The sequence below is a fragment of the Oncorhynchus gorbuscha genome, linkage group LG18, assembly GCF_021184085.1.
Source record: "Oncorhynchus gorbuscha isolate QuinsamMale2020 ecotype Even-year linkage group LG18, OgorEven_v1.0, whole genome shotgun sequence".
In the NCBI taxonomy this organism is placed as follows: domain Eukaryota; kingdom Metazoa; phylum Chordata; class Actinopteri; order Salmoniformes; family Salmonidae; genus Oncorhynchus; species Oncorhynchus gorbuscha.
In genome coordinates, this window is record NC_060190.1 from 39,251,503 (window position 1) to 39,363,434 (window position 111,932).

Below are 111,932 nucleotides of genomic sequence, written 5' to 3' on the forward strand. Positions count from 1 at the left end.
CCAGTGGAACAACCACTTTACAATAGTGCATCTAAATATTTTAAGGGGGGGGGGTGAGAAGGATTACTTTATCCTATCCTAGGTATTCCTTAAAGAGGTGGGGTTTCAGGTGTCTCCGGAAGGTGGTGATTGACTCCGCTGTCCTGGCGTCGTGAGGGAGTTTGTTCCACCATTGGGGAGCCAGAGCAGCGAACAGTTTTGACTGAGCTGAGCGGGAACTGTACTTCCTCAGTGGTAGGGAGGCGAGCAGGCCAGAGGTGGATGAACGCAGTGCCCTTATTTGGGTGTAGGGCCTGATCAGAGCCTGGAGGTACTGAGGTGCCGTTCCCCTCACAGCTCCGTAGGCAAGCACCATGGTCTTGTAGCGGATGCGAGCTTCAACTGGAAGCCAGTGGAGAGAGCGGAGGAGCGGGGTGACGTGAGAGAACTTGGGAAGGTTGAACACTAGACGGGCTGCGGCGTTCTGGATGAGTTGTAGGGGTTTAATGGCACAGGCAGGGAGCCCAGCCAACAGCGAGTTGCAGTAATCCAGACGGGAGATGACAAGTGCCTGGATTAGGACCTGCGCCGCTTCCTGTGTGAGGCAGGGTCGTACTCTGCGGATGTTGTAGAGCATGAACCTACAGGAACGGGCCACCGCCTTGATATTAGTTGAGAACGACAGTTTGTTGTCCAGGATCACGCCAAGGTTCTTAGCGCTCTGGGAGGAGGACACAATGGAGTTGTCAACCGTGATGGCGAGATCATGGAACGGGCAGTCCTTCCCCGGGAGGAAGAGCAGCTCCGTCTTGCCGAAGTTCAGCTTGAGGTGGTGATCCGTCATCCACACTGATATGTCTGCCAGACATGCAGAGATGCGATTCGCCACCTGGTCATCAGAAGGGGGAAAGGAGAAGATTAATTGTGTGTCGTCTGCATAGCAATGATAGGAGAGACCATGTGAGGTTATGACAGAGCCAAGTGACTTGGTGTATAGCGAGAATAGGAGAGGGCCTAGAACAGAGCCCTGGGGGACACCAGTGGTGAGAGCGCGTGGTGAGGAGACAGATTCTCGCCACGCCACCTGGTAGGAGCGACCTGTCAGGTAGGACGCAATCCAAGCGTGGGCCGCGCCGGAGATGCCCAACTCGGAGAGGGTGGAGAGGAGGATCTGATGGTTCACAGTATCGAAGGCAGCCGATAGGTCTAGAAGGATGAGAGCAGAGGAGAGAGAGTTAGCTTTAGCGGTGCGGAGCGCCTCCGTGATACAGAGAAGAGCAGTCTCAGTTGAATGACTAGTCTTGAAACCTGACTGATTTGGATCAAGAAGGTCATTCTGAGAGAGATAGCGGGAGAGCTGACCAAGGACGGCACGTTCAAGAGTTTTGGAGAGAAAAGAAAGAAGGGATACTGGTCTGTAGTTGTTGACATCGGAGGGATCGAGTGTAGGTTTTTTCAGAAGGGGTGCAACTCTCGCTCTCTTGAAGACGGAAGGGACGTAGCCAGCGGTCAGGGATAAGTTGATGAGCGAGGTGAGGTAAGGGAGAAGGTCTCCGGAAATGGTCTGGAGAAGAGAGGAGGGGATAGGGTCGAGCTGGCAGGTTGTTGGGCGGCCGGCCGTCACAAGACGCGAGATTTCATCAATAGCCAGGGAAATGCAGAGCGCCATATTCAAATAAAATACTATAAAAATCAAACATTCATTAAATCACACATGTAAGCTACCAAATTAAAGCTACACTCGTGAATCCAGCCAACATGTCAGATTTCAAAAAGGCTTTTCGGCGAAAGCATAAGATGCTATTATCTGATGATAGCACAACAGTAAACAATGAGAGAGTAGCATATTTCAACTTTGCAGGCGCGACACAAAACGCAGAAATAAAATATAAATCATGCCTTACCTTTGACAAGCTTCTTTTGTTGGCACTCCAATATGTCCCATAAACATCACAAATGGTCCTTTTATTCGATTAATTCCGTCCATATATATCCAAAATGTCAATTTATTTGGCGCGTTTGATCCAGAAAAACACTGGTTCCAACTTGACCAACGTCACTACAAAATATCTCAAAAGTTACCTGTAAACTTTGCCAAATATTTCAAACTACTTTTGTAATACAACTTTAGGTATTTTTTAAACGTAAATGATCGATAAAATTGAAGATGGGATGATCTGTGTTCAATACAGGAAGACAACAAACTCAAGCATGCTTTCTTGTCTTGCGCAACTATCAAACAGTACACATAACGTGACACTTCTTCAAGATGGCCTATAGCATTTGCCAAGGACAGCTATTGCTTAAATTCAACCCAGAATTCAACTAAAAATAGATAAATAGGCCTAGGGCCTAGGGTTTCAAGCTGTGGTTAGAATGTAATGATAGTTAGTGATATTGAATTGTGTTTGATTGTCAACGCAACCAAAGATCAACATTTGAAGAGATTTTGCCTTTTGCCCCAGCACCTTATGTCACACCCTGACCATAGTTTGCTTTGTATGTTTCTATGTTTTGGTTGGTCAGGGTGTGATCTGAGTGGGCATTCTATGTTGGATGTCTTGTTTGTCTATTTCTATGTCTGGCCTGATATGGTTCTCAATCAGAGGCAGGTGTTAGTCATTGTCTCTGATTGGGAACCATATTTAGGTAGCCTGAGTTTCACTGTGTGTTTGTAGGTGATTGTTCCTGTCTCTGTGTTTTGCACCAGATAGGGCTGTTTTTGGTTTTCCACGTTTATTGTTTTTGTTAGTTTATTCATGTCTAGTGTCTTTATTAAAAAACATGAATAACCACCACGCTGCGATTTGGTCCGCCTCTACTTCACCTAAGGAAAACCCTTACACCTTAAAATCAAGTCACATTTTATTAGGCACATGCTCCGAATACAACAGGTGAAATGCTCACTTACAAGCCCCTAACCAACAATGCAATTAAAAATATATATATGAATAACAATAAGAAATAAAAGTAACTAGTTGTCAGATCTCCCCAAGGAGATGTGGGTGTGGAGTTAGGCGCAGGAGAAACAAGTTTCGAAGAAAAGGGCGTTTTTTTCAACCAGCTCAAATAACAGGACACCGGACCACAGAACCCCACTCAGACACAGTCCAGGGAAAAACCACCTGTTAAACATGAACTAATGAAAACGAAACCCAAACTCACTGACAGTCACATGAAAACAACCCCAAAGGAAATGTCGAGATAAACACCCCCCTAATTAACCCAAATGAAACCAGGTGAAGCACAAAACAGACATAACTAAAAGAAAAGGATCAGTGGCAGCTAGTAGACCGGCGACGACGACCGCCGAGCGCCACCCGAACAGGGAGAGGAGCCACCTTTGGTGGAAGTCGTGACACTAGTAATTAAAGAGCAGCAGTAAAATAACAATAGCGAGACTATATACAGGAGAGAGCAGGTACAGAGTCAATGTGTGGGGGCACCGGTTAGTCGAGGTAATTGAGGTAATATGTACATGTAGATAGAGTTATTAAAGTGACTATGCATAGATGATAACATCAGAGAGTAGCAGTGGTGTAAAAAGGGACGGGGGCAATGTGAATAGACTGGGTAGCCATTTGAGTCTTATGGCTTATGGATTGTGGGAATACGCTGTTTAGAAGCCTCTTGGACCTGGACTTGGCACTCTGGAACCGCTTGCCGTGCGGTAGCAGAGAGATAAGTCTATGACTAGGGTGGCTGGAGTCTTTGACCATTTTTAGGGTACATGAAGGGACTGAGCACCCACCCTGTGTTAAGAATCAGCGTTGTGGATGTGTTGTTACCTACCCTTATCACCTGGGGGCGGCCAATCAGGAAATCCAGTTGCAGAGGGAGTTGTTTAGTCCCAGGGTCTCTAGCTTATTGTCGAGCTTTGACAGCACTATTGTGTTGAACGCTGAGCTGTTGCGAATGAACAGCATTCTCACATACAGTTGAAGGTGGAAGTTTACATACACCTTAGCCAAATACATTAAAAGTCAGTTTATTACAATCCCTGACATTTAATCCTAGTAAAAATTCCCTGTCTTAGGTCAGTTAGAATCAATACTTTATTTTAAGAATGTGAAATGTCAGAATAATAATAGAGAGAATGGTTTATTTCAGCTTTTATTTCTTTCATCACATTCCCTGTGGGTCAGAAGTCTACATATACTCAATTATTATTTGGTAGCATTGCCTTTAAATGATTTAACTTGGGTCAACCGTTTTGGGTAGCCTTCCACAAGCTTCCCACAATAAATTGGGTGAATTTTGGCCCATTCCTCCTGACAGAGCTGGTGTATTATTATTTGACCATGCTGGTCATTTATGAACATTTGAACATCTTGGCCATGTTCTTTTATAATATCCACCCGGCACAGCCAGAAGCGGACTGGCCAGCCCTCATAGCCTGGTTCCTCTCTAGGTTTCTTCCTGGGTTTTGGCCTTTCTATGGAGTTTTTCCTAGCCACCATGCTTCTACACCTGCATTGCTTGCTGTTTGGGGTTTTAGGCTGGGTTTCTGTACAGCACTTTGAGATATCAGCTGATGTACAAAGGGCTATATAAATACATTTGGTTTGATTTGATTTGTGTAACTGAGTCAGGTTTGTAGGCCTCCTTGCTCGCACATGCTTTTTCAGTTCTGCAAACAAATTGTCTATGGGATTGAGGTCAGGGCTTTGTGATGGCCACTCCAATACCTTGACCTTGTCCTTAAGCCATTTTGCCAGAACTTTGGAAGTATGCTTAGGGTCAGTGTCCATTTTGAAGACCCATTTGCGCCAAAGCTTTAGCTTCCTGACTGATGTCTTGAGATTTTGCTTCAATATATCCACATAATTTCCCTCCCTCATGATGCCATCTGTTTTGTGAAGGGCACCAGTCCCTCCTGCAGCAAAGCACCCCCACAACATGATGCTGCCACCCCCGTGCTTCAAATTTGAGATGGTGTTCTTCAGCTGACAAGCCTCCCCCTTTTCCCTCCAAACATTATGATGATCATTATGGCCACAACAGTTCTATTTTTGTTTCATCAGACCAGAGGAAATTTCTCTAGAAAGTACCATCTTTGTCCACATGTGCAGTTGCAAACTGTAGTCTGGCTATTTTATGGCGGGTTTGGAGCAGTGGCTTCTTCCTTGCTGAGCGGCCCTTCAGGTTGTCGATATAGGACTCGTTTTAATGTGGATATAGACACTTTTGTACCCGTTTCCTCCAGCATCTTCACAGGGTCCTTTGCTGTTGTTCTGGGATTGATTTGCATTTTTTCACACCAAAGTATGTTCATCTCTAGGAGACAGAACACATCTCCTTCCTGAGCGGTATTTTTATACCTTTATTTAACTAGGCAAGTCAGCTAAGAACAAATTCTTATTGTCAATTGATGGTCTAGGAACAGTGAGTTAACTGCCTGTTCAGGGGCAGAATGACAGATTTGTACCTTGTCAGCTCGGTGATAAGAACTTGCAACCTTTCGGTTACTAGTCCAACGCTCTAACCACTAGGCTACCCTTCCGCCCCATGACGGCTGCATGGTCCCATGGTGTTTATAGTTGCGTACTATTGTTTGTTTTCTTCTGAGATCTTGGCTGATTTCTTTTGATTTTCCCATGATGTCAAGCAAAGAGGCACGGAGTTTGAAGGTAGGCTGTTATGAATCCCTTTTGGCCTGACAGTCTAGGGGGGGATGGTAATGAGACCCGTAACATAACTCATGCAAATTATAATTGTGACAAAGTAAAAGTGAGAACGAAATAACCACGACAACTGGTTGTTAAACACACGGTAATGGGGGGGAGGGGGGGGCAGGAAAGGGGCTGAGCTGGACCCAAGGAAAGAAACAATAAGTATTAAAAAAAACACACCTAAGCTAGACTAGCCTACTTTAACAATAGCTAACTAACCAAAATTACAGTGGGTGGTCCACCCAGTTCTAACTAGTGTATTTAACAAAGTCTACCTACGGGTAGTGTATGCCCATGGGCGACTTGTCTTGGTTTCCCCTTTTCCCACCAGCAAACAAACAAACACCATAACCAAAACAATACTCACAGGTGATGAAAAAGTGCTATGGAGGTGCTCAAACAAAAGAGAGGTTAATACACAAAGAGCGAGTGAAAAATACAGACCTACAGACATGGCATTTACAGAGAGATTGAGCTCTAGAGCAAACAACTGATGGGGTTTTTAAGCCAACGGAAAGGAACTGTGATAGGGTAGGAAACAGGAGGAGGTGTGTCTTCTGATTGATGATTGATTGTTGACTGATTGGGGAGTGATGATTTTCACCTGTGAGGGGAGAAGGAGAGAAAACAACACAGGATACATACACACACACAGGATACCTGTATCCGTAACATAGGCCTTGAAATACATCCACAGGTACACCTCCAATTTACTCAAATGATGTCAATTAGCCTATCAGAAGATTCTAAAGCCATGACAATTTTCTGGAATTTTCCAAGCTGTTTAAAGGCACAGTCAACTTAGTGTATGTACATTTCTGACCCACTATAATTGTGATACAGTGAATGATAAGTGAAATAATCTGTCTGTAAACAATTGTTGGGCATGACGCACAAAGTAGATATCCTAACCGACTTGCCAAAACTATAGTTTGTTAACAAGGAATTTGTGGAGTGGTTGAAAAAGGAGATTTAATGACTCCAACCTAAGTGTATGTAAACTTCCGACTTCAATTGAAGGTGTTCCGTCTGTCCAGGTGGGAAAGGGCAGTGTGGAATGCAGTAAATATTGCATCATCCGTCGATCTGTTAGAGCGGTATGCAAATTGGAGTGGGTTTACAGTTTCTGGGATAAAGGTGTTGATGTGAGCCATGACCAGTCTTTCAAAGCACTTCATGGCTACAGACGTGAGTGCTATGGGTCGGAAGTCATTTAGGCAGGTTACCTTAATGTTCCTGGGCACAGGGACTATGGTGGTGTGCTTAAAACATGTTGGTATTACAGACTCAGACAGGGAGAGGCTGAAAATGTCAGTGAAGACACTTGCCAGTTGGTCAAAGCATGCTCACAGTACACGTCCTGGTAATCCATCTGGCCCTTCGACCTTGTGAATGTTGCCCTTTTTGAAGGTCTACTCACATTGGCTGCGGAGAGCATGATCACACACTTTTCCGGAACAGCTGGTGCTCTCATGCATGTTTCAGTGTTATTTGTTTCGAAGCGAGCTTAGACGTGTCACTGGGCAGCTCTCGGCTTTGCCTTCCTTTGTAGTCTGTAATGGTTTGAAAGCCCTGCCACATCCGACGAGCATCAGAGCCAGTGTAGTACAATTCGATATTAGTCCTGTATTGATGCATTGCCTGTTTGATTGTTCGTCAGAGGGCATAGCGGGATTTCTTATAAGCTTCTGGGTTAGAGTCACGCTCCTTGAAAGCAACAGTCTAGTCTTTAGCTCAGTGCGGATGTTGCCTGTAATCAATGGCTTCTGGTTGACCTATCAGCCAATGACTGATGTGGAGTACTCCTCAATGCCATCGAAAGAATCCCGGAACATATTCCAGTCTGTGCTTGCAAAACAGTCCAGTAGCTTAGCATCTGCTTCACCTGACCACTTTGTTATTGATTGAGTTACTGGTGCTTCCTGCTTTATTCATTTTTGCTTATAATCAGGAATCAGTAGGATAGAATTATGGTCAGATTTTCCAAATGGAGGGTGAGGGAGAGCTTTGTATTTATTTATGTCTGTGGAGTAAAGGTGGTCCAGAGTTGCACATTTAACATGCTGACAGAAATTCAGTAAGACAGATTTAAATTTCCCTGCATTTTACCTCTTGATGCTACCCATCCCGGATCCGGGATCGTGACTACGGCTCAAGCTCATTACCATAACGCAAAATGCAAAAAAATATTCTTAGAAATATTTAACATCCACACATTAACAAGTCCAATAGCTCAAATGATGATAAACACCTTGTTCATCTACCCAGCAAGTCAGATTTCTAAAATGTTTTACGGCGAAAACATAGCACATATTTATATTAGATCACCACCGAAACAAAAGACGAGAGGCAGCCATTTTGTCCCAGAAAATATAAAATTTTAAAGTAGGATTAAAAAATAAATAATTCACTAACCTTTTGAAAATCTTCATCAGATGACAGTAATATGACATGTTACACAGTACATTTATGTTTTTTTTCAATAATATGCCATTTATATCCATAAATCTCTGTTTACAATGACGACATTTCAAAAAATGCTACTCAAATGTCCGGAGAAATGATGATAGCTCCGACAGATAACGTCAGATAACAAGCAATAAACATGACTAAATATACATGTTCTACATATAGTTACAAAGATACACTTCTTCTTAATGCAACCGCTGTGTTACATTTATTTTTAACGTTACAGAATTCGTTCACTAGGCTATACTATGAGACGGCGCTCAGATATTAGCAGTATGTCTCCTCTACGTTTGGAGTCCACAGAAACCCAAAATAACCACATAAATATTCCCTTACCTTTGATGTTCTTCGATCAGAAGACGTAGAAGGAGTCATACTTACCCAATACATCGTTTGGTTTCAAGTTGTGTGTCTCTGTATTATCATATGCTAACAGCTTCAGCTGAAATGCACCCAAAATTACTTCTGGTCCCGCACTCTTGCGCATCAAAACTTCAAAATTACATATTATATGTCGACTAAACTGGTCAAACTAAGTACAGAATCGAGCTTTATGATGTTTTAGACGTGTAAAACAATGATCAGCGCGAACAGACTAACCGACATCAATTGGTGTTTCTTGGAAAAAGAAAGCGCCCCCAAATCAGCCGCGCGCAATAGAGTGCATGTATTATCACGTGACCTGAACGTTTTAGCCCGCCAAAAGACGAGGGCGCGCGAGATTCTCACAATGAACGCCCCATTTGAAAGCAGACATCGTGCTGAACACATACAAACTGTTCCCAGATCAGTAGCTGCTTGGGAAGGGTGTGGGCGATGACGTCAAAGTTGACCCAACTTTTCTCTTGACAAGAGAGAGTTTGGGAGAAAGGCTGCCCTGAGAGTTCTGCTTTACATACAGACATAATTTAAACGGTTTTAGAAACTTTAGAGTGTTTTCTATTCAATAATTATTATATGCATATATTAGCAATTTTGGACAACAAGAACTTCTGTTTACTATGGGCATGCACTTCCTCCAAATGGGGCAGTATTCCCCGGCGACTAGGAGCGCCACCACTGGGTGAGCGTTTTCCTGTTTGCTTATGGCGGAATACAGCTCATTCAGTGCGGTCTTAGTGCCAGCATCGGTCTGTGGTGGTATGTACACAGCTATGAAAAATACAGATGAAAACTCTCTAGGTAGATAATGTGATTAACAGCTTATCATTAGATACTCTATCCCAGGTGAGCAAAACCTCAAGACTTCCTTAGATATCGTGCACCAGCTGTTATTTACAAAAATACACAGTCCGCCACCTCTTGTCTTACGAGACGCCGCTGTCCTGTCCTGCTGATACAGTGTATAACCAGGCAGCTGTAGGTTGATAATGTCGTCGTTCAGCCATGACTCTGTGAAGAATAAGATATTACAGTTTTGAATGTCCAATTGGTAGTTTAATCTTCTGCGTACGTCATCAATTTTATTTTCCAAAGATTGCACGTATGCTAGCAGAAAGCAAGGCAGTGGGGGTTTATTAGATCGCCTACGAATTCTCAGAAGGCAGTCCGACCTCTGACCCTTTTTTCTTCGCCTCCTCTTCACACACATGACGGGGATCTGAAACTGTTCCCGGGAAAGCAGCATGTCATTCATGATGGGCTCGTCAGACTCATTAAAGTAAAAAAAGTATTCTGCCAGTTCGTGATGAGTAATAGATGTTCTGATGGCTAGAAGTTATTTTTGGTCAAAAGAGACGGTAGCAGCAACATTATGTACAAAATAAGAAAAAAATGAAAAACGAAACGAACAAAAAAACACAATTGGTTATGAACATGTAAAACGTCAGCCTTCTTCTCCGGCGCCATCTTACGATCACTAACTATTCACTAATCAGCTCTGGGTGTGTGGTAGATTCTGCCTATTATATACCATTTTTGGTTAGACAATGCTAATAATTAGAGGTAGAAACTGTTGCAAACATTTGCACCAACATTGGGCACTGGCACCTAAAATGACAAACTGAAGGCAAACAAGACGAAGCCAATTGATATGAAATGCATTCCATGAATCATTCCTCTCATATCAAACAAAAGAAGGGACAATGTTTAGAACTTTTTCAAATGTAATTGTATAAAATATAATTCATTTGTTATAATTATAATTTTAATTCAAATGTGGCCTATAGTGTCCAGTAGCCAGGGGCGGACTGGCCATCATTAGCCCAGTGGGCCTGTCTAACTTGTTTTTTTTTGCTCAAAATAATCACTATCTGGCTAACAATGTGTCACGACTAGTCAAGGTGGGTGGAATCAGGCGCAGAGAGCAAATAGTGAATAGAGGTTTATTCTCCGGTGAACAACAATAAACACGGATAACCCAAAAATACAAACAGGGTGAAAAATAACCAAAACAGGAAATAACAGACAAACCGGAGAAATAAAACACAAAAACACCGACAGCCGAAACTAAATGACAAAAACAAACAATCCCGCACAAAACAAGGGCGGGACAACCTACATTATATACAGATACTAATTAACTAACACACAGGTGAAAACAATCAGACAAAACCAACAGATAACCGAAAAGGGATCGGTAGTGGCTAATAGGACGGTGACGACGACCGCCGAGCACAGCCTGAACGGGCAGGAGAGCCAACCTCGGCGGAAGTCGTGACACAATGGGGGACTTGAGAACAAAAATGGGCCAGTGTGGGGGCCACAAGGGAAAAAAAGTGTTGATGTGTTTAAAATGCCAGGGCCAATTTCTGGTCACAGTCCACCCATACCCATAGACCACTACAGTCTTACATTCTGACATCATTCAAATGGGACAAACTGCATGACAAGTGCTTGAAACTAGTGCGCTATTGCCATTTACAGTACAACTACTTGTAGGTAAATGACTTACTTTCACTGCGACAAAAACAATCACCACTCACTCACCAAGTAACATTGCATGAACAGATGGTGGTACTAACGCACTGCAACTGTGACATGGATATGATTGTGGTAAAGTCATGTTATTGGAACTTCATGCATTGATTATACTTTTGTAATAATAATAAGACGATTTTTATGGTATCAGAGGTGTCACGCACCTAATTATTGAAGGGCCATTGATGGCCAAATTCAATATATTTTAATTTGACAATATCAATATCAAATTTATCAGACGCTCTTCTCCAGAGCCACTTACAGTCAGCTCATTCAACTAAAGGTTGCTAGATATGACAGTATTTGTCAAAACCAGTCATTACAAAGTCAGTGCTAGTAGAAAAAGACACCTGTTAGTACAAGAAAACCAGTAAAACAGTAAGGTAATCATTTTTCTATTAGGGGGTAGGGGTTTTAGGGGGATAACAGTGAAGGATCCTAAATGTTTATGTTTATAAGTAACTAATATCACTTTTATATCACAGTCTTACATAACGTTTTGTGTGTTGAAACAATTGAGTAATCTCTAATTGAGTGGTCTCTAACCTTTGGCCAGAATCGTGAAATGTAGATCATTTATTAACACTTAGAATAAAAGAGCATCTTTCTTAGTTTTGCCTTTTCAGAGCGGTCTGCCATACAGTAAGTCCACATAGACAAATATAGCATAACATTCAGGTAATAAAAATACGAGAAAAACATTGCGATGAACGAAGTTGAGAGGCGTTCAGAGGAAAGTCTTGAAGAATGCTGCTCAGCTGCAAAGCGTGGAGAATGGTGAGCACTACAGATGGCATTGTTTTCTTTGAGCTAGATGTTTAGGTAACACTTTATATTACAGTGCCTTTATTACAGTGGAATTATTCCTGTAAGTACAGTGCAACAGTATTGTAATTACTCATTATTATACTGTACTTACACTGTAATGTAAAATGTAACAGATTTTCTTGACGTGACCCTCACCTAAAGGTCACTGGATGTGTGTACACTACTTTAACATAATGACTGTGTCATTGCCATGTTATTTCTTAGTAAATGGCTGGTCATTTATGTGCTGTAACATATAGCTTGGACACACCTACTCATTCAATGGTTTTTCTTTATTTTGACTATATTCTACATTGTAGAATAATAGTGAAGACATCAAAACTATGAAATAGCACATATGGAATCACACTATGGGCCTTAAAGAGGCCTTGACAGAATGTTTTTATTTAAATCATATTTCATTGACTGAAGTTTTAGATTCCATCCACAGTCATTAGGCACAGTCCAAACTAGAAATTGTTGATCATGCTGATATGTTGAAATACTACATAATATACAGCATATTTTAGACTGTTGAAATCAGTGGACTTTGGTATGAGGTAATAAAAAAATACATCTGTCAAACTAGATGTAACATTATCACTCTCCATGACATTTCAATAGTTTTGCAAGAACTGTACATTAGATGTATTATGCCCCCTTTTCAAAAGAGAACAACAGCTCATTTAAAAACAGAATAAGTCCCCCTTTTGACACCCCCTAGGGTGTCACTCCTTATCCTTTATTTTAGGGGTAGTCATAGTAATATGAAATGAAATAAATATATTGGCTCACAAGCTTAGCCTTTTGTTAACAACACTGTCATCTCAGATTTTCAAAAAATGATTTTCAACCATAGCTACACAAGCATTTGTGTAAGAGTATTGATAGCTAGCATAGCATTAAGCCTAGCATTCAGCAGGCAACATTTTCACAAAAACAAGAAAAGCATTCAAATAAAATCATTTACCTTTGAAGAACTTCGGATGTTTTCAATGAGGAGACTCAGTTAGATAGCAAATGTTCAGTTTTTCCAAAAATATTATTTGTGTAGGAGAAATCGCTCCGTTTTGTTCATCACGTTTGGCTAAGAAAAACCCCCAAAGATTCAGTCATTCCAACGCAAACTTTTTTCCAAATTAACTCCATAATATCGACATAAACATGGCAAACGTTGTTTAGAATCAATCTGTTATGCAGGTGAATGAGGACCCAAAAGCGACTTAGCGAAAACAGTGTCTTTATTCCAGTATATGGCAAAAGTAATAATCCTGGAAAACTCAAGAAGAAAACAAAACAGGAAAAAAATTAAATCCTTAAATCCGAGTGGATTTAAAACATGACACAATCCTCAAGGTGTTTTTCACATATCTATTCGATGATAAATCACTCGTTGCAGTTTGGTTTCTCCTCTGTTCAAAATGGAAAAATGCACGCACCTGGAGATTACGCAATAGTTTCGACGGAGGACACCGAGCGGACACCTGGTAAATGTAGTCTCTTATGGTCAATTTTCCAATGATATGACTACAAATACGTCACAATGCTGCAAACACCTTGGGGAAACGACAGAAAGTGTTGGGTCATTCCTTGCGCAATCACAGCCATATAAGGAGACATTGGAACACAGCGCCTCCAAAATCTGGCTCACTTCCTGTATGAAATTTCATCTTGGTTTCGCCTGTAGCATTAGTTCTGCATTTTCAAGAATGTTTAATGTTTCGATGTTGTATTTTTAGTTGTCACTCTGAAATGTCCCCTGATGTTGATCCCTGTACAGGGATCGCAGCCATAAGAGGTATTAACCTAACCTCGAGGATAGGGAGACGCTAGCGTCTCAACTGGCTAATTGCCTGGGGAAATGCAGAGCGCCAGATTCAAATAAAATGCTATAAAATTCAAACTTTCATTAAATCACACATGTAAGATACTCAATTAAAGCTACACTCGTTGTGAATCCAGCCAACATTGTCATGTTTTGTCATTGATTATCATGTCTTGTCTCTGTGCTTCCCTTCTATTCGTTTCCCTCTGCTGGTCTTATTAGGTTCTTTCCCTCTTTCTATCCCTCTCTCTCCCCCTCCCTCTCTCCCTCTCTCGCTCTCTCTCTCTATCGTTCCGTTCCTGCTCCCAGCTGTTCCTCATTCTCCTAACTACCTCATTTACTCTTTTCACACCTGTCCCCTATTTTGCCCTCTGATTAGAGTCCCTATTTCTCCCTCTGTTTTCCGCTTCTGTCCTTGTCGGATCCTTGTTTGATGTTTGCTGTTCTGTGTGCTTGTTCCGCCCTGTCGTGTTTTACCTTCTTCAGATGCTGCGTGTGAGCAGGTGTCAATGTCAGCTACGGCCGGTGCCTTCCCGAAGCGACCTGCAGTCTGTGATCGCATCTCCAGTCATTCCTCTCTACTGACGAGTGGATTTCAGTTTTCCTGTTTTTGCATTTGCCTAGATAATATCCAGGATTATCGCTTTTGTTTAAGACTGGAATAAAGACTCTGTTTCCGTTAAGTCGCTTTTGGGTCCTCATTCACCTGCATAACAAACATGTCAGATTTTTAAAATGCTTTTCGGCAAAAGCTTAAGAAGCTATTATCTGATAGCATGCACCCAGGCTACACAAAACGCTGAAATAAAATATAAAACATGCATTACCTTTGACGAGCTTCTTTTGTTGGCACTCCAATATGTCCCATAAACATCACAACTGGTCCTTTTTTTCCGATTAATTCCATCTATGTATACCCAAAATGTCCATTTATAAAGCACGTTTGATCCAGAAAAAAATAGCTTACCAAAACACAACGTCACTACAAAACATTTCAAGTTGCCTATAAACTTTTCCATAATATTTCAAACTACTTTTGTAATACAACTCTAGGTATTTTTACCTAATCGATCAAATTGTAGACGAGGCAATCTGTATTCAATACAGCAAGTAAACAAAACATGCTAATTTTTTTGTCTTGCGCAACTCTCAACAGTGTAACCTTGTTCCAGGATCTGCTTCTTCTTCGTTGCACAAATTATTAACCTAAGGGGCAGCATTTCGCTTTTGGATAAACAGCGTGCCCAATTTCAAATTCCTGCTACTCATGCCAGGAATATGTGATATGCATATGATTAGTAGGTGTGGATAAAAAACACTGAGGTTTCTAAAACTGTTTAAATCATGTCTGGCACTATAACAGAACTTATGCAGCAGGCAAAAGGACTAACTGTTCAGATTTATTTAAATTTTGTCCCTCTAACCTTTCCCTCTGTTGTCTTTGCCAAGGGATATTTGATAGGGACCATTTTACAGTTCCTACGCCTTCCACTGGATGTCACCAGTCTTTGGAATTTGGTTGAAGTTAAAGGGACCAACTCAAAACCTACGTACGTCTACGTATGGGTTGTTTCAGTTGCATTTCATTATATTCACAGTATTACTTTATCAAATCTCCAGTAATTGATTATACACACATACAATTCATCATATATTCATATCGTCACAGAATCCATATAAAGTGTAAGAATTTCTTAGGTACTTACATCAACCATTCCATTTGTATTTTCAAGGACTCTCCACAGCTATGTTGCAATTCTTCAGCTACATATGGACGGTACCAAAATAAATGATCTAATGACTCTGCCTTCACGCAGCAAAATCTGCAGTGCTGGGAAAATTGTATCCCCTATATATATATATATATATATATATAACATATTGGTTGCAAGAAGCTCTCCAAACATACTCCCAACGTTTGTTTCGCGGACAATGACCATGGAATCATGGAATCCTCAACGGTTATCTAACCCCCCAGAAACCACGGGAAAGACTAGCCTCCCAGAAACAATAGACTTGCTGCTAACATCCCGCTCTCAATGGCACCCAGAGATATTCTATGATGGGCAGTGATGGACAGAACCCCAAAATAACATTATATCAACTCTGACTACCAAATTTCAATCCTCGTATTATGCAAATGTCTAAATCGTATTTACACACACACAACTCTCATATCACATTCACACAATGCTATTCCCAAACATGCCTAATCAATTAGAGTTTAACCTGCAGGAATATTTTCTAATTTCTATCTCATGGTTAGTTACTATGATTATGTAACTCATACATTTAAATCTGTTAATAGTTCTAAAATGGGGTACAGGTTTAAAACAATACTGGTGCACCTTAATATCTTATACTATATCATAAATGGTCGTACCTAGTTCACACAGATTCTAGTTTTCATCCAGGTCACATAGATTCTGGATGTTTTAACATTAAATGGCCAAAACTAGTTCACACAGATACTCGATGTTTAACGCTAAATGACCAAACCCAGGGCATTCCTGGTTAGCACATTTAAAATAATTGGAATTCACCACTTCTGAGGGTCACTTAGACGGTCACACAGACACTTTTCAGAATGAGGTCCTTCTTCCAATAGGGTTTCACAAGGTACCGTGCTTCACACAGATCCCACAATCACCCTGGCCCATCACTCCTACAGACCGCACCAATCCCCTCTGTGATCAATTCAGTGTCAGGACGGCTCTAGGTCGCCCGCAAATGACCAATGATAGGTGTCTTTGAGTCGACTAACTCTCAGATCATCCTCCACTGACTCAGCCCTGTTTACGCCTCCAAGGTGCCTCCCTCACACAGGAATACACACTCAGAGCCTACGTAACAGAGGCTTGTCTTAAACTCGACTTTGCATCTTTCGCTCACCTCTTTCTTTTTTTAAACTAAGTTCAGGACGTGGTATCCACTCGGCTCGTTGCCTCTCAGATCAAAGGTGGGTCAATCTGCTTCATTCCCGAAGTGCGGTCTCCCTGTGATCCCAAGTTTGAGGGATCCCTGGTGCACCATTTACCCAGGTCGTCAGGAGCGGTCACCAAGTGACGATTCACATCCCATCCTTGTCGCCAAATGTGATGGTTCATTTATTTACTATCAAATGAGAAGAAAACAAACTTATCACACAAGTCAGAGTTATACTTAAACCAAATCTTTATTGACTTATTAATAAGGGAGCAAGTCAATACAACACACAAAGTGAATCAATTGAGTGATCTACAATAATGATAGCTGGTCGATGAATCACCCTCAGATGATTCTGTCACGTTCTTTCAAAATCGAACCCAGAAGCAGACCAGGACAAGGAGAGTAGGAAGAAGGTGAGTATTTATTTACAAGTGAATGTGAATGGGTAGATATATCCAGGTGACATAGCGGGCAGCGGTGGTGAGTTGATGGGAGTAAATAGGTGGATCCAATAGGGTAGCGGAATCCTCCGACGACCAGGCGGGAATGGGGTAAATGATCCGGGTGAGAAACTGAAGACAGAACAAACGGAGGTAAGTTTAAGGCAAGCAATACGTAAAAAACAACAAAACAAATTCTATCCAACTTGAGGCTGATACTATGGCACAACATACTGTTCATGGCTAACGATCCGGCACGGAATGGATGTCAGGTCCGAGCTTATGAAGAGGAGAGATGATGAGCAGGACCAGGTGTGCAGATAGCTGATGGGATACAGGTGCGGGTAATCAGAACTCCCAACTGGCTACATTGCCCGGCAACCAGACAGGGTGCGTTCCAGGACGCCGGAAAAAACACTCCAGGACAGAATACAGGCAAAAAACAGACTCAGGAAACGGGATTCGTGACAGATTCGTTGAGAGCCCTAAGACAAAGTTACAAAGGTTTTATAGCCAAGGTAAACATTTGTATAAAGATACTTGTAATTCACAGCAGACAGTACTGTAGCTGGTCGTATGTAGCTGGTCATATGTAGTTGGTCATATGTAACTGTTCATATGTAGCAGGTCATATGTAGCTGGTCATATGTAACTGTTTATATGTAGCTGGTCATATGTACTCTAGCTGTTCATATGTAGCTGGTCAAATGTAGCTGGTCATATGTAACTGTTCATATGTAACTCTTTATATGTAGCTGGTCATATGTAGCTGTTCATATGTAATTGTTTATATGTAGACGGTCATATGTAGCTTGTCATATGTAACTGTTTATATGTAGCTGGTCATATGTAACTATTTATATGTAGCTTGTCATATGTAACTGTTTATATGTAGCTGGTCATATGTAACTGTTCATATGTAGCTGGTCATGTGTAGCAGGTCATATGTAGCTTGTCATATGTAACTGTTTATATGTAGCTGGTCATATGTAGTCTTGCCGTTCATATGTAGCTGGTCATATGTAACTGTTCATATGTAGCTGGTCATGTGTAGCAGGTCATATGTAGCTTGTCATATGTAACTGTTTATATGTAGCTGGTCAAATGTAGCTGGTCAAATGTAGCTGGTCATATGGAGCTGGTCATATGTAGCTGGTCAAATGTAGCTGGTGATATGGAGCTGGTCATATGGAGCTGTTCATATGTAGCTGGCCATATGTAGCTGTTCTCATGTAGCAGGTCATACAGTATGTAGCTGTTAGCTGTTTAGCTGTGTGTCCTTATACTGTCTTCATAACACACAGACTATGTTAGATTAATGCGTGTTCACCTCATAAAACCAACTTTGTCTTTGTCTTCCTCAGTGTTATGGAAAAGCATAATGATCCCAATTTGAGGTTCAACATGCTTTCCCAGCAGGAGATTGGTCTGGTCCATCCTGTCCCTGTGCCAAGCACCCAGACCAGGGGTCAGTGGTCAAGCAAGCTGGAGTTCCTCCTGGCTGTGGCCGGACAGATCATAGGCTTGGGGAATGTATGGAGGTTCCCATATCTGTGCTACAGAAATGGAGGAGGTGAGTCTCACATCACATCTTTACATGGTCATACATTTAAACACACATTAAATGTATGGCAAAGTGAGCCTTTGTCTTTTACATTATCAATGCAAAAGAGCTAGTCACTTCATTTAAATTAATTGTGGTGGAGACAGTACAGAGTTGTTCTTTTCATATCTTAGGCTAATATTGAAATCACACAATTACAAGACGGTAAAGGAATAATCATTAAGAGATGTGTAATCATGGCCTGATATAAACATATCAGTGGTTGCTATAATATTATAGGGATATTTACACACTAGGGCTAGATGCTATCAGGCGGGCACAATCATAAAAACAACAGCACCTGCCTGTGTGCACAAAAGGATCCAAAACCTTCTAGGTGCTTCCAGAATCTCTATACTGATATGCACATCACTACTGTCCAACGTTTTGTTAAACTCTGATAGAAATATGCTATGAAGTACAAACATGCCTCTCTGACATGTAGAATTTCTATCTGCAATGTTCGATGATGTTAGGCCACTGGGCGTGTCCCAGAAACTCCATGATAATATCTCTAACATTTACATTACAAATGGATGCACAACACTTCAGGTGGTAGCTAAGTCTGTCAGCTTCACAAACACATACTTGCATTCCTGTGGTTAAACTCAAATATATATATTTTTTTTTCGATATTTAAAAAAAAGTATAATCTTTATGAATTATATCATAAATAGGATTGGTGGAGTTATGTCACACATGCAGCTAACACAGACATGTGGAAATGTCTGCTCTACCTAAAATTATAACCAAGTAATTGCAGCATTTCCTCAAAAATGGAAAAGGCAAGTGGAAGGGGCATAAAGTAAGGAACTTGTCTGTCGGCCCTGCCTTAACTTCTTAGGAGGCAGCTTTTCCACTTTTGGATAAATAGCGTGCACAATTTCAACTTCATGCTACTCATGCCAGGAATATATTATATGCATATGATTAGTAGGTGTGGATAGAAAACACTCTGAAGTTTCTAAAACTGGTTCAATCATGTCTGTGACTATAACATAACTTATGTAGCAGGCAAAACCAAGGAAAAACTGTTCAGAATATTATTATTTTTTCCTCTGACAGTTCCCTCTGTTGTCTTTGCCAAGGGAAATTAGATAGCGCCCATTTTACAGTTCCTACGACTTCCACAGGATGTCACCAGTCTTTCGAATTGGGTTGAAGTTAATCATTGGTGAAACGAAGAAGAGGCACATCCTGGAACAACATTACACTGTTGAGAGTTACGCAAGAGGGAAAAAGGGGCATGTTTTGTTTACTTTCTCTATCGAATACAGTTTGCCCCGTCTACAATTTGATCGATTATTAACGTTTAAAAATACCTAAAGTTGTATTACAAAAGTAGTTTGAAATATTTTGGCAAAGTTTATAGGCAACTTTTGAAATGTTTTGTAGTTACGTTGTGTTTTGGAAAGCTGTTTTTTTCCAGATCAAACCTGCTTTATAAATGGACATTTTGGGTATACATGGATAAAATTAATCGAAAAAAAGGACCAATTGTGATGTTTATGGGACATATTGGAGTGACAACAAAGAAGCTCATCAAAGGTTATGCATGTTTTATATTTATTTCTGAGTTTTGTGTAGCGCCGCCTACGCTAATTCTTTTGTTGCTATCAGATAATAGCTTTTCATGCTTTCGCCGAAAAGCATTTTTTTAATCTGACATGTTGACTGGATTCACAACGAGTCTAGCTTTAATTGAGTACCCTGCATGTGTGATTTAATGAAAGTTTGAGCTTTTTCGCGTTTTATTTGAATTTGGCGCTATGCATTTCCCGAGGCTATTGGCCACTTGAGACGCTAGCGTCTCAATATCCCTAAGAGGTTTTAAAGACCAAAACTGGTTAAAGAAAATTGTGATAAATAAAAATATATACCAGTTGTATTTAACCTCTTAAGCCCACCCGACACGCATGCGTCCCATCTAGCCATCTGGAAATGCAAATGCGCTACGCTAAATGCTAATAGCACTCGTTAAAACTAAAACGTTCATTAAAACACACATGCAGGGTACTGAATTAAAGCTACACTCGTTGTGAATCCAGCCAACAAGTCAGATTTCTAAAATGATTTTCGGCGAAAGCATGAGAAGCTATTATCTGATAGCATGCAACACCCTGAAATACCTGAAGGGGACGTAAACAAAATAATTAGCATAGCCGGCGCTACACAAAACGCAGAAATAAAATATAAAACATTCATTACCTTTGACGAGCTTCTTTGTTGGCACTCCTAGATGTCCCATAAACATCACTATTGGGTCTTTTTTTCCGATTAAATCAGTCCATATATACCCTAAATATCGATCTATGAAAAGTGTGTGATCCAGGAAAAAACAGGAAAAAACTTTGACGATAAACTTTCACAAAACACTTTGAAATACTTTTGTAATCCAACTTTAGGTATTAGTAAATGTTAATAATCTATCAAATTGATCACGGGGCGTCTTAAAATCATGGTCAAAAATGTATCTTCCAAAACATCCTGTCGGAGACCGGAAGGAATGGGCTCTCTCTTACTCGTTTGACCAAGAAACAAAGCCCAGGCAATTGACAAGACTGGCGACTTTGTGTGGAAGCTGTAGGACTTGCAATCTCAGCCCCATGTAATTTGCTTTCCCATAGACAATACATGCAAGTGGCGAATTGATACTTTTTCCAGTTTTCGGTGATCAGTTTTTCTTGCGCTTTTCGATGAAAAACACGTTATGTTATAGTCACAGCCATGATTTAACCAGTTTTAGAAACGTCAGAGTGTTTTCTATCCACACATACTAATCATATGCATATACTATTCCTGGCATGAGTAGCAGGACGCTGAAATGTTGCGCGATTTTTAACAGAATGTTCGAAAAAGTAAGGGGTAGGCTTAAGTGGTTTAAGGACCAAATAATTGACAGCTATGCCATATAAATTGCAAAATAGTTAGGAAGAGATTTTTGATGCACGATTCCATGGCACATGGTTTATGAATTGACACAAAAAGCGACACCGGATTCAAAACTTTGAATTGTTCAATTTAAATTAATTTGCTAAATTCTTGCAACCAATAGAATGTTATATATATATCTACAGTGGGGCAAAAAAGTATTTAGTCAGTCACCAAATGTGCAAGTTCTCCCACTTAAAAAGATGAGAGGCCTGTAATTTTCATCATAGGTAGACTTCAACTATGACAGACAAAATGAGGTGGTGAAAAAAAAATGATGGTGGAAAATATGTATTTAGTCACCTACAAGCAAGCAAGATTTCTGGCTCTCACAGACCTGTAACTTCGTCTTTAAGGGGCTCCACTGTCCTCCACTCGTTACCTGTATTAATAGCACCTGTTTGAACGTGTTATCGCTATAAAAGACACCTGTCCACAACCTCAAACAGTCACACTCCAAACTCCACTATGGCCAAGACCAAAGAGCTGTCTAAGGACACCAGAAACAAAATTGTAGACCTGCACCAGGCTGGGAAGACTGAATCTGCAATAGGTAAGCAGCTTGGTTTGAAGAAATCAACTGTGGGAGCAATTATTAGGAAATGGAAGACATACAAGACCACTGATAATCTCCCTCGATCTGGGGCTCCACACAAGATCTCACCCCGTGGGTTCAAAATGATCACAAGAACGGTGAGCAAAAATCCCAGACCTAGTGAATGACCTGCAGAGAGCTGGGACCAAAGTAACAAAGCCTACCATCAGTAACACACTACGCCGCCAGGGACTCAAATCCTGCTGTGCCAGACGTGTCACCCTGCTTAAGCCAGTACATGTCCAGGCCCATCTGAAGTTTGCTAGAGAGCATTTGGATGATCCAGAAGAAGATTGGGAGAATGTCATATGGTCAGATGAAACCAAAATAGAACTTTTTGGCAAAAACTCAACTCGTCGTGTTTGGAGGACAAAGAATGCTGAGTTGCATCCAAAGAACACCATACCTACTGTGAAGCATGGGGGTGGAAACATCATGCTTTGGGGCGGTTTTTCTGCAAAGGGACCAGGACGACTGATCCGTGTAAAGGAAAGAATGAATGGGGCCATGTATCGTGAGATTTTGAGTGAAAACCTCCTTCCATCAGTAAGGGCATTGATGATGAAACGTGGCTGGGTCTTTCAGCATGACAATTATCCCAAACACACCGCCCAGGCAACGAAGGAGTGGCTTCGTAAGAAGCATTTCAAGGTCCTGGAGTGGCCTAGCCAGTCTCCAGATCTCAACCCCATAGAAAATCTTTGGAGGGAATTGAAAATCTGTATCGCCCAGCGACAGCCCCAAAACATCACTGCTCTAGAGGAGATCTGCATGGAGGAATGGGCCAAAATACCAGCAACAGTGTGTGAAAACCTTGTGAAGACTTACAGAAAACGTTTGACCTCTGTCATTGCCAACAAAGGGTATATAACAAAGTATTGAGAGAAACTTTTGTTATTGACCAAATACTTATTTTCCACCATAATTTGCAAATAAATTCATAGAAAATCCTACAATGTGATTTTCTGGATTTTTCTTCTCATTTTGTCTGTCATAGTTGAAGTGTACCTATGATGAAAATTACAGGCCTCATCTTTTTAAGTGGGAGAATTTGCACAATTGGTGGCTGACTAAATACTTTTTGCCCCACTGTATATATACAGTGCCTTGCGAAAGTATTCGGCCCCCTTGAACTTTGCAACCTTTTGCCACAAACATAAAGATATAAAACTGTATTTTTTTGTGAAGAATCACAATCATGAAGTGGATTGAAAAATTAGGCGTGCAAAATTATTCAGCCCCTTTACTTTCAGTGCAGCAAACTCTCTCCAGAAGTTCAGTGAGGATCTCTGAATGATCCAATGTTGACCTAAATGACTAATGATGATAAATACAATCCACCTGTGTGTAATCAAGTCTCTGTATAAATGCACCTGCACTGTGATAGTCTCAGAGGTCCGTTAAAAGCGCAGAGAGCATCATGAAGAACAAGGAACACACCAGGCAGGTCCGAGATACTGTTGTGAAGAAGTTTAAAGCCGGATTTGGATACAAAAAGATTTCCCAAGCTTTAAACATCCCAAGGAGCACTGTGCAAGCGATAATATTGAAATGGAAGGAGTAGCAGACCACTGCAAATCTACCAAGACCTGGCCGTCCCTCTAAACTTTCAGCTCATACAAGGAAATGACTGATCAGAGATGCAGCCAAGAGGCCTATGATCACTCTGGATGAACTGCAGAGATCTACAGCTGAGGTGGGAGACTCTGTCCATAGGACAACAATCAGTCGTATATTGCATAAATCTGGTCTTTATGGAAGAGTGGCAAGAAGAAAGCCATTTCTTAAAGAAAACCATAAAAAGTGTTGTTTAAAGTTTGCCACAAGCCACCTGGGAGACACACCAAACATGTGGAAGAAGGTGCTCTGGTCAGATGAAACCAAAATTGAACTTTTTGGCAACAATGCAAAACGTTATGTTTGGCGTAAAAGCAACACAGCTCATCACCCTGAACACACCATCCCCACTGTCAAACATGGTGGCAGCATCATGGTTTGGGCCTGCTTTTCTTCAACAGGGACAGGGAAGATGGTTAAAATTGATGGGAAGATGGATGGAGCCAAATACGGGACCATTCTGGAAGAAAACCTGATGGAGTCTGCAAAAGACCTGAGACTGGGACAGAGATTTGTCTTCCAACAAGACAATGATCCACAACATAAAGCAAAATCTACAATGGAATGGTTCAAAAATAAACATATCCAGGTGTTAGAATGGCCAAGTCAAAGTCCAGACCTGAATCCAATCGAGAACCTGTGGAAAGAACTGAAAACTGCTGTTCACAAATGCTCTCCATCCAACCTCACTGAGCTCGAGCTGTTTTGCAAGGAGGAATGGGAAAAAATGTCAGTCTCTCGATGTGCAAAACTGATAGAGACATACCCCAAGTGACTTACAGCTGTAATCGCAGCAAAAGGTGCCGCTACAAATATTAACTTAAGGGGGCTGAATAATTTTGCACGCCCAATTTTTCAGTTTTTGATTTGTTAAAAAAGTTTGAAATATCCAATAAATGTCATTCCACTTCATGATTGTGTCCCACTTGTTGTTGATTCTTCACAAAGAAATACTGTTTTATATCTTTATGTTTGAAGCCTGAAATGTGGCAAAAGGTCGCAAAGTTCAAGGGGGCCGAATACTTTCGCAAGGCACTGTATACACATGTATTTTTTTTCACCTTTATTTATCCAGGTAGGCCAGTTGAGAACAAGTTCTAATTTATAACTGCGACCTGGCCAAGAGAAAGTAAAGTGGTGCGACACAAACAACAACACAGAATTACACATGGAATAAACAAGCGTTCAGTCAATAACACAATAGGAAAAAAAAGTCTATATACAGTGTATCGCTGAAGTCGAGGATCGGTAGGATGTTCAGTTGTACGAGAGGATGTTTGGCAGCATGAGTGAAGAATGCTTTTTTTGCGATATAGGAAGCCGATTGTAGATTTAATTTTGGATTGGAGATGCTTAATGTGAGTCTGGAAGGAGAGTTTACAGTCTATCCACACACCTAGGTATTTGTATTTGTCCACGTATTCTAAGTCAGAGCAGTCCAGAGTAGTGATGCTGGGTCATATACACAAATGTAAATTTACAAATAGAAAACCACATTTTCGTATCCTACAAAAAGAAATTGAACTGTATTTTAAGACGGTTAAATGCTCTACTAACAAAAAAGCTGTTAGAATTGTAAGTATATACATGTCCCTTAAGGTCCTTGTGTAATTGTAATGTGATATTGTACCCCCTAGCTCGATTGTCTATTGTTTGTAATCTATATATGCTTGTGTTCCCTCATGTGCTTTATGTATTGATTTGTTGTTAATAAAAATAAAAAATAAAAATAAAAATAGTGATGCTGGGTGGGCGGGCAGGTGCGGGCAGTGATCGATTGAATAGCATGCATTTAGTTTTACTTGCATTTAAGAGCAGTTGGAGGCCACGGAAGGAGAGTTGTAGGGCATTGAAGCTCGTCTGGAGGTTAGTTAACATAGTGTCCAAAGAGGGGCCAGAAGTATACAGAATGCTGTCGTCGGCAACATCATTGATGTATACAGAGAAGAGAGTTGGCCAGAGAATTGAAGCCTGTGACACCCACATAGAGACTGCCCGAGGTCCGGACAATAGGCCTTTCCTATATGACACACCGAAATCTATCAGAGAAGTAGTTGGTTAACCAGGCGAGGCAATCGTTTAAAAAACCAAGGCTGTCGAATCTGCCAATAAGAATGTGGTGATTGACCGAGTCGAAAGCCTTGGCCAGGTCGATGAATACAGCTGCACAGTAATGTCTCTTAGCGATGGTGGTTATGATGTCGTTTACCACCTTGAGCGTGGCTGTGGTGCACCTATGACCCACTCTGAAACCCGATTGCATAGTGGAGAAGGTACGGTGGGATTCGAAATGGTCGGTAATCTGTTGGTTAACTTGGCTTTCGAAGACGTTAGAAAGACAGGGTAGGACAGATATAGGTCTGTAGCTGTTTGGATCTAGAGTGTCACCCCCTTTGAAGAGGGCGGTGACCGCGTCAGCTTTCCAATCTTTGGGAATCTCAGACGATACGAAAGAGGTTGAACAGGCTAGTAATATGGGTTGCAACAATTTCGGCAGTGGTTTAACTTGTGTTGTTCGTAAGGGGTGTTCTTCATCCCTTATGTGCTCTTTCTGTTCACCTGTGGCATTCCACTCTTTCTCCTGGAGACCTCCTTGGGCCAGTACACCACGCAGGGCAGCATCACCTGCTGGAGGAAGATCTGCCCCCTGTTTGAAGGTAAATATCAGGTCTCATATTTATAAAGGGTCATTGAATAAGACTGCCGATCTAGAATCAGGTAGCCTCTGTCCGTATAAGCTTAGTCATTATGATCTAAAAGGCTAATCTGATTCTAGATCAGCCATCCTACTGGTATGCTTTATGAATGTGGCCACAGGGCCTTGTTGTACGTATTGCATCCATATTAGGGATTCAATTGTCTGTGTTTGTCTGACCATTGATAGCATTTACTTCCTACGGTGGATGCCATCTTGGGGAAATAGACATGAAAGCCTGATAGCTAGAAGGAAGAATGGCTAAAACCTTCAGTAAAGAATAGATAACATTCAGAGGCACTGCAGGACAAACTTTGTCTGTTTGTTGTATTTGTACTCAGGAAAACTGAGAAAGTAGTATTGCAATCCAAAGCAATGTCAATATGATTTAAATTGATATTCAGCAAGTAAACTCAAGGTTTCTGTCTGGAGCCTTTGTCAAGAATGTGCTGGTTGAGGGTGACATATAGGGCCAGACAATTAGCCATAATAGGTACAGTATATGCACAGTACATGCAGGCTTTTCCTTCTGTAAAGGATATTGCACTATTGTATTTGTAAAAGTCAATTCACCATGATTTTAATCACATTGCTTTAACAGTTTGAAACAATATAAGGATACATTTTAGATTGCTTGGGGGGATGACTGGTCTGTTTCTAACCTGATTCAACTTGAAAAAGGGGTTAAAGTAACAAGACATTTCACTCAAGTTATTGGATGAAGCTTGGATTAAACATTAACAGTATACCACAGGCTCACACTAATTCATGAGCTATTACATGATAGAGTAAGTGACAGTCTTTAATGTGACATGACACGTGCATTCAGGACACTTGTCTTGTGTTCAAACATTCACAAATGTCTGTCTTGTTGGAATGGCACCATAACTTATCCACATCAAAAAGAAACACAGTTCAATGTTTTTATGGTTTTAGGTTGAGAATGTGATTGGATATAACATATGTCACATCTATTTCTTAGAAAAAGCCTTTTTTTACATTTAAATCTCCATGTTTGTCTATAAAATCTCCTCCTCCTCCTCATCTTCCTCCTCAGGACTGGGTTATGGTAGTCTGTTGGTAGTTCTATATTCCAGCATCTATTACATCACCATTCTAGCCTGGGCCTTCTTCTACCTCTTCTCCTCATTCAGCTCTGAGCTCCCCTGGGCCAGTTGTAGAAACAGCTGGAACACAGGTATGTATATTAGTGGAGCCTGAGTGCCAGTCTGCTTGTGCTGTCATACCAACTGCCTGTCATTCATTGTCATAGCAAACCTGTTTGGATTGACAAGGACAGCAATGGAGTTTGCATTGCATAGAACACAAACAGATCTGGGACCAGGTTAACTTCAGTGTGTAGACATGTTGACGTTGACATACCTTTGTCATGCCCAAATGATAGATAGTATCTTAAATTGTTGGACACCACTGGGATATCCACTGAGATATTACGTTTTTGACAAGTGGGTTGATTAATGTTTTATTTTTGTAAATATCTCCTTATCCAGGAAAGATTCAGAGAGTTCTGAGACATGCTTGTTATTGTGTAATTTCCTCCTAACCAGCAACCTGCATGGAGTTTGACAGAAGAGTAGTGGGACATCTAAATTGGACAGTAGCAGGGAACGCAACATCGCCAGTGAGAGAGTTCTGGGAGTGAGTACACAAAATCATTCCAATTTATCAACTCCTTATTAAGTCCTTACAGATGGAAATCATGGGAATGTTCCTTTTTGAAGGCGTTGAGAGAATGGTGAAAAGCAAGAGGTGGGATTGTAACTGAAAATATGATTTCAGAAGGAGAGTTTTGAGTCTCACAGACAGTCCAAACAAGCTAGGCAGTGTTCGCTGGGAGCTGGCTCTGTGTCTTCTACTGTCATGGATTCTCTGTTACTTCTGTGTCTGGAAAGGAGTGAAGTCTACAGGGAAGGTAAGGTGGGATCTCTGCCATTCAACCTGATGACACCATGAATACTGTAGAGTTGTTAAGATGAGCTATAGACTGAGGGAATGTAATGCTGGTCTGGTCCCCCTCCCCTCAGGTGGTCTACTTCACTGCCACCTTCCCTATCTGATGCTGGTGGTGTTGCTGGTCCGTGGACTCACACTGCCGGGGGCAATAGATGGTATCAAGTTCTACCTTTACCCAGATCCAGCCCGCCTCACTGACCCACAGGTAGGAACACACTTCACTGTATAATTTGTGTCCAGGTGTAACAAAAACTATCAGTACATACTGTAGTGATTTGTGGGGGATAAATGGTAACGTCTCTGTCTGTGTTTGAGCCCTTGTCAACATGACCGAGGGCAGCAACCATTACCACTGGCACAAGAAACGTAACTCCCTTGGTGCAACAGTTTGTGGTTTTAAGAGCATCAGATTTGTTACAATATCAATACCTAATAAAAAAAATACTCTGATTTTCAAAGCAAATGCATTTCCTGTTGACTTATATCTACAAGGTACCATTTGAATTCTCCTCTAATACCCTGGGATGTGACTAGTATATCGGAATTGTGAAACTATGAAGACAATCGTGTCTCTCTCTGGTGTGTCTCACAGGTGTGGATGGATGCTGGAACACAAATCTTCTTTTCCTATGCTATCTGCCTCAGCTGTCTGATTGCTCTTGGCAGCTACAACAAATATGACAACAACTGTTACAAGTGAGTGTAGGAATGGAATGTATGATGGGCCTATGGAGAACCTACCTCAGAACAGTAACATACAATACATGGACTTTGGGACAATATGTTTCGATAGATGGAACATGAAAACGAGTGTCGTTTTTGTTATTTTATTAAAAGTTAACTTACAACGTTATAAAGGAAACATTGTAACTTGAAGAGTTTTGTACCTGATGTTTACATACTGTACGTTATGTGGAAAATGTCCAGATGAAATAGAATGTTTTTGTAAAGGTGAAATGGGAAGTTAGTTGTTTAAATTGGATCTGATTAACATCCAGACCTTGCCTCGTAACTAGCGACGCCCAGAGAACTTGCCATAAGACGGAAACGCCCCTTTCTGACCCGTCGATATTAAACATGTGAGTTAAGAATTTACATAGCAGACTAGGTGACCAGTGTCATGGTCTTAGTTACAGTAGTCGCAAACGCAAAATGCAACACGAGGTCGAAGAAGACAAAGGAAGCTCTTAATCTATGCCACAGATGAGTAGCTGTGTCTAAGAGGGTGAATTCAAGCAGGACCAACTGGTTATTCTCTCCAAGGAATCGTGTGACTACACTGCTTTCATTCCCACACTGGAACCACCTATACGCTAATTAGTCGTCCTCAGAAGACCCCTTTTCAGAACAAGAGCGAGGAAACAGACCACTAAGACAGAGGACACTTACATCGTGTGGACAATCAGAGACTTACACCCGGTAACATCAGAAAAGAAGGAGGAACTCGGTCCACGAGGAGCTACCCCACCAGAGACCTTCGACACATAATTACATCATTATATTCTAAACATAGAACCATAAGAGCGGCAGTTCGGGGCAAGGTTAGGGCTAAATTTAGCATAGTTTACAAATGTTCACGAATGTGCCTTTTACTTGTGCATTCTCTCTTTTTAAATCCCCATTTAGTGTAACACGTGCCATACTGTGTTGACCCGCTAGGGACCTGTTTCGGGGTACTAAGTTCTAATCAATAGCCTAGACTGTGTGCTTGTGTATCTTATATTATCATTTAGCTTGTTAGTAAAGAAATAATCAACTCAATTGGTGTGGTACAGACTTATTTAGTGGGACTCCGGTTTGTGCAGATTCACAGATTATGCGATATTCAGGACGAGACTGTAGAGGAAATGAATGAATTAGCGACTTTTGTCAAATCAATATACTGACATTCTTTGAGTTAATTTGGGAAATTGAACCTCAATAAAACCAAACTTTCCCATGGTGCCTAGGTTTCTGTGTTATTAATTACCTGATTCATTTCATCACGTAATTATAAACAGTTAATTATTCGCTGAATATATAATATAATAATTAATAATAATAATATATTATTATTCGCTGAACAGCAGTCATCACATTAATCAATACAACATCACGACACTAGATAAAATGTGCTGGCAGAACATTTTCTCTTGCCTGCAAAAAAATCCCTTGTGCACATAATTCTTTGGAGGTTGGGTTGAAGAAATGGTAGAGTACCTGGAAAGTTTGGTGATCTCCATATTGTAGGTCATTTGGATGCCTTCGTGTTGTGACTAACAGGGAAGTGAATCTCTTTTTAGGGACTGTGTGTACCTGTGCCTGTTGAACAGTGGAACCAGCTTTGTGGCCGGTTTTGCGATCTTCTCTGTTCTGGGCTTCATGGCTTATGAACAAGGGACAGACATCTCAACAGTGGCCGAATCAGGTAAGTGTTGCAGCAGTGAGATTTGAATGAATGAATTCATGAATAAACAACTTAATTCACAGACAAACTAATTAAAATACTCTTGTAAATTCTGGTTTGTTACAAGGCAGGTGTCTAAGCATTTCAGGGATCTAACTATTCCCTCTGCCCCTGAGAGTTCAGTAATGAGTTTACCTGTATTGCTGCATACAGGTCCTGGCCTGGCATTCATCGCCTACCCTCGTGCCGTGGCTATGATGCCATTACCACAGCTTTGGGCCATCTTCTTCTTCATCATGATAATCCTACTGGGTTTAGACAGTGAGGTGTGTTCAGGTGGTTCTGAAGGCCTACGAAATATTTTCTTTGCAAAGGATATTTACGTAACCTACAATAAATGCTATAATCATCACTAAACTAATGGATGTGAAACTGTGAATGAGTAGCTAGTATTTCAAAGAAGAGTTTCCACTGAACCCCATCATCTCTCCTTCAGTTTGTAGGTCTGGAGGCATTGATGACAGCCATCTCAGACATGTATCCCTCTTTCTTCCTGGTTGGCCATCGGCGTAAAGTGCTCCTCCTCATCATCAGTGTGGGTAGCTTCTTCATTGGCCTGGTCATGGTCACAGAGGTGAGAGGTCATTTGAAGTCATCATTCTATAAGGATATAGGATACAAAATATAGAATTTAGGGATTCAGGGATGACAGTAACGAGATATGATCAATAATACTCATCAAGTGATCTTTTTACAACATATCCCTGTATTTCAACAAACCTCCTGGTTCCGCAGAATTGTTGGTTGATTTATTCTGTATGCGATTGGGCTGCTGGACACACCTACGATCATTGTCTGAGTGTTTTGTAGACTCTGGAGGTAGATTAGTCTTATTGTTGTGCTCAGTAAGACTGTACCTTGTACTTTCGTTCTACCCCTCCTCTATTTGCAGGGAGGCCTGTATATCTTCCAGCTGTTTGATTCCTATGCCTGCAGTGGGATGACTCTGCTTCTCTTCGCTATACTACAGTCAGTGTGTATCAGCTGGGTTTATGGTGAGATAGCCCGGCCTACTCCCAGTGCCGTTTCTAAGTATAAATTCCCATTTATGGCCCTCAACCACTTTTGTTCAATGTCAGTCAGGGTCTCAACTTACTGTTAGTTAAGATTGTGTATTCTACTATGTGACATTTTGAAATGTGGTAGTGCATCTGCAGTCTTCCTCTTGTTATGTCAGTCACTGACAGTCACCCAATTAGCCCATGTCAGCTACCCTGTTATAGTTGGCAAGGTAAGTTAGTCTAGCCAGCTATCTAAACCTTGTATTATATTACAAACGTTCATGAAGGCATTTTCATGTAAGTTATTATTAAGTGTTACCACTATCATTGTAGGTGTTATGAAAAGATAAGAGTAAAATATGGTCAGTGCTATCAGGGATCCTTGTGACGTCCCTACCTTACACCCTAACCCCTACCTTACCCTTACCTTAACCATTTTAAATGTCAACTTCAATTGAGTTGGAACATCCCAAGGATCCCTGATAACAAGGAATAAAAGATCCTGCATGGCCCCAATGCATCAATCCCAGATAATCAATCACAGAAACCCTAATTGCAGGTCAGCTTCCCTCAGGATGTTTCTGTTCAAGGTGTTTATGGCGTTTTCCAAGTTGTTCCTCTAGCAGACATTGCCATTTTGGACATTGACGTGAAACGACACCTCGTTACCTTGGGATTATAAGGTTATGACATGTTGGTCAAAAATTAGTTATTCCCATAGAGTTGCTCTTTAAAAAGTTAATTTACAAGGAAAAATCGGAAGTTATATCTACACAAACACCTTTTAACTTGGTGCTATAAGGTTCTATATGCAATCCAATCACAATGATATGTTGTCAATATAATTGTACATAAGGTGATATACATGAAAACAGGAGGACATCACAAAACAGTTCTGAGATCTGTGACTTGAAACATTTTCATTATCTCAAAACTATTAATTTTGCACGTAGAACCTTATAGTCCCAAGTCCTTGAGGATTCACATCACAGGTTCTGGTTGTAACATGTACGCTGGGAGTCGGGAAGCAAGTTCAGGGAGTGTATTTAATAACTCGATTAACATCAAACATAACAAAAAATATAGGTAGCGTACAGACATGAACACCGGAACAGATACAATAACACCTGGAGAAGGAACCAAAGGGAGTGACAGATATAGGGATGGTTTATCAGGAAGGTGATGAAATGGATGTGAGTCTGATGAGGTGCTGGTGCGCGTAACGGAAGTGACAGGTGTGCATAATGATGAGCGGCCTTGGTGACCTAGAGAGCAGGAGAGAGAGTACACTTGACACTGGTCCTCTTTTTATATTAGATTTCTTTTTCACCAGTTTTTCAGAAGAATGGCCATAACGTAAGCTCTTATTTTCTAAACAAAGAAATACAGGTACCTTAGACCAGTGTTTCCTAAACTCGGTCCTGAGGCCCACCCCTGGGTGCATATTTAGTTCTTTGCCACAGCACTACACAACTGAATCAAATAATAAAAGCTTGATGATGAGTTGGTGATTTGAATCAGCTGTGGGGGGCACAGGACCGGGTTTGGGAATCCCTGGTTAGATCTGTTGTCCAGGTTTCCTAATCTGAACCTGTCTGTCACTTGGTGGTTTGAGAATGTTTACCTAGGTATTTGACAGACCAACTTTTAAACCCTTTTATTGACTGCTGTTATTTTGAGTCCCTGTTGATATGTTTACTCCACAGGTGCAGACCGTCTGTACGATAATATAGAAGACATGATCGGTTATCGACCATTACCCATCATTAAGTACTGTTTGAAGTATGTCACTCCAGTCATCTGCACTGTAAGTTACACCCCACTGTCAACAGCTAATTATTATTTTTCCAATTATAGTTATAGTAAACATGACGTTGATGTCACAGTAATACAAGTGATTTACAGAAAGCCAAAAGTTAAGATGACAATACAGAGAAATATAAATGGATTCCTATGTGTAACCTATGTAAAGTAGAAAATCCTAACTTTATGTTCATTATAAATGCTTCTATAAAAACAAAGAGAGTCGCACACTCTATGTATAATCTCACTGTAATTTATTGAGAAAACCACCAACGTTTCAACATCATTGTTCCTTCTTCAGGGTAATGAATGCCTGAACCAGGTTATGTAGACAAAACAGTGCAATTAGTGCAACTAATGACAATAGTGAGGGGTGTGTCATAATTACTAGGTTGATTGATTAGGAGTGAAACTATTAGGAGACAATAGTTTACTACATATTTAATATATTAGGCTTGTGTTACCATTAGCACAAGCATAGGATTAATATTAACATACATTACTGTTTAATTTAATTTCACATATTCAGTTGCACTCAAAAGTTGCACTCAAAAGTCTACTCATTCAAGGGTTTTTCTTTCTTTTTAGTATTTTCTACATTGTAGAATAATAGTGAATATATCACAACTATGAAATAACACATATGGAATCATGTAGTAACCAAAAATTGTTAACTAATCAAATATATTTTTGACATTAGATTCTTCAAAGTAGCCACCCTTTGCCTTGATGACAGCTTTGCAAACTCTAGGCTTTCACTCAACCAGCTTCATGAGGAATTCTCATCCAAGCCCCCCTCCACACCCCACATCACACCTCCTCCTCCATGCTTCACGAATGGAACCACACATGCTGAGATCATCCATTCCCCTACTCTGCATCTCACAAAGACATGGAAGTTGGAACCAAAAATCTCAAATTTGAACTCATCAGACCAAAAGATAGATTTCCACTGGTCTAATGTCAATTGCTCATGGTTCTTGGCCCATTAAAGACTCTTCTTCTTATTGATGTCCTTTAGTAGTGGTTCCTTTGCAGCAATTTGACCATGAAGGCCTGATTCACGCAGTGTCCTCTGAACAATTGATGTTGAGATGTATCAGTTAACTTCTTATGGTATAGGGGACGGTTGCGTCCCACTTTGGCAAAAAACAGGGAAAATGTAGTGCGGCAAATTTTTTTAAATGGTATAAAAATGGTATAAAAATCTAACAGTCATTAAATCACACATGTAAGATACTCAATTAAAGCTACACTCGTTGTGAATCCAGCCAACATGTCAGGCTTTTCGGCGAAAGCATAAGAAGCTGTTATCTGATGACAGCACAACAGTAAACAAAGAGTACCATATTTCAACCCTGCAGGTGCTACACAAAACGCAGAAATAAAATATAAAACATGTCTTACCTTTGACGAGCTTCTTTTGTTGGCACTCCAATATGTCCCATAAACATAACAATTGGTCCTTTTGTTCGATTAATTCCGTCCATATATATCCAAATGTCCATTTATTTGACGGGTTTGATCCAGAAAACAACAGCTTCCAAAAAACGCAACATCACAACAAAATATTTCAAAATTTGCCTATAAACTTTGCCAAAATATAACTACATTTGTAGTACAACTTTAGGTATTTTTAAACGTTAATAATTGATCAAATTGTAGACAGGTATGTGTTCAATAGAGGAAGACAACAAACCAACGCTACTTTTCACCTCTTGCGCACTCTCAACGGTGTTCCCCAGTTCCTAGATGGCCTACTTCTTCATTTCACAAATGAATAACCTCAACCAAATTCCAAAGACTGGTGACATCCAGTGGAAACGGTAGGAACTGAAAACAGGTTCCTAAGAAATATAATTTGCCAATAAGAACACAGTGAACAGACAGAGACCAAAAAAACACATTCTGAACGGTTATTCCTCGGGGTTTTGCATGCTACATAAGTTATGTTATACTCACAGACATGATTCAAACAGTTTTAGAAACTTCAGAGTGTTTTCTATAAAAATGTACTAATAATATGCATATCTTATATTCCTGGCATGAGTAGCAGGAAGTTGAAATTGGGCACACTATTTATCCAAAAGTGAAAATGCTGCCCCCTATACCTTAAGTTAATTGAACTCTAATTGAATTGAATTTGCTTTGTTTTGGGATGCAATCTGAGGTGCAGTTAACTCTAATGAACTTGTCATCTAATGCAGAGGTAACTCTGGGTCTTCCTTTCCTGTGGCGGTCCTCATGAGAGCCAGTTTCATCATTGCCCTTGATTTTTTTTGCAACTACACTCAAAAAAACTTTCAAAGATCTTGAAATGTTCCTCATTGTCTTACCTTCATGACTTGAAGTAATGATGGACTGTCATTTCTCTTTGCTTATTTGAGCTGTTCTTGCAATCTTATGGACTTGGTCTTTTACCAAATAGGGCTATCTTCTGTATACCACCCCTACCTTGTCACAACACAACTGATTGGCTCAAATGCATTAATTCCACATATAAACTTTTAACAAGGCGCACCTGTTAATTGAAATGCATTCCAGGTGACTACCTTATGAAGCTGGTTTAGAGAATGCCAAGAGTGTGCAAAGCTGTCATCAAGGCAAAGGGTGAATAATTTAAAGAACCTCAAATATAAAATATATTTTGATTTGTTTAAGACTTTTTTGGTTACTACATTATTCCATATGTTATTTCATGGTTTTGATGTTTTCACTATTATTCTACAATGTAGACAATAGTAAAAATAAATTAAAAACCTTGAATGATTAAGTGTGTCCAAACTTTTGACTAGTAATGTGTATTTAATTGTTTCCAATTTCATAAAATGTTTGTTACGTGTAATCTTTTGTTTCCACTATAATGCCTGATATGCATCATGAACAGGGGGAACATATTGGGTGTGCTCCAGCTCATGCTTTTTATTAGACCATTATAAATGCTCCACCAGAAGCCTGACCAAAATGTACTGGAGAAACTATAACCTTGTTCTAAACCTTATCTTGTTCATCTCTGTCCTCACTCAACCCTCACTGTTACCCTAATATGTTATAATTAGTACAATGCTATCAGAAATACATTGTGTTCTTTAATGTTTATTTTACAACATCCATCCATATCTTTTGTTCTAGGCTACATTTCTTTTCTCCTTGATAAAGTTTACTCCGCTGACGTTCAACAACACCTTTCAGTATCCTTGGTGGGGTTCCGCCGTTGGCTTGTGGTTCACTCTCTCCTCCACCCTTATGGTTCCTCTATGGATGGTTTACATCGTGAGCGTCACTCCTGGTACACTGCGACAGGTAAATAGGGCCATAATTTATTAGGTTTCTGTAGAGTTTCACATTGCTTGACTTGGGCAGGAGCTCTCCGGAGCTGAGTACCAGCACCTAAAATGTTTAACAGCTTGAGCTCCTGTTCCTCTTATAGAATATTATTTCAAAAGTTTTGTGGAGCTCCTGCACCTAAATGTAAACAGTACCAGCACCAAACATGAGTACCGGCAACTGTCTCAGCCCAAGTCAAGCACTGGAGTTTCAAAACAGAAAAGCATCTAAAAGTGGTCCAAAAGCAACCAAAAAGCAAGCAATATATGATAGGTAGCATAGCTATAGCTACTTACGTCGGTTGACGATAGAGGATAAGTTTTTGAGTACATTCTCCAAAGAGGGAGCAATGGTCATGAGAGGCCATGGTTAATTTCTCATTATCAATTCGAAACTTCAGATCTTTTAAAAGTTGCAGGTACCATTTGTGTTGTTATCACTAGTTATGTCTCTATTTATTTCTACAATGATTAGATCCATTTACTCCGCAATACACACTGATGATGTTGTTTCTTCTACCAACTAAGAAAATAGGAAAAACAATCAACGTTCTGCAAACATCACCAGTTATTTTATGTCTCATTCCTTTGGTGGTCTGTCTTTGAAATGCTCATCTGTCTCTTATTCCTCAGAGACTGTCCATCCTCACCACGCCGTCAGAGGATCTCCCCATAACCAAGGCCCAGAAGAATTCCATCCTGGCCAAGCAGTCAGAGCAGGACAGACCCCTGGGGGACACAGAGATACCAGCCTGGGGCCACAAACTCCTAGACAGAGACACTGGCCCCCTCTCTCAGCTACCATCCCTATAGGACTAGAGATAAGCAGGTCCAGCCAGTCACTCAAGGTCCTGACATAAACAATACAAATACTTCCTGTTGTGTAAAAGAGGCTTAAGTGAACCTATAGGACAGAACATAATCCACCCCATGCCCTTTTCTTTGGAAGGAGATGTGGGTGTTTCCAAAACACACTCTATTTCCTGTATGTAGCGCTGATGAGATGTTGAAGCACTGGTTCTGGAAAGTCTTGGTGTGAAAAAAGAGGTGTGGTCATTCTGTTTGGCCCAGAAAACCATGTCAGAACGCAGAGAAAGCATCTGAAGTGAGATATTGCGTAAAATACTGTGATAGGATTGGATGCCAATATCAATAAACTCATCAAACCTTGTGCCATGATTTATAAGTCATGTTTCCACCCTTATTCTTTGGAGTACTTTAAATAAAAAGTGTAATTCGCTGCAGAAATCTCTTCTGATATTCAGACCTAACATTCATCTGAGACCTGCTCCCGTATTCATAAAGCGTCCTAGAGTAGAAGTGCTGATCTAGGATCATAGAAAAGGCTAAACTGAACCTAGATAAGCGCTCCTACTATTGAGGTAATTGAACAGAGACATCGTCATTCCACTGACTGTAAATACGTTTTCCCCACAGGGTACAGACTGTGTTCCATAGCCGAGCTGAAGACGAATACAGGAACAATGCCCTTCTATGAGTTACAGATAAGACCAGTAGGTAACAGCAGTTATCATTAACTGCCAGTTCAGGCTAAACCAACACAGAGCACACCCCACCTGCAATTGTATCTGAGGCAAATTTAGCCTGATTTGAAAAATTAATACTCGTAGCTTTAGACAGTTGTTTGTACAATATCTATGTTCATGCTTTAATGGCTTATTATGGGCTGTATTACAGTGTACAAATGTCTCTGATTGCTGACTAAAGGTGGCAGCTCCAGCTCTACTATCCCTGATGACAGCCTGTGTTTTATCATTCATAGATACCATTACAACCCTCAGTGTAGCAGGTTAGGGTGATAATAGAGTTTCAATGTTTTGATATTTTATTGTTGTTCTCGTTATCATTTTACACAATTCCCCAGCTGCACATGACGTATTCCACTAGTATTTGGTTATGTCATTCCACATGTCAGGCTATCATCTGGAGTGCTTCAGCAAGTTGTAATAGCTGTAATACTAGACAAGTTTATTGTTGTATGTAAGGTAAGACAGAATGCCTATTAAAATGCCTACAGCATGTAGTACGATGAGATCTGTCATTGTGACTGTGATGAGTGACAAGTTGTATTTTGTCCTATTGCCTTCTGCATTCATATGTCAAATGATAAAATATGACACTTGGACCTTTTCTGTATTTGACATTTCGGGCCAGAAGGGAAGAGGGCTGAGAGCTTAGTGCCTGAGTATAACAAGCCTTATTTCTGGTTGAAGATATTTTACATTACCTCCACCTGAGAACTTATGGGTTCTGCAGTAAAAAATAACACACGAGTTACATCAGGTAAAATATGACTCATAGTGAATATATAATACATCTAAGCCTACAACAGCGACACACTATCTCATCAACTGAAATGGTGTCTGATTTCACTTTTATTTCCATAGATAGGAGACAACTGAGGATGGATCAACAACATTGCCTAGCTAAATAAAGGTTACACTAAGAGCATAACATTTCTGCACCCTAATTTTCTAATTCTTGTCTAACCATACCCAAACGGAGACTAAGTGAAAATAAAAATCTCATTGATTTATCAAGACCGGTCCCGATGCCTGCCTCAGAGCAACACGAAACGGTGTTAAAATAGCTGTAGGCTTGTGCTTCTAACTTCAATATGCTCTTTAAATAAATAAGACCTACACCATTTTCAATAGCACATTACTCAACACTAGTGAGACTCATTTCATCTATGGTAGGCCTACAGTATATTGAAAAAAAATATTGTTTTCAATGACGAGACTCTCCCCCACTAATTACATTTAGAGGATTGGAGGACTCTAAATGAATATCTAAGGGTCATTTTCCATTAGGATCTGTGACCATATCTGAGAATATCTAAGGGCTTTTACAGTATATAATTCTAAATTAATTAATAATAATCCATTTGTTTAAAAGTAACAATATGCAAGGGTCTGATCCATAAAAGAGGGAGAGAAGTAATGAGAATTCCAAAGCTCCCGGAGGTTATCCAGATGGATGGCTATCACAATGAGTGCGTCCAGGGTGAGGTTGCCGTCATGACAGGCCAGTTCCTTCTGGACCCCCTCACGCAGACCTCTTCTAAATAGTGTGCGAAGCCGCCCTTGTTCGGGCGGCGTTCGGCGGTCGACGTCACCGGTTTTCTTGCCGCCACCGATCAACTTTTCATTTTCCATTTGTTTTGTCTTCATTGTATACACCTGGTTTCCATTCCCAAAATGATACGTTCCTTATTTAACCCTCTGGTTCTCCCATGGTTTTGTGTGTGTGTTTGTTCGTTGGTCTGTAGTTGTGAGCTAGATTATTTGTTGTTGTGAGTAAAGTTACGTGAATTACTCATCTCTGTTTCCTGTGCCTGACTCCGCCTTACCTGCTATACTTAGACGCCTTACAAAGGTAAATAATACCAGGTGTGAATCATAAGGATTAACAGGTGCGCGCAATGATGAGTGCCAGGTGTTCGTAATGATGACTCTCAGGACCGGTGGTTAGTATTCCGGCAACGTCGTACACCAGAGGGGAGGAGCAGGAGAAGATGTGACAACATCATTGTAGTTACTCCACAATATTAACCAAATTACACAGTGAAAAGTATGAAGTCTGTAAAAATATTCCAAAACATGCATCCGGTTTGCAATAAGGCACTAAAGTAAAATTGCAAAGAATGAGCCAAAGAAATCAAATCTAATTTTATTAGTCACATGCGCCGAATACAACAGGTGAAATGCTTACTTTACGAGCCCCTAACCAACAATGCAGTAAAAAAAATAAGAATACAAATAAGAATAAGAAATAAAAGTAACAAGTAATTGAAGAGCAGCAGTAAAATAACCATTTCTGGTCACAGTCCACCCATACCCGTAGACCACTACAGTCTTACATTCTGACATCATTCAAATGGGACTGGCTGCATGACACATGCTTGAAACTAGTGCGCTAATGCCATCTACAGTACAACTACTTGTAGGTAAATTACTTACTTTCAAGGGGACAAAAACTATCACCACTCACTCACCAAGGAACTCAGAACCACCTGTAGTAACATTGCATGAACAGATGGTGGTACTAACGCACTGCAACTGTGACATGGATATGGTTGTGGTAAAGTCATGTTATTGGAACTTCATGCATTGATTATACTTTTGTAATAATAATAATAATAAGATGATTATTATGGTACCAGAGGTGTCACAATATCTTACATTTGTACATTTTGATAATTTAGCAGACGCTCTTCTCCAGAGCCACTTACAGTCAGCTCATTCAACTAAAGGTTGCTAGATATGACAGTATTTGTCAAAACCAGTCATTACAAAGTCAGTGCTAGTAGAAAAAGACACCTGTTAGTACAAGGAAACAAGTATAACAGTAAGGTGATTGTTTGTCTATTAGGGGATAAGGGTTGTAGGGGGAGAACAGTGAAGGAGCCTAAATGGGTATGTTTCTAAGTAACTAACATCACCTTTATATCACAATTATAGATAACTTTTTGTGTGTTGACACAGTTTTGTGATCTCTAACCTTTGGCCAAAATCGTGAAATGGATATAATTTATTAACATTTATAAACACCTTTCTCAGTTTTGTTTTTTCAGAGCGCTGTGCCATAGAGTAGGTCCAATCATCGTAGTCTTATCGGCAGACTCAACAGCCTTGGTTTCTCTAATGACTGCTTCGCCTGGTTCACAGACCTCCAAACGAGCTTCAATGCCATGCAACAATTCTTCCTCCAAATGCTCTTAAATGCTAGTAAAACTAAATGCATGCTCTTCAACCGATTGCTGCCTGCACCCGCCCGCCTGACTAGCATCACTACTCTGGACAGCTCTGACTTAGAATATGTGGACAACTATAAATATCTAGATGTCTTGCTAGACTGTAAACTCCTTCTAGACTCATATTAAGTATCTCCAATCCAATATTAAATCTAGAATCGGCATCCTATTTCGCAACAAAGCCTCCTTCACTCATGCTGCCAAACATACCCTCGTAAAACTGACTGTCCTACCGATCCTTGACTTCGGCGATGTATTTTACAAAATAGCCTCCAACACTACTCAGCAAACTGGATGCAGTCTATCACAGTGCCATCCATTTTGTCATCAAAGCCCCATATACTACCCACCACTGCGACCTGTATGCTCTCGTTGGCTGGTCCTCGCTACATATTTGTCACCAAACCCACTGGCTCCAGGTCATCTAAGTCTTTGCTAGGTAAAGCTCCGCCTTATCTCAGCTAACTGGTAACCATAGCAACACCCACCCGTAGCACGCTCTCCAGCAGGTATATTTCACTGGTCATCCCCAAAGCCAACACCCCCTGGTCGCCTTTCCTTCCAGTTCTCTGATGCCAATGACTGGAACGAATTGCAAAAATCACTGAAGTTGGAGACGTATATCTCCCTCATTAAGCATCAGCTGTCAGAGCAGCTTACCGATTGCTGCAGCTGTACACAGCCCATCTGTAAATAGCCCATCCAACCGACTATCTACCTCATCCCTATATATTTTTTTGTTTTCTACTCTTTTGCACACCAGTATTTCTACTTGCACATCCTCATCTGCACATCTATAACTCCAGTGGAAATGGCTAAATTACTTCGCCATTATGGCCTATTTATTGCCTTACCTCCTTACTTCATTTGCACACACTATATACAGATTTTGTTATGCAGGTGAATGAGGACCCAAAAGCGACTTGGCGAAAACAGAGTCTTTAATCCAGTTTAAGGAAATAGCAATACTCCTAGACAAATCGGAGCGGTAAATAAAGCATAAGAAACAATTTCACTCGTAATCACGAGAACTGACTGGAGACTCGATTATGAACTGCAGGTTGCCTCGGGAAGGCACTTGACCGAAGCAGACTCAGACACCTGCTCACCACGCAGCATCTGAGGGAAACACGACACGACAGGGCGATACAAAGACACAGCACGGTGAACAGTATACAAGGATCCGACAGGACAGAAACGGAAAACAAGGGGAGAAATAGGGACTCTAATCAGGGGAAAAGATAGGGAACAGGTGTGGGAAGACTAAATGATTGATTAGGGGAATAGGAACAGCTGGGAGCAGGAACGGAACGATAGAGAGAAGAGAGAGAGAGAGGGAGAGAGAAAAAGGGGAACGAACCTAAAAAGACCAGCAGGGGGAAAACGAACAGAAGGAAAAGCAAAATGACAAGACAATATAAGACAAAACATGACAGTACCCCCCCCACTCACCGAGCGCCTCCTGGCGCACTCGAGGAGGAATCCTGGCGGCAACGGAGGAAATCATCAATCAGTGAACGGTCCAGCACGTCCCGAGACGGAACCCAACTCCTCTCCTCAGGACCGTAACCCTCCCAATCCACTAAGTATTGGTGACCCCGTCCCCGAGAACGCATGTCCATGATCCTACGTACCTTGTAAATAGGTGCGCTCTCGACAAGGACGGGAGGGGGGGGAGGGAAGACGAACGGGGGTGCGAAGAAAGGGCTTGACACAGGAGACATGGAAGACAGGATGGACGCGACGAAGATGTCGCGGAAGAAGCAGTCGCACAGCGACAGGATTGACGACCTGGGAGACACGGAACGGACCAATGAACCTCGGAGTCAACTTACGAGAGGCTGTCGTAAGAGGAAGGTTGCGAGTGGAAAGCCACACTCTCTGGCCGCAACAATACCTAGGACTCTTAATCCTACGTTTATTGGCGGCTCTCACAGTCTGTGCCCTGTAACGGCAAAGTGTAGACCTCACCCTCCTCCAGGTGCGCTCACAACGTTGGACAAACGCTTGAGCGGAGGGAACGCTGGACTCGGCAAGCTGGGATGAGAACAGAGGAGGCTGGTAACCCAGACTACTCTGAAACGGAGATAACCCGGTAGCAGACGAAGGAAGCGAGTTGTGAGCGTATTCTGCCCAGGGGAGCTGTTCTGCCCAAGACGCAGGGTTTCTGAAAGAAAGGCTGCGTAGTATGCGACCAATCGTCTGATTGGCCCTCTCTGCTTGACCGTTAGACTGGGGATGAAACCCGGAAGAGAGACTGACGGACGCACCAATCAAACGACAGAACTCCCTCCAAAACTGTGACGTGAATTGCGGGCCTCTGTCTGAAACGGCGTCTAACGGGAGGCCATGAATTCTGAACACATTCTCGATGATGATTTGTGCCGTCTCCTTAGCGGAAGGAAGTTTAGCGAGGGGAATGAAATGTGCCGCCTTAGAGAACCTATCGACAACCGTAAGAATCACAGTCTTCCCCGCAGACAAAGGCAGACCGGTAATGAAGTCTAGGGCGATGTGAGACCATGGTCGAGAAGGAATGGGGAGCGGTCTGAGACGACCGGCAGGAGGAGAGTTACCTGACTTAGTCTGCGCGCAGTCCGAACAAGCAGCCACGAAACGGCGCGTGTCACGCTCCTGAGTCGGCCACCAAAAGCGCTGGCGAATAGAAGCAAGAGTGCCTCGAACACCGGGATGACCAGCTAACTTGGCAGAGTGAGCCCACTGAAGAACAGCCAGACGAGTGGAAACAGGAACGAAAAGAAGGTTACTAGGACAAGCGCGCGGCGACGCAGTGTGCGTGAGTGCTTGCTTAACCTGTCTTTCAATTCCCCAGACTGTCAACCCGACAACACGCCCATAAGGAAGAATCCCCTCGGGATCAGTAGAAACCACAGAAGAACTAAAAAGACGGGATAAGGCATCAGGCTTGGTGTTCTTGCTACCCGGACGGTAAGAAATCACAAACTCGAAACGAGCGAAAAACAACGCCCAACGAGCTTGACGAGCATTAAGTCGTTTGGCAGAACGGATGTACTCAAGGTTCTTATGGTCTGTCCAAACGACAAAAGGAACGGTCGCCCCCTCCAACCACTGTCGCCATTCGCCTAGGGCTAAGCGGATGGCGAGCAGTTCGCGGTTACCCACATCATAGTTGCGTTCAGATGGCGACATGCGATGAGAAAAATAAGCGCAAGGATGAACCTTATCGTCAGACTGGAAGCGCTGGGATAGAATGGCTCCCACGCCTACCTCTGAAGCGTCAACCTCGACAATGAATTGTCTAGTGACGTCAGGAGTAACGAGGATAGGAGCAGACGTAAAACGTTCTTTTAGAAGATCAAAAGCTCCCTGGGCGGAACCGGACCACTTAAAACACGTCTTGACAGAAGTAAGAGCTGTGAGAGGGGCAGCAACTTGACCGAAATTACGAATGAAACACCGATAGAAATTAGCGAAACCTAGAAAGCGCTGCAACTCGACACGTGACCTTGGAACGGGCCAATCACTGACAGCTTGGACCTTAGCGGAATCCATCTGAATGCCTTCAGCGGAAATAACGGAACCGAGAAAAGTAACGGAGGAGACATGAAAAGAGCACTTCTCAGCCTTCACGTAGAGACAATTCTCTAAAAGGCGCTGGAGAACACGTCGAACGTGCTGAACATGAATCTCGAGTGACGGTGAAAAAATCAGGATATCGTCAAGGTAGACAAAAACAAAGATGTTCAGCATGTCTCTCAGAACATCATTAACTAATGCCTGAAAAACAGCTGGCGCATTGGCGAGACCAAACGGCAGAACCCGGTACTCAAAATGCCCTAACGGAGTGTTAAACGCCGTTTTCCACTCGTCCCCCTCTCTGATGCGCACAAGATGGTAAGCGTTACGAAGGTCCAACTTAGTAAAGCACCTGGCTCCCTGCAGAATCTCGAAGGCTGATGACATAAGGGGAAGCGGATAACGATTCTTAACCGTTATGTCATTCAGCCCTCGATAATCCACGCAGGGGCGCAGAGTACCGTCCTTTTTCTTAACAAAAAAAAACCCCGCCCCGGCCGGAGAGGAAGAAGGCACTATGGTACCGGCGTCAAGAGACACAGACAAATAATCCTCGAGAGCCTTACGTTCGGGAGCCGACAGAGAGTATAGTCTACCCCGAGGAGGAGTGGTCCCCGGAAGGAGATCAATACTACAATCATACGACCGGTGAGGAGGAAGGGAGTTGGCTCGGGACCGACTGAAGACCGTGCGCAGATCATGATATTCCTCCGGCACTCCTGTCAAATCGCCAGGTTCCTCCTGAGATGTGGGGACAGAAGAAACGGGAGGGATGGCAGACATTAAACACTTCATATGACAAGAAACGTTCCAGGATAGGATAGAATTACTAGACCAATTAATAGAAGGATTATGACATACTAGCCAGGGATGACCCAAAACAACAGGTGTAAAAGGTGAACGAAAAATCAAAAAATAAATAGTCTCACTGTGGTTACCAGATACTGTGAGGGTTAAAGGTAGTGTCTCAAATCTGATACTGGGAAGATGACTACCATCTAAGGCGAACATGGGCGTAGGCTTGTCTAACTCTCTGAAAGGAATGTCATGTTTCCGAGCCCATGCTTCGTCCATGAAACAACCCTCAGCCCCAGAGTCTATCAAGGCACTGCATGTAGCACCCGAACCGGTCCAGCGTAGATGGACCGACAAAGTAGTACAGGATCTAGATGGAGAGACCTGAGTAGTAGCGCTCACCAGTAGCCCTCCGCTTACTGATGAGCTCTGGCTTTTACTGGACATGAATTGACAAAATGTCCAGCAAGTCCGCAATAGAGGCACAGGCGGTTGGTGATCCTCCGTTCCCTCTCCTTAGTCGAGATGCGAATACCTCCCAGCTGCATGGGCTCAGTCTCTGAGCCAGAGGAGGGAGATGGTTGCGATGCGGAGCAGGGAAACACCGTTGACGCGAGCTCTCTTCCACGAGCCTGGTGACGAAGATCTACCCGTCGTTCTATGCGGATGGCGAGAGCAATCAAAGAGTCCACACTGGAAGGAACCTCCCGGGAGAGAATCTCATCTTTAACCACTGCGTGGAGTCCCTCCAGAAAACGAGCGAGCAGCGCCGGCTCGTTCCAGTCACTAGAGGCAGCAAGAGTGCGAAACTCAATAGAGTAATCCGTTATGGATCGATCACCTTGGCATAGGGAAGCCAGGGCCCTAGAAGCCTCCCTACCAAAAACTGAACGGTCAAAAACCCGAATCATCTCCTCTTTAAAGTTCTGGTAATTGTTAGAGCAATCAGCCCTTGCCTCCCAGATAGCTGTGCCCCACTCTCGAGCCCGGCCAGTAAGGAGTGAAATGACGTAAGCAACCCGAGCTCTCTCTCTAGAGTATGTGTTGGGTTGGAGAGAAAACACAATATCACACTGGGTGAGAAAGGAGCAGCACTCCGTGGGCTGCCCGGAGTAGCAAGGTGGGTTATTAACCCTAGGTTCCGGGGGCTCTGGAGACCAGGAAGTAACAGGTGGCACGAGACGAAGACTCTGGAACTGTCCAGAGAGGTCGGAAACCTGAGCGGCCAGGTTCTCCACGGCATGGCGAGCAGCAGACAATTCCTGCTCGTGTCTGCCGAGCATAGCTCCTTGAATCTCGACGGCAGTGTTACGAGCGTCTGTAGTCGCTGGGTCCATTCTTTGGTCGGATCCTTCTGTTATGCAGGTGAATGAGGACCCAAAAGCGACTTGGCGAAAACAGAGTCTTTAATCCAGTTTAAGGAAATAGCAATACTCCTAGACAAATCGGAGCGGTAAATAAAGCATAAGAAACAATTTCACTCGTAATCACGAGAACTGACTGGAGACTCGATTATGAACTGCAGGTTGCCTCGGGAAGGCACTTGACCGAAGCAGACTCAGACACCTGCTCACCACGCAGCATCTGAGGGAAACACGACACGACAGGGCGATACAAAGACACAGCACGGTGAACAGTATACAAGGATCCGACAGGACAGAAACGGAAAACAAGGGGAGAAATAGGGACTCTAATCAGGGGAAAAGATAGGGAACAGGTGTGGGAAGACTAAATGATTGATTAGGGGAATAGGAACAGCTGGGAGCAGGAACGGAACGATAAAGAGAGAGAGAGAGGGAGAGAGAAAAAGGGGAACGAACCTAAAAAGACCAGCAGGGGGAAAACGAACAGAAGGAAAAGCAAAATGACAAGACAATATAAGACAAAACATGACAGATTTACCTATTGTATTATTGACTGTACGTTTGTTTATCCCATGTGTAACTCTGTGTTGCTGTTTTTGTCGCAATGCTGTGCTTTATCTTGGCCAGGTCGCAGTTGTAAATGAGAACTTGTTCTCAACTACCTGGTTAAATAAAGGTGAAACACACAAAAATATGTTTTTAAAAAAAAGGCAATTATTACAGAACATTCAAATAATAAAAATACAAGAAAAACATTGCGATGAATGAAGTTGAGAGGCGTTCAAAGGAAATTCTTGAAGAATGCTGCTCAGCTACAAAGCGTGGAGAATGGTGAGCACCACAGATTTCATTGTTTTCTTTGAGCTAGATGTTTTGGTAACACTTATATCACAGTGCCCTTATTACAGTGGAATTATTCCTGTAAGTACAATGCAACAGTATTGTAATTACTCATTATTATACTGTACTTACACTGTAATGCAAAATGCAACAGATTTTCTTGACGTGACCCTCACCTGAAAGTCACTGGATTGTGTGTACACTACTTTAACATAATTACTGTGTCATTAACATGTTATTTCTTAGTAAATGGCTGGTCATTTATGTGCTGTAAAATATAGTGTTCCCACTATGGCCCTTAAGAGGCCTTGACAGAATGCTCTTGTTAATGTCATATTTCATTGGCTGAAGTTTTAGATTCCATCCACAGTCATTAGGCACAGTCCATACAACTAGCAATTGATGATCATGCTGATATGTTGAAATACTACATAATGTACAGCATATTTTAGACTGATGAAATCAGTGGACTTTGGTATGAGGTAATGCAAAATATATATCTGTCAAACTAGATGTAACATTATCACTCTCCATTACATTTCAAAAGTTTTGTAAGAACTGTACATTAGATGTATTATGCCCCCTTTCCCTATTCATTTAAGTGTTCAAGTTCTGTCCCTCCTCTCCTCCATTGTAAAGTTGTAATGCCGAGTTCATTTGTTCACATTCCACACATCCATGCCCCTGCAGCATTCAAAAGAAGCCCGCCTGCTACTGCCGCTTTCACAGAGCAAATCCCCTCCTCTTCCTTGCAATGAAGGAGCCAGTGTTACCTCGACCCAATAGCTCCACCTCACACACACAGGCACATGAACACACACACACACCAAACTATCCACATGGGTTCACTCATGGTTAGTTCTGGGAAGGGCATTTGACAGGGAGAAACACAGGGTCTAGGTTTGCTTCCAATGAAACAAGTATTCCTTAATGGAGAAGTAGACTACTACAACAGACTTCAGAACTACAACTTCATCCTTAAGGTACTCTCTCTCTCGCTCTCTCTCTCTCTCTCGCGTGTTCTAGTCTCTTCCGTGTCTATCAGGAAACCTTTTATTTAGACTGTTTATCACTGTTTGTATTTGAAATCTAGCAGACTTGGCAGGCGGGGGCTGTGATAACACCTAGACATCTCCCTAGATGTACAGAGAGACAGAGACAGACATAAGGCTTCAGTCAGTGGTATGGTAGCTCTCTCTCTCTTTCTCTTTCTTTTTCTCTCTCGCTGTCTCTCTCTCTCTCTATCTGCAGTCAGTAGCACTTGTTGCAGGCGCTGAATGTAGGCTAAAGGTTACAGACTGGAGGCTCAGCAGTGCTCATGAGAGCAGCAGTGTCTTCCTGTTTTGTGTAACTATACAGGCATGTCTAATAAATGTAGAAGTCCTCTTTTCGCATTCTTTCGATTTGAAAGCAGAATTACTGGATGTTGAGCTAGATATTATTTTCACAATTCAAGCTACAAACCTTAAGAGAAAAAGATAAACACTACAGTATGCTAAAATATTAAACAGAGACGACTCAGACATGAACAATGAACCTAGAAAATATAATTTATTTTTAAAGCCCTTTTTACATCAGCAGATGTACAAAAACCCTGCCTAAAACCCCAAACAGCAAGCAATGCAGATGTAGAAGCACGGTGGCTAGGAAAAAATTCCTAGAAAGGCATGAATCTAGGAAGAAACCTAGAGAGGAACCAGGCTCTGAGGGGAGGCTAGTCCTTTTCTGGCTGTGCCGGGTGGAGATTACAAGAGTACATGGCCATTAAGGCCAGAGGGTTCTTCAAGATGTTCAACCATTCATAGATGACCAGCAGGGTCAAATAATAATCACAGTGGTTGTAGAGGATACAACAGGTCATCACCTATTAACTAAATGTCAGTTGGTTTTTCATAGCCAAGCATTCAGAGTTCGAGACAGCAGTTGCGGTAGAGAGAGTGAGCGGAGGGGAGAAGGAGAGAGAGGGTCGAAAACAGCAGGTCCAGGACACAGTATCACATCCGGTTAACAGGTCAGGGTTCAATAGCCACAGACATAACAGCAGAAACTGGATCAACAGCACAACCAGGTGGACTGGGGACGAGGACAGCAAGGAGTCATCAGGTCAAGCGAAGACTTGGGGTTAGCCTGATGTCCCAAACTACCCAATAATCCCTTCCATGTAGCCTAACTCTCACACTCACACACACAAACCTGCACACTCACACACACACACATATAATCAAACATGTTTTTTTACATGTATACTGAGTATATCATGTACAATTATAATTAATATGCTTTGTTTAAGACCCCATGACTTCTTCCATATTTTGTTAGTTTACAGCCTCATTCTAAAAGCAATTAAATAGTTTTTCCCCCTCATCGATCTACACACAATACCCCATAACGAGAAAGCAAAAACAGGTTTTTAGACATGTTTGTTAATTAATTAATTTTTTAACTGAAATATCACACTTACAAAATAATTCAGGCCCTTTGCTCAGTACTTTCCTGAAGCAACTCTGGCAGCCATTACAGCCTTGAGTATTCCTGGGTATGATGCTGCAGGCTTGGCACACCTGTTTGGCTACCATCTTCTCTGGTGCACAGATGTTCCATAGGTTCAAGTCCGGGTTCTGGCTGGGCCGCTCAAGGACATTCAGAGACATATCCCGAAGCCACACCTGCGTTGTTTTGGTTGTGTGTTTTGGGTCACTGTCCGAAGGTGAACTTTCACCCCAGTTTGTGGTCCTGAGCGCTCTGTAACAGTTTTTCATAAAGGATCCCTCTATACTTTTCTCCGTTCATTTTTTTTCTCAATCGTGACTAGTCTCCCCGTCCCTGCCGCTGTAGACACCCCCACTGCATGATTCTGCCCCCACCATGCTTCACCGTAGGTATGGTGCCAGGTTCCCTCTAGATGTGACACTTGGCATTCAAGCCAAAGAGGTAAATCTTCAAATCAAATCACATTTTATTGGTCACATACACATGGTTAGTGGATGTTAATGCGAGTGTAGCGAAATGCTTGTGCTTCTAGTTCCAACCATGCAGTAATATCTAAGTAATCTAACAATTTCACAACAACTACCTTATACACACAAGTGTAAAGGAAGGAATGAATAAGAATATTTACAGTACCTATAAATATATGGGTGAGCGATGGCCGAACTGCATAGACAAGATGCAGTAGATGGTATAGAGTACAGTATATACATATGAGATGAGTAATGTAGGGTATGTAAACATTATATTAAGTGGCATTGTTAAAAGTGACTAGTGATACATTCATTCCATCCAATTTTTTATTGTTAAAGTGGCTAGAGATTTGAGTCAGTATGTTGGCAGCAGCCACTCAATGTTAGTGGTGGCTGTTAAACAGTCTGATGGCCTTGAGATAGAAGCTGTTTTTCAGTCTCTCAGTCCCAGCTTTGATGTCCCTGTACTGACCTCACCTTCTTGGATTATAGCAAGGTGAACAGGCAGTGGCTGGGGTGGTTGTTGTCCTTGATGATTTTTTTAGCCTTCCTGTGACATTGGGTGGTGTAGGTGTCCTGGTGGGCAGGTAGTTTTCCCCGGGTGATGCGTTGTGCAGACCTGACTACCCTCTGGAGAGCCTTACGGTTGTGGTCGGAGCAGTTGCCGTACCAGGTGGTGATACAGCCCGACAGGATGCTTTCGATTGTGCATCTGGGGTCAAAATGATCACAAGAACGGTGAGCAAAAATCCCAGAAACACACGGGGGGACCTAGAGAATGACCTGCAGAGAGCTGGGACCAAATTAACAAAGCCTACCATCAGTAACACACTACGCCGCCAGGGACACAAATCCTGCAGTGCCAGACGTGTCCCCCTGCTTAAGACAGTACATGTCCAGGCCCGTCTGAAGTTTGCTAGAGAGCATTTGGATGACCCAGAAGAAGATTGGGAGAATGTCATATGGTCAGATGAAACCAAAATATAACTTTGTGGTAAAAACTCAACTCGTCGTGTTTGGAGGACAAAGAATGCTGAGTTGCATCCAAAGAACACCATACCTACTGTGAAGCATGGGGGTGGAAACATCATGCTTTGGGGCTGTTTTTCTGCAAAGGGACCAGGATGACTGATCCGTATAAAGGAAAGAATGAATGGGGCCATGTATTGTGAGATTTTGAGTCAAAACCTCCTTCCATCAGCAAGGGCATTGAAGTTGAAACGTGGCTGGGTCTTTCAGCATGACAATTATCCCAAACACACCGCCCGGGCAATGAAGGAGTGGCTTCAAATCAAATCACATTTTATTGGTCACATAAAATGTCCTGGAGTGGCCTAGCCAGTCTCTAAATCTCAACCCCATAGAAAATCTTTGGAGGGAGTTGAAAGTCTGTGTTGCCCAGCAACAGCCCCAAAACATCACTGCTCTAGAGGAGATCTGCATGGAGGAATGGGCCAAAATACCAGCAGCAGTGTGTGAAAACCTTGTGAAGACTTACAGAAAACGTTTGACCTCTGTCATTGCCAACAAAGGGTATATAACAAAGTACTGAGATAAACTTTTGTTATTGACCAAATACTTATTTTCCACCATAATTTGCAAATAAATTCATCAAAAATCTTACAATGTGATTTTCTGGATTTTTTTCTCATTTTGTCTGTCATAGTTGAAGTGTACCTTTGATGAAAATTACAGGCCTCTCTCATCTTTTTAAGTGGGGAACTTGCACAATTGGTGGCTGACTAAATACTTTTTTGCCCCACTGTATGTAGGTGTGTGCCTTTCTATATAAGGCACTTCATGTCCAAATCATGTCCAATCAATTGAATTCACCACAGGTGGACTCCAATCAAGTTGTAGAAACATCTCAAGGATGATCAATGGAAACAGGATGCACCGGAGCTCAATTTCGAGTCTCATAGCAAAGGGTCCAAATTCTTATGTAAATAAGGTATTTCTGTTTTAATAATTTAGCAAAACTGTTTAAAAACCTGTTTTCGCTTTGTCATTATGGGGTATTGGCTTCCAACCTCACCTGCACACTGTTTTTATCATGTTTTATGTGTACTGTTTTATCTTTCACTTCTTTTTTTGGTCTGAATAATTCAAACCTAAAACCTAAAGGCCAGGTAGTCCTAAGTCATGCTCCTAGGGCTCAGATCCTCAGAGAGAAAGAGAGAAAAAGAGAGAGAGACAGGGAGACAAAGAGAAAGAGATGGGAGAATTAGAGGGAGCGTACTTGAGTTCACACAGGATACTAGATAAGACAGGAAAATTTCACCAGATAGGACAGACTGACCCTAAAATGTACATTTTATTTAACTAGGCAAGTCAGTTAAGAACAAAATTATTATTTACAATGACAGCAGGTTAACTGCATAACAACACATTTTTAACCTTGTCAGCTTGATCTAGCAACCTTTTTGTTACTGGCCCAACACCCTTACCACTAGGATACCTGCTGCCAGGCTATTCCATCAAACCCCCGGTGAAGGCTAACCAGGTAGGATACAACCCTACCTACTTTGCCAAAGCACAGCCTACCCTTAGACAAAGCTGAGTATAGCCCAAAAAACGGACTAATTAACTTTGATATTTAGCTGTAGTAACACTCCATATTTATCTTATTGTTCCCATAAATCGTTACATGTCTTCTCTATCGACTCTGTCATCCATTTAAAAAAGGGTGTACTGTATTGAACCAAGCAATATTATACTATCGAAGATATACTGTCAGTACCTACTCTTAGTATCACAAACTGTGCTCTGGCTCTGGCAGGTTGACTACTTGGTGTCTAGTAATGTCACAGTAGTGTCCTCCTCTGATGCATGCCCAGGAAGTTCCTCATACTTTAAATAGTGAAGGTAAAGGTAACTACATAGAACACATTGCCCTAGCAACAGACCTTGCACTTGTGCTTCTTATAACTGTATAAGTACAGGGTGTTCATTTTCAGAAATCACCATAATGGTAGCAGCAGCTGCAGCACATATTTTCCATTGTATGTGTCCTACTCCCACAGGGATACTAGGCAAGGGCACAAAGGCAACATTGATGACAGGATTACACTAGTCCCACCAAGCTGTGCTGATCCCCTCCTACTCTAATGCAACAAGGCTGGTACAACAGTGTGGAATTTGAACATTCATACACATTGCCAAGCAGTGAGATGCTGCCCTGGCTCCTCACAATACCAGATTCAATTGGAATCTCACCTCTTTGTGTGGCCAATGCCAAAACGTCTGCTGGTATTGGCTATTCCCAGATAATCAGGCTTCTCCCGATACTCAGGCTACTTCTAGAATAGACCCTAGTATGGATCAGTGTATGGGAACCGTGACTTTTCTCAGGATCATTAAAGAATAAAAATCGATGTGTCTTCATACTGTCACGTGAAGTTCAGTTGGTAGAGCATGGTGCTTGCAATGCCAGGGTTAAGGGGTCAACTAACCAGTCCAAAAAAAAGTTGCTTTGGACAAGAGTGTCTGCTAAATTACAGAAACTGTAAAAAATAATACATGGAGCACAATACAGTAGTTAATTCCACTGTTATATGTCAATGTTGCTTATTTTGCCTTCAGAACAGTACATTTTAACAGTGCCCCGCTAATTACCTTTGGAGGGGGGCGGGGTTATGCACATCCAAAGTAATAACAGGAGCTGGACAAAAGAAAGATCAAATTTATTGAATAATAAGGGGCTCAGCTCCCCTCCTTGTTTGGGCGGCGTTCGGTGGTCGACGTCACCGGCCTTCTAGCCATCGCCGCTCCATTTTTCATTGTTCCATTTGTTTTGTCTTGTTCCCCGCACACCTGGTTTACATTCCCTAATCAACATATGTATGTGTATACATATGCATATGTATATCCCTCTGTTTCCCCCCATGTCTTTGTGTGGGATTGTTTTGTTACATGTTTTGGATTGTCACACCTAGCTGGTTTTTCCCCGGGTACTATGTTTCAGCCCAGAGTATGTTTCTTGTTAAACATTTTTGCTTGTTTGTGACTTTGTCGCGCTTTGCACTTTTGCCTTTGGCTGGAGGTTTGTTGGACACTGTCGTGTCCATCTGTTGTTTGCTTCTGCACCTGACTTCCACACCAGTAGCACATACGCTGACACATGTTTTGCTGCACTGGACCTTCCCTTTTTCCCCCTTTTTTTCTTAACAGGTCATATGAAGCTGTTCATATGGACATTCATATTTTAGCAAACGCTCTTATCCATTGCAACTTACAGGAGCAATTAGGGATAAGTGCCTTGCTCAAGGGCACATTGACACATTTTTCACCTGGTCTGTTGGGGGATTCAACCCAGAGACATTCGGTTACTGGCCCAACACTCTCAACCACTGGGCTATCCAATCAATCAATCTGTAGTGTCTTAACACTTAGTACTTATTTATGTAATAAGAAAGACTCTGAATACAAGCAATTGAACTGGAGCTTCACATTTACTCAAACAGGTTAGTACCAGAATAACATAGAACAATACTGCGCATGACCAAGGGCGCTTCATCCTTAAAGGGGACATCAGTAATTAACAGAACATAACACAATCAATGAAATGTAATTACATCAGCAGATGTCACAAAGTGCTATAGAGAAACCCTGCATAAAACCCCAAACAGCAAGCAATGCAGATCTATCCAAAGCATGGAAGAAAGGGGCTCATGTTTTGATGTACTGGAACTTTTATTTTTCTTGACAGGTCATATAGATGTAGATGTTCATATGTAGCTGTTCATATGTAGCTAGTCATATGTACCGTAGCTGTTCATATGTAGCTAGTCATATGTACCGTAGCTGTTCATATGTAGCTAGTCATATTTAGCTGTTCATATGTAGCTAGTCATATGTAGCTGGTCATATGTAGCTGTTCATATGTAGCTAGTCATATGTAGCTGTTCATATGTAGCTAGTCATATGTAGCTGTTCATATGTAGCTAGTCATATGTAGCTGTTCATATGTAGCTAGTCATATGTAGCTGGTCATATGTAGCTGGTCATATGTAGCTAGTCATATGTAGCTAGTCATATGTAGCTGGTCATATGTACCGTAGCTGTTCATATGTAGCTGTTCATATGTACCGTAGCTGTTCATGTGTAGCTGTTCATATGTAGCTGGTTATATGAAGCTGGTCATATGTACCGTAGCTGTTCATATGTAGCTGTTCATATGTAGCTGTTCATATGTACCGTAGCTGTTCATGTGTAGCTGTTCATATGTAGCTAGTCATATGTAGCTGGTCATATGTAGCTAGTCATATGTAGCTGGTCATATGTAGCTGGTCATACGTAGCTAGTCATATGTAGCTTGTCATATGTAGCTGTTCATATGTAGCTAGTCATATGTAGCTGGTCATATGTACCGTAGCTATTCATATGTAGCTGTTCATATGTAGCTGTTCATATGTACCGTAGCTGTTCATATGTAGCTGGTCATATGTAGCTGGTCATATGTACCGTAGCTGTTCATATGTAGCTGTTCATATGTAGCTGTTCATATGTACCGTAGCTGTTCATATGTAGCTGGTCATATGTAGCATTCACATCTAGCTGGTCATATGTAGCTGGTCAAATATAGCTGTTCTCATGTAGCAGGTCATACAGTATGTAGCTGTTAGCTGTGTGTCCTTATACTGTCTTCATAACACACAGACTGTTAGATTAACGTGTGTTCACCGCATAAAACCAACTTTGTCTTTGTCTTCCTCAGTGTTATGGAAAAGCATAATGATCCCAATTTGAGGTTTAATATGCTTTCCCAGCAGGAGATGGGTCTGGTCCATCCTGTCCCTGTGCCAAGCACCCAGACCAGGGGTCAGTGGTCAAGCAAGCTGGAGTTCCTCCTGGCTGTGGCCGGACAGATCATAGGCTTGGGGAATGTATGGAGGTTCCCATATCTGTGCTACAAAAATGGAGGAGGTGAGTCTCACATCACATCTTTACATGGCCATACAATTAAGCTCACATTAAATATATGGCAAGGTGAGCCTTCGTCTTTTACATTATCAATGCAAAAGAGCTAGTCACCTCGTTTAAATTCATTGCGGTGGGGACAATACAGAGTTGTTCTTTTCATATCTTAGGCTAATATTGAAATCACACAATTACAAGACGGTAATGGAATAATCATTAAGAGATGGCCTGATATAAACATATCAGTGGTTGCTATAATGTTATAGGGATATTTACACACTAGGGCTAGATGCTATCAGGCGGGCACAATCATAAAAACAACAGTGCATGCCTTGGTGCACAAAAGGCACCAAAACCTTCTAGGTGCTTCCAGAATCTCTATACTGATATGCACATCACTACTGTACAACATTTTGTTACGCTCTGATAGAAATATGCTATGGAGAAAACATGTCTCTCTGACATGTAGAATTAGGAATCAGGTTGACTCTATTCATGGCCTTTCTATCTGCAATGTTCAATGATGTTAGGCTACTGAACGTGTCCCAGATACCCCACGAGAATATCCCTAACACTTACATGCCAAATGGATGCACAACACCTCGGGGTGGTAGCTAAGTCTGTTAGCCACACAAACAAATACTTAAGTTCTTGTGGTTAAACACAAATATACTAGTTGATAAAAAACATTATTTTCGATAACGTAAAAAAAGTATCATCTTTGTAAATTATATCATTAATATGGCTGGTGGAGTTACTGTATGTCACACATGCAGCTAACACAGACATACTGTATGCAAATGTCTGCTCTACCCAAAATTACAGCCATGTGATTGCAGCATTGCCTAAAAAATGGAAGTGGCAAGTGGAAGGGGAACAAGTAAGGAACTTGTCTGTCGGCCCTGCATTAAAGACCAAAATTGGTTAAATAAAATTGGGATAAATATAAATATATACCAGTTTCATTTAAGGAGCACAAAATTGACAACTGTGCCTTATAAATTGCAAAATATTTGAAGAGATTTTCGAAATACCGATTCCATGGCACGTGGTTTATGAAATGATACGCAAATGACACCGGATTCAAAACTTCTAATATCTCAATTTAAATTATTATTCAAAATTATTGCAATGAATAGAATGTTATATATATATATATTTATGGGGGATGCAATCTTCCCAGCTCTGCAGATTTTGCTGCGAGAAGGCAGTCATTAGATCATTTATTTTGGGACTGTCCATATGTAGCTATTTTTTAGTCACAGGTCCAAGAATGGCAGAAGAATTGCAACATTTACCTAGATCTAACGCTGCAGATAACAATACCTGGTGATTTGAAGAGTCATAGTCAATTGATCAATAATTTTAGCAAAAAATGTTATCTTTAATTTACGATCTGTAGAAACTATGAGAATAGAAAGGTTCAGTACTTTGTGAAGCATCACAGGACAGTTGAAAAATATATGGCAAATAGAAATCCAATATGGACGGTGTTAAGAGATAGATGGGAGGGGTTGAATGGAGCTGAAGGGTGGGAATAATAACAACAAGATAACAATTGTAAAACATTTGGGGTCTGTAAAATGTATATAGGTTCAGAACTGTTGTGAAATAGCACAGTTACAAATGCATGGCAAATATAAACATCAGAAATTGAGGAATGTGGGCCTCCCGGGTGGCGCAGTGGTTAAGGGCGCTGCAGTGCCCGCTGTGCCATCAGATACTCTGGGTTCGCGCCCAACCTCTGTTGTAACTGGCCACGACTGGGAGGTCCGTGGGGTGACGCACAATTGGCCTAGCGTCGTCCGGGTTAGGGAGGGTTTGGCCAGTAGGGATATCCTTGTCTCATCGCACACCAGCGACTCCTGTGGTGAGTCGGGTGCAGTGCACGCTAACCAAGGTTGCCAGGTGCACAGTGTTTCTTCCGACACATTGGTGCAGCTGGCTTCCGGGTTGGATGCGCGCTGTGTTAAGAAGCAGTGCGGCTTGGTTGGGTTTTGTATCGGAGGACTCATGACTTTCAACCTTCGTCTCTCCTGAGCCGGTACGAGAGTTGTAGCGATGAGACAAGATAGTAGCTAGGAGAAAAAGGGGTCAAATCAAAAAGAAAAAAGAAAAAAAAGAAATAGAGGAAGGCCAGGACTAAAAACAAACGAAATATAACTATTGTAAATTAGAATGTGTCTATACAATGTAAAAATGTATATAGCATGTAGAAGCCTAAGTGTTATTATTGATTGGTTTTGTCCAATTAGGGCAGGGTTTGCTGGGAATAATAAAGGAAAATATATTCTAAAAAGATATGTATATGAATGGGTATTTATATGTATGGATATATTTTTATTTTATTTAACTAGGCAGGTCAGTTAAGACAGATGACAGATTTGTACCTTGTCAGCTCGGGGATTCAAACTTGCAACCTTTCGATTACTATTCCAACACTAACCACTAGGCTACCCTGCCGCCCCAAAATCATTTTGGCGGGGGGGGGCTTGAGGTGGTAGAGATGGCTTCTGTGAAAAATGTTAATCTTGTGAAACCATAATCACGTGAGGTGAAACATTAATTTATGGTCTTGGGCCATATGTTTAATTGTGGTTTAACTTGTGTTGTTCGTAAGGGGTGTTCTTCATCCCTTATGTGCTCTTTCTGTTCACCTGTGGCATTCCACTCTTTCTCCTGGAGACCTCCTTGGGCCAGTACACCACGCAGGGCAGCATCACCTGCTGGAGGAAGATCTGCCCCCTGTTTGAAGGTATATATCAGACTGCTGATCTAGAATCAGTTCCCCTCTGTCATATAAGCTTAGTCATCATGATCTAAAAAGCTAATCTGATCCTAGATCAGCCATCCTACTGGTATGCTTTATGAATGCGGCCACGGGGCCTTGTTGTACGTATTGCATCCATATTAGGGATTCAGTTGTCAGTGTTTGTCTGACCATTGATAGCATTTACTTCCTACGGTGGATGCCATCTTGGGGAAATAGACATGAAAGCCTGATAGCTGGAAGGAAGAAAGGCTATAGCCTTCAGAAAAGTAAAGATATGATAGTACTGTAAACTGTGCCAAAAGAAAATATAACATTTAGTGTGACTGCAGACCAAACTTTGTCTGTTTATTGTATTCGTACTCAGGAAAACTCCTAGCTGCAATATCCAAACTTGAGAAAGTAGCACTGTAATCCAAAGCAATGTCAATATGATTTCAATTGGTATTCAGCACATAGACTCAAGGTTTCTGTCTGGAGCCTTTGTCAAGAATGTGCTGGTTGAGGGGGACATATAGGGCAAGACAATTAGCCATAATAGGTACAGTATATGCACAGTACATGCAGGCTTTTCCTTCTGTAAATGATATTGCACTATTGTATTTGTAAAAGTCAATCCACCATGATTTTAATCACATTGCTTTACCAGTTTGAAACAATATCAGGATACATTTTAGATTTGCTTGGAAAATGATTGGTCTGTTTCTGGCCTGATTTTTTTTTTTATAAAATGAAAAAGGGATTACAGTAACAAAACATTTAATTCAAGTTATTGGATGAAGCTTGGATTAATCAACAGTATTACACAAGTATCTCAATGTGATTCATGAGCTATTACATGATAGAGTAAGTGGCAGTCCTTAATGTGACATGACACGTGCGTTCAGGACACTTGTCTTGTGTTCAAACATTCACAAATGTCTGTCTTGTTGGAATGCCTCCATAACTTATTCATCGGAGCTGGTGACTTTGAAAGGAGTCTAATCCACATCAAAAAGAAAAACAATTCAATGTTTTTTGAGGTTTTAGGTTGAGAATGTGATTGGATATAACATATGTCACATCTATTTCTTAGAAGACTTTTTTTTAAACATTTACACCTCCATGTTTGTCTGTAAAATCTTCTCCTCCTTTTTCCTCCTCCTTGTCTTCCTCCTCAGGACTGGGTTATGGTAGTCAGGTGGTAGTTCTATATTCCAGCATCTATTACATCATCATTCTAGCCTGGGCCTTCTTCTACCTCTTCTCCTCATTCAGCTCTGAGCTCCCCTGGGCCAGTTGTAGAAACAGCTGGAACACAGGTATGTATATCAGTGTAGCCTGAGTGCCAGTCTGCTTGTGCTGTCATACCAACTGCCTGTCATTCATTGTCATAGCAAACCTGTTTGGATTGACAAGGACAGCAATGGAGTTTGCATTGCATAGAACACAAACAGATCTGGGACCAGGTTAACTTCAGTGTGTAGACATGTTGACATACCTTTGTCATGCCTAAATGATAGATAGATAGTATCTTACATTTATGGACACTACTTCAAACTGAGATATTCCGATTTTGACAAGTGGGATGATTAATGTTTTATTTTTGTAAATGTCTCCTTATCCTGGAAAGATTCAGAGAGTTCTGAGACATGCTTGTTATTGTGTAATTTCCTCCTAACCAGCAACCTGCATGGAGTTTGACAGAAGAGTAGTGGGACATCTAAATTGGACAGTAGCAGGGAACGCAACATCGCCAGTGAGAGAGTTCTGGGAGTGAGTACACAAAATCATTCCAATTTATCAACTCCTTATTAAGTCCTTACAGATGGAAATCATGGCTATGTGCCTTAGGAGGCGCTAAGAGAATGGTGAAAAGCAAGTGGTGAGATTGTAACTCAAAATATTATTTTCAGGAGAAGAGTTTTGAGTCTCACAGACAGTCCAAACAAGCTAGGCAGTGTTCGCTGGGAGCTGGCTCTGTGTCTTCTACTGTCATGGATTCTCTGTTACTTCTGTGTCTGGAAAGGAGTGAAGTCTACTGGGAAGGTAAGGTGGGATCTCTGCCATTCAACCTGATGACACCATGAATACTGTAGAGTTGTTAAGATGAGCTATAGACTGAGGGAATGTAATGCTGGTCTGGTCTCCCTCCCCTCAGGTGGTCTACTTCACTGCCACCTTCCCCTATCTGATGCTGGTGGTGTTGCTGGTCCGTGGACTCACACTGCCGGGGGCAATAGATGGTATCAAGTTCTACCTTTACCCAGATCCAGCCCGCCTCACTGACCCACAGGTAGGAACACACTTCACTGTATAATTTGTGTCCAGGTGTAACAAAAACTATCAGTACATACTGTAATGATTGTTGGGGATAGATGGTAACGTCTCTGTCGGTGTTTGAACCCTTGTCAAAATGACCGAGGGCAGCAACCATTACCACTGACCCAAGAAACGTAACTCCCTTGGTGCAACAGTTTGTGGTTTTAAGAGCATCAGATTTGTTACAACATCAATACCGAATTTTAAAAAATTACTCTGAATTTCAAAGCAAATATATTTTCTGTTGACTTATTACAGCTACAAGGTCAAAATAAGTATTATTTTAATTAACCTCTAATACCCTGGGATGAGACTAGTATATCAGAATTGTGAAACTATGAAGACTATTGTGTCTCTCTCTGGTGTGTCTCACAGGTGTGGATGGATGCTGGAACACAAATCTTCTATTCCTATGCTATCTGCATCGGCTGTCTGACTGCTCTTGGCAGCTACAACAAGTATGACAACAACTGTTACAAGTGAGTGGAAGAATTAAGTACATAAACAGTAAATGTGCCTTGCTAGATCAAATGTGCAGGCAGAATGTTTTCTGGAAAGTTTGGTGACCTCCATATTGTAGGTCATTTGGATGCCTTTGTGTTGTGACTAACAGGGAAGTGAATCTCTTTTTAGGGACTGTGTGTACCTGTGCCTTTTGAACAGTGGAACCAGCTTTGTGGCCGGTTTTGCGATCTTCTCTGTTCTGGGCTTCATGGCTTATGAACAAGGGACAGACATCTCAACAGTGGCCGAATCAGGTAAGTGTTGCAGCAGTGAGATATGAATTAATTAATGAATTAATCAAATTAACCTTAAAAAATGTGCAAACAAACAAATTACCATAGCCTTGTAGGTTCTGCTTTGTTACAAGACAGGTGTCTTAGCATTTCAGGGATCTAACTATTCCCTCTGCCCCTGAGAGTTCAGTAATGAGTTTAACTGTATTGCTGCATACAGGTCCTGGCCTGGCATTCATCGCCTACCCTCGTGCCGTGGCCATGATGCCATTACCACAGCTTTGGGCCATCTTCTTCTTCATCATGATAATCCTACTGGGTTTAGACAGTGAGGTGTGTTAGTGTGGTCCTGAAGGCCTACAAAATATTTCCTTAGTGAAGGATAATTACATAACCTACAATTGATTCTGCAATCATTACTAAACTTTTGGATGTGAAACTGTGAATGAGTAGCTAGTATTTCAAAGAAGAGAGTTTCCACTGAACTTCCCCATCATCTCTCCCTCAGTTTGTAGGTCTGGAGGCTTTGATGACAGCTATCTCAGACATGTATCCCTCCTTCTTCCTGGTTGGCCATCGGCGTAAAATCCTCCTCATCATCATCAGTGTGGGTAGCTTCTTCATCGGCCTGGTCATGGTCACAGAGGTGAGAGGTCATTTGAAGTCATCATTATATAGGATATAAATGATATATTTTCAATGCCATCGTTATTAGATCAATCATGACAGTAACCAGATACATGATGGATAATGCACCTCCCAAATGATCTGTTTCAATATGTCGCTGTGTTTCAACATACCTCCTCATTCCGCAGAATTGTTGGTAGATTCCACTTCATCCGTAAGCGATTGGGCTGCTGGACACCTACGATCATTGTCTGAGTGTTTTGTAGACTCTTGAGGTAGATTATAGTCTTATTGTTGTGCTCAGTAAGACTGTACCTTATACTTTCTTTCTACCCCTCCTCTATTTGCAGGGAGGCCTGTATATCTTCCAGCTGTTTGATTCCTATGCCTGCAGTGGGATGACTCTGCTTCTCTTCGCTATACTACAGTCAGTGTGTATCAGCTGGGTTTATGGTGAGATAGCCCGGCCTACTCCCAGTGCCGTTTCTAAATATAAGTTCCCATTTATGGCCCTCAACCACTTTTGTTCAATGTCAGTCGGGGTCTCAACTTACTGTTAGTTAAGATTGTGTATTCTACTATGTGACATTTTGAAATGTGGTAGTGCATCTGCAGTCTTCCTCTTGTTATGTCAGTCACTGACAGTCACCCAATTAGCCCATGTCAGCTACCATGTTATAGTTGGCAAGGTAAGTTAGTCTAGCCAGCTATCTAATCCTTGTATTATATTACAAATGTTTATGGAGGCATTTTCATGTAAGTTATTATTAGGTGTTACCACTACATACCACTGTCATTGTAGGTCATAATAGTAAAATATGATCCTTGGGACATCCCTACCTTGAACCCTAACCTTAACCCCTACCCTTACCTTAACCATTTTAAATGTCAACTTCAATGGAGTAGGATCATCCCAACAATCCCTGATAACAAGGAATAAAAGATCCTGCATCAATCCCAGATAATCAATCACAGAAACCCTAATTGCAGGTCAGCTTCCCTCAGGATGTTTCTGTTCAAGGTGTTTATGGCGTTTTCCAAGTTGTTCCTCTAGCAGACATTGCCATTGGACATTGACGTGAAACGACATCTCGTTACCTTGGGATTATAACATGTCAGATTGTTCAAAAATTAGTTATTCACATAGAGTTGCTCTTTAGATGGTCCTTTACGTATGAGATGAGTCAGGTTTTTGAAAAAGTACATTTACAATGAAAGAAATAAAAAATTGGAAAGTTCTATCTATGCAAACACCTTTTAACTTGGTGCTTTAAGGTTCTATATGCAATCCAATCACGCAATGCTGGGTTGTCAATAACAAATAATTGTACATAAGTAAGGGGATATACTTGAAAACAGGAGGACATCACAAAACGGTTCTGAGATCTGGTACTTAAAAATACACATTATCTCATAACTATACATTTTGCAGATACAACCTTATAGTCCCAAGTCATGTACGCTGGGAGTCACGAAGCAAGTTCAGGGAGTGTATTTAATAACTAAATAAACATAGAACAAAACAAGAAAGACTTGTAGCGTACAGACATGAACACTGGAACAGAAACAATAACACCTGGGGAAGGAACCAAAGGGAGTGATAGATATAAGGATAGTAATCAAATCAAATTTGATACATGCGCTGAATACAGCAGGTAGACCTTACAATCAGGGCACAAGGCAAGACCCAGATGCAGACACAGGAGACAGATGATTGGAGTATTTGATGTTTATTGATCCAAAAAGGGGTAGGCAAGAGAATGGTCGTGCACAGGCAAAAGGTCAAAACCAGTTCAAAGTCCAGGAGGTACAGAGTGGCACACAGGCTCGAGGTCAAGGCAGGCCGAATGGTCAGGCAGGCAGGTACAGTGTCCAGAAACAGGCAAGGGTCAAATCTGGGAGGACTAGCAAAAATAGAATAGAAAACCCATGGAAAAAACACGGGGGTTGACTTGGACATACAAGACGAACTGTCACAGAGAGACAGGAAACACAGAGATAAACACACTGGGGAAAACAAGCAACACCTGGAGCGGGTGGAGACAATCACAAGGACAGGTGAAAGATCCGAGTGTGACACAGTGAGATGCTTACTTACAAGCCCTTAACCAACAATGATTTAAGAAGTTAAGAAAACAAATTCAAATAAGTGTTCATTAAAAAATTGATAAGTAAAAATAGAAAATAGAAGTAACCAATAATTAAACAGCAGCAGTAAAATATCAAGCAAGGCTATATACAGGGGCAACCGGTTCTGAATCAATGTGCGGAGGCACCAGTTAGTCGGGGTAATTGAGGTAATATGTACATGTAGGTAGAGTTAAAGTGGCTATGCATAGATTATAAACAGAGAGTCACAGCAGCGTAAAAGAGGGGTCTGGGTAGCCCTTCGATTAGCTTAGGAGTCAGGGAGGTGATGAAGTCCAGGTGACAAGTGTGTGTAATAATGAGTAGCCTGGTGACCTAGAACGCCGAGTATATGTGACAGTACCGGGGAGGGAGTATACTTGACACCGTCCTCTTTTTATATTCATTCGATTGAATCAAATAATAAAAGCTTGATGATGAGTTGGTGATTTGAATCAGCTGTGAGGGGCACAGGACCGGGTTTGGGAAACCCTGGTTAGAGCTGTTGTCCAGGTTTCCTAATCTGAACCTGTCTGTCACTTGGTGGTTTGAGAATGTTTACCTGGGTATTTGACAGACCAACTGGGTATGTGACAGACCAACTTTTAAACCCTTTTATTGACTGCTGTTATTTTGAGTCCCTGTTGATATGTTTACTCCACAGGTGCAGACCGTCTGTACGATAATATAGAAGACATGATCGGTTATCGACCATTACCCATCATTAAGTACTGTTTGAAGTATGTCACTCCAGTCATCTGCACTGTAAGTTTGATTTATTTACACCACACTGTCAACAGCTAATGAATGTTCTTTTTCCAATTATAGTTATGGTAAACATTACGTTGATGTCACAGTAATAAAGGTGATTTACAGAAAGCCAAAAGTTTAGTTGGCAATACAGAGAGATGGGCTTCAATTTGATGTGTAACCTATGTAAAGTAGATAATCCTAACTTTATGTTCATTATAAATGCTTCTAGAGAGTCGCACACTGTATGTATAATCTCACTGTATTTTATTGAGTAAACCTCCAACGTTTCGACATCATTGTTCCTTCTTCAGGGTAATGAATGCCTGAACCAGGTTATGTAGACAAAACAGTGCAATTAGTGCAACTAATGACAATAGTGAGGGGTGTGTCATAATTACTAGGTTGATTAGAATGTATTGAGTGAAACTGTTTGAAGACAATAGTTTACAGCATATTTAATATATTAGGCTATTGTTATAATTAGCACAAGTATAGGATTAACATTAACATACATTACTGTTTAATTTAATTTCACACATACAGTTGCACTCAAAAGTTGGAACACATCTCATCATTCAAGTGTTTTTCTTTCTTTTTACTATTTTCTACATTGTAGAATAGTAGTGAAGACATCACAACTATGAAATAACACATGCGGAATCATGTAGTAACCCCCCCCACCATCTCACCTCCTCCTCCATGCTTCACGGTGGGAACCACACATGCGGAGATCATCAATTCACCTATTCTGCTTCTCACAAAGACACAGGGTTGGAACCAAAAATCTCAAATTTGGACTCGTCAGACCAAAGAACAGATTTCTGCTGGTCTAATGTCTATTGCTCGTGTTTCTTGGCCCAATCAAGTCTCTTCTTCATATTGGTGTCCTTTAGTAGGTTTTTTTAAAGCAATTTGACCATGAAGGCCTGATTCAAGCAGTCTCCTCTGAACAGTTGATGTTTAGCTGTGTCTGTTAATTGCACTCTGTGAAGCATTTATTTGGGCTGCAATCTGAGGTGCAGTTAAATCTAATGAACTTGTCCTCTGCAGCAGAGGTAACTCTGGGTCTTCCTTTCCTGTGGCGGTCCTCATGAGAGCCAGTTTCATCATAGCGCTTGATGTTTTTTGCAACTGCAGTCAAACAAACGTTCAAAGTTCTTGAAATGTTCTGCATTGTCTTACCTTCATGTCTTGAAGTAATGATGGACTGTCATTTCTCTTTGCTTATTTGAGCTGTTCTTGCAATCTTATGGACTTGGTCTTTTACTAAATAGGGCTATCTTCTGTATACCACACCTACCTTGACACAACACAACTGATTGGTTCAAATGCATTAATTCCACATATTAACTTTTAACAAGGCACACATGTTAGTTCAAATGCATTCCCAGTGACTACCTCATAAAGCTGGTTGAGAGAATGCCAAGAGCTTGCAAAGCTGTCATCAAGGCAAAGCATTAATAATATAAAGAACCTCAAATATAAAATATATTTTGATTTGTTTGACAGTTTCTTTGGTTACTACATGATTCCCTATATATGTTATTTCACTGTTTTGATGTTTTCACTATTATTCTTCAATGTATACAATAGTAAAAAATTAAATAAAGAAAACACCTTGAATGACTAGGTGTGTCCAAACTTATTACTAAGTATACTATGTATATTATGTATATTTAATTGTTTCCAATTTCATAAAATGTTTGTTACATGTAATATTTTGTTTAAACTATAATGCATGATAAGCATCATCAACAGGGGGAACATATTGGGTGTGCTCCAGCTCATGCTTTTTATTAGATCATTATAAATGCTTCACCAGGAGCCTGACCTGGAGAACCGATAACATTGTTCTTAACCTCATCTTGTTCATCTCTGTCCTCACTCAACCCTCACTGTTACCCTAATATGTTATAATTGGTACAATGCTATCAGAAAATACATTGTGTTCTTTAATGTTTATTTTACAACATCCATCCATATCTTTTGTTCTAGGCTACATTTCTTTTCTCCTTGATAAAGTTTACTCCGCTGACGTTCAACAACACCTTTCAGTATCCTTGGTGGGGTTCCGCCGTTGGCTTGTGGTTCACTCTCTCCTCCACCCTCATGGTTCCTCTATGGATGGTTTACATCGTGAGCGTCACTCCTGGTACACTGCGACAGGTAAATAGGGAGATCATTTATTAGGTTTCTGTAGAGTTTCACATTGCTTGACTTGGGCAGGAGCTCTCCGGAGCTGAGAACCGGCACCTAAAATGTTTAACAGTTTGAGCTCCTGTTCCTCTTATAGAATATTAACGCAAAAGTATTGTGGAGCTCATGCACCTAAATGTAAACAGTACCAGCACCAAACATGAGTACCGGCAACTGTCTCAGCCCAAGTCAAGCACTGGAGTTTCAAAACAGAAAAGCATCTCAAAGTGGTCCAAAAGCAACAAAAATCAAGCAATATATCATAGATAACATAGCTATAGCTAGTTACGTAGGTTGGCGATAGAGGCTAAGTCTTTGAGTACATTCTCCAAAGATGGAGCAATGGTCATGAGAGGCCAAGAACACAGGATGAGATGTTACTATCCTTTGTGCAAGCACTTCCAAGAGTTAATGAACAGTGAGCGTGGTGAAATTTGGGGAGCGCATCGTCAGTAGTGTACCTTTGGTTCCTAGGGTGTTTCGGCCTTTCACACTATACACCCTCCCCAAAGGTGGCCAGCGACAGGGTGATCAATCCTACGCTTGCGTCCCATTCCCAATTAGTCATAGGAGTTGCCTTGTTGTTGATAGCCAACATCCCAGAAGCCATGGTTAATTTCTCACTATCAATTCCAAACTTCAGATCTTTTAAAAGTTGGCAGGTGCCATTTGTGTTGTTATCACTAGTTATGTCTCTATTTCTACAATGATCAGATCCATTTACTCCCCAATACACACTGATGATGATGTTTCTTCTACCAACTAAGAAAAGAGGAAAAACAATCAACGTTCTGCAAACATCACCAGTTATTTTATGTCTCATTCCTTTGGTGGTCTGTCTTTGAAATGCTCATCTGTCCTCTTTATTGATTCCTCAGAGACTGTCCATCCTCACCACGCCGTCAGAGGATCTCCCCATGACCAAGGCCCAGAAGAATTCCCTCCTGGCCAAGCAGTCAGAGCACGACAGACCACTGGGGGACACGGAGATACCAGCCTGGGGCCACAACCTCCTATACAGAGACACTGGCCCCCTGTAGAGACACTGGCCCCCTCTCTCAGCTACCATCCCTATAGGACTAGAGATAAGCAGGTCCAACCAGTCACTCAAGGTCCAGAGACAAATGTGACCCTTTGCTTGGTCTGAGTGGCTTAGAAAAGTATAGTACAGAACATAATCCACCGCCATGCTTTTTTCTTGGGAGGGAGATGTGGGCAAGTGTTTCCAAAACACACACTGTTTCCTTTATGTAGAGCTGATGAGACGTAGAAGCACTGGTTCTGGAAAGTGAAAAGAAAGATGCGGTCATTCTGTTTGGTCCAGAAAACCCTACCTAGAATGATTAGAATTACAGGTCAATCTTGCTGTCTCGTGACAGAATGCAGAGAAAGCATGTGAAGTGAGATATTGAGTAAGGCCCGGCACACAATATGGGCCTTTGAAGTTGTCCTTTAACCAGGACTGTGTTCATGGCAGAGTAATGGATGAATGGATCAAACACGTGTCTCACATCATAGTGGAAACAGAACATGACGGTCATGCTATTGGTCCTGGGGTCTGTATATACAAGTGAACAAACACATTTTTTTAAAGATACATTTTATCTTTGATTTAGGTGGGTTTAATAATCTGACATCGTTTTTTTCTACTACTATGTAATTTCTTAAGACTTTGAAGTATGACATTTGCGAAAATATATCGATGGTAAATTATAAGGGATTGTGTAGATGCATATATAGTAGAAACACTGTAAAATACTGTGATAGGATTTGATGCCAATATCAATAAACTCATAAAACCTTGTGCAATGATTTATATCTTATTTTTCCACCCTTATTCTTTGGAGTACTTTAAATGAAAAGTGTAATTCGCTGCAGAAATCTCTTCCGATATTCAGACCTAACATTCATCTGAGACCCGGGGTCCATATTCATAAAGCGTCCTAGAGTAGAAGTGATGATCTAGGATCATAGCTAGGCTAAACTGAACCTAGATAAGCGCTCCTACTCTGAGGTAATTGAACAGAGACATCGTCATTCATGGACTGTAAATACGTTTTCCCCACAGGGTACAGACTGTGTTCCATAGCCGAGCTGAAGACGAATACAGGAACAATGCCCTTCTATGAGTTACAGATAAGACCAGTAGTTAACAGCAGTTATCATTAACTGCCAGTTCAGGCTAAACCAACACAGAACACACCCCACCTGCATTTGTGGTGAATTTACCCTGATATGAAAAATGAATACTAGTAGCTTTAGACAGTTGTTTGTACAATATCTATATTCATCCTTTAATGACTTATTATGGTCTGTATTACAGTGTACAAATGGCTCTGATGATTGCTGACCAAAGGAGCAGCACCAGCTCTACTATCCCTGATGACAGTTTATGTTTTATCATTCATAGATACCATTATGACCCTCAATGTAGCGGGTTAGGGTGATAATAGTGTTTCAAGATTTTGATATATTTTTGTTGTTCTCGTGATCATTTTACACAATTCCCCAGCTGTACATGATGTATTCCACTAGTATTTCACAATGTGGTCCAGTAATTGGTTGTGTCATTCCACATGTCAGGCAATCATCTGGTGTTCTTCAGCAACTTGTAATAGTAGTTCTAACAGAGATGTTAGACTCTGGTTCTAAACTCCACTGAGTTTAAAGACTAGGGGCTCTATTCAATCTGTAAAGCTGAAGTGTTACAGATTTTGCGATAGAAATGTAAAGGTAATTTCCGATTAGACCGACATATACATTCGTGGCCAAAAGTTTTGAGAATGACAAAAATATCAATTCCGCTGCCTCAGTTTGTATGATGGCAATTTGCATATACTCCAGAATGTTATGAAGAGTGATCAGATTAATTGCAATTAATTGCAAAGTCCCTCTTTGCCATGCAAATGAACTGAATCCCCAAAAAAACTTTTCTACTGCATTTCAGCTTTGCCACAAAAGGACCAGCTGACATCATGTCAGTGATTATCTTGTTAACACAGGTGTGAGCATTGACGAGGACAAGGCTGGAGATCACTCTGTCATGCTGATTGAGTTCAAATAACAGACTGGAAGCTTCAAAAGGAGGGTGGTGCTTGGAATCATTGATCTTCCTCTGTCAACCATGGTTACCTGCAAGGAGACACGTGCCGTCATAATTTCTCTGCACAAAAAGGGCTTCAGGGTAGCCTAGTGGTTAGAGTGTTGGACTAGTAACCAAAAGGTTGAAGTTCAAATCCCCGAGCTGACAAAGTACAAATCTGTCGTTCTGCCCCTGAACAGGCAGTTAACCCACTGTTCCTAGGCTGTCATTGAAAATAAGAATTTGTTCTTAACTGACTTGCCTAGTAAAATTAAAACAGGTTAGGATATTGCTGACAGTAAGCTTGCACCTAAATCAACCATTTATTGGATCATCAAGAACTTCAAGAAGAGAGGTTCAATTGTTGTGAGAAGAAGGCTTCAGGGTGCCCAAGAAAGTCAAGCAAGCGCCAGGACAAGTTGATTCAGCTGTGAGATTGACAGAGCTTGCTCAGGAATGGCAGCAGGCAGGTGTGAGTGCATATCAAATCAAATCACATTTTATTTGTCACATACACATGGTTAGCAGATGTTAGTGCGAGTGTAGCGAAATGCTTGTGCTTCTAGTTCCGACAATGCAGTAATAACCAACAAGTAATCTAGCTAACAATTCCAAAACTACTACCTTATAGACACAAGTGTAAGGGGATAAAGAATATGTACATAAGAATGAGTGATGGTACAGAGCGGCATAGGCAAGATACAGGAGATGGTATTAAGTGCAGTATATACATATGAGATGAGTATGTAAACAAAGTGGCATAGTTAGTGGCTAGTGATACATGTATTACATAAGAATGCAGTAGATGATATAGAGTACACTATATACGTATACATATTAGATGAATAATGTAGGGTATGTAAACATTATATTAGGTAGCATTGTTTAAAGTGGCTAGTGATATATTTTACATAATTTCCCATCAATTCCCATTATTAATATGTACGCACAGTGAGGTGAAGACATTTGGAGGATGGCCTGGTGTCAAGAAGGGCAGCAAAGAAGCCACTTCTCTCCAGGAAAAACATCAGGGACAGACTGATATTCTGCAAATGGTACAGGGTGTTGGACTGCTGAGGACTGGGGTAAAGTCATTTTCTCTGATGAATCCCCTTTCTGATTGTTTGGGGCATCTGGAAAAAAGCTTGTCCGGAGAAGACAAGGTGAGCGCTACCATCAGTCCTGTGCCATGCCAACGGTAAAACATCCTGAGACCATTCATGTGTGGGGTTGCTTCTCAGCCAAGGGAGTGGGCTCACTTACAATTTTGCCTAAGAACACAGCCATGAATAAAGAATGGTACCAACACATCCTCCGAGAGCAACTTCTCCCAACCATCCAGGAACAGTTTGGTGATGAGCAATGCCTTTTCCAGCATGATGGAGCACCTTGCCATAAGGCAAAAGTGATAACTAAGTGGCTCGGGGAACAAAACATCGATATTTTGGGTCCCTGCCCAGGAAACTCCCCAGACTTTAATCCCATTGTGAACTTGTGGTCAATCCTCAAGATGAGGGTGGACAAACAAAACCCACAAATTCTGACAAACTCCAAGCATTGATTATGCAAGAATGGGCTGCCATCAGTCAGGATGTGGCCCAGAAGTTCATTGACAGCATGCCAGGACAGATTGCAGAGGTCTTGAAAAAGAAGGGTCAACACTGCAAATATTGACTCTTTGCATCAACTTCATGTAATTGTCAATAAAAGCCTTTGACACTTATGAAATGCTTGTAATTATACTTCAGTATTCCATCTGACAAAAATATCTAAAGACACTGAAGCAGAAAACTTTGTAGAAATTTATATTTGTGTCATTCTCAAAACTTTTGGCCACGACTGTACGGCGTTTACAGTGTATATCTCCACCAAAGCGAGAACATTGCCTTTAAATCTCAATCACACTGTAAAGATGAATATCTGCGATGCAGATTGAAAAGAGCCCGAGGTCGTTCAGGGTTTCAGGGGAAGAAGTTGAATGGTAATTTATGAATTCTCACAACATATCTCTCAGAATCTCCATTGAGAATGCCTTTTAGTCCTGGGTTAGGCTTAATCTGTGTCTGGGAAACTGGCCCATTGTTTCCTACCTTTTTTAATACTGATTTGAAATTTGAAAGAGTAGTCATTCCAGGGAGAGACTGACAAGACATAAATGCCGAAGTCATCTTAACATAAACAAGAGTTTGAAAGGGTCCCTTGTTGCCCTGTTATGGTATTGCATTACAGTAAATAAAGAAGAACAGAACGACACTGACATTGTGTGCTCCTTTGCAAACTCCTTGCTCCCCGAAAATTGTCAAAGACTCCAGCCACCCTTGTCAATGACTGTTCTCTCTGGTACCACACGGCAAGCGGTACTGGAGCGCCAAGCCTTGTTCCAAGAGGCTTCTAAACAGCTTCTACCCCCAAGCCAAATAGACTCCTGAACATCTAGTCAAATGGCTACCCAGACTACTCACATTCACATCACATTAACTCTACCTACATACCTCAACTTACCGGTGGACCCGCACATTGACTCTGTACCGGCACCTCCCTGTATATATTGTTATTTTTTTACTGCTCCTCTTTAATTACTTGTTACTTTTATCTCTTATTCTTATCCATAATTTTTGAAACTGCACTGTCGGTTAGGGGCTCGTAAGTAAGCATTTAACTGTAAGGTCTACACCTGTTGTATTCAGCGCATGTGACTAATAAAATTTGATTTGAGTTCAAATATGAGGAAGCTTGACAAGTTTGTCGTTGTGTGTAAGGTAAGAAAGAATGCCTATTAAAAGTGTGCCAGTTATCAGGTCGTACAACATGCCGACAGTATGTGGTAATATGAGAGCTCTCAGTGTGACTGTGATGGGTGACAAGTTGTATTTTGTCCTATTTCCTTCAGCATTCATATGATAAAATATAACACTTGGACCCTTTTTGTATTTGGCATTTCAGGCCAGAAGGGAAGAGAGCTGAGAGCTTAGTGCCTGAGTATAACAAGCCTTATTTCTGGTTGAAGATATTTTACATTACCTCCACCTGAGAACTTATGGGTTCTGCAGTAACAAAAAAATATACACGAGTTACAACAGGTAAAATATGACTTGTAATGAATATATAATACATCTAAGCCTACAACAGCGACACACTATCTCATCAACTGAAATGGTGTCTTCTGACTTCCGCTTTCATTTCCACAGATACACTTTGTGTCCTACCTACAGTAAGTCCCCCTTGTTTGACACCTCAAGTAATATAGGTTTTTGTTCCACAAAAACATATTGCTAAAGAGCAACACTGGACTCATGATATTACAGATACAACATTTGGTTTAAAACTGAGTAAAAAAAAAAATACAATTTCAAGTTCTCTTGGCAGGCAATTGATATAAGGGGCTTTTTGACTGGGGTTTTCTTTGTTCCTTTTTAAGTTATGTTATCTTCAAATATTTACACACAGAAGGACATCATCTTGATCCTCTGACTGAACACCATGGAGATCCGGTCACTCGTTTCACTAATGTCCCGTGGTAGACAAAGAACACTTATCACTAACAGTACAGTTGGGGTAGGGCGCAGGTCAATGCAAACTGTAAATGTAATCTCTAATGCCTGAATTTGCAAATTTACCAGAGATAGAGTGAATACTTAATCATTGGATGATACACAGTTTCCATAGCATCTGTGTCATGTTATCAACACTTACAGCAGGCTTCTGTACAGTGCGTGATATATAGTATTATTACACTCTTAAGACTCCGTTACGCTCAGTGTCGTCCAATAACATTCATAGTTGGATCCCCTAGAAAACAGTACAAATTGAAGGAAAGCCATTTGTATCCAAAGCATTGGTGAACAAATATTATGGATATCATTAGCATAGAAACTCTTGATAAGGTTTTTATGCTCTGATATCTTATCCTGGCAACACTTAACTCCTTACCCTGTGGCATAGGTAACTACCCTCCAATTACAAAAAAATACCATATCTTTTTAACTAGGCAAGTCAGTTAAGAACAAATTCTTATTTTACAATAACAGCCTAACGTGGCAAAACACTCCTTTAAACCGGACGACGCTGGGCCAATTGTGGGCCGCCCTATGGGACTCTCGATCATGGCCGGTTGTGATACCGCCCAGGATCGAACCAGGGTGTGTAGTGATGCCTCTGTCACTGAAATGCAGTGCCTTAGACCACTGCACCACTTGTGAGCCTTCAAAAACAGTGTTGGGTATAGACATTTTTAATAAAAATAAAAAAGCATACGCACAAGGATTCAATGGTTTCTTTTTATAGTGAGAGTTTAAGCCTGCCTTTTTTTGTTTCACAATGATAATATCAGTAAGACACCCAAGGGCCTGATGTCCAACGAATGCAAAAGCAAATGTCCAAAAATATAAAGCCCAGGTTTTTATCCAAATCATTGAGTGTTACTTTTCCTAAAAAGACAACATCGGTGGTTTTACAATCTTTGCTGAAGATTGAAGTGAATCATTGTCCATCATTTAACACTCTTTTAGTAGAGGGAAACAAGTGTCCTAAAAGGTAAGACAGTACAGTCACCCATTCCAGAACTGGGGAGGAAGAGAACTACACAACTAGAATCTATACGCCCTAATTATCATCAGTCACATAACTCAAATTCTAACAGCGTAGATGGAAAAAAGCATTTGTCCAGGAGAGAATGAAATGTTGAAGTCAGAGAGGACTGGACAGCAGCTTGGAAAGCTGAGACTTAAAGCTTCATTAATGGACTTTCTTTGATTTTGGACTTCCCGGACAGTCAAAGAGAGTGGCAAACACAACAGTATGTAGCATCTGCAGCATGCAATGGTCCATGAGTCTGTACTTGTTAATTCTCTATGTTCAAGAGTAAAGAGTGGGAGGTTCTTCAGCCAAAATGTCTGTGCAAATATACTGCATGACTCATTGTCTAAACATAACTAGTCTTTTGGGACTGCGGGTGTCATGACAACGAGGTGACGATGATGCCAGCTGTTTTGTCTGTTGCAGTGGCTCAGTGTCGCACCACAGTTCCACATGGTGAAGTTAAATATATTTAGGATTCCAATTGTGAGTTTAAGCACAAGGTGTAAGGCAACCCCAGACATCCCAACCAATAGATCAAAACAACCAAAATACAATGACACCTGTTGTTCATCTGTATGTGCAAAATGGGAAAATGCAATGCCAAGCAAAATTATATTATATTGTATTATCTTATGTGATTCATTTTGATTTGATTATCAACATAATGCAGTCTGTGGATCTGAGTTAAATTGAGGTGTGCATTCGGAGGAATTGCACAACGCATGAGGTTGAGGACAAGACCTGGACAGGATTCCATGTTATAGACTGAAGGAAGGATTGCTGTTTGGCTTGGAGCCTTCCCCACTCACGCCCTCTGTCTGTCATGCTGGGTACAGCACACATAGTGGAGGGGTAGGTAGGGGATGATGAGATCAGAGTGGACGGGTGTGGTCCAGCCCCGTCCAGTCCCTGCCTCAGACCCCTGGTCTCTGTGTGGATAGCGAGGGGAGACCTGCCCCCCTGGCTTTGCCCTCCTCCAGACCTCCTCTGGAGCATCAGGGACAGTCCTGGCCATGGTCCTGACTCCTGCGTCGTCTCTTAATGGCCACTTGATGGTTCTCGTTCATCACTCCACTGTCCTCCCCCCTCCTCCTCTTTCCCTTCCCTGCCTGTTCGAGCACACAGATACAAAGGAGAGAGACTTGAGTAAAGAATGTTTGTGGAAGTCATTTGTAGATTTCTTCCATTGTGCTAAAATAAATAACTTGTCCTACATTTGGTTTTGGAATATGAATTAGTATAATATAAATGTTTTTGTTAATGAAGACACAACTTGATAATAGATTATGGAGTAAAAAGGAAGCATCAATGAGTGGTCCTTTGTAGCTCATTTGCTAGAGCATGGTTCTTGCCATGCCAGGTTAGTGGGTTTGATTCCCAGGACCACTCATACATAAACATTTATAATATGCATGAGTCACTTGGATAAAAGTGTCTGCTAAATGGCATATATTATAATGAGAGAATTTGATAACAAAAATTCAAATAAATGTGCTACTCAATACTACCACTAGGTGTCAGCCTAGTACCAGTAAGCATGAATCTCTAAACCATGAACAATTGACGACAATAGGTCAGCAGCACAGCAGAGATGATTAAAATAGATAAACGTGTGATATCACATGTATCCACTTACTCAAACAGAACAGTGAACCAGGTCAGATTGTACAACTGATTAAACATCCAAGCTGCATCCCAAATGGCACCCTATTCCCTATATAGTGAACAACTTTTGACCAGGGCCTATAGGGCTCTGTTTAAAAGTAGTACACTATATTGGGAATAGGTTGCCATTTGGGATGGAACCCATCCAGACTGTGAAAGACGTTGATCCAGACCTTGACGTCACGCTCAGCGAACTTCTGGAACATGTTGGCATAGATCTTCTTGTCCTTTTCGTGGTGTTCCCGGATATTGCGTTGACAGATGGATACTTGATCGCGTGCCGCCCGGTTGGAGGGGTTGACCTGCAGCACCAGTTTAAAGTCAGACATGGCCAGGCTGAACTCGTTACGGAAGAGACGAGCCTTCCCACGCCGGTACAGAGCCTTCTCATTCTTCTCATCCAGCTCTATCACCTGGGACATACACACATAGATACTATATTTGTAACTATATTACCTACAGGGATTTATAAAGGGCGTTTATAAGTTTAAGTTAGTTTGTAAAGCTGTTTAGAAAAAGTTACAGAATGGTTGAAAAGGTGTAATTTTAATGCTTGTCAAACAGATTAATACTTGTATACAACCCCAGTGACCCAGAGCAAAAAGTCATAGACAAACACAACTGTATGCTATTCCATGAACAGGTGTTAGCTGCATGCTCTGTGTGGCTTCAGTATGGTATACGTGTATATGTTTGTGGGGTTTCTCATGCGTGGTGCCAGGTATGCAGTGAGAGTGTACCTTGTTGCAGTTCTCCACAACCAGTGCGTACTCTCTCAGCTTCAGGTAGCACATAGCCAGGTTGAGCTGGGCAGCCAGTAGGAAGTCCTGGAGCTTCTGCTGCTCCTCCTTGCCCACACCAAACTCCATCTCCAGCCACAACACAACGCGCTGGTACTGGACCACTGCCTGAAGGTAACGCCCCGCCTACATCCAGGGACAACACAGGGGCTACGTTTAGCAGGTCTCTCATACAAACGAGATTTTAGACAACATTTTCATAGTTCAAAAGCAATGTACAAAGTACAAAAAAACTGCGAACCTAAATTATAATCTCGCAGTTGTGATTTTGAAGCTTTTCTTCAACAATGTGCGGTATGAGGTGTCGATTATTTAACGAGACTTTAGTAATCTGAGCAATGTATAAAAAGTCACCTCTTCATATAATGCACGTTGTTGAAGAACATTTTCAAATTAAATCACTCTTCCAGGTTATAATGTCGCTATTTGACTAAATAAATCGTTAAATAATTGAAAAATGTCCTTGTGAACTTGTTTGCAGGGTTCAAGTTCTGCAAGTTCACAGGGTTTGGTTCAATTATTCACACACAGATGCATCCAAATGCCATGAGATCTTTGTCTGTTTTCTGAAAGACAGAGATGGCCCACTATACCTTGAAATATTGGGTCCCTTTCTGTTTGGCTGTGGCGGACAATTTCAGTTTCTCCTTCTGATCCAACTCCCAGGATTCTTTGGCCTTGGAAAGGAAACATATTGTTATGTTTCAGAGGAGGAGATTTGAGGATGACTTTCATTGAGATGATGCCTGTTTCTTCCCATTATTTTCTCCAGGGTCACTCTGCCATCATGCAATATCTAACTGAGACACTCATTGTCTCAACTCCACCAGCTCAAATCAAATCAATCTGTTGGTATCTTCCAGGGACACTAACAGGATACTTGAACACATTGTTGCTACCTTATCTAATCCAGCAAGTAGAACTCACCTTCTGAAAGTTGTTTAGAGTCACTTCATACACCAGGTCTGAGTTTGGTCCAATCTTATACTGTGCTCTACCCTCTTTCCCAAAACCATACCTACAAAAAAACAAGACAGAGAGTATTGTATGGCTGACTAGTCCTGACATACACCCGTTCCATGAAAGGCAAACATAAAGTCAAGATTTTTTGTATAGTGATGCTTGTTTACAGTAGCAATCAGCAGATGAAACAATAACAAAGCATCCTCCCTGACCCTGTTTTGGTAAAAAGCTGAGTGATGGGGCTGGAGAAATGTAACCACTCTCAAATTCATAGATATGGATGGAAGGTCTTACCATCCATGATATCAACATTATAGTTTTAACCATGTTTTGAGGCAATGTTTGTTTACAAACGTTGGAGTTCTCTTGGGGTACAACAGTTGAACTAAACTCATGCGGTATTTATGAGGTATATTCTTCAAGAACCAATGGGTATATATCAATATCAATCATTTATAAGTCCAGAAATGTATGTAAAAAACTGCAGATTGACCCTTTAAAGTAACTTTTCCAGATTTCTATTAAATATTACTCATAACTAATTACAATATGAGTGTAATAGTTTTCCTTTGAAGCAGTGTGCCAATGCGTGTATCAATGACATCCGAAGCTTTGTCTGCTCATGTGATTGGCGAGATCCCACTTGATTTCACAATGATTCCGAATGCTTTCTTCGATTCCAAGCTGCCTTCAAACACCGACCTCTACTGGACACAGTACTTACAAATTTGGGATTTTGTATAAAAAGTTTCACCTGACCAGTAGCTTACCATTTTGGTACGCCAGAAGTACATTCATTTCCAACGGAACACTGCGTTTGCCTTGCAGCATCGCGTTGCAGAGGCAGTTGCAGTACGTTCTGTGTGGTGCACGTGTTGGATTTATCGAACGTATGTGTCAAGCTGTATTCGTTAACGGCTTGACAGAAATTGTATCAGAAGGTGAATGTTGAACTTTTGTTGCAGACATATCCAGATGATACTGCGTACTATTCTGCCCCACAACACTGTTGGTGTGATCGAGGTGTTGGCAGGTAGAGTAGGGAACATTCAGGGATGTGAGGGTGAGGTCGAATCCTGATGAAGGCAAAATTGAAACCACACTTTCTGCACTGTTGTTCAAATAATTGTATTTAGTTTTAATTATAATTTTATTTAGTATAGTATAAGCTTCTGTCTTAAGCATCAGTTTTTTTTATATACACTGCTCAAAATAATAAACATCCTAGATCTGAATGAATTAAATTTTCTTATTAAATACTTTTTTCTTGACATAGTTGAATGTGCTGACAACAAAATCACACAAAAAGTATCAATGGAAATCAAATTTATCAACCCATGGAGGTCTGGATTTGGAGTCACACTCAAAATTAAAGTGGAGAACCACACTACAGGCTGATCCAACTTTGATGTAATGTCCTTAAAACAAGTCAAAATGAGGCTCAGTAGTGTGTGTGGCCTCCACGTGCCTGTATGACCTCCCTACAACACCTGGGCATGCTCCTGATGAGGTGGCGGATGGTCTCCTGGGGGATCTTCTCCCAGACCTGGACTAAAGCATCCGCAGGCGTTGGTGGATCGAGCGAGACATGATGTCCCAGATGTGCTCAATTGGATTCAGGTCTGGGGAACGGGCGGGCCAGTCCATAGCATCAATGCCTTCCTCTTGCAGGAACTGCTGACACACTGAGGTCTAGCATGGTCTTGCATAAGGAGGAACCCAGGGCCAACCGCACCAGCATATGGTCTCACAAGGGGTCTGAGGATCTCATCTCGGGACCTAATGGCAGTCAGGCTACCTCTGGCGAGCACATGGAGGGCTGTGCGGCCCCCCAAAGAAATGCCACCCCACACCATGACTGACCCACCACCAAACTGGTCATGCTGGAGGATGTTGCAGGCAGCCGAACGTTCTCCACGGCGTATCCAGACTCTGTCACGTCTGTCACATGTGCTCAGTGTGAACCTGCTTTCATCTGTGAAGAGCACATGGCGCCAGTGGCGACTTTGCCAATCTTGGTGTTCTCTGGCAAATGAAAAATGTCCTGCACGGTGTTGGGCTGTAAGCACAACCCCCACCTGTGGACGTCGGACCCTCATACCACCCTCATGGAGTCTGTTTGTGACCGTTTGAGCAGACACATGCACATTTGTGGCCTGCTGGAGGTAATTTTGCAGGGCTCTGGCAGTGCTCCTCCTGCCTGCTCCTCCTTGCACAAAGGCGGAGGTAGCGGTCCTGCTGCTTTGTTGTTGCCCTTCTACGGCCTCCTCCACATCTCCTGATGTACTGGCCTTTCTCCTGGTAGCGCCTCCATGCTCTGGAGACGACACTGACAGACACAGCAAACCTTCCTGCCACAGCTCACATTGATGTGCCATCCTGGATGAGCTGCACTACCTGAGCCACTTGTGTGGATTGTAGACTCCGTCTCATGCTACCACTAGAGTGAAAGCACCACCAGCATTCAAAAGTGACCAAAACATCAGCCAGGAAGCATAGGAACTATGGTCTGTGGTCACCACCTGCAGAACCACTCCTTTATTGGGGGTGTCTTGTTAATTGCCTATAATTTCCACCTGTTGTCTATTCCATTTGCACAACAGCATGTGAAATTTATTGTCAATCAGTGTTGCTTCATAAGTGGACAGTTTGATTTCACAGAAGTGTGATTGACTTGGAGTTACATTGTGTTGTTTAAGTGTTCCCTTTATTTATTTTTAGCAGTGTATATATATATTAAACTTGAAGGCAAAAAAAGGGAAGCAGGAATTCCAAATTTAGGCTACTGATGCCAAAAATGTACTACTGCGCCACAGAGTTTTGATAAAACCAGTGGAGAACGAAAAGTCTATCTGATAATCACACGCTGCTATTTATTGTTGACCAGCAGATGTCACTAATGTGCATTGTGAACAAATATTGAAGCTACGAGAAATTAACCACTTTTTGGAACAATTTGGTAAAAGTACCAAAGCCTTCCGAAATCCTTCCCATCACTAGTGATAAGGAGTAGATTAGAGTCATCACTAGTAGAGTAGAGTAGAGTAGAGTAGAGTAGAGTAGAGTAGAGTAGAGTAGAGTAGAGTAGAGTAGAGTAGAGTAGAGTAGAGTAGAGTAGAGTCACCACTAGCGATAGGGAGTAGAGTAGAGTAGAGTAGAGTAGAGTAGAGAGTAGAGTAGAGTAGAGTAGAGTAGAGCAGAGTAGAGTCACCACTAGAGTAGAGTAGAGTAGAGTAGAGTAGAGCAGAGTAGAGTCACCACTAGCGAGGGTAGAGTAGAGTAGAGTAGAGTAGAGTAGAGTAGAGTAGAGTAGAGTAGAGTAGAGTAGAGTAGAGTAGAGTAGAGTAGAGTAGAGTCACCACTAGCGATAGAGAGTAGAGTAGAGTAGAGTAGAGTAGAGTAGAGTAGAGTAGAGTAGAGTAGAGTAGAGTAGAGTAGAGTAGAGTAGAGTAGAGTAGAGTAGAGTCACCACTAGCGATACGGAGTAGAGTAGAGTAGAGTAGAGTAGTAGAGTAGAGTAGAGTAGAGTAGAGTAGAGTAGAGTAGAGTAGAGTAGAGTAGAGTAGAGTAGAGTAGAAGCTCTTACTTGGGTTTTAAGTAGAGCATGCAGCATTCTCCTTTCTGCATCTTCTCCATGGCCCTGTCTATACCCAGAGGAACGCCCATGTCCTCTGACTCGCCCACCACGAAGTGCACATCCCTGGAGTCAAACAGACGCTCTTCACAGCGACCCTCCAGGTGTACTGTGGGATACAGGAGGAAATTAGAAAATAAGATAATTTTTTGAATGGTAAATATTAATATTATTATATTTTACTTAATGGGAATGGACTGTTCAGATAGCATAATATAGTTTAGATTGTTCAACATGTTTAGTTTGAGTGTTCAAAATGTTGTTTTTTTGTCTTGTTTGAGACTGTACAAAAATCTGTAAACATTTTGATCACAATAAATCTGTTCACAGTCACTAGCTAGGTTTCCATTCAATTGGCGACAGATTTTCATGTGACTATCCCCAAAATCGGAATAAATACAAAATGCGCATTTTCCCATCAGATATGCGTTTCCTTCTAATTGACTTGTTGCGGATAAACGGTTGTCGGTGATGACCTAGTGCACATAAAAATAACTTTGGTGATTAAATTCCCATGTACTGAATAAAAAATACAAGTTAAATGGGTTTCCATCACATTGTCAACTCTGGTTTTGTCACCAAATAAATTGTGGTTATGTATAGCGAATATGCCCACTCTGGTCTTGGCACGTGTGCTCTACCCAAAAAGCCTGCAGATATACAGTGTGGGTAGGCTATCTAACATGGTGACGTTATTATGGACAAAATAGCGAGATTCTTTTTATTTGTCAAACAGCAGCCAAGCCTCGATCATCATGTCACCAGAATAAGACCCTCAATATTTATTGTATAGGAGCCTCTATTGGAAAGGAGCGTCAAAGCTTATCACCGTGCACTTTCACCACCCTGTGACGTTCATCACAACTTGTTTCATCTGTAGCCTGATAAATTCAACTGTATGCTCTCCCGAGTTGTAGTGAGAGGACCACATAGCGTATCATTGCTTGACTCCAAGTTTACTTTGTGATATGATTGTTATATTAATACCACCATTTCTCGCACAAAAAGAGCTCACTGTGTCTAGGGTAATTTGCTTTGTTGACATTTGGAAAGTCTTTTGCTGTTTCAATCAGGCCTGTCGTAAAAAAATAAAAATATCCAACATGCACTTTACTCAAATAAAAAAGGTTGGATGGAAACCTGGTTAATGTGAGACAAAGCTTTTGTAACAAAATCAATTAACATATTGATCACCAAGATCACAGTCAATTAGATCACAGTGAATGTGATAGAGAGAGAGCATGTCCACCTTACCGTGGACTGTTGATCCGTCGTTGGGGTTATTATAGCCCTCCCCTTTGACCTTTATCCTCCTTGTGATGCCGCCGTCGTCCGTCAGCACCTCGCCTTGGAAGCTCAGCAGCTCCACCTACAGGAAGTGAAGAAACGCGTAAGGACAGAATAAAAATGTCACGTGACATCCATGTGTTGCCATAGCAACACTAGCAGCAGTGGCACACTTTTAAACAACGATAACCGAAAGATTCCATGGGGATGAAAATGATGACAGAGACAGTGTTATGTGTTCTGTTCACAATGCCGAGAGAGAATCTAGAACAATGGACAGTCAGAATACAAAGGGGAATCCTGTTACGTGCAGAGGAAGGCCTTATATACCATCATCCCCTTGGTAACCACTAAGCTTTACCTACCTCAAACTGTAACATGGCGTTGGGAGGTATTTTGGGCGGGCATCCAGCTGACCCATAGGCATATGCTGGTTTACAGAGGAGCATGCACACCTCTCCTCTCTGCATAGAGGACACACCGATATCCAAGCCCTTAATCACCTGACCTGTGGAGTGATACAAAATTAGAGACATGACAAACAGATGTAGGCTACATATGCAGTGACATATGGGCGATACATACGGTGAGTGAGTTAGATTAGTTCTTTCTTCCATACATACAGATGTCAAAAATGTAAGTATAATATAGAAGCTATATGTACAATATGTACATCTGTATGTCCTGATGACAGTTCTACTTCAGCTGAAAAGGTATCGGAGATGTTTAGAAACGAGTACCTCAGTAAGAGGCCGTCTCAGACTCGGACATACCCTTTCCCAAACTGAAGGTGAAGGGTTTTTGCGTTCCATACTGGAGTCAAACTTCTTCCCATTGATTAGTTTGCCAGTGTAGTGTACTGCTACCTTGTCCCCAATCATGGGTCTGTCCCCATCCTCTCCCTGGTTTTTCACCACCTGTATAAAGAACAAATGTCAGCCCTGAGATAATCTCAACTCAGCATGCTAGTACTTGTTTCTCTAGCTAGACAGTGATGATGGTTTCTTCGTGTCACATACTTCTTTTTCATGTACCCCTATTATTATTTTTCATCCTAACAGCTAGGCATTTGTTGCAGTGCTCTGTTTTAGAGGTAACACCGAGGATGTGCTCAATACAAAGGAACACTCTTGATTCTGGTGGCAGAATTATGAAGGATGCCTTTCTCTGAAGTCTCTCTGGTTACTGTGACATGGAAGACTTTGTGTGTGTGCTTGTAATAAGTTGAGCTACACACTCCTGTATGCAGCTTGGTCTCATAGACTAGATGTAACATAGTAAAAGTAAATCTGAAACACTCAAATTAGTAGGATATGTTACATTTGGTATGGTTACAGTCAAAAACGAAAGGGGTGGTTGGTTGGGGTGGATGAGAAGGTGGATGAGAAGGTGTATCACGGTGAACGTTTAGCAACCCAAAGGTTGCGTGTTGGAATCTCATCACGGACAACTTTAGCATTTTATCGAATTATTTATCTAACTTTTCAAATACTTGCTACTTTTAAGCTATTTTGCAACTACTTAGCATGATAACTAACCCTTCCCCTAACCTTAATCTTTTAACCTAACTCTTAACCCGAACCTTAATCGTAACCCTTAACCCTAACCCCTAACCTAGCCATCTTAGCCTACAACAAATTGGAATTCGCAACATATATTTGAAAATTCATAACATATTGTATGTTTTGCAAATTCATAACATATAGTATGTTTCCCAAATTCGTAACATATCATAAGAAATGGATAATGCACATCCACGAATTAATACATACCATACGAAATGTAACATGTACTAAAGGGAGGGTCTCGGGTTTACATACAGAATAATACAAAATGCTCTGAGACCAGGTTGCTGTATGTCAAGACAGAGTTTGTCCCTTACAGAGGAGGTTGGGAATGAGGTTGAAGCCTACCTTGAGAACTCCCTCGTCTCTGCTAGGAGTGACGTCGATGCCCTTGGCAGCAAAGACCACAGCAGGAGACTGGTCATCCATGGACTGGTCCTTATCTGTGGTCATATCTGCATCTGGGCATGCCAATCTAACCCTGCACAAAAGAGTCACACACACATTGTTTATACCTGGGATGCACACCAACGTAATAACAGACTCACAAAACCCCACCAACACACAAATACCCCTTAAAAAAGGCCTTCCAGAACCACCTGAATGTCAATTAAACTGTAATCAATTATACACATATGCTTTAAGTAGGTAAATGTGTTAGCTATGCTATATCTCTGACATTCTGTGAGTCAGGGAATTATGTTTCTAACCTCTCAACTCTGTTTCTTCTTCATTCTGATAACATCCATGAGCTGACGCGGTGTATGTAGAGGTGCTGACTAACGGAGAGTAAACTCTGTGCCGTTACTTATTTTGAGACTTGCAGCACAGTACATTATTGGGAGACGGTTGAAGAGCCAAACAAGCTTTCTAATGATGAGCTACAGAAATAATATCCTCATATGCCTCAACGGCCAACCTTCTCCCAGCCCACAGTACATTATGCTAACTCTGGGAATTTGCTACAATCATACTAATGTCAAGACTCCAGTAAACATGCTGGTTCATAGCAGTATACTAAGCCCACATTCACTTTTGACAATGTCGAAGGTTTCATTTCAACCAAAACTGCAATGTGGTAACCTATTTAAGCAGTAGCTTGTTTTTTCCCATGGTCAAATAAAAAAAAGTATTTCTTCTTCAATCTGAAAAAAACTGGGCCGTGAAATATGAGATCTGATGGTGCAACAGTGCCGCCACTCTTTGTGAGACATGCACCATCGTTGTTGGGTACTGTTGAATAGCTTTCTGGTGATGAGCACATTATAATATTATCCTGATGTCTTTCTTTAGCAGCCTTTATCTCGCAAACCACAGTACATCATTTAAACACATTTGAATTCATGCCATAATACTAGTGTCATGTGTGCAGTGGATGTAGGTCTGACCTAACTAACTGTAATACAAAATTCTCACATTTAGTGACTGAAAATGTCACACACGATGTGTCACAAACACAATGGCTTTTTTTCTCTAGGACGCACGCCCACAGGTCTCACAAGAATCTTCTGAAGGTCCAAGGTACCAGTTAAAAAAAATGTATGAAAGTATACAGTACCAGTCAAAAGTTTGGACACACCTACTCATTCAAGGGTTTTTCTTTATTGTTACTATGTTCTACATTGTAAAACTATGAAATAACACATATGGAATCACGTAATAACCAAAAAAGTGTTAAACAAATTCAAATATATCTTATATTTACGATTCTTCAAAGTAGCCACCCTTTGCCTTGATGACAGCTTTGCACACTCTTGGCATTCTTCTTGGCATTCTCTCAACACCCATCCTCCCAGTTCCAGAACAAGACGTGTATGTGCACAAATGGCAGTAGTTTGTAAATAAAGTCACCTGGATCTGTTCAAGTTATGTACCTCCTCTGAAAGCAATGTCTAAGATACAAATTCCAACAAATATTTAATGAATGGGTGACAATTTGCAGGACAACCAACTAAGAATTAGTTGAAAAGCCAATAGCAATCTTAATGAATATTCTGTTACCACCACCTGTTGCATCTTTTCACAAGTTAAGATAAAATAAAAATGTACTTTATCCCGCCCGGGCAATTAGCTTAGGCCCTGGTACCATGCCTTAGGACATGAGAAAATTGTCGTAGTCACAATCAGCCATGACGCTATGTGTCTGCTATCTAAAGAACGCTGAGGTATTAAAAGTGTGTTATAGAAATCTCAGGTCCTCCATATGCTGTCTTGCTATCATATTTGCCATTTTAACCTTTACTGTGTCAATGTTGATTTTGGAACGTCTTTATCTGTTTTATCTTTGGCCTGGCTGTGAACTATGGACTAACTTTTAAGATATAACGTTGACGCTAATTAAGCTTCAGTGTTTTCTGTGACGTTGGGTATTATGCCCTATTGACCCATTTAAAATAAATGATAAATACATTGTTTATTTAATACAATTATCGAGTCATTGAATATTGAATCATCTGTTCTGACATATTATGATATTTTATAGGGGATAGACAATCCTATGTTGAATAAAATTGTCAAAATGTGAAAACTATGAAGGGATCTAATATCAGATGGTGTCGGCTATTTAAAATCAAGACAGAAACATTTTCTGAAAAATGTCTTCAATTGAAGCGGACTGAGGAACACGATGAAACATGCACAGTAGAATCACTGTAACACTTAATTCTGCACAGTTTGTAATGTCATCATTTCACCATACCTCAGAAAACAGAACAAAACATTTAAAAACATGATGCTAGCCCAACACTTATCTAAAATATCTAACAGCTAATTGAACAACTTGCGCCATACTGTTAAACAAACGTGAAACACGTTTAAACCATAAACATAACCTTGATGCTTAGCTAATTCATTCATTCAACTTTTTTTGCTGTTGACTTATCTTGCTCAATGAATACAAATAGCCCATTGTAAGCTAACAAATCAAACATCCCAAGTGGACTTTGAGTCTTTCAATGTCATTACAGCATGCCATGACGCCCACCGTCTCAGACTGTTCTGAAATTGTTTCTGTGGTTAGAAACAGGTACGCTTGGCATTCCTAAAACACTATTTTGTTGAAATTACATCGTATATCTGAGAAATTATGCTAATTGATTGCACCCAAATTTCCCATTTTAATTTATAGGATTCCGATAATATTCAATAAATATAGTACCTATCATCCGATTTGGAGCAAACCTCTTCCTACCAATAAGTAAAGGTGTCCACATTCATCCCAGCCGAAACAGTTCGGAAGAGTTTGTGCATATATTATGATGACATTTTGTTCGTTTTGGACTTTGGTGGGGGGGGGGTTTGGGCAGTTCGGGCACATTCTTTTCAGGAGGCAAGCCAAAGTTCGGAGCCAAAGTCACGCCTCGTTGTTGGTGATTGGTGAATAGTAGGGATTGTTCAATAATGTATTTGTTGTGAAATTGTTTCACTGAGAAACACTGCACCAAACATCTTAGGATAGATGTAAAATTGCACGACTAAGATCTCCCTGGCAAAAAAATCCAAATGAATGACAGATTTCTTGAGTTATCATAGATTCATTCTGACTGTTTTGAGGAAGTGTATACTGGCTATGCCCTCAAAATGGACAAACAGTACTATTGCCGTTTTTCTCATTTTTCAAGCGAGGGTCTTTTAAGGGAGTATGCAAGCACACTCGTTCAGTTCGGCTAGAAGAGTTTGGCTAGGCGCCAGCCGTACCGAAGCATGCTGACGCCTTAAGACATAAGGAATCCCCAAAAATGGTCAAAAACCTGCCACTGACTCGCTGGTTACTTTTGTTTGGCTCATGATGAAAACACATTTTGTGTGTCATCCTCACAAATCAAGCCAGTCCTCCATGAAAGCAAATCAGTCTGTTTATTCCCTTCATACTAGTTTCATTGTTATGGTCTCTAATGGGTTTCAATGGTAAAAGTCCCAAACACACAATGTATACTGTTTTGCAATTGTAATGGTATTGCATTGAGTTTAATGGTAAATGTCACTTTCACAATACATATAAATCTGTTTCCTGATAATTTTATTGAAAACATGACAGTCATGCAATTAATTATTTGATTAGGGTTGTCACAACATTTTAGTCCCTAGCCCATTTCTACATCAAAGGTGTTATGCTTGTAGGTAAAGTGTTTAAATAAGAATTGCATAGGGATAGCCCTCTCAGAGAGCGGCCACTTGTTGGACTATTCAAGGAGAGTTGGGTTGAAGCTACTATAAGGACACACTGAATTGCTTTCATGGAGGACTGGCTTGAATTGTGAAGATGACGCACACAATTCATTTTCATAATGAGCTAAATCTATTGGTTTTCTACCCAAAGGAAATTGTGAAATTGTGTGTAAACACAAGAGACCAGCAAAATGAATAGAGTGTGGCTGTAGAGCCAGAATAGTAGCACCTAGTGGTCAAAAGCTGGTACTTTCACACTATATTTATTGAATTTTATCTTAATATTATCTGTCCAATTTGGGTGCAATCAATTAGCTTAATTTCTCAGTTCAAATTATATTTCAACAAAATAATGTTTCAGGAATGCCATTGTATCTGTTAATAACTATATAAACGATTTCAGAACAATCTGAAATGGTGAGTGTCAAAGTCCTCTTTCTTGTGCTTTTTGAGGTGGAACAACCCCTTTGTCATATAGGAAATAACAGCACATAATTGGCTGACTATGAGTGGCCCTCCACAGACATCCACAGTGAAGTCACACACACAGCTGATACCAATTCTCTCCCTACACTTTCCCCTTGGCCCTAACCAATTATGTTAAACCCTGGATTGCCGATGTAATATATTGGCAACAGAGAGTCTTTGAAGCCACTGGTTGGCCATTTTGGCACTCTCCAGAAGAAGTAGTCCTCCATAGGAATGAATGGAATTCTACAGTATTTAAATTCAATGTTTTAGTGACAAAATTACATGTATTTGAGTGTAGTGGCGACAGTAACATTAGTACTTTCAAAAAATGATTCTTTAAAGTGGCAATCAGCAGTAAAAACAATAACAAAACACCCTCCACACCCCTGTTTTGGTGAAAAGCTGAGGGACAGAGCTGGAGAAATGTAACCACTCTCAAATTCATAGACAGAGCTATGGATGCAAGGTCTGACTATCCATGAAATTAAAATAATAGTTTTAACCATATTTTGAGGCTATATAGTGTTTGTTTACATTTACCTTGCTTACATAATTATATTTTGGTTTCCCATGGGGTTTGACAGCTCATGGGAAAAAAAGCTATATTTTTCAAGAATCAATTAATTGCTAAGTAAAAAAAATGGATATGGTATAATGCCTTCCTTTATTTTTTCCACATTGTGTTGTGTTACAGCCTGAATTAAAAAATGTATTTAATTTAGATTTTGTGTGACACAACACCCCATAATGTCAAAGTGGAATTTTGTTTGTAGAACATTTTTGAAATTAATAAAAATGAAAAGCTGAAATGTCTTGAGTTGTGTGTCGATTGGTGAGAGAAAAAAAATCAATATTGAAATAAGGCTGTAAATGAACAAATTTGGAAGGTGTATGTGTACTTTCTGAAGGCACTGTAACTTCCTCTTTAAGGCCAAATGTTTTATATATATATAAAATATATAGGTGTGCTCCGCACATTGGCTAACCGGGCTATCTGCATTGTGTCCCACCCAACACCCGCCAACCCATCTTTTACGCTACTGCTACTCCCTGTTTATCATATATGCATAGTCACTTTAACCATATCTACATGTACATACTACCTAAATCAGCCTGACTAACCGGTGTCTGTTTGTAGCCTCGCTACTTCTATAGCATCGCTACTGTATATAGGCTGCCTTTTTTACTGTTGTTTTATTTCTTTACCTACCTAATAACTATTTTGAACTATTGGTTCACTGTAAGGTGTAAGCTGTTGTATTCGGCGCACATGACAAATAAACTTTGATTTGATTTGATATATATATTCATGCTTAATTTATATAATCTATTTAAAAGAATGCATGAAGGTGTATGTAATAGAATAAACGTGGCAAGTGTAGACGATAATAAATGCTTTTCTGTAGCTTCCAAAATAATTTTTACAATAGTGGGTGAGTGCCAAGATGTAGGCACGGTGGTTTCAAAACAGCGCCCCCTGTCAGTCATAGTGGGGGTTTTTTCATTATTATTTCACCTTTATTTAACCAGGTAAGCTAGTTGAGAACAAGTTCTCATTTGCAACTGCGACCTGACCAAATAAAGCATAGCAGTTCGACACATACAATATTTGTAGATGTAACAGCTGACACAGTTGATCTGTTGGCCCCCTAGATACCAAGTGATCTGATTCACTGCTGGTCTAGACAATCCATGCCAAACATGATAAACTCAATTAATTGGCTTACTATTAATCATTGTGCTCCGTCTTCCCTCCATACATCTCTTCCACCACTCTACCCCTTCATCGCCTCCCTTGACAAAATCTCTGCGTCTTTCTTTACCCCTCGCTCTCACATTTCACGTTTCGTTCAACTTCATCTCTTCCTCTTTCCGATGGAGAGTACCTAACTGGGTACTGGTGCTATTGTTCATAATGTACAGAAGTGCCTGTGGGCGAGCAAACACAAACACTCTATCTCTCTCATACACACACATACTCTCTCACTCCATCTCTCTCATACAACCCCATATACTCTCTCACTCCATCTCTCTCATACACCCACACATACTCTCTCACTCTATCTCTCTCATACACACACACATACTCTCTCACTCTCTCTCATACACACACATATTCACCCTCTCTCGCTCACACACACACACACACACACACACACACACACACACACACACACACACACACACACGCACGCACGCACGCACACGCACACACGCAAGCACGCATGCACACACACACACACACACACACACACACACACACACACACACACACACAATCAAATAAAAATCCTCATCAATCTACACACAATACCCCACAATGACAAAGTAAAAACAGGTTTTTAGAAATGTTTGCAAAAGTATTACAAATAAAAAACAGAAATGGCTTATTTACATAAGAATTTAGACCCTTTGCTATGAGATTCGAAATTGAGAAATGGTTTCATCCTTGAGATGTTTATACAACTTGATTGGAGTCCACCTGTGGTAAATTCAATTTGTTGGCTATGATTTGGAAAGGCACACACATGTCTATATAAGGTCTCACAGTTGACAGGGCATGTCAGATCATAAACCAAGCCATGAGGTCGAAGGAATTGTCCGTAGAGCTACAAGACAGGATTGTGTCGAGGCACAGATCTGGGGAAGGGTATCAAAACATATCTACAGAATTGAAGGTCCCCAAGAACATAGTGGCCTCCATCATTCTTTAATGGAAGAAGTTTGGAACCACCAAGACTCTTCCTAGAACTGGCCATCAGGCCAAACTGAGAAATCTGGGGAGCAGGGCCTTGGTCAGGGAAGTAACCAAGAACTCGATGGTCACTCTGACAGAGCTCCAGAGTTCCTCTGTGGAGATGGGAGAACCTTCCAGAAGAACAACCATCTCTGCAGCACTCCACCAATTAGGCTTTTATGGTAGAGTGGCCAGATGGAAGCCACTCCTCAGTAAGAGGCACATGACAGCCCTCTTGGTTGCCAAAAAGGCACCTAAAGGACTCTCAGACCATGAGAAGCAAGATTATCTGGTCTGATGAAACCAAGATTGAAGTCTTTAGCCTGAATGCCAAGTGTCTGGAGGAAACCTGGCACCATCCCTACAGTGAAGCATGGTGGTGGCAGCATCATCATGTTATGGAGATGTTTTTCAGCGGCATGGACTGAGAGACTAGTCAGGATTGAGAAAGATGAACAGAGAAAAGTACAGAGAGATCCTGCTCCACAGTGCTCAGGACCTCAGACTGGGGCGAAGGTTCACCTTCTAACAGGACAACAACCCTAAGCACACAGCCAAGACAACATACGTAGAATGTATGCACACATGACTGTAAGTCGCTTTGGATAAAAGCGTCCGCTAAATGGCATATATTATTATTATTATTACAACGCAGGAGTTGCTTCCTGACAAGTCTCTGAATCTCCTTGAGTGGCCCAGCCAGAGCCCGGACTTGAACCCGATCAAACATCTCTGGAGAGACCTGAAAATAGCTGTGCAGCGGCACTCCCCATCCAACCTGACAGAGCTTGAAAGGATCTGCAGAGAAGAATGGGAGAAACTCCCCAAATAAAGGTGTGCCAAGCTTGTAGTGCCATACCCAAGAAGAAAAGAGGATGTAGTCGCTGCCAAAGGTGCTTAAGCAAAGTACTGAGTAAAGGGTCTGAATAGTTATGTAAATGTAATATTTAAATTTTTTCTTTGTAATAAATTTGCAAATATAGGCTATTATAGGCTATTGTGTGTAGATTGATTAGGGGGGAAAACAATTGAATCAATTTTAGAATAAGGATATGAAGTAAGAAAATGTGGAAAAAGTCAAGGGATTGGAACACTTTCCGAATGGACTGTATGTAAGAATTGTTCTATAAATGATATAAGTAGCGTGTAATCACTTGCTATTGTTAACGGAAACATCAATAACCATAGTAATAAAGCTTAAAATTATAATTCTTTTCTGGGACTGGGGCATTTCTTAATATGGAATGGACATCACTTCTAAGAAAAGTTGGAACGGAACATCATGTTCTAGGAGCTGTAACGTTATAGGTTTCACATTGACAGGGCCAAATGTATTAACACACACACACACACACACATACACACCAATAACATGTAAGAATAATGAGTTGATTTAATGATCTAGTAAAATAATTATGAATTCAACCTAAAATGTGAGTGGCTCTGTGTGGGGGAAGGAATGTATCCCAGTGTGTCGGTCTGTCTGACTCTGTCTCTGTCCACCTCTGTGTCTGTGTCTGCCTCTGTCCATCTCTGTCTGTGTTCATCTGCGCAGTAGTGTGTGTGCGTGTATGTGTGGGTCCATCTGGGGTGTGTATGTGTCCGTCTATGTGTGTGTGTCTGCGCAGTGTGCTTGTAAGACTGTGTGTGTGTGTGTGTGGCTGCGCAGAGTGTGTGTGTGTGTGTGTGTGTGTGTGTGTGTGTGTGTGTGTGTGTGTGTGTGTGTGTGTGTGTGTGTGTGTGTGTGTGTGTGTGTGTGTGTGTGTGTGTGTGTGTGTGTGTGTGTGTGTGTGTGTGTGTGTGTGTGTGTGTGTGTGTGTGTGTGTGTGTGTGTGTGTGTGTGTGTGTGTGTGTGTATGTGTGTGTGTGTGTGTAGAGTGTGTGGGGGGGAACACGATGTTCCTTCTGTTCTGAGTTCCTGGCACAATCTGATGGTGTTCACCAATCTGAAACCTACTCAGTCAGAACACAGCATCTGCTTCGGATGGCAATACCCAAGTAGGCTCCCCTCAACACAAATAGAGACTAACGCACATTACATCATTTTTTAATTGTGGAAATGCTAGGACTGACGCAGAAAAAATATATAATTGATTTAAATTATTGCTGAAATGTCCAATCTGACTTTGGAGGGGGGAAAGTCAGAATTCTAAATATTAGAAGTACTCTGTTAAAAAACATTTGAACACAGGCTATGGTACTCTAATAACTGAATGTGTAATGTAACTGTTAGTAATTATGTACCACCGTATTAAATCCAATCACCAGTCATTCAGAATGCTTGTGCATGTGTCTTTAACTTCATCTTTATGATGAGGAAATGCAAACCATCTGGGTATAGAATTATCCATATAAGTTACAGCTGTGGTAGAGCCAGCAGCGCGTCTCTTAGTCAGAGGGAGCGTGGAACTCAGAGACCCTGTGGAGAAATACAGGGACGGAACACAACAAAGCCGAGAACATTTAGTCCTGAGAGCTCCAGCAGCACAGTCACTTCACAGATACACATCGTGCCTCAAAGCACTTTATCACAAGTCAATGCTTCACGCTAATCCACATATAAAGAGCAGCGCCAGATAAACTGGACACACTGTCTGGCTGTCCTGGGTGACAAAGACTGACGTGGTAACAGAGTGGGATACTGTCTGAAAGAACAGGACATTGTCTACAAGAACAGGACATTTTCTGTCATAGTGGATATTGTCTGACATAGGCTAAGTAGACATTGTCGGTCCTGGGGAGAGGGACACTGTCTGCCATGGTTCAAAGAAGGAGTTATGTGAAAAATATTCATGAAATATTGTAGGACAAAGGAAGTTGACAAGGTAAAAAAACATTTACTATTAAAACAAAATGAATTGGAAATATAGCCCTCGTCGGGGTGTTCTACAGAAGTGCTTGGCCCTTTAGAAAGCTTTTCCTAATGGTTTTAGTTTAATTTCTCGGATTTAATAGGACACAATAAGAAGAGTGTTGGTTTTAATTATACACACTTATTTTACAAGTCAACTTCCATTGTCCTCCAAGGCTTCATTTAAATTGACACATTTCCAATTTGATCGTTTATTAAACACCTTGGTTGGAAAGAAGGTAGAAGCAGAGTACCCTTTCATCTAGAAGCAGGGAATGGGGTCTAATATGTAATGGCATGGGCATTATATGACCTGAGGTAAGAGGTATCTGTGCTGCTAAGTCAATACTGTCTGGACTCGTTTCATTCAGGGCGATCGCTGGATGCAATTTCTTGGAAATGCTCTCTTTTTCTCTCTCAGAATCTCTCTCTCCAACTCTCTCTCTCTCTGATTTATTTCCACAGGGTCACGTCGTCACATCTATCCGTACCATACCACTCTTGGCCCCATAATCATAGAGCGTCTAAGAGTAGAAGTACTGATAAAGGATTAGTTTACCCTTAATAATGAATACAATTAAATGGACAGGTTGGTACTCACACTCTGAGATGTTATGAATGTGGGCCAAGTCCTCCATCTGACTGCCAGCTTTACCACCATAAAATAGTAAAGACATGTACCCAATGCCATGTACTCTACCACAGAACCAACCTACCTGCCCCCACAACATTGGCAGATAGATAGGAAGGCTGAAATGCAGTAAACCATTATGTGGCCAAGCAGACCTTGGGAGGAAACCTTGGTCTGATAATACTGAGGGTACTGTATGTCCACGTAAACCCCCACACATAACAAGCCTTGAACATGTGCTGCAATAAATGCCTTGGTTGCCTTCCAACATGCAACCTGTAATTGTATATACCTGTATTGTGGCGCAAATAAAATGGCAGATACATGTATTTCTAACAATGTTCTAGTTCATATCTCTTCTGCTCAGTCGTCCAGTTAATAGCTAGACTGAAACAAGAAATGTATAAAATCATGTTTGTTTTTTCCCCAAAGGAGAGTCACACCTATATGCTATGATTCGTTCACTGCATCGCCAATGGTTCTGGAGATACATGTTGAATAAATGTAACATAAACGTTAATTGCAATTTCTTAATTGCCTTCATTTTAGGACAATTTGATTTACCTTTAATGAAATTGAAAATATTAATTGAGAGTTAGACATTAGATACATTATTCACAGTGTGTGTGCGTGTGCGTGTGCGTGTGTGTGTGTGTGTGTGTGTGTGTGTGTGTGTGTGTGTGTGTGTGTGTGTGTGTGTGTGTGTGTGTGTGTGCGTGCGTGCGTGCGTGCGTGCGTGCGTGCGTGCGTGCGTGCGTGCGTGCGTGCGTGTGTGTGTGTGTGTGTGTGTGTGTGTGTGTGTGTGTGTGTGTGTGTGTGTGTGTGTGTGTGTGTGTGCGTGCACCTCTTTGTGTTTCTGACTGTGTGTGCATGTGTGTAAGAGAGAAAGAACCGACAATTATAAAGAGTTATCCTTTATAATAGCATTTGATTAAAACCTTCATTGGATGTCAATTCAATCCACTCTCATTAAAAACATTGACAAGCGATAAGTAGAGGAATAGAAGTGAGCATGATATCCACATGTATCTGGAAAATAAGCCTAGAACCCAACTTAATAGAGTTGAACACTGATTCTAAATAAGACAAATATGCTGAATCATAAGTATATAAAATGAAAACTTTTATGTATTATATTATCTATTTATTCTGAGGCACCTGAATGTTTAACCGGGTACAATTGGATACAATCTAACTCGATTCCTACTCGGTCATGCTGGTTAAAATATGCCCAATAAATCAAACCAATTACACTTGTTCGATCAAATAATAAGAAATAGGCTAAAGCTGTAACTTACCTATTTATAATTTTTATTTTCTCTTCTTCTGTTGCTCGTGTGCTATAACTTCAGCCGGTGTATCACTACACTGGCTCTGCAACGCACGTAGGCACGGCGATTTCAAACCCGCCCTCTCATAACCAACCAGGGTACTTAATGTTCTGTTTTTTACAGTCGAAACCCCCCGGCACTAGTGACGACCAACACGCGAGTTTGAGCCACATGGAGAAGAGAATTGAAATGACACTGTGAAGAAGGTGGAGGGAACTGGGGGTTGAGGGGGGGGGCATTTAGTGTACAAATTAAGGGCAGGTCTTGGAAAGTGGCCACAAAGTAACACAATGTTCCGGCTGTACTGTAGCTGCGCTCTGGTGAGGACACAGTGTTCTAGTAGACACCCTGACCCTTTAACCAGTTCTGTGCCGAGCGCCGCCGCAGCTCGCGCAGCTCAGCACTGCTACCCGGAACAGTCTGTACAGCAGCAGTGTACTCATGGACTGTCCTCGATTACGAACGGAACATTTCACAGATTTCAGAATGGTTCCATGCTTTATTGGAGGACAGATAGGATAGGTGCGCCATCTGGATTGGAATAATTTTTCAAGCGCGCGACATACTGGCTGCCGAGGTTATTCATGGGATGTGGAAAGAAATGTCATTCAATTTGTTATGTAGGCTAAATTAAAACTCAGTGAGTTAGATTTTTCCTTTCGAATAATATTTACATGATCATTTACACATCTCGATCACCATAACAACTAACAGGCTATTAGGAGTGTTGATTGCCAGCAACAATTAATTAGGTTAATCAAGCACAAGAGACATTTTATATATGATTCAACAGATTGAAGAGTGATTTGGGAGGTTTCTTGCCAACAGTTGTTGGTTTAACAAAGCAAAATCCAGTCACTGATTTAGACCGAATAGAAGTGGCCTCTATACCAACATATGAATCATATGAACAATATTTAACGTTTTTAGTTTACCTTAGTGCTCTAATCATATAGTTCTATTTTTTTTTTCATTAACCTAGATAGGCAATTTTACCAAGTGTGGTGAAGCCTAATGCAGTAGTTCTCAAACCTCTTCTCGGTGAACCCATAGCGTTCCAAGTTTTGACATATTCAAAGCTAGCACACCTTATTCAACTACTCATCAAGCTCTTTAGGTACATCAGATGAGATAGTTCAGGGCTACAACAATGTTGTGAAATGTCTGGGGGTACCTGAGGAGAGTTTTGAGAACCACTGACTAAATGCATAATGCACAACATGACCAAAAGTATGTGGAGACCTGCTTGTCAAACATCTCATTCCAAAATCATGGGCATTAAAATGGAGTTAGTCCCCGCTTTGCTGCTATAAAAGCTTCCACTCTTCTGGGATATTGAAACATTGCTGCGGGGACTTGCTTCCATTCAGCCACAAGAGCATTAGTGAGGTCGGGCACTGATGTTGGGTGATTAGGCCTGGCTCACATTCCAATTAATTCCAAAGCTTTTTGATTGGGTTGATGCCAGGACTGCATTAAAGTCCCTGGCCACTAGGAGCACCGCTTCTGAGTGAGCATTTTCTTGTTTGGTTATGGCATTATAGAGTTGGTTGAGTGTGGTCTTAGTGCCAGCATCGGTTTGTGGTGGTAAATGGATGGCTACGAATAATATAGATGAGAAGTCTCTTGGTAGATAGTGTGGTCTACAGCTTAGCATAAGGTACTCTACCTCAGGCGAGAAATACCTCAAGACTTCTTTAATATTAGACATCGCGCACCAGCTGTTATTGACAAAAAGACACACCCCCACCCCTCGTCTTACCAGACGTAGCTTCCCTGTTCTGCCGGTGCATTGAAAATCACTCCAGCTCTATATTATCCATGTTGTCGTTCTGCCACGACTCTGTGAAATGTAAGATATTACAGTTCTTAATGTCCCGTTTGTAGGATAATCGTAATAAAAGGTCATCAATTTTATTTTCCAATGATTGCATGTTAGCAAGTAGAATTGATGGCAGTGGGAGCTTACTCGCTCGCCTACGGATTCTCAATTGGCAGCCTGATCTGCGTCCTCTTTTCCTCTGTCTTTTCTTCACACAAATGACAGGGATCTGGGCCTGTTCCCGGGAGAGCAGTATAACTTTATCATCGGACTCGTTAAAGGAAAAAATATGAACGACCCAGGGATGTGTGTACTTTGGGGACCTTCTACAGAATGTGACTGACAGAAAGGGTGTTGTATGTGGAGAATGAGGGCTGCAGTAGATATCTAAGATAGGGGGGAGTGAGGCCTAAGAGGGTTTTATAAATTAACATCAACCAGTTTGTCTTGCGACGGGAATACAGAGATGACCAGTTTACAGAGGCGTATAGAGTGCAGTGATGTGTCCTATATAGATTTGGTGGCAAATCTGATGGCCGAATGGTAAAGAACATCTAGCCGCTCGAGAGCACCCTTACATGCCGATCTATAAATTATGTCTCCGTAATCTAGCATGGGTAGGATGGTCATCTGAATCAGGGTTAGTTTGGCATCTGGGGTGAAAGAGGAGTGATTACGATAAAGGAAACCAAGTCTAGATTTTATGTGCTGAGAGAAGGACAGTGCACCGTCTAGCCATACTCCCAAGTACTTGTATGAGGTAGTTCTAAAGCTCTAAACCCTCAGAGGTAGTTATCACACCTGTGGGGAGAGGGGCATTCTTCTTACCAAACCACATGACCTTTGTTTTGGAGATGTTCAGAACAAGGTTAGGGGTAGAGAAAGCTTGTTGGACACTAAGAAAGCTTTGTTGTAGAGCGTTTAACACAAAGTGCGGGGAGGGGCCAGCTGAGTATAAGACTGTATCATCTGCATATAAATTAATGAGAGAGCTTCCTACTGCTTGAGCTATATTGTTGAAGTAAATTGAGAAGAGCGTGGGGCCTAGGATCGTGCCTTGGGGTACTCCCTTGGTGACAGGCAGTGGCTGAGACGGCAGATATTCTGACTTTATACACTGCACTCTTTGAGAGAGGTAGTTAGCAAACCAGGACAAAGACAACACCAATACTCCTTAGCCGGCCCACAAGAATAGAATGGTCTACCGTATCAAAAGCTTTGACCAAGTCAAATAGCAGCACAACATTGCTTAGAATGAAGTGCAATGGTGACGTCATTGAGGACCTTTAAGGTTGCAGTGACACATTCATACCCTGAGCGGAAACCAAATTGCATACCAGAGAGAATAATATAGACATCAAGAAAGCCAGTCAGTTGATTATTGACACGTTTTTCCATCACTTTTGATAAACAAGGCAAAATAGAAATAGGCCTATAACAGTTAGGATCAACTTAATCTCCCCCTTTAAATAAAGGACAAACTGTGGCTGCCTTCCAAGCAATGGGAACCGCCCCAGAAAGGAGAGACAGGTTTAAAAGGTCGGAGATAGGCTTGGCAATGATAGGGGCAGCAACCTTAAAGAAGAAAGGGTCTAAACCATCTGACCCAGATGTTTTTTTGCGGGGGTCAAGTTTCAGAAGATCCTTTAGCACCTCAGACCCGGTGACTGCCTGCAGGGAGAAACTTTGTAGCAGGGCAGGGGAAAAAGAGGGAGACGTGTCGGTGCTAGTCGCATTAGAAGGGGTGTTTGATGAGGAAATGTTGGACGGGCAAGGAGGCATAGCTGAGTCAAATAGGAATCCTGACTTATTGAAGTGGTGATTAAAGAGCTCAGCCATGTGCTTCTTGTCAGTAACAACCACATCATCAACATTAAGGGACGTGGGCAGCTGTGAGGAGGAGGGTTTATTCTCCAGGTCATTAACCATTTTCCAGGACTTCTTCAGGTTAGACCCACAGAGAGAGAACTACTCCTGTTATTAACATACTGTATATTTAGCCTTTATATCTAACATACATTTAGGCCTAGGTTTACATGTATTAGGCCTAGGCCATAGCCTAAACGTATGTGATGGGCTTATCTTGAGTAGCATTAAAACATTTATCAAATGTTGCCCAAATGACCTCGTCAGGATCAGACCCCTTTTTCAATTTTCGCCTAAAATGACATTCTTAAATCTAACTGCCTGTAGCTCAGGACCAGAGGCAAGGGTATGCATATTGTTGATAGCATTTGAAAGGAAACACTTTGAAGTTTGTAGAAATGTGAAACTAACGTTTTGACGTCTTCACTATTATTCTACAATGTATAAAATAGTAAACAAATAAAGAAAAACCCTTCAATGGGTAGGTGTGTCCAAACTTTTGACTGGTACTATATACACAGTGCCTTCAGAATGTATTCACACCCCTTTACTGTTTCCACATTTAGTTGTGTTACAGCCTGAATTTAAAATTGATTAAATGTAGATTTTTTGTCACTGGCCCACACACAATACCCCCATAATGTCAAAGATGTTTACAGATTCATAAAAAAGGAAAAGCTGAAATGTCTTGCATCAATAAATATTCAAACTTACATTCCTGGCATTGCAAGCGCCATGCTCTACCAACTGAGCCATACATGACCACATGATGGTTTAATGACTACCTCCTCTCTCTATCACACACATACAATTATTTGTAAGGTCCCTCAGTCGAGCAGTGAATTTCAAACACAGATTTAACCACAAAGACCAAAGAGGTTTTCCAGTGCCTCGCAAAAAATGGCACCTATTGGTATATGGGTAAAAAATGAAAAATAGAATATTCCTTTGAGCATGGTGAAGTTATTAATTACACTTTGGATGGATTAACAATACACCCCGTCAATAGAAAGACACTCAGTTGCCGAATTGGAAGGAAACCGCTCAGGGATTTCACCATAAGGCCAACGTTGACTTTAAAATAGTTACAGAGTTTAATGGCTGTGATAGGAGAAAACTGAAGATGGATCAACAACATTACAGTTACTCCACAATACTAACCTAATTGACAGAGTGAAAATAGGGAAGCTTGTACAGAAAACAAATATTCCAAAACAGGAACTAAAGTAAAACTGCAAAAAATGTGGCAAAGCAATTTACTTTTTGTACTGAATACAAAGTGGTATGTTTGGGGTAAATCCAATACAACACATTACTGAGTACCACGTTCCATATTTTCAAGAATATGGGTGGCTGCATCATGTTATGGGTTTGCATGAAGACAGTGAATGTTCCTGAGTGGCAGAGTTACAGTTTTGACTTCTTAAATCTACTTGAAAGTCTATGACAAGACTTGAAAATGGTTGTCAAACAACGATCAACAACCAATTTGACAAAGCTTGAAGAATTTTAAAAGAATAATGTGCAAATGTTGCACAATCCAGGTGTGGAAAGATGTTAGAGACTTACACAGAAAGACTCACTGCTGTAATCACAGCCAAAGGTGCTTCTACAAATGATTGACTCAGGGGTGTGAATACTTATGTAAATAAGATATTTATGTATTTCATTTTAAATTCATTTGCTACATGCTACATTTGCTAAAAACCTGTTTTCACTTTGTCATTATGGGGTATTGTGGGTAGATGATTGAGAGAGAAAAAAACGACAAAAAGTGGAATGAGTTAAGGGGTATACTGTATATATGTTGTATAGGTGAATCACAGCCCTTTTGAATGTTTACCAATTATTTGTGCCCTGTTAAATCTATTTATTTCTGATCTTGATAGGTCTTTGTTTTAATTTGCCTAAATAATGGTAAGCAGGACTCGAGGGATTAACAAAGTATCAGCCTAATTTGACAAAAAAGAGAATCAATCACTGTGTTGGTCAAGCATTATAACAACATGTTAAGGCCAATGTTTTCTAAACTAATGTCTAAAAGATATATCCCATCACACCGTATTTTAGGAGAACCCACAAAATAAAGTAGCCCATTACCAGAGAAACCACCAAGGTATTTTTAGTGAAGTGAAATCAGTAGGCTATTTTAAGAACTACAGATGACCTGTTACTCAACTGTACCTGACATAATATATTTGTAGCTAGTTTATACTGTTTGTAATTCATGTGAGTAAGTTGCAGTACATATATATACCATGTCATGTTTCCCCTAATTTAACATTAGGATCCTCATTTCTGGTGGTATTGAAATGTATATTTCACCTACATTTCATAATTTGTGAGTCTTTGGGAGTAATGATGATCTATAGGCCATGGTGGACTATAACAATATGGGTCCGTCAGTTCTGCCCGTCTAGCAATATTCAGTGTGCCAAAATCAGCTTGGTTTCTCAGCGACATAGGAAGTTGAGGATGTGTATTCCAGTTGCTGCAAACCACAGACACAGTTCTTTGTTTGCCTCTGGGCAGTCTGTGAACAGGAATGTTACCAATGTTGCCAATTGACATCAGCAGTTATTGAAAAAGAAAATGGCACCTCACTATACTATACATTGATATGGCTATAGTTAGAATAACATGCCTTCATGCTTTCAAGAAACATTTGCACAACTTCCTCTGGGATTGGTTTGATGTCACTTGAGAGGGAAATTCTTGCATGAGATCATGCTATAAGGCCTCCCCCTTCTGTCATAGCCTAAGGTCAATGATCTGCTACTCTGCTGCTCAAAGTCTAGCCCGCATTCACATCACTTCCGATATCAGATGCAATCAATGTCCTGGGAATTGTAGAACATACTTAACACACAGCAATTGACAAGAGCTATGTTTTGTTTCACTTTGTAACCATTGTCCAGTTAATTACATTATATTATCATTTAAATGTAGTTAGTTACTCTGTTACTAATGTTAATAGGGTTATGTTTCCTTAATACGCAATTCAGTGGAGGGGGTTTGTTTTAATTCTAGACTGAGAAGTAGCGGGGATGGTGATCAAAAATGTCTGTCAGACTAAACGCCTGGTCTGGCAGAGAGCCACGAGTTATTGGATGGAACATTATGTTCTTGTTAATTATAACAGTGACATAGCACAGGTGGAAATGACTAGGCTGACCAAACCCACAGGGATGTAACCAACACCGTGTACTCTGTGGGGAAGGAGTTCTCTTACAAGAATATATATTGCAATAACCTATTGCGTTAGGTTCAGATTAACGTCCTTATTTGATACTTCATGTGTGGCATTATTACATCCTCAGTCATGACTCATTGCTTAACCCATTTGAAGTTGTCATCACTTTTGTGATTACTAAAAGCAGCTAGGACAGAGTGCTACTCAATATAATTTGGTTTACATTGTATCACTAAGCTACATGTTATTCTGTAATTAGGGCATTGAGGTTTCTGGAAATGACAAGTATGGTATCGTGCATTAGCTATGACAATGAATCATAATCCTCTGGCACTATTCCTATTACCCCATCCATCACAGTCAATGTCACTTAATATGTTGGAAAGTAAGTTAATCAGCATGGTCATATTCTTTTGCTCTACTAGAAAAATTCATAAGGACTTACATTTTGAACAAGTCATTTGTGTCTATTTCACAATAAGCTGTGATCATGTGTTGACTGGTCTAGGTAAGATGCATAGACAATCAGGAAAGCCTACTTCTGTACTTCGTTTGCTTTATATCCCCCAGCTAAGCGCAGTCAAGCCAATGGATAGTCAGTCCAATGAAGTAAGTTCTTTATTGGTCCTGTCCGGGTTCTGTTTTAGCTATGCAATGCCTACTGCTGGTTTGGTTACCCAGTTGGAATGAAACTACGCCTATACACAAATGTTGACATTGCACATTGCTCACCAGAATTCATTCCAAAAAAAGAACTGTGATGCTCAGATAGTTTTGGGGGGGGGGGTTTGGTTGAAAAAAGTTTTTCCCAACACAGCAGAAATGTATTTTTGAGTATGTGAAATTGTGAATCTACATGTATTTATACAACAGTTATTACAGTGAGCTCATTTAACTTTAGTCCATTCAATGTACACTAGATTACCAAATGTATGTGGACACCTGCTCATCGAACATCTCCTTACAAAATAATGTGCATTAAGGTGGAGTTGATCCCCCCTTTGCTGCTATAACAGCCTCCACTCTTCTGGGAAGGCTTTCCACTAGATGTTGAAACATTGTTGAAGTGACTTGCTTCCATTCAGCCACAAGAGCATTAGTGAGGCCAGGCACTGATGTTGGGTGATTAGGCCTGGCTCACATTCCAATTAATTCCAAAGCTGTTTGATTGGGTTGATGCCAAGGCTCTGTGCAGGCCAGTCAAGTTCTTCCACACCAAACTCAACAAACCATTTCTTTATGGACCTTTCTTTGTGCACAGGGGCAGTGTCATGCTGAAACAGGAAAGGGCCTTCTCAAAAGTGTTGCCACAAAGTTGGAAGCACGTTATTATCTAAAATGTCATTGTATGCTGTAGAGTTCAGATTTCCCTTCACTTAACTAAGGGGACTAGCCCGAACCATGAAAACAGCCCCAGATCACTATTTTTCAACCACCAAACTTTACATTTCGCACTATGCATTGGTGCAGGTAGTGTTCCCCTGGCATCCGCCAAACCCAGATCAGTCCATCAGACTGCCAGATGGCAGATGAAGAGTGATTCATCACTCCAGAGAGCACATTTCCACTGCTCCAGAATCCAATGGCGATGAGCTTTACACCACTCCAGCCGACGCTTGGCATTTCGCATGGTGATCTGAGGCTTGTGTGTGGCTGCTCGTCCATCGAAACCCATTTTATGGTGCTCCCGACGTCTTGTGCTGACATTGCTTCCAAAGGCAGTTGGGAACTCAGTAGTGAGTTTTGCAACTGAGGACAGACGATTTTTACCCGCTACGCGCTTCTGCACTCGGTGGTCCCATTCTGTGAGCTTGTTTGACCTACCACTTGGCAGCTGAGCCGTTGTTGCTCCTAGACATTTCCACTTCACAACAACAGCACTTACAGTTGAACAGGGCAGCTCTAGCAGGGCAGAAACTTGACAAACTGACTTGTTAGAAAGGTGGCATCCTATGACGGTGCCACGTTGAAAGCCACTTCAGTAAGGCCATTCTACTGCCAATGTTTGTCTATGAAGATTGTATGGCTGTGTTCCTCGATTTTATACACCTGTTAGCAATGGGTGCATCTGAAATAGCCAAATCCACTCATTTGAAAGGTTGTCCACATACATTTGTATATATAGTGTATGTTTGTGTTGACATTTTAAGGAATTCTTGTTATTATGGTATTCTTGCTGAACTATTCCTTTGTTATCGTCAGCAACAACAGATGTTTAGAAAATAATATAGCCTACGTATTCTTCTCCAGAATTCAATGCCAATATTATAAGAGAGTGTGTGTGTGTGTGTGTGTGTGTGTGTGTGTGTGTGTGTGTGTGTGTGTGTGTGTGTGTGTGTGTGTGTGTGTGTGTGTGTGTGTGTGTGCGTGCGTGCGTGCGTGCGTGCGTGCGTGCGTGCGTGCGTGCGTGTGAGAGAGAGAGAGAGAGAGAGAGAGAGAGAGAGAGAGAGAGAGAGAGAGAGAGAGAGAGAGAGAGAGAGAGAGAGAGAGAGAGAGAGAGAGAGAGAGAGAGTGTGAGAGTACAGTAACTGTAAGCACGAGGACGGGTTCATGCAAGGATACCAAGTCATCAGGAAGTGAAACAGAACAGAATGTGCTGTACTAATCTGATTGAAAAACACTGTGCCCTGAGTGGTCGGAAGAAAAAAAAATGTTTTATTTCAGCAGGCTAAAAGAGAATACTGTGTCACAGGGGAAGGAGAGAAACAACAATAACAAAACAAAAAAGTTTAACCACAGACACAGTGTGTTGGCCCATAGGTGAGAGAAAAGCTGCCTAGTACACTCAAACATGATCACAGAATGAAAGTAAAGCTGAGCAACATCATGCTCTTTGTTTGTTGAAGAGCCATCTGTGATACAGAACCTCATCAGTTTAATTTCCTGTCCTAATCCTTTTTAGCTGTGGACTTTTGGCCTACAAAGGTCAGAGGGGGTGATAGCTGAGGAACATGGAAGTTGTCTGGCTGAACCGTACCGCACTCTAATTCATACATTCTGTTAGATATTGTGTCAGAGCTTAGAACTGTAGGCCAGAGTCAATGTCTAAGCCCTGTTTTTTGAATGAATAGGTCAAGGCCAAGCACAGTGTGGTATAAATAGGGTAGATGGAAGGAGATGGCTGTAGGAGGAGAATGAGTGAAAATAAGAAAATATGGAGATTTAATTTGTACCTTTATTTAACTAGGCAAGTCAGTTAAAAACAAATTCTTATTTTCAATGACGGCCTAGGAACAGTGGGTCTGTTCAGGGGTAAAATGACATATTCGTACCTTGTCAGCTCAGGGGTTTGAACTTACAACCTTCCGGTTACTAGTCAAAAGCTCTAACCACAAGGCTACCCTGCCGCCCTGCCATAATAAGAAGTTAATTGCATTTGGAAAGTATTCAGACCCCTTGACTTTTTCCACATTTTGTTACGTTACATAATTACTCTAAAATAGAGTTTAAAAAAAAGATGTATCATCAATCTACACACAATACCCCATGACAAAGAAAAAACATTTTACCTTATTTAGTACATAAGAATTCAGACCCTTTGCTCTGAGTCTCGAAATTCAGCTCAGGTGGATCCTGTTTCCATAGATCATCCTTGAGATGTTTCTACAACTTTATTGGAGTCCACCTGTGGAAAATGTAATTGATTGGACAGGATTTGGAAAGGCACACACGTGCCTATATAAGGTCCCACAGTTGACAGTGCACGTCAGAGCAAAAACCAAGCCATGAGGTCGAAGAGCTCCGAGACAGGATTGTGTCGAGGCGCAGATCTGGGGAAGGGTACCAAAACCTTTCTGCAGCATTGAAGGTCCCCAAGAACACAGTGGCCTCCATCATTCTTAAATGGAAGAGGTTTGGAACCACCAAGACTCTCCCTACAGCTGGCCGCCAGGCCAAACTGAGCAATCGGGGAAGCAGGGCCTTGGTCTAGGAGATGCTGTGGGGATGTTTTTCAGTGGCAGGGACTGGGAGATTCATTAGGATGGAGCCAAATGTATTTTTTATTTTTTTTTTCACCTTTTTTTAAGGAACGTACAGAGAGATCATTGATGAAAAGCTGCTCCGGAGCTCTCAGGACCTCAGACTGGGGGCAAAGGTTAACCTTCCAACAGGACAATGACTCTAAGCATACAGCCAAGACAACGCAGGAGTGGCTTCCGGACAAGTCTCTGAATGTCCTTGAGTGGCCCAGCCAGAGCCCAGACTTGAAACCGATCCAACATCTCTGGAGAGACCTGAAAATAGCTATGCAGCAACGTTCCCCATCCAACCTGACAGAGCTTGAGAGGATCTGCAGAGAAGAATGCGAGAAAGTCCCCAAATACATGTGTGCCAGGCTTGTAGTGTCATACCCAAGAAGACTCGAGGATGTAATCACTGGCAAAGGTGCTTCAACAAAGTACTGGGTAAAAGATCTGAATACTTGTGTCAACGTGATATTTCCATTTTTTTTTTTTGCAATATATTTGCAAAAATGTTTTTGCTTTGTCATTATGGGGTATTGAGTGTAAATTGATAAGTATTTTTTTTAACATCCATTTTAGAATTAGACTGTAACGTAACAAAATGTGGAAAAAGTCAAGGGGTCTGAATACTTTCCAAAAGCACTGTAGATATTGATTTTAGAACCTACCGATCCACCACTGGTTAGCACTTCATGCTACACTGTAAAAATGAAGTGTTTTCTAACACTACAACTAGTGGCAACTGAGCTGCATACCTTAAAGGAGACGAAACCTTACCTTTGCTGGAGTATTGAAACACATGGTTGTGAGGGCTTGTGACAGATTTGAGGTGTACTGAAGCATTCATCCTGAGGTGTTCTGAAACATGTCATGGTGTGTTGTAACAACACATAAGAGTTGTGCAACACCTTGCCAGAAGCTGGGAACCCTGACCCAGAAAAGGTTGAAAAAAACTGGTGTTTGGATTCCTGTGTAGTGCAGAATTAGATCCCTTCTCTTTTGGTGTTGTTTCCCCGCTCTAAAGCTTGAAAACACATTGATGGTGTTTCGAATTCCGTCGAGTGTATAATTAAATCCCTTCTTCTGGAGTTTTCAAATACTGTAAATGAGAGTATCTCATCATCAGTCAATCCAAAAGGTCATATGGAACAGCATTATGTTCAAACAAAGGATCCAATGATTTTGCTGTTGTGAAAATACAAATGACTACGTTTGTCCAAGATAACAAAATTCATTTTTCAAATGCTTTATCTTTTATTATCAAATGATCAAATGACAAAACATTAAAAGGTCTTAAACATTTTTAGATTGATAAAGACCGTTCAAAGATCTGTAAGGCATTTATCATATTCTTTAAGATCAACAGAAATGTGGCATTATATTTCACGTTCATGGGAAAAAATGCAGGCAATGACTAATGTTAGAAGTAGCACTCATACAAAACTTCAGCCCAGGGCTCAATACGACCCACCAGTCATCCATTGTGCTAATGACCTGACCTGAGTCTTTATATTCTGATAGTACACAGCGTGGAAGATTGCTTAGATCTATTGAATAACAGACAGAACAGTTGCGCCGTGATTGGGACACCCATGGGGCGGCGCACAATTTGGCCCAGCATCGTCCGGGTTAGGGCAGGGTTTGGCCTGCAGGGATGTCCTTGTCCCATCGCGCACTAGCGACTCCAGTGGCGGGCCAGGCATGGTCGCCAGGTGTACAGTGTTTCCTCCGACACATCGGTGCGGCTGGCTTCCGGGTTAAGTGGGCATTGTGTCAAGAAGCAGTGCGGCTTGGTTGGGTTGTGTTTCGGAGGACGCACGGCTCTCAACCCTCGCCTCTCCTGAGTCCGTACAGGAGTTGCAGCGATGAGACAATACTGTAACTACCAATTGGACACCACAAAATTGGGGAGAAGAAGGGGTTTCAAAAATAAACAATAAAGCCTACTCATCTCAAGTCTGAATCGGGCCCAATGTGATCTGTGTAACAAGGGTGGTTCTGCACAATGGTTTACTCCTGAAGACTGGCAGTGTTTTGACAAGCAACAGACCTGGGATCACATCCACCTTCTCACATGAATACCAGTTACCTTATACATGTTGCCTGTGCTATAATTTACATAGCCCTAAACATTTTGATTGTACATTATTTATAATCTCACAAAGTTACCTGGCAACAACAGGTCTATAATTAGTGCCAAAGTCTACCATGGGAAAATTATTCATTTCCCAGTGTCTTCTTTAATGTTACCAGAAAATTGAATTTATATTTCTAATCTATATTTATGCTGTAAACCTTTCGCAATTTAGAAACATTTGATTATATGAGAGACACAGTCTGCCAAAACATTTTGTGTTTGGATGCTACCTTTTACATGCACTGAAACACAAAAAAAGGTGTTTTCACAACACTATTCAGATTGAAGAACCACTTTGGGTGGCTCAGAAAACTTCCATTCCGTTTTGAAATACATTCAGTGTATTATTAACACAACACCAGATCTCAGCTTAGGTGCACTACTTTTCATGGTTTTACAACACAGTGATGGTGTTTTGAGTCTTTCTATTTTA

The 111,932-nt window shown here is 41.2% G+C and overlaps 2 protein-coding genes and 1 pseudogene across 6 annotated transcripts; 2 read left to right on the forward strand and 1 right to left on the reverse strand.

Moving 5' to 3' along the window:
- The first annotated feature begins 11,645 nt into the window (after positions 1–11,645).
- LOC124003314 lies at positions 11,646–39,082 on the forward strand (annotated as a pseudogene).
- A 10,059-nt stretch (positions 39,083–49,141) lies between these two features.
- LOC124003319 (sodium- and chloride-dependent GABA transporter 2-like) lies at positions 49,142–70,558 on the forward strand. 5 transcript variants are annotated; one of them, XM_046311468.1, is made up of 15 exons: positions 49,142–49,347; positions 57,096–57,249; positions 59,864–59,998; positions 61,174–61,314; positions 61,678–61,768; positions 61,909–62,041; positions 62,154–62,288; positions 62,690–62,793; positions 62,948–63,072; positions 63,272–63,384; positions 63,560–63,697; positions 64,029–64,131; positions 66,470–66,570; positions 68,554–68,724; positions 69,633–70,558. In XM_046311468.1, the coding sequence occupies exons 1-15, from the start codon at positions 49,276–49,278 to the stop codon at positions 69,792–69,794; spliced, it is 1,878 nt and encodes a 625-aa protein (XP_046167424.1). In that variant the 5' UTR covers positions 49,142–49,275; the 3' UTR covers positions 69,795–70,558. The 5 variants fall into 5 exon arrangements, with proteins under 5 accessions (XP_046167424.1, XP_046167427.1, XP_046167423.1 ...); XM_046311467.1 differs by having other exon boundaries at positions 49,143–49,347; positions 57,093–57,249; XM_046311469.1 differs by having other exon boundaries at positions 49,214–49,347; positions 57,041–57,249.
- A 5,541-nt stretch (positions 70,559–76,099) lies between these two features.
- LOC124002959 (peptidyl-prolyl cis-trans isomerase FKBP5-like) lies at positions 76,100–98,725 on the reverse strand. Its single transcript, XM_046310825.1, is given in 12 exon segments — positions 76,100–77,523; positions 78,253–78,492; positions 78,820–79,005; positions 79,473–79,556; positions 79,807–79,897; positions 83,429–83,585; positions 84,731–84,845; positions 85,129–85,271; positions 85,537–85,560; positions 85,563–85,680; positions 86,677–86,809; positions 98,484–98,725. Coding segments are annotated over 11 exon segments (1,377 nt in total). The 5' UTR covers positions 86,782–86,809; positions 98,484–98,725; the 3' UTR covers positions 76,100–77,409.
- Between the last annotated feature and the right edge of the window lie 13,207 nt (positions 98,726–111,932).

Bases quoted from the DNA above. Each gene is read 5' to 3' on its own strand.
- LOC124003319 (XM_046311467.1), top strand. From the start codon at position 49,276: ATGAAACAAGTATTCCTTAATGGAGAAGTAGACTACTACAACAGACTT. The intron at 57,250-59,863 runs GTGAGTCTCACA...GTTGTTCGTAAG, and splicing joins GTGCTACAAAAATGGAGGAG to GGGTGTTCTTCATCCCTTAT. The intron at 62,042-62,153 runs GTAAGGTGGGAT...CCCTCCCCTCAG, and splicing joins GAGTGAAGTCTACTGGGAAG to GTGGTCTACTTCACTGCCAC.